General features: G+C 39.6%; 1 protein-coding gene and 3 long non-coding RNA genes across 8 annotated transcripts in view; 2 read left to right on the top strand and 2 right to left on the bottom strand.

The window, feature by feature from the left end:
• Positions 1–2,446, top strand: part of LOC111931358 (uncharacterized) — a 44,098-nt gene extending 41,652 nt beyond the window's left edge. The window contains exon 4 of the long non-coding RNA XR_015289660.1: positions 2,284–2,446. This is a non-coding gene — a long non-coding RNA (uncharacterized LOC111931358). The remainder of the gene's footprint in view (positions 1–2,283) is intronic.
• Positions 2,447–37,659: 35,213 nt separating this feature from the next.
• On the bottom strand, positions 37,660–40,904 carry LOC111931356 (uncharacterized). The gene is made up of 3 exons (XR_015289661.1): positions 40,729–40,904; positions 40,267–40,390; positions 37,660–40,060 (listed from the first exon to the last, which is right to left on the bottom strand). It is a non-coding gene; the product is annotated as an uncharacterized LOC111931356 (long non-coding RNA).
• Positions 40,905–40,965: 61 nt separating this feature from the next.
• On the top strand, positions 40,966–57,534 carry FAM204A (family with sequence similarity 204 member A). Of its 4 annotated transcripts, none has more exons than XM_086899064.1 (8): positions 40,966–41,013; positions 41,557–41,867; positions 42,791–42,881; positions 43,401–43,434; positions 44,001–44,103; positions 45,801–45,890; positions 56,712–56,818; positions 57,166–57,534. In XM_086899064.1, exons 2-8 carry the CDS (start codon positions 41,634–41,636, stop codon positions 57,215–57,217), a joined length of 711 nt encoding a protein of 236 aa, XP_086755190.1. In that variant the 5' UTR covers positions 40,966–41,013; positions 41,557–41,633; the 3' UTR covers positions 57,218–57,534. The 4 variants fall into 4 exon arrangements, with proteins under 4 accessions (XP_086755190.1, XP_086755191.1, XP_023785708.1 ...); XM_086899065.1 differs by having other exon boundaries at positions 44,004–44,103; XM_023929940.2 differs by having other exon boundaries at positions 40,994–41,442.
• Positions 57,535–73,132: 15,598 nt separating this feature from the next.
• Positions 73,133–80,703, bottom strand: LOC111930994 (uncharacterized). 2 transcript variants are annotated; one of them, XR_002865383.2, is made up of 3 exons: positions 75,335–75,498; positions 74,620–74,720; positions 73,133–73,842 (listed from the first exon to the last, which is right to left on the bottom strand). It is a non-coding gene; the product is annotated as an uncharacterized LOC111930994 (long non-coding RNA). The 2 variants fall into 2 exon arrangements; XR_015290043.1 differs by having other exon boundaries at positions 74,620–80,703.
• Between the last annotated feature and the right edge of the window lie 63,476 nt (positions 80,704–144,179).

The following is a 144,179-nucleotide window of genomic DNA, read 5'->3' on the forward strand; positions in this document are numbered from 1 at the left end:
AAACTGGTGTCATTAAAGCTAACTAACCATATTAAACGAATATTAAAATATAGGTTTCTTTGCATAACATAATGAGTAAAACTGCTTTTAAGTTTTTCCCTATGCTTTGAGGTGTAGGTGGCATTTTCATTCCAAAACTTTGAAGTCAGAACAAAATGTACAGGTAGAGGGTACTAGATCAAATAATAATCAACTTCAAAAAGCATTTTGGCTGTTAGATGTCCCAAGGCTAATTTCCTCTAGACATTTTAAATGTAAATGTCTAAACTCATTTAAAAATTGTAAATTGGTCTAGGTTCAATCAAAAACCATCCTGACACAGAACAGGGAGACTGGGCTAATTGTCATTTGTTTGTCAAATGAATTCCATTTGGAAAGCAATGAAACCTCCAAGCTAATTCTTTTAAGGTGAGCTGGTAGTTGTATTATCAGTTAAATGCAGTAAAATGGATAATCACATGATGATAATGAAAACTGAACCTATGTTAGCACTCAGGCTTAGTCTGCCACAGGGCATATAGTGATGGAACTTAAGTACTGTAATGTTCCACTGGGCACAATGGCACCAAGTCTGCTCTTTAGCCTTACAGACACTTTCTTTGCATTTTAAAAAACTTTATCAAAGCACCGTGGCAATGTAGAAAATGTCAAAGTGAAATGCACTGTAGGCAAATTGAGATTTCATTAAGTTTAAATTTATTGCTTTTGACTGATGTATTACCATGCTTGTTAAGAACCAGTAATTTGGAATATCTGCCTGCCTGGTAAAATAGCTTTGTCTCCTTGCGTAATACTTTATATGGACTTTGAAAGACCACAGTAATTCAAAAAGAGTGTGGGTTATTTTATTTTTCTAAAGAACAATTTCAAATATTTTCATGTCCCTGACCTAGTGGATCAATAGACTTCTGTGTGTGTCCCAAGTGTGTTGTTGGTGCACTTGGTAGAAAATTACAGCAATAATGTCTGGGTTTTTTTTCCTTGGTATAACACTGACAAGAAGCACTTAACAATTCTACTTGTTCTGTCACTCTCTGATATATTGGAATTAAATTAAAATATCTGTGAGAGATAAGGAATTGAAAAATTGGTGGAAGACTATGTGCAGATGCATTATTTTTTATATAAATATACATACCCTCACATAAATTGTACGTCTAAATGAGGTTGTGCATAGATTAATTAACAGACAAAGCAGAGATACAGCTGTTTCTGTATCAGGGCAGGCACAGGTAATCTTGGTGTTGCATAGCATAGTTATTTAGTTTGCTTCAGCTGTGGCAAAAGCTACATTTGAGATGTTGACATAAAATCTCTTAATGTACTCTGGTGCTTTTCTCACCTTTGGAAAAGGATTGAATCAACAGAGTAGAACTAGCAGAATTTCTGACTGATGAGGAAGGTTAGGCCTTCAGGAGCAGATTACTGCCCTTGGAGAGAGACCTGGATTGAATTTAGTATATTCTAGATATATTTATTTACACTGGGTGCCAGGGTTTTATGGCAGAAGTGACAAAGTTTGTGAAACCCAGGAATGCATTATCATGTTATCTGGTATCTCAGATGGACAGTCAATATGAACAGACTGCAGACACACCTGTCCCAGTATCCAGTTCACCAAGTAATGAAATGGAAACAATAAAAGTCTTTGAACAAACAACAGACATTTGAGTCTTTGGGTTTAAACAAGAGGATTGTAGAATTCAAATGGGTTTCCTCTAGTGCTGCCAAGGCAGCCATATCTGTATTGGTGCCAATGCTGAGAGCCACACAACAAAGCTCGACTTGTGTCTGCCCATGTGCTTTTATCCCACACACTATGGATATATGTACTTCTTGGGGTGGGGGCTGAGGGAAAGAAAAGAATTCTAAATGATACTTATTTCACCTACACTTTTGATGGAACTTCCAGTTGAAACCTGAGGAGAAAGCAATGTGTGGGTTTCTGTGAATTTAAACTGCATTTTGTTTGTTTACCATTTAAACATTACGTTTTGAGGAGTAGGGTAGGTTGTGTGAATTAATTGAATTAAGACACAATCATTTGTCCCTGGAAAAACCTATTTCCTTCTTCACATGGAAACAACCTGCATCCCTCCACACCAGTGTTCATTTTCTCTCAAGCACTCCCTGCCTGCGACTGCAGGGTCAGATTTACCAAGGCAGGACACGGCTGCATCTGCAGAACCTTAGCACAAATCCACCTAAGAGAGATTTTCAGCAGGGGTACTGACCCCTCTTTCCAGTGGAACCCCCAAAAACTTCCTTTTTCTTTTCCTCTAGGGGATAGTTTGCCAAGGGAATCCTCTGTCACCAGTCCAGGCTGAGCAAGGGATTTCCAGAGCCACAAGAGATCCGTGTGCACCACGAAGTCCTGAGAGCAAAGGAATCCCACCAAAGGTGGATCCAAATCTCCAAGCCTACTAAAAAAATAAAGCTTTAGTTCTGTTTGTGCACGTTGTACAAAAGCTACACCAACTCTTAACAGGAAGGGTGCAAAGTAGGAGCTGAGGTAAAGCTTTTTATTTGATAAAACATCTGGGTTTTTGCTTTAAGACACACACTGGCTGGTCTCTTTGAAGTCCAGAAGAGCTATGCAAGTCTACACTTGAGGGCAGAATTTGGCCCAGTGTGATAACACAGGAGCCTGCAATTGAAAAAAGGAGTGTGTTTATTACATTTTAAAGATTTTGTGGGTTAACTCAAATTAGCCAGGAAGAACTAATGCTTCTGAGTAACTCTCCCTCTCAACACACATTTCAGAATAGTATAAGAATTACAACTAAACTCCACCTTTCTAAGGCACTGGACAAAATTTGCATTTTTTTTGGAGTAAGCCACTAGCTGGAGCTAAAGACCTGTAGAGCAAATTCAGAGGGAGAATGAAGAAAAAAAAAGGGGGAAATCCACAAACCTGAGGAGAAATCCAGACTTTTTAAGGCAGGCCAGGAAGAGGTTTTTGAGGGAGTTGTGAATACTGACTGTCATCTGTTAGAAGGACTGAATGATCAGCCTAAAAAAATGAAAACATCCATATTCCTGAGTTGATGGCTAGCTGAACTAAACTGTGCAAAGTCTGGTATTTAACAGAAGAATGAATCAAAACAAACACTGAGCTTTTGAAAGCACCCAAAGGAGCACTGAAGCAATGAAATCTAAGAAAATTTGACTAAAGAAGTAATTAAAGGCAGAAATTATTAGTTAACTTGTTTGGAATTGAGAAGGTACTACCTAGAAATACAGAAAGCACCTAACTCTCTGACCTATTTACTTTTAATTATTGATATTGCAAAGGTTCTTTAATATGCAATTGTTTAAACATCATCTCGAAAGATGCTTTCATGGGAGCAGAGAGAAGAAAAGGTCTCGTTTTGTAGATAAAGATCAATTTATCTTTGGCAATCAGATACAATATATCAGGTGGGAACTGAGCACTCCCTGGTTCTGAAGGGTCAGAGTGAGACAGAGAAACACAAAGAATATTCTGCCCATTCTCCCAGCTCAGTGGCACATACACAGGGTTTGATCTTCCCGTGTAGATTGTGGCACTGAGATGACTCCAGCGAAAACACGAATCGCTCTGAGCCATGCAGCTGCAAGAAAATGCAATTCAATCTCTGAAAACTTTTCAAAACATCGCCAAATAAATGCCTAATGTGCCAAATGGGATTAAAAGGGCCAGGTTTCCCTGCAGGCTTCCACAGAGGGAAACAAGGAGCGAAATGCTGCTGGGGAGACGGTAAAAAGTTTGTATTTGTGGCTCCCATCCCTCGGCTGCAGCAGGTCACAGCCGGGGTAAGGATGTGTATGCATCAGCTCAGTGTTCCCACAAGGGTTACACGTGTCACACTAATATCACACTGCCCTTGCCACGATTCAACAAAACACAGGGATGTGAATGCAGATGGGAACACTTGGGGAAGAGCTCTCCTGGAGCTGCCTGATAACTGCTTGTTAGTCTCGAGCCAGGTGTTGAATGTGCGGCTCCGTTTCTATACGGAGGCATTTGTTTTCCACAGCAAATTTAGCAAATTTCCACAGCTTCCAGAGGGTCACATACTCATCCTGGAAATGGCTGTGGTAATTTCACCCTTGGGATGATTTTTCCAGTTAAAGTGAGTCCTGTTCCTTGGGCACCTGGTGTTTGCTGGGTCCCTGGAGCCAGTTTGCATGGGCAGCACCCACAGCAGCAGCGAGGCAGCTCCCGTTTTCAGCAGAGCTGGGGAGGCACTCTGCTCTCTGGGCACTGGTGGGGTGCTGCTCTGAAGCAGCCATGTATGGCAGGCTACACCACCCATCTGCTTATTACACTGAATGTGACAGATTCCTTAATCATTTTAATATGCAACTTAATATTTTTTAATATGTATTCCCTTTTTATTCATAGGATTAAGTGCATTACACATGGCTAGCTACTATACCTTGAACTGGGCCTTTTGTTTCACTCTTTAAATTTAAACAGTGCTGCTTTCACATGTGAACATGAGACTTTCTTTCCTGACTCAGGATAGGATTTTTTTTTTTAAAAGCAATTTCCACTCAACTACTTTCCCAAACCAACAGCCTGCAGACATAGTAAACAGCTACATTTTCTCAACAATACCACAATTCTGACCATTTCTCCTTTTCTTTGAATTGTACAAAAAACCTTTGAGTTAACACCACCTTCAGAACTCCTTTACAACACTATGCCAAGTGTATTTATATGCTGCTCCATAGGATTCACAGAGAAATCACATTGTTTCAGTGCTCCAGGCAGCATTGCAAATAAAGCTTTTTATATTGACACATGTAATGATTTAGAAAAGTTTCCTCCTGGGTCAATTTGTGGTGTCTTTAAGTTCTGAAAATCAAGGCAGAGAAAGACATAAAAAACACAAGGAATTGTGTGTGAACTTCTGTAAGTTCTACTTCAGTGTTTGAAAAATTCAGCCAGGAAAAGAACTCCTGAAGGAGTGACTGCTTTTATTCTATTGCACACACACTTTGAAAAGTCCTGCATCAGCCTGAACATAGGAATGTTTTTTATATATTTTTATACATCTAGGTGGTGATAGGACAAGTGTGAGTGGTTTTAAACATAAAGAGGAGAGATTTAGATTAGATGTCAATAAGAAATTCTCTGCTCAGAGGGTGGTGAGGCACTGGCACAGGCTGTCCAGGGATGCTGTAGATGTCTGGAACACATCCCTGGAAGTGTTCAAGGCCACACTGGATGGGGCCCTGAGCAGCCTGGTCCAGTGGTGCCATCCCTGCCCATGGCAAGGGGTTGGAACCAGAGCGTGTTCAAGGGCCCTTCCAAGCCAAACCATTCTATGGTTCTGTGAATTTAGGATGGAGCAGGGCAGACTCAGGTTTACTCAAGACCCAGATCTTCTCTAGTGAAGAGATTTAACGAGCTGAGAAATGTCCAGAGGAGGTGAACTGAGAGAAAGGAGCCTTGGCTGCAAATCCAAGGAAAACACAGAGTGACTCCATTTCCCTATGACACCCTGTGCAACCCTGCATGAATTCAGAGCCCTTGGGCAGTTGTGGTACAGCTGATCCTATCTCTTGTGTATATGATCAGATGTCATTCCCTAGAAAGGAGAGGAACAGCCCTTTTAGGCTGAATCCCATCAAACTGATACCACGGTCCCGCCACTTTTTGGAGTATGGATGGGAGACGACAGCAGAAAAGCAGAGTTGTGCTGCACAGAAAAGCAGCACATGGTGCAAGAGAAGCAGGTCAGGAGCAAAGGCGCAGGCACAGTGTTTGTTTTGGGGAGGAGAAGCAGCAGAGAGGATCCAGAGGCACAGCAGGTAAAGGAGCACCGAGGGCTGGCTGTGCCCGTAAGAAATGGCACCTATGGCACAAAGACATTGGAGTCATTGACACAGCAGTGCGAAATGGCTCCTCACAGAGTCAGACATTTGGGAGCAGATAAAGCCCCTAAAGAATGCTTCTTTTCTCCCTGAGAGATTAATGTAGATGTGAACGCATTAGCGCTGTTTAAGGGAGAGTATTCTCTTTGACAGATAACTGGGATTGGGAATATTAGATTACCAAATAATGGACCTTTTAAATTCTGTCATCATTACTTATCAGGTACATTAGTTTAAAACCTGCAATTTTGAACTTAGCATTATTGAGCTTTTGAAAGATTAAATTACGGAGCTTTTGTTTGTGAATGGCTCTGTGAAATTTCCTGAAAAGGATAGTCCTCGTCCTTCATTGTGTCAATGTGAATGCCAAATAACATACTTTATTGATATTTACAGACATACAAATGATAGTACTAATGCACCTTAATGTCTGTCTCCCCGAGTGAAAAGCCAGAGCTCTGTTAGATAATATGGTGAACTGTATCTCTTTTGTAAACCTGTTTGGAAGAGTTAGTGTTTACCCCCCCCTCCCCTTCCTGAAAACCTCATTTGCACAAGTAGCCTCACATAGGCAGGTTTGCAGTACAGGCTTCTCTCTAAGAGTCACTTTCTTTTACTCAATCAGACCAAAAAAATCACAAAAGTTACAGACATAGCTTGCATGTATGGGTTGGCAGGAGAGCCACGTCCAATACATTAAAAATTAGACATTCATAATCACACCCACAATTTCGTTAGATAGGGAGGATAAAGGCCCATATTCATTAGGTGATGAGTCTCAGCCAAGGGTTTAGGAGCAAAATTCCCTGCTGAACTGTTAAATCTCCCAGCTGCCTGCCAAGGGGGGTGAGGAACAGGGTGATTCAGCAGGATCTGCTCCAAGAGCCATCACCTGGTGACCCAGGTACCATCGGTGTCCTGGGCATGGCAAGCTGTGACCTTCCCCTTCTCCACACTCAGTTGTGAGGCTGAGTCTTCATGGCAGGATTTTCAAAGCTGAACAAGGAATTGAATCTCACAAATCCCTTAGACACAGAATGCAAATTGGGTGTTTTCTTTATATCAACACTTTTGAAAACTCACACTGAGTTTCTCGAAGTTGTTTGGTGAGAGCAAGACTTTTTATTTTTCAAACTTTTCCAACTTTTGAAGAAGTCAATAGAGTAGCGAGCCAAAAAAATATGAAGAATGATAAGCTACAACCATGAAATGCAAAAGGAATGTTTGTGAGAAAATGTGTTTGTTTAATGAGGTAGGTTCAAATTATGTTCATAAAACAAAATCAGAGAAAAAGAAAAGATATCCAGGAAATATCCCTGACATTCCATTAGACCCCAAATGTAGGTACCGCCTCTGCCTAAACAACTCAAAACACTTGGAAACAGTTTAAAATATATTTTGTTTTGCTTGTTCAGTCTCTATGTGGGTTTTTTTTGTTCGTTTTTTTTTTTTAATTTACCACATTTTTTCATGCCTTGGAGATAAAACCTGTTATATTTGGGAGGCAGACTTCAAATAGATGAATGTTCTGTAAATGTTAAAAGAAAGAAAATTATTTCAAAAACAAAGTCTCTTCTTCTGAATGATGCTTTTTTTCCTTTTTTTCCCCCACAAATGAAATATACTCTCAATTCAGATGAAAAAACCTGGACATCTATTCAATTCATCAATTCAGCCAACAGTGAGGAACAAACTCTAGCTACAACATTAATGAGTTGTTTATCAGGTCAGCCTTAAAGCTTGTATGTTTTTATATGCTCTTCCAAACTCTTGTATGTTCTTAGGTGTCTTTGCCACAGAGAGAAGCTTCATTGTTATACTTGGATACTTTTAAGACTTGCAAAATATCACATATTCATCCAAAAAAAGCAATCAAGTTACTCGTCAAAAAACAGTTTCGTTCTCTCCTCAAAATGGTATTTCTCTTGTCTGCACTCCCTAAGAAAGATCAAGATAATAAACTTGTGCTTATTTTTCATTTAGAGCAAATTTGCTGAATCTTACCTGAATTTCTCCAGGTATAATTTGTGGCATACAACAATGCCATTATTTTCTACAGATTTAAACTGCCTTAGCTATTTATTTGACTCCTAAATCATTGACTGTACATCACTCTGTACTGGTACATTTTGCATTGTACCTTCCAGCTTCCAGTGGAAAATATCCCTGCTTGTGACAGGGGGTAGGAACTGAATGATCTTTAAGGTCTCTTCCAACCAAAACCAGTCAATTATTCAATGGAAAGATAATAAGGATGTGCAAACATAAGAAAAAAATAATCAATCCAAAATGAGTATAATGATTTCCCAGCCCCAAATTAACAAAGCTATGGATAAGAGCACTAGAATATGAGGCTGGAGACATGAGAACATCCTTTTCTGTATGACATGAGGGGATTTTGTGCAAAATGAAGCAAGTCAATATGCCTCACTTCAGCCAAGGCTAACATCTGCTTTTGTATTTGGGGAGTAATGTGACTCAGAGACCCACAAATGCTTTTTTTCTTGCCTGTACAAGCTCTTTTCATTATGCTAAAGGCTCATTACCATTTTAATTTTTAGATCATGATTCTCATTAATTGCTACTTAAAAAGAAAAAAAAAAGGCTTAAAGTTTGAGCTGTGTGTAGTGCTGGAGAGTTCACATGAGCATCAAAACTTTTTCCCCACAGTGCATAGGAAATGCCTCAATGCCTCAGATACTGGATTATCCAGAACTCCAAGGAAAGGGTGGTGAAACTGTTTCTGAAACTGTTTCCTCCTTGAGCTATTGCTCATGAAGGTGTTTTCCACCTTCTTCAAAAGGCGTGGTTAGAAATGGATGCTAAAATCCAAATCAAGATTTTAGGATTTTGGGGGATATGGTTTAGGGGTGATTATTATGGTTCTGGGTTTACAGCTGGATTTGATAATCTTGGAAGTCTCTTCCAGGCCCTGATGATCCTGTGATTCTGTTATCAGGTAGTTGAAAACAGTTTTCTCTGGTGTTCTTCTTAGAGGGACAAGGTCTCTGTCCCAAGGGCAGTGAATGTCTTCAACTCACACGAAAGCAGAACTGCTTGAAATTAATTTTTCTACTGTTCAAGATGAGAAGGGATATATTCAAACTGCTTGACATGATCTTACTCAAATTTACAGGAGCCTGTTTAAAGAGCACAACCTACTTCTACCATCCCAGAGCAATTGTTAAGCATCTCAAGCCATATTCTGTTGACATGTACAACACCACAAACACCCACTGCCATTCATACAGGCTAAATGACATGAACATCTCCTACCCTGTGGAATTTCACAGTACTCCAGTGAAAATGATGGGAAAGTAAGGAGATCCAGCTTTTCACTGCTGTCCTTCCTCCAGCCTCCTCTCTTCTGCTCCTACAAATCTTTACGTACTGAATAGATGAAATGAAGTTTTTAACCTTTTTAACCAGTGTGCATTCAGCTGCACACTGGCCTTGCAATGCTCAGCAGGAAAAGCCTTTGAGCACCTCATAGGAACAGTACTGACACTAGAGCTTTGTGCATTAGGCACTGGCACTGGCATTTATGCCTATTTATAAAGAGACTTTCAGATAATGACCGACAAATGCGCTTTAGTTTAGGGCACGGAACAGAAAGATTACATGCTAATGGCAACAGCCAGGAAAGAAACACGATAGGCAGGGACAGAGAAGAGTAAACAAGAGAGACAGAATTTGAAAATGGCAAAGATGCAAGCAAATATTTGTGCAGGCTAGCTAATGTCAACCTACCTCCACAGTGCCTGGGGGATGGCCCTAAAGAAGGACCCTCCCGTCTGTCTCTCAAGGGGAACAGGCTCATCCAGCCAGAAAATGCCCCAGCACTTTGGGGAAGAGGAGAAACTTCTCAGACATATGCTTCAGAGTGGAATTCTCAAAGAAATACTTGAGAGACTTTGCTAAGCACAAAAACTTGGAAGCATGGCTGCTAGGGTACAGACAAAGCCCCTGTGGTGAGTTCTGAGCGAGCAGAAATGCTGACACGTGTTCCTTGAGGTGTTTGTATCTTGTTAGACACAGGACTAAAATCCAGCTAAACAGAAATATTCCACTTGAAAAAATAAAGTTTAAATAAGCTCAGGCCCCAAATACCTGTGTTTAAAGCTCAGGTACATCTGAAGTCAAAAACAGAGCAAACATTATTGGAAGACAAGATGCAAATTAGAGAGTCTAATCTGTGTGCAGTGATCAGCACACTCACTTTATCAGGTTTCCATCTGTCATCTGAGCTGCAAGTTTACAGGCAGTGTACTGTCTGTCCTGAAATCTACATCTCTGATAAGGCATTTGGGTTTCTGTATTGGAGAGTCTTCTCCACAGAGATAACCAGTCTTTTATTTGGGGAAAAAGGGAAAGGAATTTATTCACAAACATACTGGGAAACTGACAGCTTTTCTATCTGTTTTTACTTTTAAAAGAACGTTGCAATTTCAAAGTTTTCTCCTAGAATAGGAATAAAATTTCCAAGCTCAGAAAAAGCTCAGGGTTTTTTTCAGGTGATGGTGAAGAGTACTGTGGAACTAAATGGAATTTAAAAGACTGTAAGATTAATAAACTTTTCTGAATAGTTTTCCTAGAAGTTATTTTTCTAGTAGATCATAAAACTCGATGTTAAAGAGTCAAAGATATTACTAAACAAAAAAAATAGGCACAAGTGCCAGGGTGCCATGCTGGACAGAAGTCTCTGTGGTGAATGTTGAGGAACCAGAAATGTTGACATTTCTGAGTAGTGGGTCATAGCTGACCACAGAAAACTTGAGTACTATTATAACATAGAAAAGCTGAATTTATACATCTGTAGAATTCAAACACCTTTTTATTTATGCATATATGCTTTTGCAAAAGGAAATAAATATTTCAGAAACACAGACCCTCGGTGAGCAGCCCCTGATAGCAAATCTGAACCCCCTCTAAATAAATCTATTTCTGCTCTTTGTCCACATATTAAACAGAATTAAAATAAAAAGTAGAAAACCAGAGTGCCAAAAACTTGCATAAAACTGATTAAAAACTCATAAGCCCTTTGTGCAACAGGTGTCAAACCTAGATGCAATGTGCATTATGTTACCACCTGGGCTCATCTTATTCTGTCCAAAACAATATCCTCTGCAGGTGTGCAGGAGAAGCAGAAATGTAACAGTGTTTTAGAGAAAGGGGAGAAAGTGGCAGCTTTGGCTGAGCCTTTCACATCAAGTGTGCAGTCAAGGAACTTTGAGCTGCACAGCAGAGGATGAGCAGGTCTGTATGCAGAAATCTCAGTGTGCAGAGCCATGTGCAGGTGTGGGCACCAAGAAATACCTTTTTGCCAGAAACATTTCTCTGAGTACTTCTGCTGACCCAGCTGGAAATGGCAGCACATGCCAGTAGCAAAATTCCCTGGGATTAATAAAAGAAGGCTCAATTAGACAAACATAGTCTTTCATATTTATCATAATCACCATATTTATGAGCTGATTCTGACATTTCTTTTTCTTTCCACTTTTCTCCTTTTCGCTGCAGAAGTAGCTGAAGAATGCTGATGAGATATGAATGACAGTAACTCAACCCTCAGCTGCACCCAGTGCACAAAGTTCAAACCCAAATGAGAGGGTTTTGGGTAGAGGAATAATAAATTTCACTGGTGATCCTGGTTTCTCAGCTTCTGTGAAGCACCAGGTCCACCAGGAAAGTGCTGGTTGCTTGAGGAACACCTGGTGTTTCTTCCTCATCAGTTCAAAATTCATTAAAACTTTAAGTGAGACTCTGGAAGACTTTTCTTACATTTCATACACCTTCTGCATTATTTCCTGTATAGGAAATGTATATTTCACATACCTCTCATTCAGCTGAGAGAGGTTCTCAGCAACATTTCTCCACAGTGACCTACATCTCTTCCCTGTGGCTACTTGGAAGGTAGAGCATCCAAGCCAGGGGAAGAGATACACTTTGAGCATTTGCAAGACTTTGTTATTCAAAACACAGTTTGAAAATGGCTGTAGGAATTTAATTAGAAACTTCCATTAGGAGATTAGATGACTAGAACAAAGAAAACCAGTGAAAAGGCTTCTTATTAAAACCAGTGGCACTGCAGAATATTGATAATATAACAAAGGAATGAGTGGATATGCATAGCAAATTATTAAAGGTTACAGATAAATCTCCAAAACTTGCTTAGTTTCTGGTTGTCCTGGTACATACAGAAGTCACTGAGAGGAGATGACACGTGGTCCCTGCCCCTGCAGAATACAGTGGCTGAGGCAGCCAGAGGAATCAGAGCACAAAGCTCAGCAGTGCTGTGCAATTACTTGTTTGCATCTTTCCAGCTCTAGTGCCTAAGTGAAGCATGAACAAACACACACAAGTCCACAGGCTGCAGCACGAACTCTAGCCACAGAGATTAGCAAATGTAAACTCCTCTGATAAGGAATCATGCCTGGAAGAAGGTGAGTCTATGCCTGGACTGGAGCAAGACGAGATTCACAGTTCTGGACAATGCAGAATTCCTAAATACCATCATTGAGCAGTGTCAGCTCAGGTGAGTTTAAGCCCTAGCAGCTCCTGCCCAGAATAGTGTCTGACAGATTCCCTGGGCAGAGAATCAGAAAAGAATCAATGAAAGATTTAAGATCAAACTTGAACAGAATTTGATTAGGTTCACCTTTCTGGAATGCAGATGAGTTGTTGCCATTTGTGGTCAGTATTTAGAATGTTCTTACTCAAAACAGTCCTGTTTCCATCCAAGAGTGGTTTGTTTTCTCAGTAACTACCCAACCCCAAGTTCTTATGGTTCTGTCCTCTACAACCATCTCACCTGTGCCTAGTTTTATAATTTCTATAACTAGGAGCTCAGTCTCATTCAAATCAATCTTGCTGATGTAGTCTGCACTGCAAATTTTCCAGACTCAGCTAAGAGCAGTCAGTGAGTTTGCAGTATGTGGGAACAAACAGGCTCAAAGCACCTTCCTTTTCAGATCAGAAGAGCCAGATTTCCCCAGCCACCAAGGGTGAAACTGTTGGGTATCTCTGCACAGCCTTGCAATCCTGATCTTGCCCAGCCAGCTGAGCACTCTGTTGATGTAGGTGCTCTGCTGTCAGTATCTGAGTTAGGTCATGCAGCATCTGATCAGATATCTTTGCATGATACTTCAGAAAACAATGAATGGCGAATTATATTTTTAAAAAAATGCCTTTCTTACCAACAATACAGAGTCAATTAATATGAATACAGATAAATATGCTATTATTGCTTGAGAAAGAATCCTTAAATAATCAAGACAAAATCTGTACAGGAGTAGCACTCAGCCTCGCCTCAACCAAAGATGTTTTCCACATTCCAGTGGGCTCCAGTGAGCCAGCACCAACTGCCTTGTGCCTCGTTCCACTGCTGTGAAAGATCCTCCTCAATGAGAATAACTTTCCTTCTACCACCCTGCCCAGGTGGAAGTCAAGGCAGTGCAGGTAGCAGCTGCCACTGGCAATATTTAGACAATTTTTGCCAATAAAAAAGGGGAGTAAACCAATAAATTAGCACACAGTAAACCAATAAATTAGCACACAAAGATTTGCACACACAAGTTTCCTGTTCGTTAATTCAATACAGCGTTTTGGTGGTTGCCAGTTACTAAAAGGTTAATAAATTTGAATATTTCCAAGAAAAAGTAAGGGTATTACAAGATGAACAGATAGCTAGATGGATGACTGTAAAATACTAGAAAATTGCTGATTGCTTTGCTAAAGGGCAGAGGCAAATTACAATCATTGTCTTTTGTTCTTGTGAACCCAAGGCATTCCTTTTTTTTAAATTTTTTTTTTTTTTTTTTTTTGTAGTCAAGTTATTTTAAAATGAACCATACAAGAAACTGTGATGTCCTAGGAAAAAGTGAATATAGCCCAGGATATTTAAATGGGTCACAAAGCCAACCTGGAGCAATACTGAAACACCCCAATATATTTGCATATTTCAGAGGCTTCATGCAGTTTGGAAAAGACAAGAAAACATTCAAATGTTCTTGTAACAGTCCTACAGTATCTTAAGGTCAATGTTGTGGAAAAACAAGCTTCCTCCCCTTTGAACACAGAGAGGAAATTGTACAGCTACTGCAATACAAAATCTCATCTAGTTCAGTAGTCCAAAAATTAAATTATTTTTTTTATAATACTTGCTTATGAAACTAGATGGGCTTTCCAGCTTAGAAAAGCAAGAACTAAGGAAGAAAAGCATGTGATGGTGGCAGAAGAGCTCTGAAACAGACCTTGCTTGGCACTTACAATTTTTCCATAATACTTATTATCACCCTACTGAAACAAACCAACCGCCTCAAATCCAAACATCACAAGTCCTCCACTTTTTCAAAAGCCTTTGATGGTTCCTGAAAAAAATCTTGGTTATACTGTGACTATTTCTTTCAGAAACTCAGAAGAAGAAACAAACTCTCTGTCTGAAATAAAATTAACCCATCTCCAGTCCTTGAGGCTGTTACACAGCAAGAGTACAGCTGTCTTAGCTGGATGCCCACAGGAGCTGGTAGCTTCTCACCCAGCAGCAATCTGGACTAGAATGACTTTTTATTCGAGTACACCCTTGTTTTGTCATGAAGAATGACTGAAACACTGATGAAAATGATTTCATGCAAGAGGATAGTAATAGTTGGGACCACCACCCCACCCTGGCCATGGCTGAGAGCTCCCTTGGCTTGAAGCTCAGCAGAGGAAGGTTCACTTTGGTCTCCTTGGTCTCTGGCAGCAGCTTGGTGACAGCACTGGGGAGAGCAGGGCAGCAGCCCAGGCAGGCTCCCCTGGCACCATTCCCAGTGATGCTGGGGAGCCTGGCAGCCTTTTCCAGAGGCAAGGGGGAACCCTGGAGGCAGCTGGGACCTTTGGAAGTCAGCAGGGAGTCTCTCGGGCCCACTTCTTTTAGGCAACAATTCCTTCAAATTTCACTCAAAATAACTCTACTATTCCCCCAGCCACACAATATCTACTTTAAACTTATGTTTATATGGCAGTATTTAAATTATAAAGCACTGGCCTTTCACCTTTAGGTTCCTGACTGGATTCAAACCCTCTTCCTATGGGAAATGAGTTTGGTGGCCTAAGCGGAGTCTCAAGTAGACAAAAGTCCTTATCTCTAAACTCCAAACATAATTCAGCACAACATGTCATGATTGGAATTCCTTGCTCAGGAAAAGACAAGGAATGAGCTTGTGTCAGAAGTAAATTACCTAAGTAATCAAATCAATACTGAATTCAAAGTGGAAATATCAAAATTATCAGGTGGTGCTGTGGAGACTACAAAATTGCTGTTTAGCACAATGTTTTCCAGCTATATTCAAAATGAGAAATGTCATTTAGAGCAGATAAACTACAAAAAATGAGGTCAAAGCTGCAAAGAAGCATTAGCTGAGAACCTTAATAAATTAAAAAATTTCCTTGAATAGCACCTTATCTCCCCTGGAAGAATGCATACAGTCTGGAACTGGGTATCTCCCCTCCTCACAAGTATGAGCCAAAGAACCATGATCTCAGATACATTTGAAGATGGCTGAGCATGGGGTAGAAATCCCATTTAGAGGTGAGTCCTTACACAGATTTGATGAGTTTAAAGTTGGACATTGCATGTTGTGGTAAAATACCTACAGATGAACTATAGTAACTTTAAGTTACAAGAAATTCAAGAAAATACAGGTAAGTACAATCCCTTTCTCAGGTTGGAGGGGATAAAAGGAGGTAACAGGCTACAAACCTTTTCACCTGATGGTGGAAAAAGCAAAACGAAGTAGCTCTTAGCCATGTTGTGATCCTTGAAGCACCTCGTGGTCAAGTTCACGTGGCATCAGATATCCACTTCATCCCTGGACGTTTGCTTTTTAGTCTCTGTCCTTAACTCACCGCAAAATGGATGACAGTTTCACTGCAGAACAGCATCTTGTCAAACTTTGAATTACTGATCATAAAAATATCGGTTATTGTTTGAATCATTGTTTGAGCACTCTTTATTTATTTATTTATATTTTTTTTATCAGCATTACTGTTTAGTGCAACGTACACGAGGGGTTGAGTGGGGGAGCGATGGTGGAAAGAAATCAAACCTGGCTGAAGAGCTAAGAGTTTGCAATACCCTACCCATACAAACAAGCTTCTATCGCAGTTATAGACAGCAGAAATAAAAGGGAGCTTTTTGGCTCACAGCTATAAAAAAAAAAAAAAAATTATCATAGTGATGAAGTTCCTCAGCCATCAACAGAGCTGTGATAACGCTGTTTGATGATGATTTTCCCATGAATGTTAAACAGCCGCCACTGCGGAGGAAAAGGAGCTTATCTGCACCTAATACTGATCTCTAATTCCTGCCCTTCTTGAACCATCCATTTTCTAACAGCATTAACTGGCAAATTTACATCCCATCTTAATGCTGCTAAAGAGGACAGGAGATGAAGAGTAAATGACAGCAGTGTAATGAGGATGGCTTTTTTCTCCTTTCTCTTTAATGGCTGAAGATTTACACAATTGTCTGTAAGCTTATATAGAGAGCTTACCTGAACCTTTTGCCAGCATGGATTCAACTTACAGGAGCTTTTGTTAACTAAATACACATAAATATTTTTAAGGAGGTTTAATATTGTGACTTCAAAGAAAGCTAAAAGACAGGATGAGAAAAAAAAATATTTTTTTAGCATTTTGATTCTGGATAAAAATTGCTAATATTTCTTTCTTAAGCAGATGCAGTTGTATTTACAAAATACAAATATCAGATCCTAACAAAAATTCTTTTTCTGCTAAAAAAAATACTTGTCCTTTTTTCTGTCACTCAGAAGAAGAAATTTTTTTTCCAGTTGCAGAATTTTAGTGAAGAATTATCTCCAGAACTCAGAAATCAATGGTTATCCAAGTACATTGTGTAGAGCTGTGTTTCACATGTCACCCACAATATGGATTGCTTTCTGATCATGTCGCTGCCATTGGAATAGAAGGCGCTGCCCTGCTTGGCAGAGAGGAGAGCAAGGAGGGAATGTTCCAACAGAGGAAACCACAGCAACAACACTTGGCCAGATTCAGTCCAAGTGTTTCTGCAGATCTAGATGATAACTTCAGTGGAAATTAAAACCAGTTCAAGATGTTTTATTGATATTCAAAAGGCTCTTGGTCTGACTCTGATACAAAAGGCTAAATTTAATTAGCAAGAAATTTTCTTAAAGATAGCTTTTTTTCCCCCCTATTTTTAATTTGTTTCATATATGCTATTTCTCCAGGGTATGTAGAGACTGGAGTTGAAAGCTAAAGCAGAAAATATTGTTTAGAAATACAAGGGTGGAGGCTTCAAATCTCACTCTGAGTATAACTCAGGACAGTAAAGGTGCATGAAAGAAGTGCAAGATGTGGACATTGCTATTTTTCAAAGATTTTTGTTATAATCTATTCAATTTAACCTTCAGAAATTTCAGTGTTTGTTAATACACATTGCCACAATTTCCATGTCAGGCATGTCTCAAGTATTTAATACAAGGTAAATATGCATCTATGCACATATGCATATATATACACACACACACATGCAAGTTTAATATTGCACCAAGTGAATATGACCAAAAAAACCACAAACCATAATAAAATATTCAAAATTAATTTTTATTCTTTTGTCAGTAATATTGGAAGCTTGTAAATGTACCTTGAGAAGAGCAGTTCAGCAGTGCCCTGTGTGTTGCCATGTCATGGCTCAGCTGATGGAAGTTCAGGAGCCCTGAACCATTTCTGGGCAGGACATGGGAGCAGAAGCAGCCCCAGACCAGGGGCTCTTGCTGCAGTGCCTGTGGTGACACTGATTCCTGGGAGCACAAGCATCTCAGAATGCAAACTTCCTTCACTCTCAGGATAATATTTGACAGCTGCATTTATAAAGCGTTCTCATCTAAGGCTCCAGGGCCTAGATTTTCTGAGATGTTTAGGTTTTTAAATTGCTTTAATACCTTTGATTACTTTGGCATTTATTTTCAGGCCATTGGAACATGCTGGAGGTAGAACCCAAGACATCCAACACAAAATGCACAGGACTGATTAGTGAAAGACATACTTTTTCATTAACTATGAACAAAAATTTGGGTGCCTGTTCCTCTACATCAATACCTTGATTCTAAAAGGCTGGTTAAATAAAGTAAGCTAATTTGTAACCTGTCTTTACCCTCCACAAAAATCTAAACAATGTGAGCTTCAAGCCAATCTAGTCAGCCCTCAACCCCAGCAAATTGTGCACAGCTTTCTTCTTTTTTAAGGACACTTTAATTACCTGTTATAAGTAGATCTCAGAGAGTGAAACAGAAGTCCTACATACCCAGAATAAATAAGAGGTTCATCTAAGGGCTTCTGTTTATTGATCATTTCAGATTTTTTTCCAAACAATTGAGTTTTAAGTAGTTCATTGCCATGGCCCAACACTACTTATGTTCCAGAATCACTAAGGAACTTGTCACAATGAGATCTTCACAGATGAAACAGAGAAACTTGAATTTTGTGATGCATAGATCAAACCCATTTCAGAGGCTGGGGAGGTCTGTTTAATCCTCTTTTGGTTTTGATTTTCCTCTGAGCATCATCCAAGCCTCCACTAGAGCTGGGTTTTTGGCAGACAGACGTGTCTTGTCACAGACTTGTTTGCCTCTTCCAAACTGGTCCCAAACTGAACATTTTTCCTCACCTTTCAGGTATGAAATAACCACATGCTCATTAATGGAGCTGTCTCCATAACATATTAGTACTGTACAGTCTGACTTTCCTGGCAGCCCAACCTTCTCATTGAATAAATCTTCCTCAAAGAACAAGGCCAAAAAGGAAGAGCCCTAAACTCAGAAGAAAATGAGAATCTAAATACACAGCAGGATATAGATGTAGAGGACACTGGAAAAGATTCTAGGAAAAACAATTGCCATTCATGTTTCACTCTCTCTGCGAGGCTGTAATCATGAAAATATCTCACTACAGCTGGGTGAGAATTTTTTACAAAATGCTGTTTCCAGGAAAAATTGTGCTTTTGTCATAAGAATCAAAACATTGTGATTTTCTTATAAAATCTGAATATATCTGTCAGGCAGGAACTCCCTTTGAAATAATGGGAGGAGGTTTGGGGATTGCTTTTGTTTTAAAATGAAACTGAAACCTATTAATTGAACACTTCTGAATTATACTTCCCATGAGTCACTGCAGTGTATTGTGAAGAAAAACAGTCCAAACTACACCATAGAAAACATCTGTTCGGTGTAACAAACTAAAATGAAACATTTTAACATTTTTAGATTATTTCTTTTATTTCTATTAAACTGAAAAAACAGTGTGATACAACGAACCAAGATACATCGAAACTTAAGCACAGTAGATGTTTCTGTTTTCAGCCAGTTCCTCCACCCACACACACAAACTTGGATCCAGAAATCAAATTGGTTTACAGGTGGCTGGATGGTAAGAAGGTGCAAAGCCATGGCAGCATTCCAACAGCCCTGCAATCACCATCCAATTTTCATTTTGCTGCTCACCATAAATAAATAGAACAGTATGAAAGAAACTAGAAGCAGCAGCACATATCCACCTGCATTACACATTTGAAATGAGATTAAAAGATGAAATTTTGTCACAGAATTTCACTGTTTCAGCATGTGTTTCAGCACGTGTAGCATCAGAATCACTGCTGGAAATGCAGAATGCCAAGTGTACCAAAACTCTACCTTACTGTAAACTGCAGATCTTTTTCTGAGCATGTAACAAACATTTTAGCATTACAGGACACAGCAAAAATGAACCTTCAGCTGTTCTTTCCAAAATACTTTCTCCTAGGCTTCGTATTTGGGAAAATTAGGAACAGGGAAATAATAGAGGAAAAAAATACAGGCAAAAATTAGGGGTTTTAGAGAAAAAGAAGACACACCCTCACAACACATAAACAAAGAAACAAAAAGTGGTAAGTGCCATCCAAATTGAAGCCCCCTATTCTGTTAACACAAATCCTTACAGTGAGAGATGGGAAATGTGATGTAACATAACTGCATTTAATCAAGGTGAATCCCTCTGATGATTATCAAGCAAGGATAGATTTCTTGCTCCACTCTCTCTATTGTTGCACATGAAGAAAGTTACAGAGATAACATCTAAAACCATAGTAAGGAAAAGAGATTATATTAACTGTTGCTGAAGAAATTTCTTTGTATCAGAGTAACAAACAAATTGAAAGCTTTGGAAATCAAAGGGCAATTTAATGGAGCAGTTCTACACAAACACAAAAGGACTAATAAAGAGCTGCCTCCCCTTGTTGCAGGTAGATCACAGAACTCTCAGTTTCCAGCATGTCAGCAGTGGCTTCCTACTACCACCACCTCATACCAGCCCTGGGCTGACTGGCTTTATCTTCAAAACTGGATTATAGGCTGTCCAGTTTAGCTTTATTATAGTAACTGATAGAAGAAAAATGCACCAGGAAGAAAAAATTCAGCGTGTCTGCATAAGTAAGGTGTGTTTTTCATTTGTGATGTGGCTGTTTGAGACCTACCACCTATCTAGAACATCAAGCCAGAGATGCCTCCTGAACAGCAATGGCACTAGATTGTATAACAGAAATGGATTTTACTTGGCAGAAAAAAAATAAGCTAAACACAGAAGGAACAAAACTAAACACAGAAGGAACAAAGCTAAACACAGAATGAACAGGCTGCATCAGAGACCCCTATTTCAGGACCCAGGACAACAAAAATCCCAATATGCTTCACCAAACTGAAAATCCCTTCTCATATAAAGGCTGTCCTGGAGACAGTCTGAAGGTATAATATCTTCAGAACAATGAACAGCTGGATTCTGCTGTGGTAAGAAATGTTTCTGACTACATTGAAGCCAGGGAGGGATTGCAGTAACTGCTCTGTAGTGCCACAAGTCACTGCAGGACATTGCAAGATTTCACCTCAGGTGATCACCCTGATCTTTGTCCCTCTCTCCCTCCCACACCCTGGCTCAGAGATGAGGATGTGGACATTCAGAAAGTTCAGTGCCATCAGCTTTGAACTTTCCATCAGCCATTCTAAGGCTGTCCTAGGAATCCTCCACATCCTCATGAGGCCACTCGTATTTCTAGGATGATTTTTTGCCTTATTTTGTAAACCAATATATTAATTCCAGTTAATGTGAATAGGAAGTAGAAGAAAAAGGAAGAAAGAGGGAGTCATGCCAAAGTAACTTTATCTCCAGCCACTCAATATTGGGCATCCAGACTTGGTCAAATAGATGGAAGCTGTCAGTTAATTTTTCATACACAAAATCCACCGTGTTTTGCTTGTAGCTGCAGAACTACATTAATTTTTGTGAATGTGTCAAATTATGATGCTTATAATGCAGTATTGTGGATTCAGCCTCTGCAAAATATCACCAATGGCATTTTTAGTGGTCCAGTTTGAAAATGTGACCCTTAGAGACTTGATGAATAAAATTAGTCAACTCTGTAACTTTAAAATAGCTCTTTTCTAATTAAAGTGTGATGAAGCTTTCAGCCTATCTAGCTAGGGATGCAGAGTGCACGAGCAAACCAATTAGAGATAGTGGCAAAAACAAAATGGTGTCACAAAAAGATTTACCACATCAGTCCCTCCAGTAGCTGTACCATTTCTGCTGATAAAGGTGAAACAACAGCTCCTGCTGCAGCTAAGGCTGAAGCTAATGTTAAGCTGACAAATCAACTTTTAGAGTCTTGGGAGATTCAGCAGAGCTATCAAGAGGCACAAAGGCTACTAATGCTTATGTCATACTTCTCAACTCTCACATTTTACCCAGGAGACGCCAGATTTTTTTGGCTTAAAATTTTTTTGATTTTTCTATTCTCTTGGGCAAAAAAATCAAAGAAGCCCATTAATTCAACGAGAATTTCACATATCTCGCCGCTTGGTTGTTTTTTTTTTTCCACAAGACTCACACTGTTTGAGGTTGAGAAGTATGCTCTACTTTGACAATGACACCCTGAAGGATAGAAGGATGAACACAGAACAAAATCCCAGCTGCTGCCATTCAAGGACATTTGATGTTTGAATTCAGGTGGAGAGACCACCACATATCAGTGCCATTGTGGGGAGCCTGTACAATCAGCCCCACATTCAGCCAGTGTTTAAAGCACACAGCACAGGCAAGAGCAGAGCTTGGCCTGACTCCTGTGAGCAAGCACACAGCTAGTAATAATCTGTCAAACATTTGCACGCCTTGTGGTAATCTGGTTCACCACTTCTTAGAGGATGTGATTACATGCTTACTTGAACAAATCTCCCTGGCTGTCTAGTGGTGAGCATTAGTAGCAATGTGGGGAAACAAACAGATATGATGCTACAAAAAAAAAAAAAAAAAGCAAAAAAAAAAGCAATGATTTTCATGGCAGACTTTCCTTATGTCATTCCAATCTTTCCTGTATCAAAATACTGAGGAGTGAAAACAATTTTTTGCAAAGATTGAAGATCTAGACAAAAGCTAAAAGCAAAGTGAGTGTTAGAGGCTGAAACAACATCTTGCAAGTAAAGTACTTGTCACGTTAGGTTCAAATTAGGTTCCAAAAAGCCCAAGAATACAGGTCCTTTGTGGTCAAAAATACACAGGTTTGGGCACCTGAGGGCAGAATTACTGGACCTTCTGCAAATTCTGTGTTACCAAAATCACCCAGTGTACTCTGTATTACATTTGATGTTATTCCACGTGGCAGAATCTTAGTAGCACAAGATTAGGAAGCAGTACATGGTTTACATTTTCAAGATCTTCAAACAAAACCAGCTTCAAACAACAACATTCTCCTTTGCTTCAGTTCCAGATAATTCTGTAAAGAAACAGCAAGTGCCCAATATATACATTATTCAGAAATTAAGGTGAACTATAAATTGAAACACAGATGCAAATTTTCAGGACACAGTAACCCAGTGTAGCTCACCTGTAAAGTTCAGATCTGAAACCTAATTCAAATTGTACACGTGTAGCTCTTCAAAGCCATAGATTTATTTCAAGCTTAGCTGAAACATTATTATTATGAAGAAATAGTAATTAAAAGACTAAGTTAGCCAGAGGAATTGCGAGAAAATGTAAGACAAAGCGTAATGTTAAGATGTAGGTAAATATGGAAGAATGATGTCTAGTTAATTACATGCAGGAGAATAGAAATAATATGAATTAGGAGCATGACAGTATTGAAGGTAATAACATCCACTAATACATCACAGATTATATGAGATAAGTGGAAGAAGACTCTTCTCAATGCATTCAGAAAAGGCTACAAGAAAGTAACCACTATGTAGATTCCCACCTATGGATGTGATATGGAAACTGCTTTAGAATATAGCACAGGGATGATGGCTGAAATTCTGTGTAATTCCCACTCAGTTTTTCAGAGAAGGCAGAACAAAAACTATTTGAAGATTTTATGACTCATTGGGTTAGTAATACTTACCAAACATGGTGAAAACATCTGCATTTTACATATGATGATGTAATCATAGTGGAGGAGACATTTGGACACAGGGAACTGTGTTATTGATCTGGTGTTGGAAGCAGGAACTAGAGGGGAGAGTTACTAAATGCATAAAAACTCATAAAAAGAAAAGATAAATTCTCCAGCTCAGTATTTTATTTTCAGTCTGCAAAAAAGGGAGGAAAAACTTCAGAATAAATATTATTACATGTCCAACAAAAATACATTTTTAAATGACCTAGGCCATTCTGCCTTTATTACGCTGATACCTGTGTTTCTGATATTGTCTTACTAAAGACATTTTCTAAAACTGTCATTTTAAGCAGCACGTGCAAAATACAATCTGGTTTTTTTCCTGGGGCCAGCTTTTTTTTCTGGGCTCTGAAAGCACAGCTTTTGATACAAATCTACATCTCTGTGTGCCTGCTGCATTAGTGATCATACGCAATGGCCTGTCTGCTGTGTGAGATTATGGGGATACTGCAGGCAGGGGGCAAGGGATCAGCCAGGATGTGTACAAACTTCAAATTGCTGGCTACACCCCTGACTGAAGTCTACATAAATTATGTCCACCACGTTCCCATCATTTATTTCTTTTGTCATTCCTTCAAAGAACTCGGTCATATTCTGTCTGACAGGATTTATTCTTGGTAAAACCATTGCTGATCTTCTTTTAATAACCCTTTCTCCGATAAATACCCAGCGCTTTCATCCCTAATGATTGATTCTCGTATCTTAACTTTCAGCAATATATCTGAGGAGAGCCATTGAAAAGCAAGTTTCATCTGCCGAGGCAAGTTTAAAGATGAACTCAGGTGGCTCTATACTTAAATGTCTGTGTATCTATTTATCATCTGTTAAGGTACAAACAGCTCATCATTACAACAACAACCACTGAAGATGAAAACGATATCCTTCACTCAGTCAATTCTAAAGCAGGAATCAAGTGTCTGGAAATAACAGTTTAACTTTTCTGAACATGAAAAGGAAAAACCCTTTATCACTGACATTTTTTCTGTCTGTAAACCATTTCCCACCCCCTCTCTCAATACATGTCTGCTACAGCTAACATATATGTACTCAAAATGTGACTAGTTTGTTCTAATAGAGACTCCCAACTTTTATAGATTCAAGGTTCAAAAGGCACTGGTTTAACATATTTGATTGGTGAGACTAAATGACATAATAGCAGACAATAATTGAGGCTGTTGCATATTCTAGCATTCATATTGAGGTAGTTACTGACAGGTTTATTTCCTTCTGTTTTAAAACACAGAGAAACCCCCATGGGTAAAACCTGCCCTTGCTGATACAGGTTTGCATGGCTGTGCCCACTCTAGAACTCGATAATGCAATTCCATGTCAGCATTCTGTCAGCCTCACTATTGCACTGGTGAAGAAACTTCAGTTAGTCTGGAACTCAGCTGCTGAAATTTTGACTGACACCATGCATGAAAATCACATTACTCTGGTTGTAAAAAACCTTCTCTGGCTACCTGTAAAGTACAGGATTATGTGTAAAGTCCTAGTTATTAACTTACAAGTCCTTAAATTGACTTGGGTTTGAATACCTCAGAGACATTCTGGAACCATACATCCCCAGTCGTTTTCTTTGGTCTCAGTCAATTGGATTAGTTCTTTTTGGCTGAAGACATTGAGCTACAGGGCATTTTTAGTGTTTGCTCGCTCCTCATGGAATTCATTAACCATGGAGGTCAGACTGGCTGACTCTCTAACATGCTCTAAATCTGAACTTAAGGTACACATTTTCAGATTGCTTATATTAGGATGTATAAAAGGTATATGTTTATCTCTACTAAGTTGCAATAGTTTTTCATATCTGTACATATCCCTGAGTGTCAGTATTTCAGAGCAAGGGTTAGTCTTGTCTCAGGGTTATTTTTCCTCTGTGCATCCCAAGAAAAAAACCACTTTGTATTATTGCAACTTTTCCTGATAACTTTGTAAGGATCTGCAGAGAAAAGACTTGGCAGATGGAAATCCAATGCTTAGACAAGACATTCCCACTTTTAAAGCCCATTTGACAATATGATCTAGATCAATATTTCCAGGAAGCACAGCAGATGAAATAGAGAACAACTGTCTTTTTAAGTTTTTGAAGTATTTAGTGCAAATTTGCTTTTGAGGTATTTATAACTTTGCCTTTTTCTCATGACTACACACCCAAAGAAGTTTCCTCAGTTTAGGTGGTCTGCACCACAGTAAATGAGCACTGAATTCAGAGAGATCAAATTAAACTGTGATATAAATTATTATTAAGACTTGATCAGATCATAATTTTACTGTACTAAGAGGTCTTCCCATGAACTCCTGTGTGGTGTGACGAGACTTACATTCCACAGTGATACTGCAGGTGGACATATTCTAAATTATGAAAGCATAACAAACTTAAAAGGTTGACTAACAAGAGTCTAAGAGGATTTGATTTGACCCTTCCCCTGTGTCCCAGGGATAAGTCAACTGGCTGCAGAGAGGATGATGCAATCAAAAGAGAAGGCATGGATGCAGTTAATCCATCAATGTGCTCTCTATATTGGTATATCATAGAAAGAACAATTCCCTATCAGCAGTGTATGAATAACTGTGTCTTGAGCTTGCATGCCAACAGTTATGGGTAGATGTCATCACTTCAAAAAATAAAAGCTGTTTCTACAGACATGCAAGACAGATTGGTGAATTTGCCTGGTTTAAATTAGGCTGAGTGGTTCATGATGGTGTAAGGAGAGGAAAGATATTTTAATAAAACCAGCCAAATCAAACCTTCCCTGCCCAATAGACTTTTCACAGAACAGGTTGACAGGGTATTAAAAGCTGTTCCATTGCATTCTGCATGTGAAAAGGGTGCCTAGCATCTAGATTTAATAGAGCCCTAAATAGCTATAGATAATTTATTCTAGTTATAACTTTAAGTTCTGTTTTTCAGAGAATATGAGTCTTACAAAAATGGTTTCCATGCAAATCAAAACCAGCTGAAAGCTTGCCAAGGCCAAGATGTAATTTGAGATGGCATTTAAGCTGCTCTGTCTTTTCTGTCTCTAGAGATATCATCATAAAATAAAAGAATTCATCAGGTAATGTTTTCTTCATTATTCAACTGCACAATTCTGAAGTGAAAAAGTTAATTAGACATACAGTGCTGTCGACACATAGTTTATTAGGAGATTCTGATTAATTAGCTTGGTAAAAGGTTTTTATATAGTCATAATTAATTTATATTTCAAGAAAAAAGGCAGACAGTACACAGATTTTAATATTTCTTCCCTCTGACAAATTTATCAAAGTAATTCTGAAGTTCTGTTGAACCTACTGCCCTTCATTGTTACTTTATAAAGTGGGAAACAGACATCTAAGAGCACAACTAACACTGACTTCCCTGGGAGTCAGCTTAACACTCACACCATTTTGAAAAATGCATTTTTTCCCTGCTGAACCAGCAAAGGAAACCATTGTGAACTGCTCACCAAGACACATCTTGGTTTGGAATAGACTGAATCAGCAACATAAGATTTGGATGTAACACACAAGTTGCCTTCTGAATTTTCATATTTCCTTCTATGCAAGTGACTTGATTCATAGTAGGACTCAGGTAAAAAGTTGATTATTGCATATTGCTTTAATTTTTCATATTGAGTATTATATACCAGAGTTAAACATATTCTCTTAATCTATTGTCATGTTAGCTCCAGACTGGTGCTCACACTCAAGCCCAAACTCCCCTGACAGACCACACAAGTGATACACATTGATTTATGGTTTGGCCAACACTGGAATGAGTCACCAGGTGCAGCAGGCAAAGAGAAGGATGAGACCAACTCCAGCAAATTCAAGTACATAAAAGAAATGCAACTTCTTCAAACTGTATGGTAGAGAAAAAGTGAACCTTGACTCAAGCACAGACAACAAAGATTAAGCCACAGAGTTCAACTGGTTTATCTTCACTAAATTACTGGCAGGGATTAATTTAATCCAAATAAAAGAAAAACTCTCAGAGAAAATCTCACTGATCTTTGAAATGATCTTTAACCTGCATCACTGTGTATTTAGCTTTATTAGCCACAGCACCTACATACTATGGCATAAAGACTCACTTCTTGTGAAACAAACACATTATGAATCCATGTTTGAACATGAGGCTAAAGGTAGAAGCAGACATGCAATCACCAGATACCGATCAGGGTTTGCATGTCACTTATTCTGAGAGACTTAAAGTGTCTTCTCAGGATGTTAATCAACAACTACTGGACACAGCAGTCTATAATTTCACTCAATCCTTTGGAAATGCTCAGGTGGCACTTCAGCCAGGGGTAGAATTAGAAGGACTGCCAAAACCACTGGTTCTACTTTTGTTTCCACAAAAACCTTAGTGATAAAATGTAGTTCAGAATAGCTGAATGCAAGATTCTAAGTAATGTCCATTCAGTTTCTGGTTAAGCTTATTTGATGCAGTCCATTACTCAGAATCATTTAGAGCTATAAAAAATGTTACAATAGTGAAGATTCCTGAATAAATAATTCTCAATTAAGTGTTAGCACCTAATTATATTAACTTATAGTAATTACTGATTCAATTATGAAATTGAAGATTAACCTGAAAATGCAGACTGGCTCATTTATTTTTATGATAGCTATACACTAATAGCACATGTAATTGGGCTTCTTTGGACATAAGCAAGGTAGGGTTAATTTTAACATTCTTTTAGGAAGCTAGATTGTCTTGCCACACTTGAACAATATCTGACTAGAATACATACTGGATTGTGTCTGACACAATGTTCCATTTATTATTCTACAGTCTCGTAGCACAGAAATAGGGGAAGTAATAGACCTTGCTTTTTATTATCTCTGTTTATGGTTTTATTTTTTTCAGCCAAAATTTGCACAGGGCATTTCATGACATATGAAGTACAAGAAGCAAACCTATTTCTTTATATATTTGTGTTTGGAGTTTGAACAGGAAAGTTAGAGAATGGTTATGAGTCAGGCTTGGTTAGAAGGGAGAATAGGTTGAACTGTCAGTCCAAATGACATCAGTTAAGTATTTAGGGAAAGCTTCTGACTATTAACAACAGTGAGGTAGAGTAAGACAAAGATTATATAATCAATCTTTTTTTTGGGTTGTGCAAGATAGAATAGATGAATTTTAAAAGTTCCTCCCAGATCTCAGATTTTATGAAAGTGTGCAAAATAGGACTTCTGGTGTTTTGATCTCTCATGTAATCTCATGATTACATATTTTCTTTCCATATGGGTATAACTAAGAACAAAGTTTTGTCACAGATTTGTACTTTAAAGTTACATGACTGAAAAAATAACAGTGTGCCTTGGAATCCCAATCAGCTAATTTCCCCCAACCCAAACTTTCAGTGATGATTTACTTATTGTGTAACTTACAATAAATATCGTTGATTCTCAACTACGAAGGTAACAAGCTGCATTTGTGACTGGTGCATGTCGCATTTTTAAGAAGTAACAAAGCAGTAAAGATTACCTCACGTGTACAGATTATGCACTATTTGTTAGTGTGTCACTTCCAGAACTCTTTCTTTTCCAAGAGAAAGTGTAAAAAACATGTGATTAGCTATGACGCTTTATATGTTAGCTTTTACCCAGATAAATGTCAGATTTAGGTAATCCTATAGGATCTATGCTTCAAATGCTTAGAAACATGACTCTGGAAGTTTAAGAAAATACATACATACATACATACATATTATTGAGATTAGTACACCAAATAACACAGTCCTGCAGTAATAATGTATGGGGCAGGTTGAATTTAACAACCATCTCTCAACTTTTTCTATGTGAATCAGTGGAAAACAAGTATATGGGAAAAGGGAGTGGATTATTCACTAAAGACAACTAATAAATGTATCATTGCTCCCTAAACCATCTCTATTTTAGCATGTTTCTTAAAAATTTCAATCTTGAGTATATTCCTTACTTTCAGGACGATAAAATATAGTACAGATGGCTTCCCAAAGTGACTGCTGTGGATAATTTCTTTCATTTCAATGCATGGACTTTTGCACAAGTAATTGTTTTTTCCTCTGTCATCCCTTTTTGTTTATATTTTTCGTAAGTTTGAAGAGAATACTTGAGAGGACTGCTGCATAGTACTTCTTTGGCACTTACCTCACTGCTATATAAGAAATGGGAAAACTTCAGGCAATTTGTGCTTTTGAGGTGTTTCCCTAATCAGAGTGTCAAACCAGAAAAAGATAAAGAATGTAAAGGTAATTTTTTTAAAAAGTAAATGCTTTTGGTAAAAAACTGTTTATGTTTTCAAGAAATTCAGCTTGTTCCATGATTATACATAAACCTGCCACTACCCAACACAATGTAAACAAGTTTTGTAGAAGTTCACTGTCCCTTTCCACTTCATGACTCATGTACTGCATATTTCAATTACTTCCAAAACACACTGTATTACTCTGGATTCTCATAAACATGAAATATTTTAACAACTCTTTACTGTTATGAAAATGACAGTATGAATGCACGAAAGCACCATAGGGGAGGCAATTGAGCTTTCCAATACAAAACAAAATTTGACACTGGCCGTGTAGAAGTGTGAACAGCAAGGTTAACCTTGCACTCAATCCCTCCCTTTCCCATTGCTGCTAAAATCTATTCCTTGCTGATGGTTAACTCACAAATGCAAAAATTACACACCTGGCTGCCAACCACACACAGCTGCACAGATCTCACTGCTGATCCAACCATCTGCAAAATGCAGCAGCCACTTAATGAAGAAATTCAAAGCACTCTTAAAAAACAATATTTTATATTGCCAAGGGGTGCCTGCACCTCAAAAGAGGCATCCATTCTTTGAGACTCTTGGTTAAAATCATTGAATTCAATTTGGGAACCTAAACACTGATTTAGAATTTCTGAGTTTCATCAAGGGCCTGACACAAACCAGGCTGGATTTGATTCCTACACCAAAATACCAGCTAGAGGAATCAATCTTACTGGTGTCTACCCATAATAAAACCATGGCAGTAAAGAAGGTGCAAACCTTAAAAAGAAACCCAAACCACTCAGAAATCCACTTCAGATAGACTTCTGCTGTTTATATATAGTTCAATATGTAGAAAATATGTGCAGGGGCTTTCTGACACTTTGAAATAGGTGAAACTAAATATATGAAGAATTTAGAGTAGGAACACTAAATTTAGAACTTAAAATACTCAGCACTAATTTAAGTAAGCCCTTACCAAAGCATGTATTTTTCAGGGATAAAAAAAAGGAAAAGGAAGAAGCAGAGCAATACCATGCAGTTTTGAAGAGAAAAAAAAAAAATAAAAAGGATGAGGAAAATATCCTGGGTTCTTACAACATAAATGATGGGCTGTTAAAAGATAAGAGATGGTATAGATGATGTCTCCATCGCTTAAACTACATCTTTCTCTTGGAATCCAGCTCTGAGTAAACTGCAAGTAGGCAAGACAAAGCTTAATGAGAAAAGAATAGGATTCTATTTATTATAAGCATCACATTCAATTTTTAAACAATGTTCCAACCTAAAGCTTTTAGAAAATTACTCTTGAAAAATGATGAGACACAGTAAATCTATGGTTAAATGTGCTAAATTCTGATGGTCTGTCTCAAGTTTCTTAAGAAGAAACATTTTCCAAAATACGTGTTGATTTACAACCATTAATTCCTTTCTTTATTTAAGTAAATAATTCTTCCTGACATGTTTATTTCTAATCAAAGACCATTTAAGATATTAAAAGAAATTAAACAGCACTCACTTAACAATGTGTGTTCAGGACCCTATCATCCCCCCCAAATATACACACCAATTACCTTACCTTTTGCAGTGACTCTTCTATCCCAAAGAATCCCAATGTGCTTTGCAAATATAATTAACAATATGGCATGTCAACGTCCACTGTTGATATGCAACTGCTATTTCTGAAGCTGTCAGCACTTGGAAATACTGTGTAAATGTTTAAAACTGAAGTGAAGAATTGGTTATCAGTCTAGGGGGAAAATATAATCATTGAACTTGGAATTTGATCGGGATTAAGCCCTGGGGTTTACAACCCTGCTCTTCCTATTGCATTCCCAAGGTATCTTGATGGTTAACATCCTTTAGCTGCACAAAGAATAATGATGTTTGATTGGGTGACTGCATCAGAAGGAAGGATAATTCACAATGAAAAAGCCTGGGTTATATTTTCCTTTGTTGCTTTACTTTAATATAAGAGTTCAAATTTTTTTCCCAAAATATCTTTTGGTATAATTAAAAGGAAAGCAGTTTTGGGGTAGGGATAGGTAGGCTAGTTGCAGCTGTAGCATCTGGAAGCTGCTCACTCCACCTCCTTTCTGGACATGGCCCCTTTGAAGGGATTAGCAGCAGCCAGCTCCAGGCAGTCCCCTGGGTATCAGCTAGCATGTTCCTGACACACTGCTGACAGCAAAATGAGTTGATTATTGCAGCTATAGAGACCTGACACTTTGGAAGAATCTCAAACTGGTCACTCAGGCTGTCCATACAGCCTGACATGCTGGTAACCAGCAAGGACTATCACAGCATACACTAAAAACCCAGCACGAAGCATTGCAGCTGGGATGCCCAATGATTGTGTGATTCACAAATTGTGTTTTATGAAACAATAAATGGTGTTTACTTTCCCTGGTTATAAAAGAGGATACGAGAATTCGTAGGAATGTAAAACAGGATCAGCAGTAAAAGATGTTGAAGCAGCAGCATTTCCCTGAGAAGCAGCCAACTTAGAAGTGGAATATGGATTAGTGTCATCAGGAGCAGCAGCAAGAGCTGCACAGGCAGTCTGATGGGGCACTTTCTTCGCACATCATTCTGAGGCTCTACAGCTGATCCACTCAGAAAATCACAGCTGAAAAAATTTTGTCCAGAACTATCAAGCAGATTTGCACCTTCTCTACACTCTGAATTTTACAGGTTACTGAATAAAGATGAATGAATATCTTATGTAGCAGGTGGAATTTCGATCTCCCAACAAGCAAAAAATAGCTCCGCTACCATAAACAGCAATGGCATGAACTAGAGTTTGATGTGCCATACTGGGTCTTTGCAGAAGTCTCTAATCTCTTGTCAGATAAAAAAAAATAAAAGCTCTTTTTAAACAATTCAGTCAATCCCTTCTTTTTTTATATTTTTTTTATTTGTAAAAAATATAAGTGGGAAGTCTCTAACATTGCAAAGTAACAAGGAAACACTCACTGAATTTTCTTCTTTAACATGTCATTTTGGGATTATTTAAATATTCTCATTAAATATAAACACAAAATATGCTAGAAATCAACCTTTCACACTGATTCAGTGGTAGCATTAATTTCAGTCTCTAACTGACTGCCTTCAGCAAGCCTTCAGAGAGCTTGTGAATCTCCTCTTAGTTGAAACTGGCCATCAAGATCAGAAACTATAAAAGCATTGGTTACTGAATGATTGATGTCTGACTGGAAGACAAACAATGGAAGTTTTTGAAGTGGCAAAATATATATAAGCTCCAAAAGCTCAATAATGTGGGTTTTTTTGGGGTTTTTTTTTTCAATCTTAAACCATTTGGAGTTACCATAGGACAAATTTAGATCACCTGACAAGGTTCCGTTTAAAAAAAGTATTCTGCAAGTCTGGGTTTACTTTCTAAGATGTCTCAAGGCAAGCACCTGAAATTGCAAGTACCAGAATAGTTTAGAAAACATAAGCTTCTATTTCCAAAGCACAGAAAGTTATTATTCTTACTGACTTCCAGACATGAAAAAGCCTTATTTATTCACCACACATACTCAGAAACACGACTACTTTATTTGCCCTTGTCTGCATTGAGTTGTATTTTCATGGTGCCCTTATTTGGGTAACTTGAGTTTGCTCCTATATAACTTTTTGTGTTCTTATTCACACTCTAAAGAAGTTGAAGAATTCAAAGTATTAAGTTTTCCAATATGAAGATCTATAATATTTACCACTACAAAGTTAGCTTTAAAAGACCTTCATGCTACCTAAAGCATTGGTAATCCTTTGTTTTACAGACTCCTTGTCTTGACATTGAAAACTTTCCTGTGTTCTTCTGTTGAAGGTGAAATAGCTCTGGCCATGAAGAACCTAGCCCTGTAAGATGGGAAGGTAATGACAGAATATGAAATTCCTCCTTGGTCATAGACTGTCCATTCCATGGTGTAACAATCCCGTGCCTTTTACTACCTGGCTCATCCTGGGAGCAGGTGAAAAATATTGCAATTCCCAATTTTAATACTAAAGAAAAACTCTACCTAGAAAGTTCTTTTACCCCTACATGTTATTCCTTTGTGCCACCAGGAAACAAGGCAAACTTGTGATCCTCTTCTTAAAGATGGGAACAAGCATTGAGGGAGAAGGACCAAATGACCAATCAAATCTGTGGGTGATATCAGCATCACAAGCTGATAGAAGCTCGTAACTTCCAAATCAGGCCAGAAACCTCCAACTGTGATCATAGGCCCCTTGAAAATAGTCAAATTGACCATACAGTCATAATAACTATGCATTTAAATTAGCCAGTTTGTTATAATTACAAGTCTAATCTGAATTCCATGTGTGTAATGAAATTCAGAAGTACCTCAAATATGTCTCTTACAGCAGATTGCAATGTTTAGTTTCTTGACACTGCATAGATGTCAGGAAAGGGTTACTATGATCCCTATGTCCTTTAATATGCCCTAAAGATAAGTGAATCAAGATGAAAAAATCCAAGAACCATAGGCAACCTCATAATCCATACTCCTGTGCTGTTCATTTCCTAAGTAGAGTTCTATATGAGGGAAATTATCTATATTATATATATACACTATAGCAGAACAGATCTATTTTCCATCTGCTACATTTTCCCCCCCTTCAAACTCTACTCCCTCTGTTGGTATAATCAAAAGATGGCCACTTGACCTCAAAGAGAAAAATACAGTAAACATTTAAATTTATATTGTTTATTCCATATTTTTCAGCAAAATTCACAAAAAATCAACATAATTATTACAGATTCTTAGAAATGAGTTAGGCCTTAACAGTTAGCTACCTCATTTTTTTCTAAAATTCAACAAACTCTGAGAAAATCTCTTTTTTTATACAATCTTTCGGATATGTCATTTGCCATTTATATTTGATGGCCTTAAGGAAAAAAAAAAGTTACAAAAAGGTATTAATGCAAGTAGATAATAAAGCTGCATTCTATAAATCTATAGCAGCTTACAGTAATCATTAAAGCATGCAAAACTCTTTCATCTATTCAAAAATATGCAGTGCACAGAATGCCTGCTAAGGTGCATGACAAGTCAGAGTTAAATATATATTAATAAATGAATTAGCTTCATAAATAATAGCCATAATGACATTTTAGGAGACAATAAGTCTGAGGATTGTCAGAAAATGGTTGATGTATGAGCTTCACGTCTCAGTGATTCTTCAAAATGAATAGGCTTTGCGAGATAGTTCAGACCCACGACCAGCCTATTTCCTTGAATAATTTACTTGTTGTCAATTTGTACAGCCACATTACACATGCAAATTGTGCTGCCTGTGCAAACACCACTTGGAGATGATAAAAACAAATTTACGAAGGCTATAGAGGAAGGATTTATTTCACTTTCTCGCCCAGGTCAAGCAATACATGTATCTGACGATTGTGTGTACCCAATTTTGTTGTAATTATATCAGCAAATTATTCTTTATAATCTTATTATTTTTAGCAGTCTCCTTGTGCTTGGGATAATTAGCTTTCTTCACTCAGTGTAAAAACAATTCAACTTGCCAGCTAGGCAGGGCACAGCTCCATTATCTGTTTTGGGTTTAAATTTATTCCCTATATTCTTGGACACTTTGTGTAAATTAAAAATTTCATAGTCCCTAATACTGTACACGCTGTTCATTCAGTGATGAATTAAGGTCCCTAAACCTCTACGTTTGCTATTAGATATCTCACCCACTTTATATGTTAATCTGTGCTAATGAATTCCACAACCCCTAGCCACAGCGAGATGACTAAAATTATTACCACTTACAGAGATATGCCTTTTTCATTTAAAGTTCAATTCAAATTGCTCCCATAAACAGTCTGCCACACAAAGATACCTCCTTTAAAGAAGAGTTACTTACCTGTAAGTAGAGTTCTCTGAAGGTAGCACTATCTGTGGATACACATTCCTCAGCCACGTGACCCCTGGTTTGTGGCAGGGGGGAGTGGATCCATCCCTTGATAGTTAAGACTTTTTCCTCAAGGCACTTCATTATCTCTGCAGCTCCTGTGCCTCAAGGGCTGTTTATATCACAGCCTGTCAACACAACCAGCCCGCACTTTTGGCAGGCCCTGGACCAGGCTGAAGAGCAGGGAGGCTCCTTGGAGGTGACCATTGTGTTGAGGGAACATCTACACAGCAGCTCCATACTGAGCAAGTCTCAGGTGTGTGTCTTCTTCCCTCTCAGGACTGCTACCTGTGAGCCTTTATAGCAAATCCACTGAAACAAAAACACAGGAGGCAACGAAAAAACTGGCACGGAATCACACGTGTAGCACAAGAGTCACCCAGGTGTCAGCTTGCCTATGGTGCAGCTTCTTGCACTTCACAGAAAGCCTGGCTACACAACCAAAATTCTACTGCTCTCAAAAGGAAAATAATTTAAATATTACAGTTTTCTCAATAAAGGAGAACAGCAATACCCTCTGTTGAGCGATTGTGCTTCAAACCAGTAGAGGGCATTGGCATACACAGAGACTAAATAGGTTCGTTACAGGAGCTTGAAAAATCAGCTGTTATTTATAAAAATGAAACAATAGCACACTTCAAATACAGTACAAAGTAACAAAACCAGCCCTTCAAAGTTAAATCAACCCAAAAATGAAACGATTGAGATTCTTATAAAACTTTCCAATTATATAGACCTTCATTGCAGTACAAATACCAAACTAATTAATTTTATCTAATATCCTTGAAAAGTAGTTAAAATAGTGTTGTTTGTTTCACAAACTAAACCAAGGAGAGGTTAAGTACCTTGCCCTAGCTCCGTATCTGAGTGCCACATGAGCTGTAAAACTCCCTATTGTACTTCCAAACAACATCCATTAATTCATGAAGCAAAACTCTCTGAGAGGTTAAGAAAACTGCTTTCTGACTCTTTTTGTGTAAAAAAAGTCAGGTGCTACTCACCTTGGTGAATGGCAGAAGGGTGTTTCTCTTTTGTTCCAGAGAAATGCATCCATGATCCCAATCCAGCATAAAGATATTTGGGATTGATATATTTGGATCAATGAAATTTGTCCAGTACTAGGTGAAAAACCTCACATCGTAGTGAATTACATGACTTCAGGTTCCATAAACCATATCCTGCACTCAAAACAACACATACAGCAGCAGAGGGGTCAGGTCAGAAACCACAACAGTCCCTACGCCCCAAAGGAACCCCAAAGGGATGAGTAAATGCTGTGGCCAGTGAGAAGTGAACTTCACAGCCTCACTCACTTTCACACAGCCTGCCCTTGCTGGGATCCAGTTGAGTCAGGTTAAGGTTGCTTTGGGTACATCTACAACAGCTCGCTTGTGCTTCTGCCTTCCACAAAAAACTTACTCTAGAGAACCCACATCATCAGCACCTTGAAGTGCTTAGACATTTTTGTCAGACCTACACTGCCACATTAATTTGTGCAATTGTTATTTGTTCCTTAGCTTGACCCTCTGAAAATCAGTGCAGCCCTGGCCAGTGTCTGTTGATGCCCTGGAGTCCAAATGGGCTCAAAACCTTCCGAGTTTATGCTCACAACAAACAAGGGTGATGAAAACTCTTCCACCCGTGAGATTAAAGTTGAAAATACCTCCTTCATTCTTCACAGGAAGTCTGTGGCAAGAATGGGAATGGAGTACAGATCTTCCAAGATTCAATCTGATATTTTGAACAGGTCTTACTTCCTCCCTGAGTACTCACTGTGTGTTAGTGCTTTAGAAATGCCTTTTTTACAGAGTAGACAAAGCAACTTGTTCATTGGTTGCTTATGCTTAAAACCACAGACATTTCTTTCTGATTCTATGGTCAGAATTTTCATCAAAATGCAAACCTCAGAGAAGCAAGGACATTGTAAATGGTGCCACGAAAATATTCACATTAAAGCTCAGGGCTTGATTAAAGAGTTATGTACTTCTCTAAAATAAGAAAATTTAAAAACATCTGGGCAGACTTGCTGAGATCTTATACAGCAGAGTATGTGGAAAAAACCATCTGTAAACCTTTTAATGTTAATTTGACTATAATTATTTCAAAGGATTGATAAAAAGTGTATTTTAGGTTAGCAACAAATTAAAAGTTTAGGAAAGAAAACTCAGAGGCTACTTTATTGTCTTTACATCTCTCTTTAAAATCACACTAATTTTCCTTTCCAACACTATTTTATTGCATTAAATTATAACCATGCTAGAAAAATTTCTCATTATGTTAGCAAAAATGAATACAAGGTAGATAGTATACTAACACAATGACTGTAATCTGCTAATACAATAAGGCCTTCCTATTATGTTTAAGGAAGAATCCAGTTCTTGATCATTTTGACACAGTTTGAAAACACCATTTCAAAAGGATAGAATGTGGCATATTTTCTGCTTAAGAAAGTTTCTTATGTCCTCATTTACTGCTAAAAAAACAGATAATAATGCAAAATTTATGTTGGAGTAGATTTCATTTCTGCACTAGGAAATTGTGTATATTTTGTGGAAACAAGCATGTACAGGAGTGTTTGTGATTAGCGAAACATGTTTTCAAACCTATATCCAAGGAACTAGTACAGGCCGTCAGTATGTTCTATAACTGGCCTGAAAATGTGAATTACACAGCGAGAACCTGCCGTGGGGACCTGGCACATACACAGCCATCAGCTTTTCTGGGATCTGACAACTCTGACCGTCTCTGTGACTGGTACCCATTAAGAGAATTTCAAAAAGAAATCTGAAAAAAAGTACACCATCAGAACTGGGACTCCTGGTAGTATCTGTAAATATCCAACAGCAGGTAGATGAAGAGATAAAGAGAAAATTGCCTAGAACTTGACAAATCGTAGAGTTTAATTGCAGTAGTCCTTCTTTCTAAAGTTCAAGTCATTTTTAATAACAGTATCAGAAATAGCTAAGCTGTAATTACTGTGTTGTGCCAGTTTGATGTTCCACAGGAATCTCAAAGGCATGACTCGTTTCATTCATGAGAGTTGTTGTTTGGCAGGTCTCCAGGACAGGAATTCAAGTGAGAAAGGAAATTAGATCAGTTGACCAAAAGGAAATAAATCAGATTATTTGAATATTTGCTCAATGGGGAACTGTAAATTGCCATCAGAAAAATTCGACACTGAATCCAGTGTTGGCCACAATAGCAACGCTCACAAATTTGATGTAAGGACATCAGGATTGGTCACAAGGTTGTGCTGCCTTGTATTTTCTTCTGCAGATAAAAAGACTTTATATATTATTTCAACATAAAAACCCAGCAGTATGTTGCAAATTCTGATAAGTAGCCAATAATCTCTTTTGTTGTTTCATCAAGCATTGACTTTGTGAATATAAATACTTCTGGACTGATGAAAGTCCAGCAACACCATTTTTGACCTCTTGTCACCATTTTTCCTATGGAAGAACCTGTGAGAAGTCAGAATTTTTTAGTGGGAGGACTGGAGATTACCATGAAAATGTGGCTTTTAAAATGACAAGTACATTTAATTTGTAATTATAAAATGCAATTAATGTGGATATTTGAGTACTTCATTTGTGTGCACTACCAGTGCCATGCTTGCTACAAATTGGTTGTGGATACTAAATAAGGAGCACGATGTTTGGATACAGATTAAGTAATGAAATTAAATATGCCTTCTGAAAATGCATCCCTACCAAATATATAAATTTACAGGTCATAAAGGTATCACACACCTTTTAATTTTTTTCAGTGTGTTCAAATTTGGTCACATCAAGAAAATATCATGGAGCTTAATGGTCTAACAACTCATTAGAACAAATGGCAGTGAATATCCAGTATCAATACAGTTATTAATTACCAGCTATCTGTGTACCAAATACAACCAATTATTCAATGTAAATAAAATAACTCTCCTAAAAATTGATTTCCCAGATGAGAGGAAAATCTAGTTAGCAAGCTGAGTGTGAAATTTACATGTAGTTCATGAAAAAATGATTACTTATGGAATTAATTGATTTTAGAAATGAATCTGAGGATGTAAAACTACGGCATAAAAAGGAAAGCAATCTGAAGATCTGGTTCATGTCCATGAGAAAGGCATTTAATTTTTCCTTCCATGCACAGCCAATCCCAGAAGCTGGGATCAACCAAGAAATCCCTACTCAAAGCCATAATCCCAATTATCCATCTTCATAACACTTGCCCTTTTCTCATTCCCCTCTTGCTTGTCCACAACTGGGTCGTGTTGTGGTTTGGGGTCAGCAACTCCCTTCTCAAAAGTCTCATTATCATATTGAGATACACTTTTCAACCTGTCAAATTGTCACTCAAAAGTACATCTTCTCACAAAATATTTGGAAGATGGGAACCTCCTGTCCTTCAAACACATTTCAGTGCTAGTGATGTCAGTCTTGTCCCTTCATCTTTTCCCTGTGCCTCCCTTCCTGTTGCTCCTTCTGTGCAAGATGTTCTTGCTGAATCAAATTCAGGCTGCTCCTAAATACTTGTGTTGTCTGCCTCACCTGTGAAAGCTGAAAGGAGAAGGTGCAAGAGAATCTTCCAGATAAACAAGTCCTTTGCTCTGCACAGACTTTGCATTTTTGTGGTGTTCTCTTTACCACATTAATCCAAGGCACTATTGGGAACTTTGGAAGGATTTTTCAATTCTTGAAGATTATGACCCTCATCATTCTGTCCCAGTTTAAACATTTTGCTGTGGCTTAACTACAAGGCTTACTGTTGGAAGAGATTTCATATTCCTTTATGGCAGCAAGGATTGCTGTACAACTTGATGCATGTCCTTCTTCTGAAAGAAGCTCAAGTCTGATGAGGAGCAGCTGAGGGAGCTGGGGGTGTTTATTCTGGAGAAAAAGAGATTCAAAGGGGAACCTTATTGCTCTCTACAACTCCCTGGCAGGACTTTGGAGCCAATCTGGTGTCAGGCTCTGCTCCCAGGGAATAAGAGATATGATGGGAAGATATGATGGCCTTCTACTGCATCAATTGACATTTAAGCCGGACATTATGAGTAATTGTTACACTGAAAGGATGGCTAAACATTGGAATGGGCTGTCCAGGAAGGCGGCGGAGTCACCGGCCCTGGCCATGCTCAAGGAAAAGCTGCACACAGCACCCGGCGTCATGGCCTGGCTGACACAGCAGCGCTGGGTCGTAAATTGGACTGGGTGATCTCGAATACCTTTTCCAACCTAAATGACTCTGAGACTCCGAAAGCTGCTAGCCGGCACACACCGCACCCTCAGGCCCCCATATCCCCGCCTCAGGCCCCCATATCCCCCCTCAGGCCCCCATATCCCCGCTCGGCCCCCTCAGCTCCCCCGGGCGCCGCCAGCCGCGCCCACCTCGCCCCGGGACAGCCCGGCCCCGCCCCGCTGCCATGGCGACCGGCGCGCCCGCTGATTGGCTGCGCCGCCCCGCCCAATCCGCGCGCGGGGTGTTCCGGCGGTGCCAAGATGGCGGCCAGGTAAACACGGCCGCGGGCGGCGGGCGCGGGGCCGGGAGGGCTCTGAGGGGGCTCCGGCGGGGCTCCGGCAGCGCCGCCGGCCGTGCGGGGACTGGCGGGAAGGCGAGAGCCGGCTGTCTTCCCCTAGGCTGGCGTGGAGCTGGGTTTCTCTTCGCGTCGCTGCCTCCGGAGCGGGCCCCCCTCGCTTCCCCGGCCTGCCGCCTCCCCGGAGCGGCTCTTCCCTGTCCCGGCGGCCAAGGGAGCTGCGTGTGCTCCTCAGGGAAATTGCCCCTGCGGAGGCACGGGACGCGTTTGCTACAGTGTCACCCCTAAACTGAAAGGAGCTGCCAGCAAACGCGTAGGGACACAGCTTAAAAGGACAAGGAGTGGGGGGAAAAAAGCCAGTATTCTCAGCCTCTGTAATCAAGTTGTCTTCTTCTTTCTGAAATAGTAAGTATTAGGACCTTTATAATGTGCTTGTCAAAAAAATGTAATGATAGTTATGTAAGAAGCAAAAATATTTCTGATGACGTGTTTTGCCTTATCTGTTTTTCTCTTCTGCAGGGTGTTTTTGTGTTGGGATGGGTAACCTGGTGTCTTTGCAGTGACTTGAAATAGTTTGGACTTACTTAAACTGGAAGATGTGGAGTGGGCTGTTGCCTCCAGGACTGAATGAAAGTGATGTTGATCTGAGTTCTGATGATGGAGATGAATCGCCTGATTCCTGTTCAAAGCAAGAAGCAAAAGAAGATACTGAAGGAGTTCAGGGGACTGGGCAGGAAAGTAATGCCAGCAGTGAACCTATTGTACCAGTGACAGATGAAGAAAGTGAATCTCAAACGTGCCCTCCTGGAGTTTCTGTAAATATCTGGAATGTATGTATCATTACAGGTCTCCAGATGAATATAATTCACTGTACTCAAATGGCTGATTTTTAGCTTAAAATAATTCAGTGTTGGATAGTCAATATACTGATCTGAAATTAGTTATATGATCTGAGTATGCAAACCTTAGATAGTTTAAAGCAAGGTGAACAGGAAGGAAGTGATTAGGTGGTAGTTTGGTGGTGATTGAAAGCACAGCAAGAAGTTGTCATAACTATACAGTTGCATAGAACTTGTGTTTTCAATGGTTTATGGGCTCTGAGCCGCTTGGTAGGGGCTTTCTGCATTGTTAAGGATTTACAGCTCAATGTTTCAGCCTCTCTGGGGGATACCTGGGAAGGGGAGGTGTGCCCTGCTGCTTGCTGCAGGGCTTAATTGCAAACAATCAGACTCAAGAGTTCCTTATAGCCTCCTGATTTTGCAGTTGCATGTAAAGACTGGGGAAAACCCAGAAAACCCTTATCAAAACAATGTGTTCCAGGCTTTGGATTCAAAGTAAGAATTGGCAAAAAATAGTTGTCCTCTTTCATCCCTCAATCCTCGTAGCAGCCTGCTGTGCAAGGACCAGGCTGTCACTAATTTGTGGATTACAGACTGCCAGCTGGGCAATAGAAATACATGGTGTAGCTCAGGAGTGCACAACAAGCAAAAGTGTGTTCTATGTCACATCCCATGAGAGAGCTGTCAGATCTGAACAGTCATGGGATGTAGGGAGGGCAGGAAGTCAGAGAGAGGTGATCAAAGATTAGCACCAATACCAGTTTAACACCATCAGAGTCGCGTGGTCTCAATTTATAAATTGGGATATAATAAGTGACACAAGGCATTGTGGATAATTAAACATTTCTCTATGTAATTTCTTAAAAATGGGGGGAAAATTAAAAATGCTGACTTGCTTTTTCATAATCTTGTAGAAATTTGTGGAGCTTCAGAAGAAACACCGTGAAATGAAAATGCAAGTAAAAGAGGAAAACAGATGCCGGAAAAGAAAGCGCCACCGAAAAGGTGGGGTTTTTTAGATTAACAGAATTCATATTTTTCAAATTGAATTAGTATCAATGCATGCTGTTTTGTAGGGTTGGTGTTTTTGGTTTTTGAGGGTTGTTTTTTTTTAAGTTAATAATTGTATTCTAGCTGTTATCTAGGATTTTATTTTTCCACTTGCATACATCACTTGCAGGGTTGTAGTGAGGTTGTTGATTGCTACATAGAATGCAAGTAATATATTTGTCCTCTTCTTAAAAAGGAGGCAGAGCTTACTCAATTAATACTGATTTATAATGGTGAAGTGTATTACAGTAGTTCTATGAAACTTAATTTTGTACATTTGGTTAAAACTTCACAGAAATCGCAGGGATTTCTTGCAGCTAGGTGGTTTAAATCCACGTGAACGTTGGTTAAAAATCTCAGTATGTTGATCTTTCAAAGGAAATGTGACCAATTACAGCTCTTTTAACTTCATTGGACGCTGTGGGGTATCACTGTGTAATGTTGGATTTTTTTTTTCTTTTTTCTTCCCCTTAGCAAAACAGAGAAAGACCGATGAAGTGGCTAAGAGGTATAACCAGGTCAATGGGATTACCTGAGGTCTGTTAGTAGCAGGGAAAACTTGTAATAAGCTCAACCACATTCATAGCCAAAGCCTAGCTTTCAGCACTGTGTAAAACATCTTTTAAATTTGTTCAGTGTCTCTGTTGGGCAGGCTGAATTTTTACTAGTGATTGCTTGTTGGAGTGTTATTGCTTGATTTTAAAAATCACCACAAATATGTTATTTAATGTAACTTTTAACAGACTTGCTATGTTCTTGCTAGTTCCTTCATACAAGTTGTTGTTCACCCTGCTCCTTCCCTTCTTCTTCCTCCTTGGCAGTGTTAGGTTTATGGTTAGACTCGATCTTAAAAGAACTTGTTCAGCCTAAATATGATGTTATGATTCTATCAGCTTGCTTTTAAGATTGTGAAATTACACTTACAAAGGGGCAGGAATAATTAATTTATCTTAATTTAAAAACTGAATGGGTGAAAAGGCCATGTCTGCCAAATGGAAGTGCTTATTTTAGCTTTGAAAGGTTGTGGAAGGGGAAGTGGTTATCGTAATGACTTGTTTGTGTGTTTATTTTTAGTAGTCAGCAGTTGGAAAATGAAGACAAATGGAAAGAACTTACACAATACTTTGGAATCAATGATAGATTTGAATCACCTTTGAACAGCAGGGCTCCACAAAAGGTGACTATTATTACAAAGGCAGTGTCATCTTGTATGTGGCAGTAAAAGAGCTTGTCCTTAACTGAGATAGGAATGAAACAGATGCTATTTGAGAGTAGAGCATACAGTCACTCTGAGGAAGGATGATTTTGTGAACTTTTTAAGTAAATGTCCTTAAATGGTTGCTGTGCTTTCTCTTAAGACCATATCCAGGCTTGTTTCCTGTCTGGTTTTGTTTTCTGCTGTTGTGAGAGAGAGAACACATCATATGCATTGTTTGACTTTTCCTTTTGTTTTGCTTCATTGTTTTTTAACTTTAAAATGTGTCACATAAACCTTCAGTTGTCACCAGTGGCTACAAGAATTAAAGGGGCAAACCTAGCATACATTTTTACTGGATTCATAACACGTTATATTCATAAATATTACAGTGTAACTAGTCATATCTGAAATAATTGGCAAACATGATGGATAAGTTAAGAATCTCACTATACTGTGAGTTTCTGGTAAGGCTGTTGGTTCTGTAGTATCTCTTACAAAGCTCTTTGTAAGTTCTGTTACATGAAATTTTAAGTTAGCTCCCTTTAGGATAATTTCTGTATTTTTTCGTTTTCTTAGAGTTTCTATGTGCAGGTCATGAAGATTTGTTTGCTTCTTACTTTTGGTGGCTATTTAGTTGTCATTAAAGTGCTCAGGATAGATCTGGAATGAGGCCCGAAGTGTTAAAATGCAGATGGTTTCATTGTAATTTCGGGGATATTATCACTAGTGGAAGATATGTCTTGTTATTTTCAGAAAAGGCATCTTAACAGAATTTGCTATCAGTGCAGCTACCAACTGTGCCTTTTTTTTCATCTACCCCCTGAAGTAATTCAAATGTAGTGTTTGCAGATCACTGTTTCTCAAGAATTCCATTAGCTTTTTCACTTTTTATCTCATAAAAAAGTGTATGTTATGGAACTGTCAAATGTATTTTCTTCAGCTTCACTAATATTTAAAACCAGTGAGGCTGTAAATTCTTTTGTTATGAGACTGAGTTTTTTTTGTGAAATTCTGAAGTCAGTGCTACCCTTCTGTATTCCATCAGAAGTTTACAACTAGGATTTCCAGGAAATAGTTACTTTTTATTGTTATGTTATTTGTAAGTGTTGCCATTAAACAACTTATGTTTACCTCTGAAAATAAGAAAACAACCTTAAAATCCTGAAGCTTTTTTGTTGTTTTCCACAGAGCTGCTAGAATTCTTAATTTATTAACACAGTGGAGTGGCTTTGTGCCAGAACTCTGTTTTTTGGGTAAAGATAAGATCTTAGAGCTGTAACGATACAGTGGTAATTGCCATTCTTCATGTTACCTGACACATACATTTCACATTTTGTTTAGAAAGCTCCAGGGATGGAAGAGATAAGCCAGATCTTCAGATGAAATTTTATTGTGACAGGCATAAACTAGCCCGTGTAATTTTTTTAACCTATAGTATTATCCTGCACATAAGGTGGAACTAATGCAATGATTTGTGCTCAGGTGGCCTCTCAGTGAATTCTTAATTATACTGTCCATTACAATACACAGACAGAGTGATTTGTGGTGCACAGAAATTACAGGTTTATGCAGTGTCTTAAAGAATTTTATGAAAGAATTAATTTTAGAAAGGAGGTATTCTCTTTAAATATGTTATTTCTGTTCTAAAGGCATTTACCTTTTTTTATTTTCCATAGTCTGGCCTTGAACTGAGCATAGAGAAGTGTGTGGCTGAAGGTGACATTACCAGGGCTGAGGAGCTGAGTGACAGATTAGCCATTCGTGAGGTAAGTGAGCTGTTAACAAAAACTCTGAGAGGTCATTTAGTTTTGCACATCTGGACTAAAACTGTCATGAGTAAAACAGCATTAAAGATTGTTTGCAGCATCTTTCCTGTTTCCTGAGCATATTCCTGTCAGTGACTGAAGGACTTTGCTGCTGATTTAGCAATGCTTGGACAGCTGTAGATGTGTTTAAGAATTGAAAATACAGCCATGAACTGTCCCAAGTAACCTTGCTTTAGAGCCTTGCTGCTCACTCCACAACTCAGAGGAGTTGGTATCTGGTCATCTGCACTGAGCTTTTGATTTTTCTCCACGTTGCAAGCCAAGAGGGCAGGAGTAGGATATTCCCTTCCTCTCAGTTCCCTGAGGATACTTTTGAGGATACATTTTTTTTGCATTACCTCAGCCATGAACTTGGGAAGCCTGAAGACAGGTAGAGATTTAGCAAGCCTAGAGCAAATACGGACATATGAACCCCAAGCTGTATGCCAATACTTTCCTGTGTATTCATGTGCTCAGGAGTTAATGGCTGGAAGAATTCTGAAGAAGAATGGGAATAGATGGATGTCTCTCTGTACTACTGTTGTAGCCTTAGAATTGTGTTGGATATTTTTTAATCCTTGTCATAATTGTTCAGTGTATAAATACATACCTAAAACCAAGTCCAGAGTAACACAATTTTTTCAAGATGTCTTGTTAGTTGGTGTAGCTGAGTAATTTCATGAAAGCTGTGCTCTCTTTGCCACAAAAGACTTTAAATTTGTATGTACTGCTTAGTGAATACTTAAAACTGGTGAGGAATCTGTCAGATAGCTCTGGTAACTTCATTTAAGAAATTGTTCAATTTGTGCACATAGGGTAGGTGGTAACAGCTGAAGTAAAAAAAGCTGAAGTCCAGAAAGGCTGTTTTCCCCACTGCTAGTTGTACATAGGGGAGAAAATGCAGAGGGAAAAATTAGGATAAAAGGATAGTTGAATAATTTTGAAACCAGGTAAGAAGAATAAAGTACTATTTCAGTGAGTGGAGAAGCAATCTTTTTTAAGTCACCTGAGTAGTATGATTTAAGCTATAAATTTTCTTGATTTGTACTAAAAAATAATTATATAATTTCTGCTTTCATTCCTTTATCTTGCATATTCTTCCATCTTCATAGAGGTAATGGGAATTTTCTGTCCACTGTATATGCTTGCAAAATTCAAAGGTATTAGAAAAGGATTAGGAAAGCAAAGACAAATTTTGACTACTTCTCATTCTCATACAAATATTGTAAATGTGTCTTAAATACAGTGTTTTAAACTAAGCTTTAATGTAAAATTGCAGATTTAAATCTGTGTAATGCAATGTATTACAATATTGTGATGGCTTTAAAAACAGATGGCTTTTGAAGTGGGAAATACAATTCTTAAGGTTCTCTGAGGTTAGGTAAAAGTAACCATTCCTCAGTGAGTGTTCTTACAAAATCATTAAACTCTTCCATTTAGTCACTCAGGGCAGTTTCTAATGACTAGACTCTTATCTGCCTTGTCACCAGTGATCATAAAACTTCAGTCTGCAAAGATAACAGCTATTGACAGTGGTAGGAATGTGTCCTGATGTTCCCTTTAAGTGTGACCAGCTTCTGACTGTTTTATTACCTTTCATGTGTACAACATGAAAAACACTTGCTGTTCTCCTTCACAAATGTCATTATCCCATCTCCTCTAAAGTGGTTGGAGTATTATAATCAATAAAACATACTGAGGTTCTAGTGCAAATTGTTTGACTATAAAAACAAATTAATGTAAGAAGTTTTAAGGTTTTGTAATATTTATGATAAACTGTTATCTGATTTTGGTAGCCATGGGATTATACAACATCTAGCATATCCCAGGTGCTACAGCAGTGTATTATTATTTGTGGAACATTAGCTCCAAATTGTTGACTTTCAAATATTAGCATGTTGTAATTCTGAAAACAAAATGCTTGAAACATTATTAGTATTCACAGCCTTGACTTGGTTTTGGTTAAGTGGGTTTATCTGAACAAATAGTATGTTGAAAGAAGGAAAACTCAAATGACTGGCTTGATCTCTCATGAGGAGTTCTGTGGAGGCAGAATCCATGTGAATTCGCTGGGGTTCTCTGCTCTTGTAAAGATGTGCTCCATTGCTCACTGCAGGGTTCATTTTCCTTTGTGATTTTTAGAACCTCTTTTCTTTTTAAATGGACTTTTAATGGATCTTTTAAAATACCTTTTTTTTTCCCAAGGAAATTGTTGTAAAAGTGACTGTTTCAGTGAAGAGCTATGAAAAGAGGATTTGATTATGGAAGAGATTGATTGCACAGTCATTGTTTCATATACAAGTACAGTTAATAAAATATTGCTTTCATGTTGTATAGTACTCATTGAATTGCTGCTTTTCTTCTCTTAGCAGTTTACAGAAATGTCCATTTTAATATACAGTGCCTCTAAGAAGTGAGTTAATTTTTAAATTAGGTGGCTATTTGTATCCCTCTAACTTCCAAATGCAGCACAGCTCTGTGAGCAAGTCAGACATGGAACTGTACTGTGGCTGTATTGAAGTACACCACTTCTGAAGTGGAGTAATAAGTGGATGAATTATTGTTCTTTTATCTCAACTCCATCTCTTTATGTATAGTTTTCATTTTTCCTGAGCAGTGTTACAGGGCTGGGGACAGAGAGTGTGTGAGAAACAGCTGTCTGGTGTTTGGGGTGCAGCCCCCCTTGCAGCCATGTGAGAAATGTTCAGTGGGTAGGTGTTCTTTTTGAAATCAGGTGTATGGGGTTTTAATCGGCACCATTTTCTTTTGCAAGAAGCAGTGACTGGAACCTGCTGATAAAGCTTTTGCTTTGAGGCACAGATCCCAGAGTTCTTAAAGCCGTTTCCTGCCTTAATAAGTGAAACTAATTTTTGATGTATAACATTTATAAGCCTGTGAAACTGATAGGGCAGCTTCAGTATTTAGAAAAATGAAGCCAAAAATAAACAGATGATGAGTACAGACGGTAAAAACATGTCCTAAAAAGCAAAGGAATGTCAAAATGATGCTGTCAATATCGTATCATTGTGACACAGTGAGAAAAGGTTTTTTAAAATCAGATTCATTTAAAATCAGTGATGACTTAGGCAATATACATAATCTAGCAGCTGTCAGTGCATCATGGAATTTTACATTCTAAAAACCTAAATGATACCACTTTCAGGTTTTGGGTCTTCAGGTTTCCAAGTGGTACTTGTTGCAGGTTCTTTAAGGAACATGTTACTGTGCTGCATTAAATGAGGCTTTGGGCAATTTAATATTTGTTGTTTTCTTTGCTTTGACAAATACACGCAAATGCTGATTTTAAAACAAAGCTTATCAATCCAAGAGTATTGAAGGTTTTGAAGTGAGAATTAGAACTTGGATACCTCTTGCATGAGGCTGTATTTACTGGTGACTGCATGGGTGGGTTCATATGTAGCTTTTGAGACTGGCTGGTGTGTTCCCCCTTTTTTGTTGGCAGTTGCATTTCTATTGTAAAAATGAATTGCATGTATAACTCTGCTGAGTATTTTGTCTAATCTCTGGACAAACCTCACCACCAGGTATTACCCCTTTTTCTCCTGTTGTCAGTTATCAGAGTAGCAGATCTCTACCTGTGGCATCCTTGGCCATCCCCACAGCACATTCTCATGTGGGGTGTTCTGCTTCCCTGAGAGGTCTGGTGATCCTGAGGTTCTTGATTTCATTATTTTATATTTGAGCGAAGCTTTTACTGAAAAAAGTATGGGCATCTCTGCATTATGTTGCAGAGAATAATTTTGGCCTTCAGTAGCTCTGCTCCTTCAGCTTCTGGCTGGAGCACCTCAGTGCTGTGATGCAATTACAGTGTCCAATATCAACAGTGCTTTGATAAATGTGCTGAGCAACAACATGATGCAGGTGGGTCTTACTCCTTAATTCACTGTAGATCTTCAGGCACAGTTAGACTACTGAATTATTTCTTTCATACCTGCAGTACAGTACTGTTAGTATTAAATAACTGAGCAATTCATTGCAGTGTGCATAGTACAATATGCACAAGTTAGTGTTTATTATTGTAATCCAGCTGCTGCCCTTTTTCATATTCCAGGGCTTCCAGCATTGGCAGAGTCCTTCACGTTTTATAGTTGTGCTTTTCAGATGTAGACTGGCATACCTAAGGCTATTGTTTGAACATTGCATTTAAGGATGACTTACTTCACTTAAGAGATGCCAATTGAAATGTTAATGTTAATGTAGGAGTTACCCCCAAAAAATCTGAGCCTTTTAGAATGAAAGTTATTAAAAGAATAAAGTTTATGTGAACACTTATCTGGGCTGAAATGACATGGTTTTTTGGTGATGCCTTAGGGTAGGATAGCTGAGATCTAATAGTAGCAGGGACTTGGGATATGGAGCTGGGAACAGACACTTGGAATTATGTCAACTTTTTAATGCTTTGTAAAAATCTTTCTGGAATTCTATCTTGAGATGTAATTAACTTGTTCCTACTGTGTTAGTGGGAATCCACCTAGATTTTTTGAAAGAATTAATGTTGATAAATTAGAGCACTGTGACTATGCATAGCTGGATATGTTTATCCCTTTGAGTAAGGATGGTATGTGCAGATAACTGGTAATTTCACTCTTCTATAAATCAGTTTCAATTTGGGGTGGTACCTGTAAAAATTATTTTCATAGGTAAACCAGAAAATCTTTAAAGATTCCCCACCACCACACCTTAAATAGATTTCCAATCTTTTTTCACCCTAGAGAAACAGGTTTTTTCCATAGTGCTTTTGTGCTCAAGTCATGGTTTGGTATCTCAAAATGCAGAATAGTGATTTCTTCTGGCTCTAATATTGTGAGAACTAATCTGACTAAAGCTCAAACTTTGCATTTGTTGGTGGTTTTTGTGTGAGCTGCCTGGTAGGTAGGTGCCACATTGTCTAAGAACACATTAGCCTGAGGACTGTAACTTGAACACGATTAAATAATCTTGACCATATTAGACTTTCCTGTCAAATGTAACTTTAAAATATTTCACAATTTAGTGTGCTAAATTGCTGTAGCACTTGTCAGTTTCTAAATAGCACAGGTTTGTTCACAACACTTCCTAAGCACTTGGCTTGGTGGCTTCTGGCATTTTGGGGAAAGACTTAAAAAGCTGCAATTTATAGGGACCCTGGTATTTAATCAAATGTAAATGAAAGATCTGCATTGTAATTGATGAAATTAATTGGCTATTCAGTGGAATACCATCCTCATGTTACAGCAAGATCAGTCCTGCTGTCATCTTTAAAATTTGGTGCATTTGTTTTGGCCATTTTCTCATGATCAAATTGGTATCTCCTGTCTGCGAGTAACCTCGAGTCATATAAATTAGAAAAGGAAGTTCCCAAGGCAGCTTGTTGGTTATAACTGCTGAAAACCATTCTGGAAACTGGTTTCCATGTGAGGATCTGGGTAGGAAATGATTGATTGTGGTGACATTACTGTTAGAGATGGACAGGAGTTAGTACTTGATGCTGTTCTGTTGGTAAAATAAAATTTCTAAGTCCTGTGTAGTGTTCACAATTTCTCACAGTGTTTTTGCATACCTGCAGTGATGCAATTTTATATGGGGTGTAACCAAGCACAAATTCAGTAGAAACTCTTGTTGTGGAAGAGCTGCCCACCCGCTCCCCCCTAAAAAAAAAAAAAAATTAAAAAAAAAAAAAAAAGAGTTTTTTTAATCTGAGAAGGATTTCCTTTCTTACCTTAGTGAAGGTGCTTCCATAGACTCTTCACTGAGGTGGTTTTCTTTTAACCTTTGGAACATGGCAGGGTTATCACCTAGAATTACATTCTTATGCTCCCTTAATTATGTATATCTTTTCCTTAACAAACCTTAAAAAAAGATTTCAGATGTTACAAGTCTAATTAAAGAGACAGACAAAGCACAGTTTATACTGTAGATTTTTTCTGCAGTTCAATTAATCAGCATGTTTTCTCTTTTAATTAAAACCATTTTAGTAAATTAAAGCCCACAGCAAAACACATATATAATTTGTTTGTAATTAGCTCTTAATTGGTGGTAGTTGAAGCTTAGCACCCTTGGTTTCTTTCTTCATGATTGCCATTTTATTAGCAGCCAGTCATTAATTAATCTTTTTTTCTAATTAGCTTATAAAACTGTTGATGGCACATTATTGTAAATGTGATTTTAAGTTCAAAGCTTGTTAATAAGCTTTCTTACTTAGAAGAACAGAGATAAAGAAATTGCTGAAAACAGTACTACAGTTCTTTTTTTAAAACTGCCTTTGTTATAAGGGGGCTCTGTAAAGCATCTAACAGCTTATGGTTAATTTTTTAATGCTGTGTTTTCTCATGAATGGAGGAAGTTACTTGCATTTAAATGTTTAAGTCTAGCAAAGAGCTTAATATTAGAACAGTTTTCTGTCCTTGCTCCATTACTGTGTCATCCAAATATAATTTGATGTTGTAATACACAGCATAAAAATACAACAAAGGTATTACAAAGTATTTTACAGGGGAAGTTGAGCACATCATTGAAAGGGGACAATTTTCACTGCAAAATCCACTCGGTATTCTTGTTTGCTTTATATATTTTATATACGTCAGCAATGGATAACATTCCATAACATAAAAGGAGAAAATCATTGCTAGAGGCAAGCCTGAAATAACTAGATTCATATTTGATGAGAAACTGTAACACTATATTAAAAGGCTGTTTGGCTTCTCTGCTATGATCATAGGATATTTCCGGACCTGTTTGAATATAGATGTTTTGTTGGAGCTTTTGTGGGTTTAATATTTTGTATTTCGTGCCTCAATATTTCTGGAGCAGTTCTTGATTCCGTTGTCTCAGTAATTGCATTATTCAGTGGTTACATTTTACAGTCCTATCTTAAAGACAAGTCTTTTTTTTGTGATATTTAATGTTAAGTGTCCTGATTTGCAAGGAAGTTTTCTGGAAGTTACAGTAGATTTCTGTTGCAACTTAATAAAAATGTTTACTCTTCTTCCTGAACTTTACATTCTATTTCAACTCCAGCCATTTCTTTGCTTGTTTTAAAAGTGTTTTATGATGCTGTGCAAGAAACACTAGAAAGGGATAGCTGACAAGGAAAAAATTAAAAATTGGATAAAAAGTAAATGAATAATGTCATATTACTAAAAAGATGAGAGGCTAATTTGTGCCGACTTTTTGCTAATTTTGTTCAAGCCTCAAAATGAGGAGCTGTCACCCGTTCTGTGTAGCACTGATGACAGTGCCAATGATCCATGAAATAAGCTGCCGCTGGCTTTGTTCTGATAAGAATGAACAAATCTGCACAATGTACGGCTCCCAGAATCTCATTTTCATACTTGCATGCAGGCTAAAAGAAATAAGCTGTTTGCAGGCTTGATTAATCAGACATTTGAGGGTTTTTTGTCTCTTTGATCTCTTTCGTCTCCTAGGTAACTTGCTTGACATTAATGTTGAGCTTGAGTAAAGACAATCAGGAATTGTAGACCAAACTGATATAAAAATTAAAGACCTTAACACTTTAAGTACTCCAGTAATGGTTCCGCTTTACTTCAGAAAACATCTGTTTTCATTTAATTAAAGAACAAAAGAGAATGGCATAAATATTTTTCATAGAGACCTGTTATTCCATAAAAAGTTAAAGTATGATAATTGGTATTTTTTAAAAAAATGCCTTGAAAGTGTTCAAAAAGAAGCAAAGCTTCAGATATTTGTTACAAGGTAACAGTTTCAGATGAGTAGGACATTTTCATTTATGCTACATTAAACATCTAGAGTAAGATATTTGGCATGATTATTGGTCAACTTCAAAATGGAAAGGGCTTTGCCCTGTCAAAACTAAGTTGTTTTTTAAGTTTGTCTCAAAATACACATATAAGTGTTACAGGGATGAACCATTATATCAGCTTTACTACCCAGTATGATTTACACACTTTAAACCTGTAAAATTGAAAGGAATTTAAAAAAAAAAAAATGTCGCAGTGCGTTTGCTTGAGGTTATGCAGACGCTTTTACAAATCTTCCAAGTGGCTGTAAAGATGAATGCCTCAAGGGTCTAGCCAGGGCCCTGCTTTTCCAACCAGCTAAAGCCCTTATCTTAAATCCAAGCAAAGTACCATTAATCTTTTTGAAAGACCTTTTATGGCTTTTAATATATCCCAAATTAGAACATTTTACACCCTTGGTTCCTGAAATATGGTGATAAAAAGCCTTTAGAGCTTAATTTTCCTTACTGCGTGCTCTGACCAATTTGCAGTTCTTTGTGATAATGTTTAGACACCTTAATTAAAATGCAGCAAAATATTGGATGTTCTATATGGAAAATGCTGATACTTTGACTACACAAGAAATTGTTGTATATATTTTTATTCATGCTTTCTTACTTCTTTTAAGATTGTATTTTACTGAGTTATCTGATGACCTGAAATGTTAGTGTGGGTTGTTTTTTTTTTTTTTTTAATGTAAAATCCATTGACCAAGCTTTTATGGATTTCTTCTGTGGGGGGAGCAGGCAGTGAAGAAATATGTCTGGGTTTGGGTGGGAGCAGAAGACATTTAATCTGACTAAAATGTTTCTGTGCTTTTATATGCAACATTTGTTTTCATGTTGTGAAAATTTGACTCTGTGTAGCCTAAAAATTATAACAATGCTACAGAATGTTTCTGCTTTTGCTTCCACATACACTGCAGAGGATCTTATTATCCCATTTTTTTCCGTACTTTTCAAAGATGGAAGAACTCATTCTTGTCTTCCAAAAATGCAGATAAAAAGAATTTTCTGCAACACTCTGTTAGAGCTCGCTTGTGTATATTTGTACGTGTACAAGTGCTCAATAGGCAACTAGAATACATTTTAAGGAGATTCTGTTATTAATCAAACAGTAAAAGTTAATTATCAAGTGTGTTAGTTGGTAAAATACCTCTAATAAAGGTATGGTTCTGCTGACTGACTTCAGCCATCAGATTACTCTATTGTTTAAACTAATAATTACTCCTGTTTCAATTTAAAAATAAACATTTTTTGAATATTTTAGGTGAGTTTTCTTAAGCCTTTTTATACTGTGATTATATTAAGGTTAATAGCTGCCCTTAACTATTAAGTGACAATGCAATTAAAAGAATGTTATGTTTTAGTCTTTGACCTGAAATGTGGCCGTTCAGATGTCAGCATTGAGTTACTGTTAATAAAAAATGTTAATGCTCAGGGGAAAATTGTGTAGATAATAAAAAAGTTTTGAAATAACTGGTCACAGTATTTTATGCATCAAGGTGATTGCAAAGGTACATATTTATGACCTTATAACACATGCAAAAGTGGATGAGAAACTTATTCAGCTTTTTTTTTTTTCCTTTTTAAATATTATGTTTATGGAAATGTCTGTTTTCCTTTTAAACTGTTAGGCTCAGCTCCTAACTGCTCGTGTTGCCAGTGTTTAGAGCTTCAAACAAAGCACAAGCTGATGTGCTTGCTGCCTTTCCTTAAAGGCTGCTGCAGAAAGGCTGCTTTCTTCATTCTTGAGCTCTGAGAGGACCATAAGGTAGAAGAGCTTGTAGTGATGCTGGTTAGGGTTGTTTTGTTTTTAGCTTTGTTAACAAAATGATCACCTACCTATTGTGTGTTTGATGGGATAGTTGTGGAAAATGTGTCAGTGCAGATGTGTTCTTGAGTTCTCTCTCATCTTACCTGAATAAAGTATTTCCCAGAGTAAATATTTGTCTGCATAGACGCTGCAGATTATTCAAGTATATTACCATTAATAGTGGAACTTCAGCCAAGGTGTTAAAGAGGATTCTTCCCCTTGGGTCTCCCGTTCCTTGGTGCTCCCATGACGTTTTGGGGGAAATTTAGTATATCCAGTCAGAAACTGTTTCCTGCTTTCAGTTGATTTAGGTGTAGATTGAAAGAAAACCTGTTTGTCCACATCAGTTTGTAGCAATTTGGGGTAAATGAATTGCATGCTTGTCTTGGAGAATGGCAGTAACTTCTGAGAATGAATTCCTTCATAACTCATAATGTCAAGTCAAGGCAGCAACCACAAAATGTAACTACAAGTTATGAATGCTGATTAAGGGAAATAAACTGCTCATAGTTCACTGTATCTTCCATCTTTTTTATTTTACTTTTCCCTGCCTTTCCCTCCTGTGCTTGACATTCACTAAAGTGAACTTAATTCTTACAGTTTGCGTCTTACAGTTTATGGAAATGCTATTCACCTACATGGAAAGCTGGCGTATCATGCCCTTACCTCTAAAAGCTTGTAATGTGGAGATAGACACTAAGGACATTGCATAATTTATTTTTGGACAGACTGATTAAAACATGTCTAGTGGTTCTGCTAAAAAACGTGTGGTGGTAGCAGCTCTTCCTGTATAAAAATATATTTTTGGGTTGTTTTGACACTGGTAAGACCTGATTCTATTGTTTTAGCATAGCTGAAGTCACAGACTGGTCCTAATAATGGAGACTGTGTATTTGGATATGTCTGTCTATGTAAAACAAACAAACAGAAGGATCCAGTGAGCTGTTGCCCTTTGCTTTTGTTTTTGAAAATGAAGGATTTGGTGAAAAGGACTGCTTTGCCCCAGGATCCTACATGCCTTTGTATTTCCCTCAAGAGACATTCTTGTTTGTCCAGTCTAATAGTGCATCATCAGCCTAATATTTAAAAGATATTTTAGTATCTATTGACTTTTGAAAAACAATATCAGACTAAGTAATTTGTGAGGCTTAAATTTCATATGAACCATTTGCATCTAATCAGTTTTCCTTTGTTCCTTTTCATGTCTTAGCTTGGTGTGAAAATTGCCAAAGCTGCCGCTTGCCGCAACTTTGTAAAAGCCAAGCAAGAAGCAGAGGCTGCCCAAGAAGCTCAAAAGAAAAAGAAGCTTGCTTGGGGGTAAGTCATTTGAGTATGGAATTAAACATCTGTGGTTTCATTGGCACTAAGTGTGTACAATACACTCTCAGTTAAATGTTTTCTTAGTTGAAATAGGCTTGTGCTAATCTTATTTGTTTAGTTTAACATTCTTGGGTTTTGGTGAGCTTTTTTGGGAGTGTATCAGACTTAAGTACAGAGGCTTTATCAGAAATAAAGTGATGGTTGTATCACTATATTTGTCTTCATGTCTTTATTACAGTATTAAAAATAAGTTTTTATTTTTGTTGTTGTTAAGAATAACGTTGTTAAATAACTGAAACACATTCACTCATCATTGCTAATGTGGATTTTGTGCTCTGTTTCAGATTTGAAGCTAAGAAAAGATGGGAAACAAAAAGCAACATGGGATACATGTAATCCATCCTGTTTTGCTCAGGAGTCAAATACCTGTTGTTACTTGAAGAATTTTTGTGTGCAGCTTATTAAAGCTAAACATAAAACCCCCAAAAACAAACCACAACGCATCAAATGCCTTGTATTTATCTTAATGTTTTTAAACTGCACTATCTTGTTTTGGCACTCTCCTATAAATAATACAGCAAAAATATTATCTAAACATCAATAATGTGTTAAGTTTTCCTTCTAGATGTGAAACCTAAAGGTAATGCATTTCAGGATGAATTTGGAGTATGGTAGAGAACTCTCTGAAGTTGAAATAAAATCCTTGGTCCAAATGTGTTTTGTGCTGTACTGCAATTACGTGTGGGTCTAAGGAGAGGGGTATGTTTCTTCTGGGGCTGCACAGACTAATGCAGTAAGTACTTCTTTTCTGCTTGAAAGTTGGGGGAAGACACTAAATAAAGAAGAGCAAACCCAACCTATTTTTTTTAAACCAAGAGCATTTATAGTCTTAGTAAATATAAACTGTTGTTAAAAAAAGATAAAAAAAACCTCCATCCTCCCTCTCCTGGAAGGATCTGGTACTATTGGTCATATCCTGGTGCCACATTCTTCAGAATATTTCAGATTCCCAGTTTTCTTTTCTTCCTAAGAACACAGGTTTCAAAAGTCCCAGATAAAAATATATAAATACATATCTTGGAAAAATATCTGAACTGTTACATTGTAATGTTAACTGCACCCAAGATACAAATGCAGATTTTACTCCCAAGTCAAATGTTTTACAGATCAATTAGGATTTGAATGTTTATGTTATAAGATTATAACAAGAATTGATGATAATGTTTCTTCAAAGTTGTTCTCAGTAAAAAGTAAGTACACATTCAAAACTAATAACTTTTCTCCCTGAAGCTCTTGCATATATGTTTAGTCACCACAATGGCTGAATTGAATTGGTAATGTAAATGTCAGTTATTGTTAACCAAGATTAATATGTTTCAGGCCAAAGGTATGGTATTAGTGTAATGGTGATTTACTGTGTAAGTACTTGGGGCTAAAACAACTTGCCAACAAATAGCAATTTGAAGTTTTACGGCAGCAATTCGAAGAGTTCAGGTTTGTTGTCCAAGATGGAATAGTGCATTTTTGTTCAGTAGCCCTCAGGATATTTAGTTCTTTTTTTTAACATCATATTTCTTTCACACAGATGAGAGTTTGCAATATGGTAATCTGCAGTTAGCTGTAATTAGTTATGATGACAGAGTTAAATACAATTGCCAGGATTGTAAATTGGGGGCTAAACAGGTTTCTGCAGCATAACATCATAAATCTCACACTATGGTTTGCAAACTACATTGCTTTGCAAACTTCTGTGTGGAAGGAAGCAAGTGCTATCTCTAATGAAGTGTAAATGTGTAATGAAAGTAAATTGCATGTTTGCATGTGTGAACACACAGGTTACACCATGACCCTACATCAGGATCTTTCTCAGTTCCAAATGTTCCTGTCCAGAAGTTACAGGCCCTCTGTCCATAATTTCTGGGGTTTTTTAAGCATCTGGAAGATGGGTGTTAGATACAGTTAATCTCTGTTATATACTGAAAAGTAGAATGATGTTGATAATTAATGCCAAACACACCAGCAGCATTCCATTCAGCTTTTAAAAGTATCATTTATTAAATAACCTATTTTCTTTTTTGCAGTAATTTCTCTTAAGAGTAACAATATTTGTCAAATCAAGATCTTCATCTAATTGCAAGAATCGGTGTTCTTTGTTTGAAAAAGTGCTTTAACAGAAAGCTAAGCCCTCAAAAAGGAGCAATTGCCCAGCTACCTGTAATATTTTACACTAAATCAATTAGTTTTATGTTAGGCCATTAATGATGGAACTGTTTAGGAAGTATGCAGAATATTTGCATCAGGTCACTTGTGTGATTAATTTAAAAATGACCACATTTCTTTTTATCCAGCTAAAGTGTTTGCTTAAAATATTAATTGATTTCCAGAATTATACCATGTTCAAAAATCTCTAATGGGGAAAATTCAAAAGCCTATTACAGCTTTATAGTGTTTATATAAATACATAAGAAATAAATTAATGGAGAACTGTACCTTTAATAGTCATCTCCCTGAACTGCTGATCTGTTTTTAAATTTCTTTCATTGTGCTGACACCTTTTTTTTTTTTTTGGTAGTTTTGGTGTGTGATGTAAATTTTGGCCAAACAAGTAAAAGTGCGTTCTGAGACTTAATGTTTCCTGTTTAACAGTGGTAAACCTATCCAAATGCTTGTTTTACTTTAATAAAAGCTTTTTAATCAGCTTAAATATATAACCTCTTACACTGAACTAAATTTGAGATATAATTCTTTTAGCAGATGAAAAGTTTGCAATATCTCCTTGTTTGACTGAAATTACTGATCTAGAGGAATGTACTTAAATTATAAATACCAGTACAAATCTGTTGTGAAGCCACATCTTTATTTAGAAGTTCATTTGATGCTGTCTTGAGTTGGGCAGCTGTTTAAAGACTTGCTGAAGTGCTTCTGTCCTCTCAGAAGTCCTGAAAAACTTAAATGCATGGACTGATTTTGCTCCAGTTTTTTTCTGCACTACAATTTAATATTTCATCCAGCATTAATCATGGTACTCTCCTGGATATCCTGAGTAGCCTTAAGTCTTTTGAAGAAAAGTTGTGTAGCTTCCCAAGTGTGTCTCTGGAGTAAACCAAGAAGCTGCCTGGGATGTAGAACGTGCTCTCACAATTTCTGTTGTTGTTTGAGCAAGGTTGTCTCTGGAGCATCCTGGCTGTTCCAGCCTTGCTCTGTTCTGGGCCAAGCTTTTTCAGTCTGGCCTCTGAGCTGGGTTTATCACTCAGGCACTGTGCCAGGGTGAGGGGTTTGCTTTGGGGTTTTCAGCAGCCCTAACAATGTCAGGGTGGATGGCTCTGCACAGTTTCACTGAGCAGTGCTGATGCTCCTTGAACACTTCTCACTCGGGTGCCATGTCTTCATTTCTGCTCCCATCTCGTGTTCTTGCAATTCAATTGAGTTTTAAGGCCTACACAAGAAATTCTTTTATCAGCTCCTGTGATAAAATACAGCCAGTTTGAAGTTTGACAACAGCATGCTAATACAATTACTTGTATTTCTTAATACCACATTCCTGAGCTCCTTAACCAAAGAGTGGCTGCAGGGACAGTTTGACAGATAAAAACATATATATAGTTGTTAGAGTTTTAATAGTTTTTTGCCTGCAACCATAATCTGTATCATTATTTTTTTAGTTTAATTCTGTTGGACAAGTTTCAAAGATAAATGTGGTGTGTAATAAGTCTTTGCAGCCTCTAATTTGTGAAGGAGTGTCTGTCCAGTTAATACTTGCTCATTGAAGCAAGGGGTTTTGAAATAGCTGAAGTACAAACTATAATTACTGATGTCTGTTTCCTATTCACCTATGGCTTCTGGCATTTGATCAAAAACTGAAATGTATTGCTTAATCTCAAAGCATTCCCCACTTTCAAAAATATTTACCTCATGAGAGTTGCACAGCACTAAATGACCTTAGCAAAACCAAAGTAGATTTTTATTTGGCATTGATCATATGTAGCTAATCCACCAACAAGTATTTTTCTTGTTATTTTTGAATGTTGGTAATTTAGGTACAGATGTGCTCATAGTGTACCTTTAATGCAAGCTCAAAGCATCTTTAAAAGTATTAAATATTTTAATAATAGGGTGGGATTTTTACTTCACAAATGGGGTTACTAAAAAGAGGAGTACAAAGGTTGAGCAGTTTATGTGAGGGCAAACTCCTGGCTGGCAGTAAAGTGGCGAGTGGAAGGAATGTCCTGGTTTGCTGTTTTGTCAAAGCTGAGAATAACAGAGAAACCAGTCTTGAACAATTTTGTGGCAGGTGCCTGAACCTCTTTGAAAGTCATTGGGAATTGGGCACCTCATTACCATCTGTCCCACCAAGAGAGTAAAAGAACTGCGATACTGAATGCAGATGTTCTGAGCATCACAAGAGTAAGTAAAAGCCCAAATTTCATTTGAGAAAAGTTGTAATTTTTCTTGTTGAAAAATGTCTGCATTGCTTTGATCTGTCTCCAGCTGTCTTTATTTTATCATCAAATCTTGTCTTCCCAGTTTCTGTGGGATTGTAACAGAGTTGAGTTTCAATTTCTTTACTTGTAATAAATAGGACCTGGAATAAAACATTTTGCCCTGAAAAAGCATAGGAGTTAAACAGACATGAGAAATGCAAACAGCCAGCTTTATAAAAGGAGTCCTACCTATTTTACATGTGATTGTGCTTGTCATGTTCATTCTCTGATATTGAATCATCATCCTGACTTAAATAGTATGTTCATTTATCTTGGAGTTTCCCAGGTGTGCTGGCTGCCTGACTCACAGATGGAAGTGACTTCAGGCTGGCATGAAGTGACCACAGGTTGAAATGAGCTTTTGTATTTCCATGTTATGTGTCTTGGTGGGTCAGCCTTTGGCAGCTTTTGCTGAGGAAAACAGATGAGATATAAGAGAAAAGATAGATACAGAAATAAGAGTTTTTACCCAAATGAGAATGGACTGCTTTCTGGTGGCAAAAGAAGGAATTTTGTTTATCCTTTTTTCACAGCCTTTCTAAGTGAATCATACATTCATGTAGCCCAAACGGCAAGTTCAGATATCAAGCAAAGTGTAAAGGTGTCTGTGGAGTCTCTTCTCTAAATAGTGTTTATGGTATTTTAAGGATTTCTCTGTGAAGAAGTGGTTGCTGACTTGGTCAGATCTTTAATGCTGAAATGCCAGTTGGCCTCTGCTGGTAACAGACCAGTATTAATTCCAAACTAGTAGTGCCCTGAATTTATCACTACTGCTCAAAGATAGAAAAATAATCTGCATCTTCTCTGATTACTCTGATTCTGTCCAATCATCTTCACCTGTGATGAAAAAGAATCATTGCATTCTTTTGTGAATTGAAAAGATTCCCAGCATTACCAAGGATCACTGAGATTGTTTTAACATTGATTCCTCTTCTGTGGGACATACAAAAATACGTTTTCCACAATTTTTTTTGAAGTATGTCACCACCTCCTCAAAATTCACTCTGTAATAGCACAGGATTGTAAGAAAGCCCTGGGTAAAACTAGGTGTAATGTGCTGGTATAAAGTGTAAACACGCAAAGAACATCAGAAAGTTGACGTATCTCATGATTCAGCTTCTAATTACCATCAAACAATGTAGGATGGAGCTTTTATTTTTTGCAAGTTAAGAGAATGTTGAGAGCAGCCTGCTAGAAAGAGCTGTCCTCTCTGTTATCTGCTGGAGAGTACACAAGCTGCGAAGGGGGAGAGTCAGCCAAACAGGCATTTTCAATTTGAATACTTCCTCTTTTTAGAAATACATTTATAAAATGTCCTCTGCTCTCAGCACAGCAATGCCAAGGGCTGTTCTCACAGCAATACAGACATCACAGAATGCTCTTTGTTAAGAATTACTGCCTTTGCTTCTCTTGCTATGTTGTTTGTTTGTTTAACAAACAACACTTTAAAATATGCTTAGCTTTAGGTCACTTTAATTTTTAAAGATCAGCTCAGGGAAGGGATTTGGGTGCACTTTAAGCAACAGCACATTTTTCCCAGCTCCGTGGGGCTGCTGTTTCATGCCATACTTTTAGCAGGCGTTTTAGAGATCAGAGACATCTCACAGGCTGGTGTGCTCTGCCTGCCACTGGCATCAGGCCTCAAGGTTAGCTGTCTCGGGTGTGTTTGAGCAGTTGCTGCTTCCTTTCCAATCTCTTCTTCCTAAAGGAAAAGGGTCTTTTTTTTAAGCACTCCTTCAGTGATCTGGTTTAGAATGTGCATCCACAAATAATTGCTCAGAGCTTTTTTGGGCAGTGGTAGAGAATGGGTTGAGGAGTGAGAGCAAAAAGATGAGATTCCTGTAGAAGAGGAAAGAGGGAGGGGAAAAATGTCTTAAACTGGCATTATCTCAGGTCATACTGTACTCAAGGGCCCTGTGCTCAGTTTTAGACTCACAGCATCCCCACTGGAGCCACCTTCATTGTTTTGGATAGCTGATGATAATGCTGGACGCTGTTGTTGTTAAATATAATTATGGATATGAAGCATAGAATTATCTGATATAATTAATTTTCTGATTTAATCAAAAAGCCTTAGCTCTAGGAATATATTCCCAGATTTTTTCATGATGGAAGTGTCACAATTCAGCCACAGACTAATCTCTGGGGATCATATTCTGCTGCCCTCAATCAAGGAGAGCCTTTACTCCAAAGCTTGTCAAACTAGGAACAAATAAGAGTGGCAAAATTTGTATGAAAACAAAGGACTGGAGACATGGACCTGCATTTGCTATGGGGTGTGGATATTAGCTCCTATTTCAATGCTGACTGCAGAAGGGTGTATAAATCTTTAAAATCTGAAGGCAACTGTTAGGTGGAGAAAATTAAGCAGACAGTGCTGTACTTGTGAAGTGCTGCTAAGCAATCTAGCACTTCAATGCTGACACAGCCTGTATAGAAAGAGCTCTCCCACATTTTAACTGCCTGCCGGTGTCTGAGCTGCTCTTCTGCATTAATTTTCATTGGTCCCAGCACTGCATGTTGTCAGAGTTCTAGCAGGTGTTTACAGATCCTCAAAATGAGATTCCCAGTGGATTTAAGGGGCTCCATCAAAAATCTGTGCCTCAGCTCTGAAGTTTTTGGAATATTTGCTTTCTCACAGTCTTGAGGAAGCTGAAGTGGAATGAGTTCTGGAGAAGGGACTGTTGTGAGATGTCTTCAGATCCTATTTCTTTGATGCAAGGAAAAGGGTATATTGAGGAGTGGAGAGTGACAGAGATCAGAAAAGGCTGGAGGACCAGAGATAAAGGCAAATGTCTTGTGGAAACTCTTCCAGCTCCACTGATGTCAATGGTGAGAGTTTGTTAAAAAAAAAAATGAATCCTTTCTGCAAGTTGGGGGTGCATAACTTGTATTATTTAGGTACAGGACAGTACTAAACACCTTCTTCAGGGCTGTCTGGATGTTGTTTATACTGCAGCATGTGATCTCTGTGAAATTCAGCACAACTACTGCTGTCATAAAAAAAAACCAAAAAACCTTCCCAGAAATATTTTTTGTTGTTGTTCAACGAGAGCTTATCACAGCTGACACATCACTTTTGTTACTGTCACATAAGATAACCAGATGACTGCTAGCAGAGCCTTACCAGTCAGCATTGCCACTGCTGTAGAGAGACTGGGAAGACTGGAAAAGCTCCCAGAAGGATCATGCAGGACACATTTTTGGTGCTGATGTGGAGTGCAGGCACCTTCATCAGCAAAGCCCCTTAATTTAGGAGGAAGTTCATGGATTATACAAACTGTTCAGGTTGTCAGTGCAATCTAGTGAGAACATTTCTGTAAATGTCTCCCTGTGGTCATGCAATATGGAAAGTAAAGCTGTAGCATAACCTCGTCCCTGAGCTCCCTCTGGTGTAGACAGAACTTGTGCTGCTTGCACAGATGTGAGTTAAATACTCCTGGAGCTGGATTCCCCTTAGTGCTGTGCATTGCTGCCACACTGGCCATGCCCACAGCTCAGTCAGGACCATTCACTCACAAGGGCCCAAGTATTGCCGTGAAAACTCCCTTTTTTCTTCCCAAATAATAGCACAGACAGATTAGGAAAGTTGGCCAAGGCTGTGGAGAATATGACTCACAGGGTAGAGAGAGTTGATCTCACATAATTGTAACCAAGCATAGGCACCCTGACATTTGACTTTTACACGGTGAAAACCTGGCTGCAGCTCTTGTGATTCACACCTACCCTGCAGTGAGCACCTATTTTCCACCACTCCTAACCCTCTTACACGTTCTGGCTACATCTTGTATTGAGTGTTTCAATTGACTTAACTATTGTCCTAAGTAAATGTTAACTGGAACTTTATGAGCCATCATGACAGCGAGGATGCAAATTTTTATTGAAATCGGTTTTGGGGAATAATTGTTAGACATTCACAATTCTTTTGTTATTTGTTTTGAAATTCATCCATTCTGATGACATTTCAAGAGCTGTTTAATCCTTGTTGCACTAATTTGCTGGTGGAATATGCCACAGACAAAAGATTTGCTTTACCAAGACTGAGCAGATGCTTTGTTTGAAATCTCTTACAGAGCCCAGTATTTCAGGTGGAGCATAATGGCACTGCAAATGTTAATGCACCTCAATTGATCCTTCCAGCACTGCTCAGCAGTGCAATTCATCCTCTAAGCACAGAATCGTACTTCTAGAAGAAAATAAGTAGAAGTGCTTAGATCACATAGACTCCATTAGAAATAGGATGTCCATCTAATAATAGAAAAAAATGTGTGAATTCATCCCGAGGATAAATGGGCACAGATCTATTGAAGCAAGCAGTCTTTTTATGTAAGTGGAGTTGCACATGTTTTCTCCAGGGATCAGTTCAGTCCACTTTGCCTTTGTAGTTTATGCTGAAATTCTTCAAGATAGGAAAAAACTTGTGGAGTATTTGCATGTACTAAGTGCCTGGCATAGATCAGAGTCTTTACTTCTCACTTTTGCTAGCAGTACAGTCATTTAAAATTAAAGAAAAAAAATAAAACAAGTAATTAATCCTGTATGAATGTTCAAACATTTGGTTACTAAGAGTTATTTTCTCCCTCTAGACCTTGGACTTCCTCTGTGTATGATCCAAGAAAGCAAGTAAAAGTCTTTTCCAGGAAAATACAATTTTCAAGCGCCCTGATTGTGCTATGATACTTGCTCTACCTGAATCTTTTTAGATAACAGGCATCATGCTGCCTCTCATTTATTTATCTCTGATTGAAGAGCAGGGGAACATAGAAGTGGCAGTCAAGGAACATGTTAGAGGTGTGTATACAGTTTGTGATAGTGAGATCAAGCAGAACTTGTAGCAGGGAGAATTTACCTCATCTAGAAATTCAGCTGTGCTCATAATAAGATCTTCCCTCACAAAGAAAAAAAAAGAACAAGCTGGAAAATAAAAAATCTTCCTCACTGCCCTGAAATGACAGTCTGATATTGTTTTTAAGGTATGGTTTGGAACTCTGGATATTTTTCCATGGTCTTTGGTGGGCCATGGACAGATCATCCTGTCCAAGCTGGCAACCAGCCAGCTCCACTCCCAAGTCTGTGCAGCTCTATTGATGTGGTGCTGTGTCCACTCCATTAAACCTTCTGAGAAAAGATCTGGATTGACATTCCTCGAGCACAGTTCAGTATCCAGCACTGGCACCACTTCACTGTGAGAGCCTGGAAAAAGTGCTCTGAGCCAGGTTTTGAGGCACACAGAACCATCCCAGACACCACTGGTGAAATGCTGCTGATCTTTTAAACGCTCCTGCTCAGCTGCAGCCTGGTTTTGCCAGAGGGGTGTGCAAAACCACTCAAACTCTGACACTGCCTCACGGGGAGGCTGCAAATGAGCTCCTGCATTAACCCTGAGCACTGGTGTTCTCATTCAGATCTGCTGGGAATTTAATCATTGCCACAAACCAACTCGACACTTTTAGGGAGGCTCAGTCAACCCTGGGTACCTGGTGCCTCAGTGGCTGGATATTTCCTTAGCTGTGGAAATAGTGTCCTCCAGACTCCAGTCCAGGTGGGAAGCTGAAAATTCAACTACTACCTATAGGGAGAACCCTGGTGAGAAAGGACCTCCTGTCTGGTCTGAGCAAAATGCCTGTTTTCAGGCTTATTTGTACAATCTCAAACTGCTTTCTCCACAGTTGAGCTCTTCAGGTTCTCTGTAAGGGGGACACATGGTGAATTCTGCCGTGATTTAGACAAAAATCTGTGCAAGAAGGTAGGATTGAGTCTGCTTTACACAGGGAGGCAAGTAAAGGTTCACGGAAATCTCAACTTTCAAATCCTTTCAAGATGACATCTAAGAAGACTGCTTAAAAAAAATATGACCTTTTATTTTTTTTTTAACCAAACTTTTTAATTAGCATGAATTAAATTTTGGATTTGCTTGTGTGGGAAGAGGAATGTAAAGGCAATTTTTGGATATCATCATGCAATAAGTAAGTACCTCTGAAGAGGGCTGCACTCAGTTCAAAAGAGGCTTGCACTTGAGAGCTCATAGGCCATACTTCCAAATTGTATTGCAACCAGGGTTTTAATTTTCTTCTAATTCTAAGACAGGAAGATCAACAAGACGGTTATTTGCAGGAGATATTGGACATAGAATCTCATTTAGGAATATTTATCTGATCTCCTTATTCTTCTTTAACAATGGGGCTTATGGGGTTGAAGAAGTCTATGAAATGAGCTATTTTTGTGGGAGAAGGGTAATACTACCTTGGCTTTTCTTCCCCAGGGAGGCTGTTGTCCTCCCTGAAGAGCCCAGCAGCACACAGGGAACAGCAGGGAGGTTCATGTATTAGAGGGAGGGAGGGTGGGGTGCAGAAACAGCCAAATTTTTGCTCCAGCATAGCCTGGAAGCAGCTACGAAATGAGAAACAAAGGCTGTGGCTGGCCACACCTTGAGAGGATGGCAGCACCCACACAAACCACGGCAAGCTCCAGCAGTGCCTGCTCCCTGGCCTGTGCCAGTGCAGGGATGTGCTTTCCTGGCTTCCCCCGGTGGCTGCGGCTCTGCCATTGAAATTCTGCTGCAGTCGCGCATGCCATCGGAATTCATTTGTCATATTCCAGGAACTGGAATCCATCAAAGCGTATTCACTGGCCTTTTAATTAGTGTTAGATTAGCATTTTAAGATATGGGTAAATTCCCAAGTCTAACTTTGTTTAAAGGTGCATATTCAATACAGTAGCCAGGAAATCGTGTATTCTCATGTACTTATTACCTTAGTAATGGAATGCTGTGAGGGAAAAAGGCAGATAATACTTCCGACAAATATTAAATGTTATTTGTATAGCTACTGTCTGTGAATTTAAACAGAAAATCATTCCTCACGCCTCGCCATGAAACACACTCAAATTTCTTTTGTGGCTTTCATGTTTCATTAAAGCTTTGTATGTGGAGGAGAAGAAAATCTAAATTGCTACTTAATTAAAGGGATACTGTCAGATTAAATATATTTTGAAGAAATGAACTTTGCTTTTTTACCTGGGTTGTCAGTAACACCTAGGATTATTAAAAATGAAATATTTTTTAACATCTAATATACTTCTCACCATTTATCAAGCTGGGTCTTTTCTTCTCCTTGGCTGGTGAAACTAAAACAGTCTCTTGCTTTTCCCTGTAGTCAGCTTCATTGTCTGGATCCTATTAGCTAACCCAATATTGGAGAGCTTTAGGTTGTAAATACCACGAGGTGAACCTTACATCTAAACCAGAAAAAGAAAATGTATGGCTCTTTCTTTATTCCATTAAAATATTTCTCTTAAGCTGGACATAATGTAATATACTCTCCTTTAATCACGTTTTCATCACCACACAGCATGTGCAGGGTGGGTTAAATCCTGGAAAGTGCTGAGCAGTGAGGTGTGTGTGCCTTCCCCCCTCACTGAAGGCCAAAGGTTCTAAAGGTGCTCAATTGCATGGAAAGGGGTCAGACATCTCTGTCACAGTGTTTGGAAACCGGAGCTCAGCCCTGCTCAGTGAGCTACTGACTCTCGTGGTAAAGGATTTAAATTAGGAGCAGGGCAGGGCAGGAAAATATGTGGGTACATCTGAAAAGTGAAAATGAGATGTGGAGCCCCTTCAGCACCTTGGCTTTTCTACAACATCTGCATGGTCCTGAGTAGAAGGGCAGACAAAATCTTACCCAGGCAGACGCCAGGCGCAGTTGTAGAGGAGACTGAATTCTGCATGAGTGGCTTTGTTGATTTAACAGGAGCTTCAGAAAGAGGATAGAGAAGGTGTGTAGTATGGGTTAATATTATTGTATTTGGAAATAATAATGCATTCAGCAATCCCAGAACTCTGCAATATCTGAAAGGGCATTATTTACAAAATGGCCCTATCTACGTATACCAGTGAAAGCTGGTTTTGGAGTTTCATATTAATGCACATTAGCATCCTCATGAACCTATCTGATAATACTTATACATGGAGACTTAAGCTCCTTAAGCAATGTTCACACCTCCATGAAAAATAATACAGTTAAGTTCTTCCTTTAAATAAACTTTCTGAGCAAGTCTATTAACAGTTATCTGCTATCTGCCACAAGGGGAAACGTGTAGACAATTCTGTAGTGTCTTATAAATCTTGGGCTGCTGAGTATTAGGTAGTAAATTAAATGAGCAAGAGCTCCTTTCACTGGATCCTCCTACTTCATTTTACCACGTGGGAATGTTTGAGTCCTGAGGAAACAATCTGCATCCCCAAGGGATATGTTCCTGCATTCTAAAAAATAACTCTCCTATGTAAAAGGCATTTTAGAATGCTTTTGTAGTGAAGATTTTCCATAGCCTGGGCATATAAAAGCCTGCCTCGGTGTTGTACAGTGTTGTATCATTTTCAGATGAGTGTGTGCATAACGAGATCGCTCACAAAATCTGACTTCAAATATCTGGAGATGTCCAGAGGATTCTGTAGCAAACAATAGCCTGTGGTTTGGCTCCTGCTCAAGGGCTGAGCAATTGGAGCTCAATTCCCAGGTCAGCTATTTCCTCTGACTTTGAGCAATCCACTTCATCCTTCCCTGCTCCATTGTCCCCTCTCATTAAGGATGGTGAGGGGGCTGAAGGAATATATTCCTGGCCTTGCAGTGGCTGTGATGGGATCTCCAAGGTGGAAACCATAAGAGTCGCTTTGGGGACAGAGGTTCAGGACAGGGCCATAGAAGCTGATGGGAAATTCTGTCTGCTGTGAAATGCTCTCACATCATTAAAAATCAAACTCTAAAGAAGGGCTGTCATTACAAATTAAATCCCACAGACTTCTTGGTTTGTGTTTGATGCATTTGTATGAAATCTGACTGTTTTCATCCCGTTTATTGCCGCATAAACTTTCCACAGTGGCAGTGGAATTTAATTTGAATAAAAAAACCACCCTCAACAACCAGAAGATTTGGATTCTAACCATAAAAGTTAAGTTAGCTGGATTTATAATATGCCATAATCAAGTAAAAACACATAATCAGGGAATCAGACATGTACAGACAGCACAGAACACGGATAATTCCTTTTAGGATTTAGCATATGGCCAGCAGCTGGCAGATCCCTGTGAAACTGAATGATAACGTAGACATCCTTTGCTGTGTGTTCCTGGGTGACAATAACTAGTAGGAAGGAAAAGACAGGCCATTCATAATCTTTATTTTATTTAGTGAGACTTTTATTTCTGTTTTGAAAGGGAGAAGGAAGACATGGAAAAGCAGAAGCTTCCTGGAAAGTAGAAGCCTGTATAAATGGCACCAATGGGAAAAATAGGCTTTTATTTTCTTTCAAAGACACAAAATTAAACAGAACTTTCTAGCATATGTTAGTATTCATAACTCTTGCAGACCATGCATCAGAACAGAAGACTTGTGATGATTATTAGTCCTTTGTATTGCGGTAGGTCCTAGAGATCAGGGTACTATTGTGCCAGTTGCTCATAATTAGAGATTGTGTACTCCCTGGAGTAGTGACTATCTCAACAAACAAGACAAAGGGATGAGAAAAAGGAATTGGTATTGTTCTCACTGCACAAACAGTGCACTGAGAAACTGGCAAATTAAATCATTTGCCCAAGTTCATGTGAGATTTGGCAGAATTTGGCAGGAAATTCTTTTTTTTTTTTTTTTTTCCATGTAGGTAGGTAGTGCAAAAGAAAGTAAGCATGGTTTTAAGTGGCAAAATAATTTCAGATTTAAGAAATAAATTTAATTTTTTTTTTGTCCTCTAAATCTGTTATGGTCACATGAATGTCAGGATTTTATATCTGAAAATTTTGGTTTTATTTTCAATTTCCCCTGTTTATTTCCACCCACCTTTCTCTTTAAAAAGAGTTGAGTAGGAAAACTAGGAGAGGCATGGTGAGGAAAAACAATAAATCAAAGTTCTAATTAAAGCAACACAACATCCCCATAGTGTCCAGCTTAATTTAAAAACTCAGAAAATTGGTCAATGTAAAAAGAAGCACTCATTTCACGAGGGACAGAATAAATTTGCTCTTATTTCCCCTTCTTTTACCACATACAGGAAAGCTCCCAGACCCAGTTGGAGAGGAAGCCAGCAGAACCTTTTGGCCATAGGCCCCTGAGGCTGCCCAGGCAGATCAGCCCAGGCCACCCTGCACATTGCCATGGCTGTTCCTTCTCACCTGGGAGAACTCCAGCTCTCCCCTGCCCAAACTGGCAGGGTGGGACAAGTGCTGGACTCAGGATGGTGCCAGAGCTCACAGCACACTCAGATTTGTGAGATTTGTGTTGCACATCTGGGGTAGGGTGAGGGTTTGGGGTCTGAGCAGCACTGGGAACATTCCAAGAGGAATGACTGTGACAGAAAACCTATGATCCTGAGCTCTTGTTCATTTTAAGCCCATAATTCTCTCTTCTCTACCTGTGGCACAGGACTTAGAACAGGCTTCTGACAGCAGTTTCCTGCCATGTCTGCACCAGTCAAAACCTGTCCTTCGGCTGCAGAGCTCTCTGGAGCTTATTTCACTCTTCCAGGTCTTCATGTGATGTCAAGAGTCCAGAATACCATGAGGAACTTGTTATTTATGCTCTTGAACATGAACACATGAAAGAGAGGTGCTGGATGCACAAGGGAAGGGTACCTCCTTCCATCCCTTTATCCATCCTGTCTCTCCTAAATGGCTCCAATTTAGCCATTGAAGGCAAGTAATGCAGGTTTTTTTCTTCTTATCCTTGTTTCTTAGTGCTAGGATCATTGTGGGATGACTCCTGTGCTCATATTGAGGTCAAAGGTTTCCCCCAAAAGGCAGGGCTGGGGGTCCTTGGACATCATCCTGGAATGTCCTGCAACATAAGCAAGTTTTAAATATGTTCTGAGGGCTCCCATCATTTGAATGATAATGATGTAACATTTTTATAACACTTAGCAACTTCAAAACCTGAAGGAAAGCAACCAAATTAACAAAACAAAACCTTTTGCTCAAACTTAATACTTTTTAGAGCACTAAGTTGCCATAACAACTTGATGCAAAAGTCTTTGGTGGCAACTTTGTATTTGGTCCTTCTGAGGCTAAAATAACCTTGCTCTTGTGTTAATACTTAGCCAGCATAGTAAATACTATTGGTTACAGAAAATTAAAACTTTTAAATAGTGAAACTACTTTTACTGAAGTAAAAGAAACCTCTTAAATCTAAGTGTTTTTCTTCTTTTAAAAAAAGCATAATTTGTCAGACATTAAAATAACAAAAGGTCTTTGAAAAAGGATTATGGTTTCTGATGTTTCACTACGAGAATGGATTTACTTTATATCCTACTGATGTTGTAATCTTGAATTCTGAGGTAATGTTTTAGCCCTTTCTTTTCACATAAATAAAGATTTCAATGATAGCACTTCATTTCTTCTGTAGAACTTTCCTTTATTTTTCAAACTACTCATTTTCTCTCGCTTAAACCATTTCATCAGAATAACATACAAATTGGATGCAGTGCTTATTAGGAGGAAGGGAACAGTTAGAAGGGCAAAGCATTTCAAATCAACACACTGCTGACTGCTGAGGCAGATTTTAAATGAAGTATTTCCATATTCCTTATTGCTTATATGTTTTCCTCCAAAATGTACTTTTAAAAGAAGTCTTATTTTTAAGATTTCCTTGTAAAACATACATTTTTTTAGCATATTGTGGAGTATTTTTATGTCACTTGAACTTTCATTGCTATGGAGCACAAACAATTGTTTTCCATCAGCAGCAGGCACTGAATTTTAAGAATCAAAAAGCATATTTTAGCATGGTAACAAAACACTTGCTAATCATACTGACTTCATCCCTCCTTGAAAAACGGTGCTATATTTCTCTTTGGGTTGCATAGGTTTTAATTAACACTAAGTGTCTTTAAAGAGTTGCAAATTCCCACCCTTTCTGAAAGGAAATCCACTCTTTGCACACAATTGGGCTGCTTTTTGGGGTTGTTTAATATCTCATAGCAGGGTGAGTGGTGGAGACAGCAGAACATCTTTAAAAGATAATTGTTTACTACTAAGGGAACAAAGAGTGCTCAGGGAGGCTCGACAAGAGATTTCCCTGCAGCAACTTCATCATTATTATTAGCCTGCTTTCCAAATAGGGACCATTCTCCTGACTCTCACCCTACAACCTGCCTTTGAAAGTATAGAAAAAGTGGTGTTTATAAACCAGATTTTTTTTTTCTTTATTTTGTATAGTGAAGTGAAGGCCAAAGCCTTTTCCGCTCCAGCAGAACCAGCGGGGAGGAAATACAAGTAGTAATTACGTTAAACAAGCAGGAGATAAAGGCAGCCGCCTCTCCAGCCGGGTGCTTGAAGGGTACAAGGAAAGGTTGAGGTGTCAGCACTCACAGCCCACGACAAGAGGCTGGAAATCTGACATTCTGCTTCTCCAGCCCTCTCCTGTGGGCAGGAGTCCTGGCTGGGATACTGCAGGACCTCAGGTCCCCAGAGCCAGTGGATGGCTTTGTTCAGGTGAGCAATCCCACTGGTGGGCAGGGTGTCCTTGAGTGAGAGAAATGACAAAGCATCTTGAAAATCACCTGTGGAGAAGAGTTTGGCTCAATCCTCTCAGAATAATTATCTTAAGAAATTTTCAGTCACCTCACTTTTTGGTGGGTTTTTTTTCTTTCTTGAATAAGGATCAAATTGACTTTAATTTCATATTTCAAAACAAAATATTCTTCTTTCTTTTTTCCCCTGTCTTCCTAGACACAGCTCCTCTGCTATGGGGAATTTGCTGACAGAAGCAAAGCCACCACAAAGGACTTGGGCACGGGATGCGGGCTGGGAGGTTTGATAGGGAGCACGTGCTGCTTTGTGGGTTGAGTGCAGAAAAAAGCATGGTCCTTAAAAATGGTGAGGAGATCTTCTGGGCCCCACTCATGGCCTTGCTGCCTCCTGCAGCCCCCACCACGGCCCTGCTGGACATTCACGTCCAGCTCGTGGCCATGACAGGTGGGATGGGGCAGCACTGGCCGGGCTGGAGGGGATGGGAGCTGGATGGGTTGTCCCTCTAATAGGATTCACTTTGGAGGTTCCCACCCCAAACAGCCAGATCTTTGTTACCCTCTTGAGATGTGTGGCAGATTTATTTCTACTAATGTTTTAAGTACTGAGTGTATCTAGTGTACTTATTGCTCCTAATTAATGTGAGAATAAAGAATCAAAGAGGGCATTCCTCCAATGAGTTGTTTTTGAAGAGTGGCAAATTAATCCCCTTGGATATGGCTGAAGTCAGGGAAGATCTTTTTGTTCCTCTAACAAACTACAGCAATTAGACGTCCAAAACTCTGCTCATGATAAATAGATTTTAATACCTTTTTATTCTCTTTTTGCAGGCCCAAATCCCTTGCACCCTTCAGCCACAGGTCCTTGCAGGTAACCGGAGATATTGGAGTGTGTTTCCATTTGTCAGGACCTGTGTGCACACACATGTGTGTGAGACACTAATGAGGGGTTGCACAGAGCCATTTAAATGCAAATTTTGTTAGACTTTTCCTTAGGCTTTTGTGAGTGTTGGACCAAACCCTCAGCTTGGTCCTCTGTGTTTTCCAGGCCCCGTTTGCTCTCACAGCTACCTGCCTTCAATTTCCCTGAACGTACATTCTCCAGGGCAAAATGTGATGGCTGGCTGTTTTTGTATGGCTGTCTCTGTAAATGCACAGTGACATTTCAGGGGGATACTTGTAATCTGCTTTAATAAGGATCAGGTGGCGTTTACCAGAACTCGCTCAGACTTCACGGGCCCAAGTTTAAACCTCTCCGAGTCCGGGCACTGGGGCGGCCCTCGGGTGTGATAAGGCAGAGATGAGGCTGACAGCCCCTTTTTGCTGATGGGGAGATTTCCAGTCGGAATTGTCTCTCCCCATGCTCGATGAGGCTGCTGGGGAAGGCATGGGAGCACCTTTGTGCTGATTCAATGCTATCAGCCCTGAACAGACCCGCGGGGCTCCTGCACCTGCCGGCCCCGCTCCTTTGTGGCGGTGCCACGTCCTGCCCCACACCCCCGTACCCCGGGGTGACAGAACCCACCGTGCCACAGGCTGCTCCCAGCACCGGGTAATAATCCTCAATCCCCCTGTTTGTTCAGGCGGCTGCCAAGGGCCAGCAGCTGCCGCTGGTGGCCACGGATGTGCAGCTGGAGGCGGCCATGGCTCGCCCAAGGTCAGGGTGGAAGGTGGGATTTCCCCCTGTGCCTTGTTTCTGCTGTGGGCTTTTGGTGTTTGAAAGTCTTTTCTGTGGTGCTGGAGATGAGCCCTGTGTTGCCCTTAAATTTGCAGCTGGCTAAATGTAATATCCTTACAAAAGTTTATGACCCAAGAGAAAGTAAGGCCCACGCTCAAGAGGAGGAAGACAACCCTTGTGTTTCAATGCAGCCATTCATGGCAAAGTAACATAAAGCAAAATCTTTCTGCAGTGCTCAGCTTCAGAAAAAGTGATACTTTCACTGACATTTTCTTCTTGGATATCAGACCTTTTTTCAAATGGGAGCAGGCTGTAAACAGCTGTGAAAAATCATTGAAAAGGGGAATTTCTACAAAGCACAATTTATGACAGGATGTCACATGAATGCAGACAGATATATAAGTTTGTTGATTTTTATCTCATATAATACAATTATATAGTTGGGGGTTTTTTTGTAGCCTCAGTTAATGAGGAGTTCTTAAACCTAATTCTATAGTGAAATTCTAGAGCTAGAATATCATGATAGCTCAAAATGAGGCTATATTCTACTCAGTGCTGTTTGAAGCTTTTGGGCCAAATCTGTGCTATTCAGACCAGGAAACCAAGGTAAGTGTTGAGGCCAGGCTGGTGTGATTGTGGTTCTTTGATGTTGTGTAGTGCACAAAAAGGAATTTGCAAGGTCAGAAGGGAGGGAAAATGGTTTTTGAGCCCAAAGAACCAGTGAGGCACAGATGGAAGGTCTAGTGCTGTTACTGGGGGAGGAGTGTCAGAGACAGTGGGGACAGCCAGATGGTGAAACACACTGCAGAGTCACACAGAAACCCTTGCTCTTGTTCCATACTTAAAGGAAATTGCAGAACTTCCAGACTGCAAGACTACTTTTTAAGTAAAACACCAAAATATCCATCAAAACATGCCATATAGCCTCGGAAGCAGAGAATGCTACAGTCCCTGGACCCAAGGCTGAACAGAACCAACTCTCACCTCCTCTCTGATTTCTCACTCTCACTATCCCAAGCCCACATCGATTTTCACCCAGATATTGTATAGAGAGAGTTGCACAAATCAAGATATTTCTTTGCTTCTTTCTACTTCTTCCCACCTGTGGCTGCTGTGGTTCACACTGGCCCTGCCTTTCGATCGGCACAAATCCTCGCTGCTGAAGAGCAGGGCTTGACTGCAGCGCAGGCACTTATCACTTTATTTTCTCCTATGAGCACGGAGTGGGAATGTCTCATCTGGCATGTTGAACTCAGATCTAAGTGCTAAAATGTTTACTGCTTCCAATCTGCCCAGCAGGATGCTCTGAGAGAAAGAGAGGGTTGTGAGCCTGCTGCTGATGGAACCATCCACCTCACAGGGCTGACGAGGAAACCGCACGGGATCTCTAACATTAGGCTTTTAATTATTTTAGGGGACTTGTTCCACGTGTACTTCAGGTGCTTTTCTATTAACATTTGACAACATCTCAGCAATTGAAGTGTAGTCAGTGAAATTGCAGGATTTAGATTGCTGTCTGAGAACTTCTGACCGAATCCTGCTTTCCCTAATTAATGCATTCCGGCACCTCCTTAATGACATTCATTTCAACAAATAATTTCTCTTCTTCTCTAATGATATGCACCATACTTGGGACTAGAGTACAGATAAATACATATATATGTTTTTGCTATTCTAGAGGAAAAATCCATATGCTCTGGATAATGAAGGTTAAGTGACAATTTTCTTTACAACCACTCATGTCTTACAATCTGTGAACTGAAAACTGGATTAACCTTTAATTACCCCCCATGATCTCTCAACCCTGAAACAACATTAGCACTCCTCCTAGTGTTATTTGCATACAGCATTTAATGAGAGAAACATCTGTTTGCATATTTCATATCATTAATATTATGCAGATGAGGTGAGTTTTCATGATGCAATGGGCAATTGTGCAGAAATCTCCTTTTCTTTCATTTTTGGTTTATTTCCCTCCTCCAAACAATTTGCTTTGACATGTATTAATTGGAAAAAGAGCTGCCTGGTGCCACTAGCCTTGCATATATAATACATAGGTGCTATGTGATCTGAATGGCATCATGGCAATATCCTGATGAATTTACAAAATAATATCTGGCTTGATGCTGTTGGCAAACCTGTTGATATAGTCTGAGGCAAATGTACCCTTTTAATGAAATGTGCTGCTATGGCTGAAAATTAAATGAATACAAGTAAGAGTGCTAACAGGCGACTGCATTTATAAAAAAACCTGTTCTGTTTATAAAGACAAAACATATTCCTTAGGTACCTGATCTGACAGCCATTTGACTGACTGGAATCTAGGTTAGATTGCTGTCTGTGTCTCTTCTCTTCTGAAATGCTTCATATGGCCCTGCAATGAGATCTTTACTCTGTATGAAGCCAAGGCCATTGAAAACTGGTGGGTCACTGCTTGCACTGAGTACATAAACCTGGGAGAAACTCCTTGTTTTTCTTGAGAACTAAGGAGAATTCTCCATTTTCTTTAGCTTGAATCCTGTTTTCTTGAAGGTGTTTCTAAGAAGATTTTAAGCCATTGCTGATATTTACAAAAAAACACAGCTGGGGGAAGGGAAGTGGGGATTGAGCCGTGGACAGTGATTATAGGGGAAAACAAGGTATTGATTTCCAGTTTGCTACTTAAAATTCCCTAAGTCCCAGATGTTACAATTTGCTGAATGTTTAGCCAGCCCAAGGTGTGTGTCATGTCCTGGATGTATTCCCAGTAAACAAGGTACATTATCTTTAAAATTAAACTTTTAGATGCAAAGCTGAGGATTTGGTTTTGTGCTGATTTTCTGAGGGAATTTCCACTAACTCAAAAGCAGGAATTATTTCCTACACAGAGATGTGCAGAATGGTTTTCATAGGTCCTAAATTTGTCTAACTCATCACAAATTGCTTAAATTGCCCTTTTGTGCTGCTGAACCAATGCCAGTGACAACTGAAAATTCACAAAACTCCTTTTCCTAGACTTTTATCTGGATAAAGATGAGTCTAGACCAGCATGGAATTCACTTCATTGCCTAAAAGGACACCTGAGCTATATTTATCTCCCAAACAATTCTTCTGTTGAAGAGAATTGATTTGGTTTCTGTGGGACATGAGGTTCCTACAAATTGCTTGGACTAGAGTGCAGAAGCAAAACACTTTTCATATTTGGCAGTAACTTTTATATGGAGACAACTCATGGTCCTAATTGTCAAGGGCTGGCAATCTTTCAGTGAGGAATGAAATAGAAATTTGAATAACCTACAGGCTTATCTGCATAGCAAAAAGTCGGTGTGTTATGGAAAAATGGGATTACTCTGTAAAATGGGTGTTTATATCAGGATGACTTCTCTCCAAAACATTTGTGGTGATCCATGGCTCAGTGGCCCGGGATTAGCTGTGCCCACCTATTCCCAAAATAAAAGAGATACCATAGGTAATACATACTCTGTGACTAAATGAAGATTAAACACAACTGAAAAGTATAGGTTTTTTTCCCTGCTTGTGCTGCAAAATAATAATATGCCTCACTTCTAATTCATGACATAAATTTTATAGGAGAAATTTGTGGGATGTTGCCTTTTCTGATGGGAATCATTTTCATGACCAGTTACATGCTTTGTGAGAACATGTGTTCATTTAAAGCAGATTTTCATAGTTTAAGAGCTGCTTTAAATAAGTAAAGCTTGTTTATCTAAAGGTCTGACTTGCAGGTAGGATTACTGTGGTTTTGTACACAAGTCATTGCTTTGGCATCTACCAGGCCTTTTATGCAAAAAAGGAAAAATCCTTAATGTATGCAAACTGTTGTGCATGCAAATTATAGCCCTGCATGTGGAATTTAGGCATGCAAAGGAGCACAGTGCTTCCCACATGGAATTGCTCCTGCTTTGCAAATCATCTCACTCCTGAGCACCCACAGTGCATGGACCAGCTTATGGAGCCAAGTCATTGCTCTGGAATTCAGATTTATTTGGGTAAACTGGTTGTGGCAACCAAGATTTAGTCTGGCATAAAACTTTGTTTCATAGTTCCTTTCATTTCAGGAACTGCTGTGCACAAGGAAGGAGTACTTTGCATCGCTAGACAGAGACCTGGAGAAGTACATGAAATTTGGGGCAAGGTTGTATGAAATCTTGACAGAGTTTAGGAGCAAGAGAATTTCTGTTCCAAAGCTGTGCTTTGGATTCCAGCTACACAAGCAAATCTCAGGCTGCCAAAAATTTTTGGATAAAAAAAGATTTTAGCCTATCATGTTTAGCTTTGTTTATGTGATATTATTTAGATTTTTTCAGATATAAAGCAGATGGTCCTAATTCCCAGCAGTATGAATTTAATGGGTGAGGACTATCTTTGAGACCCTGGAGAGGACTTAGGAAGGCAAAGGGAGCTTTTTTTTGGGAGCTTTTTTTTTTATTTGCAACAAACTCTTTGTGCATCCCAAGGCGCTGACACTTCCAAGGCAGGGATTCCTCCAACCACTGACTGCAATCCAGTGGCTTCTCAAGTGAAGTAAAAGTTGTTGATTGAGCTAGTTAAGAAATAATCCCCTTGATTGTTCAAGAGCTTTTGTCAACACAAGGTCAAATAAATTTTTGTTGGCGTGGCTCTATTTTCACGTATTGCAACCAAGAAAAACAAAACCTGCAAGCAGTGGCTCAGCACTGGCAAAACAATTCTTGCTAAAATCAGCAGCTTCTGTGCCAGGATTTAACTGAACACCGGGTACTTTTAGCAGGTTTTTGTTGGCATTTGATACACGGGTGCACTCCCATGCCGGTTCATGAATGCATTTCCCTCACAGCACTGATATCACTGATATCTGTACTTTAACATGAATGAGATTATTTTGGAATTGGTGAAATATTTCTCCAGTTAATCACTTCTTTCATTTTGCTGTGCAGCTGTTTGCCTGAAAAGCTTGTCTCCATGAAAGCTCTGTTTGCATGTGTGTAGAGAAAATCACTAAACAAGAAAAACAAGAATAATGTGTCATAACTGAGTTTAAATGCAGCACAATTTGTGTTAGTAGTGGCTTTTACAAGCCCTATTATATAGTAAATTAAATTATATCTTTATTCTTATATCTAAGATAAACAGTAAGTATGTAATATATCAGTAATAGAAAAACTTTTGGCATTTAAGGAAGAATTGAGCTTTAATGTAAGGACGTTTTTATACCTCAGTAATAAATTAACATTTCAAAAGTACTTTAGCCTGCTGAGATGGATCATTCTATGAGTATGGGTAACACCATGGACTCCAATAATTAGTGTAAATTGCCTTTGAATAATACAGAGCTGGGAACAACTTTCAGTGCTTAATGCCCCTTGCAGTACATGATGAAGAGTCCTTAATGGAGCTTGGAAAAACAAGTAATACCTATAAATCAAAGAAGAAAAGCCGTTTTTGATGCATTTGTCTGAGAGTGTGAGTTTTAAACCAAATTGTTAACACTCCTCCCTGCTGAGGGTCATGGATTAGCTAGGGTGGGAGTTTCTTATAGGATCTTTCACACTAACCAGCAGAGGTAGGGGGTTTCAAATACAAGTGTTTTCTTAACCCTAATCCCTGCCTCCCTGACCAGTAGAGCTCTGAATTTCTCTCTAATTAGGTGGAGAATTAGTAGGTGGATAAATGTGTTAGTGGATGAGGATGAAGTGATTAACTTGCCCCAGACTATGATAGTGAGTTCAAGGAGCTACAGAATTCATTTTGTTTCTAATAACTTTCTCCCTAAATTCTAGCAGCACCACGGCAGAGGACTTGCATTTATATCTACAATCTTACAGCAGTATATTCTCTTGCTTCATTCCCATGGCTTTATCTGCTGTATTTAAACAGCAGTGCAGTATATTTCCCAATGTGCCAGCTCACATTTATGTGCACTATTTAATTATCTCAACAGTTTTGTAACCTAATTTAGATATATTTATGTTACAATAAGACTGCGTGTGTGAGGAAATATGAATTTTATTGCAAGATAATGAGACTGGAATACTTCCTCCAAGTATTTGCTAACTGTACTTTACAAATATCTGCTGCCTGGCTGTTGCTGCCTGCTTGCTGCTCTTTGTTCAGCGTGTGGGGCTATGCTGTGGCAGAGGAAATACAATTTCACAGCGCTGTAGCCAGATGTGACTCTGCTAAGCTGGTGACATTTTCTGTCTCTGAAGATGTGTCCCTGTTGACTAAGCAGGGAAGGATTTGTCCTGGTGGAGGGCAGGATCTGCTCCTTGCCACCTCTCCCTCAGTGGGGGACAGGCTCTGGCTTCACCTTGGAAAGTTGGTGTGAACTTCTTCCCTTTGACCGCCGTGCTGCATCATCCACTTCCACCTTACTTTTACTCATGGCCACAAGAGTGTCTCAGCTAGCCCAGCATGCTCCTGTCCTGAGGTCTGCTCACACCTGTGGATTCACTTAGCCTCAAAGAATGAAGTGTGCTACTTGCAAAACAAGAAAACCCAGCAGGAAAGGGACAAGATTCCCAAGATGGCTCAATGTTGTGACTCAGACAAGCTGGGATCTGAGAAAAGCTTTCCTGGAATAAAAGCCAGTGAGATTTTCTGGTGTATTCAGAGCAAAGGAGGGTGGTAGAAGATGCCACAAATATGAGTAGATCATAAATGTACATTTTCCGAGAAAACAGTCTGACATCTGCAACTCATGGCACTGGATGCAGACCTTAACCAGTAACTAAAATGAATTAGTGTCTTTCAGAAAAGATCAGGTGCTTCTCAGCATACACACTGAAGGGAAGTAAAAGTGCCTTGGGGAAACACTTGCCTCAGCTGAAATAACATGTACAGACACACCACACTTCAAAAAAAGGTGTGGAGGGAGGAAGGGAACTTGGATGATCAGAAGTCTAGGAAAAAAAATCGGGTAAAGGAGTAATATTGAAAAGGGAAAGGTTCTGTGTTAGAAGACAGATGGGAGTGTGTGTGTGAACTGAAGAGCTGTGTGTAAGGAGATGGGTAGAAAGTTATCCTCCTGCACCACAGTAACATGACAAAGATGGTGCAGCTGAAACATGGAAGGTTTATTTTAGAGAGTAGCCAAAACATACTATTAATAAAAGGATAATGAACTCTTGCCTAGCTGGGATTGAAAGACAAAAAATAAGATCATTTCAAACTCGCAGTGGCTTAGAATTAGTGGTGTTAGAAGATAGCTATTCTCTGCACACACGGAGGGAGCTCCACCACTGCAAACCCCACCCTGGGAGAGGGCAGGTGGGGCTGGGCCAGAGGCTCTGTGGGTCAGCCAGGGTAGCTCTGCTTGCATGATTGAGTCATTAGCAGGGTATTGTGTGTGTGTCCAGGAACTGAGGCAGGCAGGAAATTTAAAGGGAAGTATATTTTCTATGCAGTGCAATCAAAGTCGATTTCACCCTTATCTCAGTTGTTTGCTCCAGTGAGCATCGAATGCCTGGGGAGAGCGCGGCTGCTGAGGAATCTGAGGTCCAAAAGGTGCACGGGGGTGGTGCCAAGGTTAGCAGGAATCAGCCCTGTGACTGCCAGGCACTGCCTGTCCCTGGGGCTTGCTCCTCACTACCCAGGCAGAGGATCTGGGTACTGCAGAAACACCTTAGGGTTCACCTTCAGAGTGAGAGCCCAGTCACCTCAATCCCAGGTGTCTGCAAAACCCCTGGACTGCACAAGAGCCACAAAATGTCAAAACAAATCTTGGATGGATGCTCTTCTTTCATGTTTCTGTCTCTTCCTGTCCTTTTTGCTGGTAGAAGCCTCTGCCTAAGTGTCTCACTGATAAAACTCCAGGGTACACGTTTGGGAAGGAAAATGTTGGGGTTTTGATGTGTTTATGACAGTGGTTTGCAGACCATGCTGTGGGAGTTCTGAGCTGCAGATAACAATGGGAGCTGTGAGGTGCCAATGCACAGCTCCTAGGACAGGTAAAATACTTCTTTAGGCAATGGCTGGAAGGCTCAGCATGCTCAGTAGGTGAAACCTGTCTATGAAACTATCAGTTTAGGTTCAGGGTTAGCCCTCAAGAGGGTATTTTCCCTGTGCCAGTTTCCCCAGGTGGAAGGATTGTCTTTCTAATGTTCAACTGCATCCATACAGCTCATAAAAAGTCACTCTTCATTAGCCAGGATTATGTTGTCTCTTGATCTTATCAAGTTTTGCTCTGCAAACTGCAAAAGAATGTAGCCTGATGCATGCAGCAAGCCAGGAATCTCCACTGAAAGCAGGAATTCCACTGGCTAAAATTTCTCTACAGAGCCTCTTCATTTTTTAACAGGGGTACATTTTCTTAAAGCATTGGGAGCCAGAATTTTGCTGGAAAGATACAATTCTCTTCATTAAAAATGGAAGTGGAAGTCAGTGAGTGATCCTGTTTTCTAACAGGCTACCCTACCCCTTGAAATAGTTTTATATATTTAAATGGATGAGGATGTAAATTGTACTTCCAAACTATTAAAGCCAATGGCACACATTATAATATGCTGTGAAAAGAAGATAGCTCCGGCCAGTAACTCTTAAGCCTAAATGAGTTTCTCCTAAGAGGAGAACAGCTGCTTAAAGTACATATATTTAAAATTAAATTTCTTTATTACAAGTTACTTAGCGTATTTTGGACTTATATGTTCTTTTTTTTTTTTTTTTAATTGCACAAAGCTGTGGAAAATAATCGGAAACTCAGTTAGCATTACAAATTGAAAATCAGAAATTACAGAGATGTTTTTTTCAGGTTCTCAAGCTACATAGGTGTATTAACCCTCATTAGTCATTTTGTGGCAGTGAGAGATTTGAAAACAGAATTCCATTATGGTATTTATGGTCAAAATCTGATATGATCAAATAATAGGTTTCCCAATAGAAATGTCTATGTGCTATGTAGTAAACTTGATAATTGTAAGAATATATTTAATGCAGTAGAACTGAATACCGAACCAGGAGATTAACATTTCTGTTATATAATTACAAGTTCAAGGAGTTCAGCTTCTTATCATACTACAGTAAGTATAGAAAGTAGAAGTGATCCTCTTTAATTTGTAATTATTTAACTGAAATAGAATGTCTCCCAGTCTTATTCTTACTCTTCTACACTGAAGACATTGGTATGCAGAAACCATGCACCAAGGAATAGTACACTATCAGAGTAGGACATGTTTGAGTATTCTTTAAAACCAACTAAGAGAAGTTAATCTCATTGAACTTCTTTTTATTTAACAAAAGAGTTAGATGTTTCCAAGTCTAATGTGACTATAATGTTCATTAAATGGACTTCTTCACACCTTTAAATGGATTAACTGTACATCTTCACAGTCTAATTATTATACATGTCGCTCACAAATCACAGATCTAATTCAAAGCACTATAAAAGCTCTGTTTATGAGCATTAGGAAAGCAGATACAGTGAGAATTGAGTGTGATTTTTATCTGGGTCATATAAAAGAATAAGTGTCGTCCACATTAAAGTGTGTACCTTCACTTGTTGAATTTTCCTTCAACTCTGGACTGGTGAGAGCCTTCTTTGAAAAGTTAAGCCACTTTGTCATCTCCACTCCCTCATTTGTCCAGAATCCAAGATGATCCTTGACTAAGATCCCTGCAGCTGTGTTGTTCATAATTTTCAGACAATAGCTGTCAGTCGGATAAAGGGTGATGTACAATTTTGCCAGTGTGGGAATAACTGTGATTTAGTGTCTTATCTGAAGCTGGATTTTCTAATAAGAAGAAATCAAGAGTGTTTGCAGTGATCAGATTTTAATAGGTAGCTAGGTGCTTAACTCCCTGGTGCAATCAAGCCTGAACTTCAAAAAGAGCCTTAATCTATGTTTTTGCCATATGCAAATTGTTGTCAGTTCACTGAAGTCAGTGGAGCTGTGCCAGGATATGTGGGCTTGGTTATCAGAGTGGCTAACAGAGCTGTAAAACAAACTTCACTGTCTGGGCAAGAGCTTATCAAAAGTTTTGGGAACATGGTATGACAATATGGTCCTCAGTGAAGATATGACATCTGTAGGGAGAGCAAAAGTCAGATGTTTGCCCAAATTTTCTCATACTTTCATCTGTAAAAGAAAAAACGGATCTCAAAATAATTAGGAAGATGTTTGCAGGATTATTTTAGGGCTTTACAATGAGAGGCAACAACAAAAGTTACATATATTACAGAAATCTGTTTTGTATGAGATATATTTCCACTGAATCCTGACATGGCAAAAATATCCTCATTTCTTACAGACGTGTGCTGGCAGCAGTTACAAGTCTGTTTGTGTTTATAATGTGATGCCAGAAATATTTCCCTTTTTCTCTTAATTACAAAACCTTAGGTATTTCTCTTACAAGAGTGTGCAGATTCTTGGAGTAGATGAGAGTTCAGATAATTACAATTCCCAACTTGAAGACCATCAGTTCCCTGGCAAGGCTGACAGACCCTTTCAGCCAGCAGGGCTCTCTGAGCAGCAGTGGTGTGTCTGATGCAGTGCAAGAAGCACAGGTAGGGTTTTTTTGCAAGGACGGATATTACAGTGCAAAAAACACAGACACTTTATTACCGTGCAGAAAGCACAGACACGCTCCGGTATGGCAAGATGGAAAGTGATGAGCCTCTGTGTGCCTGTGGGTCTGACTTTTCTCCTGTGTTTGGACAATACAGATCTGATTTCACTGGATCATCTAGCAGCTGCTGTGAATGAAGCCAATCTCAAAAATGCAAGATGCAGCCTCAGCAGCCTGGCAGTGCATCCCCTTTGTACAGTCACAACCAGACCATGGTGTTTGGGTATCCAGACTTAAATGAGCAAAGACTTTGAAACAGGGAATTTCTCACATCAGGGGAGTTGTTTATGCCTTACACAACCACATCCAGGTGATTGAAATGTATCATTATATTTCAGTCTGAAATTAATGTCTGGAAATAGGCTTTTGCATTCCTGCCTTGCCAGGCTGCCTGCTTCTGTTCTGTTCTATCCTGTGCAAAAGCACTTCAGTTGATAAAATAAATAACTACCTGCAGCTCTCTCTGCACACGGGCTCCCCTGGCCCCAGATATTGTCATGTTTTCTGCAGTGACTTAAAATAAATGTTTGCTCTGCTTCCCACATGTGCCTGTGTGTCCTGAGCGCTGGTGGCAGGTATGTTAGCTCGGATGAGAACCAGGTGTTCCCCCACAATTATTCACTTGTTTGCAGACATGAGGGCTGCAACATCCGCTGGAGCAATTTGACAGTGATTTACCTGCTGCTGCCAGCTGCTCTCTGCTTGTGGGGGCTGAGCTGCTCATGCTCCTGGGGCCAGCACTTGAGCACCTCGGGTTGGTATCAGAGCATTTGGAGGCCCTGCTCATCATTTTGGTGAGAACCAGACTGCTCTGAGCTTCTTCCAGTGTATAAATAAATTGCAGTGACTTAGGTGATGAGCTTTCCAAGAGTTTTTATTGCCTGTGGTCTGAAGATGCAGCTTCCAAGCTGTTCACATTTCCACAGACTCCCACTGTAGGGGTGCATCTCAGCTTGAGACCATTGTCTCACCGACAGCAGTATTCTTGTGTGGACCTTTTTACTTCAGTAAAAAGATGTTCCCACAGGTAAATTTTGTGAATTTCTGCAGCAATGTATTATTTCTTTGAAAGAACTAGTGTTATAATGGCATCAGGATAAAGTATCACAAAGCTTTGTAAGCTGGATCTTGATGAAGGGCAGAAAGTATTTTTAGTTTCACTGCTGTATATATGAGCAAATGTCTGGATACAATTCCAACCTGCTGGCTGTTCCCTTGACACCTTAACTGAGGGAAATCCAATTCTTGCTCACTGTGCTCCTACAGATGCATGGTGTGTGGCTGGGGACTGGTGTAATTGCAGTGGATTGGATTTTAAATTCATGGGGTTTTGGCAGGGAAGCAGCAGCACAAGGAATTAATTTTTTAGTGCTCTTGCTCTGTTTCACTCTGCCACATTTTTTGACTTTGGAGCAAGTGGGCTTTAATTCAGTTTTTCTTGTATTTTTAAAAGTATTTATTTAAAAGAAAACAACCCAAAAGCCAAAAACAAACTGTTGTTTACAGCAAAGTTTCCTATTAGGCTGAACCAGTTTAGATAAAATGACCAGTCTTTTAAAGTCTGCAGTCTAATTTTCTGTATTTTTTTTCACCTGTTACATTTTTACATACACAGCTAAGTAAGCAAAGAGATTCTGAATAAGTTTTAGGTTTTTTTTCTGTGAGTAAGGATGGGGGTCCAGGAGGGTGGAACTGACAATGGAAGTCTCTTCCAGAGATGAAGATTGAGGGGAAAAGAGCAGAGAGCCTGGAGAAACCCAGGACAGATTTAGTTAAAAATACAATGTAAGGGAAAATATAGGGTGGTTTTTTATTGTTTTTCTTTTGAGCTGAAATTTCCATGAGAAATCTGTAGGGTTGTCGTTTTTATGTTTTACTAAGAGCATGGAAAGTTTTTTCACCCTTCAGACAAGAATTTTCAATTCTGGTTTTGTGCATGTGGCAAAATCTGTAAATATTTGAAGTAACTTTGGAGAGAAACAAGATCCTTTATCCTGTGAATTCTCAGTGATTCAGGCTCTGGAGATTTGTGCTATAAGGTAACTTAGAAAAAGATGCCATACACATCTTTTCCCCCTTCCAAAGACCTTTGACCTGTCCAGGTTCATCTGGTGCCCGGATTTATTTCTTCAGGAAGGATAAATTAGGTCAGCTTGTAGAAGATGCTCACAAATGTTTCTTTTCTCTCCACACTCCCAGATTTTTTAAGGAGTTTAATGAGTGTCAGCTTAAGATTAAATGATGACTATGTAACCTGCTTATCACTAGAATATCCATTCTGGAACAATGTACAGGAATAATCTGTTTGTTTTTATTCCTATGTGAATCCTACCTTAAAAACATCAGTCCCTGGTCACTTCTGCTCTCCAGGATTCTGCCCCTGTTAACCCAGCATGTGTCTTTATGTTCAAAATTCAAATACAGTTGCACCAGCTACAGTTGCTACCAATCCTATATTTGTAACTGATCTTGATGTCAATTCAATTAATATTACATTAGGCTACCCACAAGACTATGCTAGTACAGAGCTGATGCTCCAGTTCAAGCCTGGGCTTGTTGTCTGCTACCTGACAAAGCTGAAAAAAAGAGGAATACTAAATGTAAGGTAACTCCATTAACTCTTTCTTTCCCTGGAGGGATAGAAAGTACCTTGAGTGCCCGGAGGCCTGCTTGCAATCTCAGTGAATATTTCATTCTGACTCACCACTGGATGTGTTAAAGCTGTTTGTGGAGCACAGCCATCTGAAATCACTATTCACTTTGGGAAATTCTGATTTTAACTTGTTTTTATATATTTCACCCAAAGTTTCCTACAGTACTGAAAGTGAGGGGAAAAAAGGGAAAACACTTGTCTTCTGGGAACTTTGATACCCACTAATAAAAACAAAGTTTCTTAGAGCAGTGCAGGTGGAGAACAGGCTGCCTGTCAAGGACAACAGGGGGGAGAAGAAGGCTTCTTCCTCTGTGGTAGTTATAGAATGTCTCAAAATATTTGGCATTCCTGGGCCACCTGCTCCTGCTGGGGCTGGGAAGTTGCTTCATCCACTGTACTGATTGTACAGGACCTAAGGGTAGCCACGAAAACCAGAACACTTGCTTCTGTCATCTGACAAGCAAAAGAACAACCAGTTCTCCCTTTGTAAATAACAGACTGTGGAGCTCAAATGCACTTTTCTTTCTTGCTGACAAGACCTGGGGTTTGTGGGTCTGATTTAGAGCTGCTAAGCTCAGAGGTATCTGACTGTGTGACATCAGCTCTCCCACCAGCCTGCAAGGCAAAAGGAAAGCTGGAAACGGTGTGTGAACATTTCTGGCTTAGAAGACAGACAACAAACAAGGATATCTTGATTATTGTCTCCTTGATTATTACATAGAAATGGAGAACTATTGTTATGGTTGTTTTCCAAGATAATTGGTTCCTGTCACACTGTAGTCTTGTTTTGCAGCTGTGACTGAGGAATGCCCAAAACCCTGTGAATCTTGGCCTCTGTGGACTCTCTCCAGCACAGTGACTGGCTGGGTACAAGTTGCTGGGTTTTGGTTTTTCTTCCATTTTCTGTATCATGATGAGCTGCCTTCTAGCTGTTTTGTCAACTGTGCATTTTTCCATAGGGGTTTGCATGTTGCTATTCTAATTGCCTTGACAGAATGTTTTATCATTTGGGTTCCACTCCAAAATGGCAGGAAAGGCTTCTCTTCTGCCAGAGGAACTTCCCATACAAGACAGAAAATTCCTTTCAGGTGAGAAGATTTGATAAAGACCCAGGATGACTTTTTAATTTCTTTTGGATCCTGAATTTTTGGAACGAAGCAATACAAATTCTTACTCTCTGCTGGACCAGTGTCATAATGAGCTGAATGGCAGATGAGCAAGGGAACTGGGAATCAGTTAATTTTGATGTGTTTCTTTGAAAGGGCTAATACAACTGACTGCCACAATTACAAGGGACTCCAGTTTTAAAGTTATTTAAAATGTTTGGGTGAAGACTTTGATTTAGTTGTTAATTACTTTCTCATTTTTTATTGAGCATGAAACAGTCACTGCAAGTCTAGTGACTCATGGATGCCTTCAAAAAGCTGCAGGCTCAGAGTTGTGTAGCAGCTTTCCCTGGATCTGTGCTTCTTGACTTGCTTTTGACTTTTTGGAGGAGACTCAGAAGATTTCAAGTTCCCTCATCAGGCTGCAGTATATTTTTTAGAGAACCTATTGATACCTGAAGATGTCCAAAGACCTTTTTCAAGCAGTGCCAGGACATGAAGAAGCTGCATCAGGTTTGTCCAGCTGCTCTCTGACTATAATGGGGAGCTCTGGCTAGAAGTTGTATCCTAAGGAATAAAATCAAAGTTTTGTCAGTGTAGCCCATGATGTTACAGCTGCTGGCAGTATTTTGAGTTTCAAAAGTGAGAAACTTTTGCCACTTCATTTTCTGATTGTGGGAAACATGTAATTTTTTGAAAATATGGTATTATTGGTGGGATATGGGAGCATTTAAGGGCTGAAGAGATGATGGCCCATTTAGCAGGTGCAGATTATACAATCTGTACCATGGAGATGTAAATCTAACTGAAAAAAAAAAAAAGAAGAAGAAAAAAGAAAGTTTTATCTCCAGTCTAGATCCTGAGGCACAAGGAAATGAAGCAATATGGGCAAGATCTGCAGCAGAACTGATGATCAAGTCTGTAACTTTAACCAAAAGTGCATCTTTCACTGCTTTGAGAATCCTGTATGATCTGGGTCCCTCACCTGGGTGTCCATGTCAGAGTAACTCATGGTGATGTGGTGTACAGGGATACACCACACCACTCTTTCATGAGAAAGAAAAACCTGCAGCCTTTGCTAAATGGCAGGTCTGGATGGCACACAGAAAATCATTCACTTGCAGCCAGGAAACTGGTTTTGCTGGGGGGCTCAGGGTTTGATTTATGGTGCCCCTGAGTCAGGGCACTAATTGTTGTTGGAACAGGCTTCTGGGATGGACAAGAGCCAGAGCAGAATGGTGGTGGGCACTCCCCACCCTGCCCTTGGCTGTGCAGACAATCCCAGAACATCTCCTCTCTCCTCCAGACCCTCCAGCACAGACAGCGAGCGCAGTGCGCTCTGCTGACACCCAGGAATGAACGGCACAAGAAGGGACAGGAACTAAAACTAGAGTTGATGTGCCTCAAGTTTGGGTCCATTAAGGTAATCCTACACCCTGGAACTGAAGCTATGGGTCAATGAAAACAAATTGCACTTCTTTCCCCAAACAGAAAGATTAAGACACAGGAAGCTGCTGAATGCTGAAGGCTCTGGCCTTGACTTCACAACCTGGCCAATTTGTGCTGCCTGTGGGGCTTTACAGCTGTCAGGGAGAAAACAAATCTTCTCATTCAGAAGCTCCTCTTTTATATCATATTCCTTTTTTTTTGCCCCAGACTCCAGCCTTTGTTTCTAGAGAAAAGCCGAAAACAATTTTGCATATGCGAAAAAAGCAAAGGCAATGCTTGTGCTTGAAACTGTTTAAGTTAGGAACAACTACAAATAAAGAAATTTGTGAATGCTGAAACAAATCCAGGGCAAAACCATCTGAAATGGGGAGGTTAGAAAAATACTGGATACTCCTGAGGTAAAACCAAGGAGGCTCCCTACAGACCAGACCACCAAAGCTTGCTTTTCTTCTTCGGCTGAGAAGGACCCTCACTTCATTGATGAGTGACATTAGCAGGCTGATAGGTGCAGGGTTTTCAAAGACAACCTAATTTGTAAACAATCAACATCTTAGCAAGCTGTAAACAGCTGTCTGGACTTCTGGAAGATTTGCTGATGCTTGAAAGGCTAGGAAAATCACAGTGTTTTCCTAAAGCCTCCTTCATTAATTTGTGGCCTGGTATTCATTAGGACAACAAGCCTCGGGGGGCTACTTACAGCTTAGCTCCCCCCTTCCCATCACTTTTCAAGCCCACATTCTGCTGGAAATTCAGTCTTAGATATGTTCCCATCGAATGGGAGGTGAGGACCTAAAAGGAAAACAAACAGAAATCAGAGCACCAAAAAAAGAAGTGGTTGGTTCCTCCTACCCTAAACAACAGGTCACTTATCACCAGTGTTCCTAGGGCTCTCATCATTAAGTGGATTCCACAGTGATGCTTCTGCCCCATCCATGTGGGAAATTAAGGAAGACAAGACAAGGCTTGTCCCAAACTAGAGGGAATTTATAGAATTGTAGAGCTGGTATCAGTAAGTGGGAGCAACAGCTCCGCCCAGTACAGGAAATACATCCTGGTGCTCAGAGAGGAGGAAGATAATAAAGTAATTGGGCAGGTAACAGCACCTGACTAATTAGCACAGGCTCATTCCAGGCAGGATTTGAAAAGTTGTTGGACAGATTTTGAAGCTGTGGTAGTACAAGGCTGGTTCTAAAGCACTATGGGAGAGGTTTGACATGCTGGAAATCTCCCTCAAAACGTTGATTTAATAAATGACAGAGCAAGGGGAGGCAGCTCTCTGTGTGCATGCTGAGAGAAAGAGAAAAAAAAAAAACAGACTGCAGAGAAATATGGGATGGTTTGTTTTTCCAGCGTGTCTTAGGTAAACAGAAGTTTTTGCAATTAGATTTCTTCTTTCCAATCCATTAGGGTTAATGCAGTTTTAATTAGCACTTGATTTGCAGGCTATGAGGTATGGTTTAATGTGCCTTTTAGAGATTCCAAACCAAAGTACTGCAAGGAATTGAATGCAAATGAGCAAATTAAATTTTTTTCATACCCATTTTTGTTTGTGGATGATTTTCCCACCAATTTCACTTTGTAGAAAAGTGATCCTAAAATAGAGATCTCAGTTTTTTTTTGTGGAAGGAATATTCAGTGCGAAATACAGCACAAAATCCTTGGTCTCTGTCTTCAGCAGGTGCATTGTTTGGTCTTATTGCTAAGGCCACTTATCCTGCCCTGTTGGCATTGAATATAGACACATCTGCAGTGGTGACCTTGTGCTTGTGTTGATTAATTCCTCTCCCTAACTATGCCATAATTATCAACTTTGCAATTGAATACTGGATCACAGCCCAAGAGTTCCTTCTGAGTGCAAAATATGAGGAATTCAGCGCTTGCAATGAGAAAGTCTGAGGTAATCTCCACAGGTGGATCTAATATTGCACCTGTCATTGTGGCATCCAGCTCCTGCACAGGAGTTTCAAGCACATATAAACACAGACTGCCTCCTGCATTCCTTCTGTGCTTTGGAAACGCGTGGAAACAACAATATCCAGGGGGAACATTGAAAACAAAGCCAAGCCAAAAGCAGTTAAAGAGCGAGGAGACTGTCCTGGCTGGTTTTATCTAATTTATGTTAAACAGAAAATATTTGTTAGGCTAAAATTGTCATAGTATAAATAATATAAAAACTAAAATGGGGAAATGTGTCCCAAACACGCAAAACCACTGCCCTCAGGGTGAAAGGCAGTTTGAATTTTGAAGTGTCAAGATTAACTCTGCAGCCCCACAGTCTCTGCCACTACCTGGGATTTGTAGGTAGCTCAGAACCTCGAATCCTCAGCAGGTGAGGCTCACATTGTTCCTCCTTTCCCAATATAAAAAGACTCACAGGGAAAACAGAAAAAGAGTGTCAGCTTAATGAATCTTCAGCGTTTCTGCATTAAAGGTCAGCACTGAGCATCCTGCAGGCAGCCCTGGGAGTGCGAGCCCTGCTGTGCTGGTCAGAGCACGCTGCTGGTAACACCATGGTGGGGCCATTCCCTGCAGAGTGGGGCTCAGTGATCCTCCTGGGCCCCTTCCAGCTCGGAATATTCTGTGATTTTAGCACAAATCCCAGCGATTTCCCGGCTGTGGCAGGACACGCTCTGTGCCCTCTGCTCTGGTTGTTTGTCCGGGTGTTTGTGGAGGGGGCCCGGGGAGCTGTGGGGGTGTCCCGGGATGGGGGGACAGCCCAGGCTCGGCATCCCTGGGCAGGAGGAGAGGGAAAGGAGAGGGGAGAGAAGGAGAGGGGAAGGAAAAGAGGAAGCAGAGGAGAAGGAGAGGGGAAGGAAAAGAGGAAGGAGAACGGGAAGAGAGGGGAAGGAAAAGAGGAAGCAGAGGAGAAGGAGGGGGAAGAAGAGGGGAAGGAAAAGGGAGAGGAGAATGGGAAGGAAAGGAGAAGGAGAAGGGGAAGGAGAAGGAAAACGGGAAGGGGAAGGAGAGGAGAAGGAGAAAAGGAGAAGGAGAAGAAAAAGGAGCAGGAGGGAAGGTCCCGGAGCGCCCGCAGTACCCGCGGCCACCACTGGATGGCGTTTGTCAACCACGTCTGCCCCGAACGCCTTTGGTGCCTCGGAGCGAGCCCGAGCCGCTCCCGCTGCCGGCAAAACTCTTGCAACACACATCTCTTCAAATTATCTTCTCTCCTTTGGCAGGGATGGTGCACAGGTGAGCGCAGGTGCTGTTGTAGTGACCGCTCGGAACAAAGCGAGCATTTGGGATGCTGCGCTTCCTGACCTGGCGCACCCCCCCGGCATCGCTGGTACCTCGCCAGGTTTTTACACCAAGAGAATTTGGGAGTGTCCTGTCGAGGATGGCCATCCCAGCCGCATCATCTTTTGCTGGTGTAAGGCTTCTGCCACTTGGGAAAACTCGGTTTATAAAAAAGCTGCGCAGCTCAGTGCTGAGGAGCACCAGGAGAACGCTCAGAACCCAGCCAGAGCAGGTCAGCAACACAAATGGGACAGACCTGATGCTGGAAGCAAAAATGATAAAGAATTCCAGCCAAGGCACCCCTGGGAATACACCCAGGGGGTTGCAAAATGCAGTTTTTATGGTCTAGCTGTCCATACTGAACGCTGCAGCTTCAAATAAGCATTTTGCTTTTTATTTTTGTTGTTGTTGCTGTGAAAGATGGACAGGACTCTGCCTGCAGCGGTCAGACTCTGATCTCACCCACTTTAATTGGGTAGTTAGTTCTATCTTTTCTTTCCCAAATTATTTGCAAGAAATTGTGATTTAATCCACTCCGCACTTAAGAAATTTAATAAATCATTAGAAATAACTGCCGATGATAGGAAAATATGCTAATCATGTTATTTTTGCAGACAAAGCACTGATATAAACAAAACATAATTAAACATGCCCTCTTTATACACTTCATAAAAAGCCACAGTCCTTGGGTATTATAAATCTAAACTTATTTCTCTGATCTCAGGGCATGAAATGTGTTCTGTGAATTGTTTTACTTCTTGTAGGAAAACACTGATAATATTTGCCTCGCAGGCAGCATAAAACACAAAATTTAAAATAAAAATAAGTTATTAATCAGACTAACGGGCAACTTAAACGGAAAGCTGTCTTCTATGTCACATTAAAAATGATAATGAACAACATTCCACAAGGCAATAATATTAAAAAAGAAAAAAAAAATCCGTGTTACACACAGACTTCTCAACCCATATCTGTGCTGTTGTCTCCAGGAAGCAAAGGAGAAGGACAAGTTTTGCAGTTGGTTACCATGGGTATGTTGCCTGAGGAGTACCTGCATTTCCACACAGCCATACCTAAAACAGGTGTTGCTTTTTTATCTTCAGCTAACCAAGCCCCAGGCAGCGGTGATCTTGTTTTTTTTTCAAATTTGCATCTTAGTGGAAACAAAGTTTTAGCTCAATTAAATACCTGTCAGGAGGGAGGGAAGAGTAGGGATATGTTGTGACGCATAAGAATATGTTGTGGTTTTGAAAATGGCCTGGTAAGAGCTACTTTTTTAATGATCTGTGGCAAAAACAATGCAAAAAAAAAAAAATAAAACAAATAAAACCCCTACCTTGAGGCCAAATATGTTGCTCTTTGTTTCTCACTTGGGAACTAAGAAACAGAATTTTGAATGAAGTTCATTGTATAAAAATATAGGCTGTTCCCTGGCTCTTCTTGTAGGCACCTGAAGGTTGCTTTTGCTATTTTGTAACAGACATGGGCCAAATTCTGCCTCCCTTTTCCAGTATAATTTGGATTGATGATTGGCTTGTGAGAAAAATTATTATTCTAAAAATGTTATTAAGGCTCTTGCTTTTCTTACCCGGTAAATATAGATGTATTCTCCCATCTAACTAAACATCTTGAGTGACCAGCTAAGGGCTGCCCTCTGGACAGGATAGCAAGTAAATAAAATAAAATAAAAATATCTGTCAATTTATTTTGTGAAGTATTTTTAGCCCCTTAAGGCTTTTGCCACCAATCTAATGGGCAGTCACTCAGCTGGGACCACACACAGGGGTCTGACATGGCAATCCCTTCTGTACTTCTACTGACTGCATCATTGTGCCCATCATATTCTGGTTTTGGGGCTGGGATTGGAAGGCTACAAGGGCCTCTCTCTATAGAAAAATCTTAGCAAATATGCTTTTTTTATATTTTTATAAGGTATATTTAGAGGCTCTCCCACCACTGAAGGTGTGCTTCTATTTCCTGTACATGAAAAGATAGATTACTTTTTCTGTCTTGTGTATTTTTGCAAGGGGTTTTGCGTGGCAGGTTTTGCTTATTGGGGTGTAGTTCCTTGCAAGAGAGGATCCTTTACAGAAGTAATAATTACCTGATTGCCAAAACAACACTTAGACATAGTACTTTTGTCTAGCCAGAAAAAGAATCCTCTCTTTCCAGCTCACCCCAGAGATCTCAGTAAAATCCTAAAGCTGATACTTTCTGGAGTGTTCTCCAAATCTCTCTGTGTGACAGTCCAGCTATTCAGGTGCTCTTTCTGTTGTAATTGTACTTGAGTTCAAAGCCAGTGCAGATCAGCAGGGCTTATTGCTTCAGCCTGAAGGCTAATACTCAGTGCTAGATCTTCCCTGCAGCAGGGACTGGAGCTCAGTTCTCTGACATGACTCACACCCCTTTTAGCTCTGTGTTTAGTTTTGATTTATTTACCTTCTCATTCCATTTCTGTCCAAGCTCAGCTCATTACAAGTAACAGTTTATGTGCCCATCCCCACCAGAGGGAATGGCTAGCACCTCCAGTAGTGGAATTCCAGGGGCATGTCTGTCTGCTGTACACTGGCACACAGCTGAGATGCGGTGCCAAAAATCCAAGCTGAGTGCCAGGAACCATGCTATTATCAATATACCAGGCTGGGGAAAAGGATGCAAGTCCAGAACCTGAATACCAGGAGCATTTCTGTGCTAAGGACAAATGACAAGAAAATGTTCAGGAGAAAGCTTTTGCAAGGCTGAGCATGGATTCTGAAATTTTGAAATTCTCTCACCACTGCTGTGTTAGCTCTGGAGTCTCTGCTGTCTTTGCATTGCCATATTTGAGGTTTCTTGGACAGCACTGAATGCAAACAGCCCAAAGGCTGAGCCATGCCTTTGGGATGACCAGATCCATCTCTGACTCCGGTCAAAATAAACAATTTATGGCCTCCACCAGCACACTGTAGTGGATATGGAAGAGTTAGCTCTTTGTTAGAATAAAGTATGTGAGGGTGGGAGTAGCTCTTTGGGTGCTGGGTCTGTAAGTGGATGTTATGGCAGCTATAAATTCTGGGTCTCAGGGTGATTTTTGGTTTACACAGTCCTTGGAGGGAATTGTGCTGGGCCCAGTTGTAAGAGATAAAAACCTACATGCTGTTTCCAAGAGCAGGAGAAATTATTGGTTTTGTCTCTGGTTGAAAAGACAGGTGGGAGTAGAATTGACAAAAATTTGTCCACTGAAACATTCTTTTAAACTAGAATATAGTTTAATAATACTATTTTAAAATTTGATTAAAAAGATGCATATTTTAATGCAAAAATGTAATTTCCTAATTCCTCTCCCCCTTTTAAAATCTGGTTTTAATTGGGAGATTTGAAACATGGACTTTCCCCCTCTCTCACTCTCTCCATATATATAAATGTGTTTGTGTACAAATTGTTAACTAAAAATATTTTGAGGGATGAAGTTCTGAAATTGTTCAATTTGCTTTTTTGATAGCCCCTCCCCACACATCTTGCAGGGAAGGTTTTCCTGAGTTTTCTCTAAGAACAACTTGTATTTTCTAGGCAAATGCAGTGGAAGCTGGTTCTGATGCTGGCTTCTATCTAAAGCATTCCTGAAATCAGCTGAGCCCTTTGGTAGAAGAGAAGAAATTGGCCCACAAAAGGAGTTTCCAAGGGTGACAACATTTAAATACTTCTTTCCATTTTAGTGGGTAGTCCCTTCATATGCAAATATATATATATATATATATATAGTTGTCAGGTGTGATAAAGAGGGGAAAGTGTAGTCCCATCAAGACAAAGTCAGCAGGAGCTAGACAGACAGAATATTCATGTTTTGCTTAAAATAGGTAAAATTGGCAGCATGGTCTGCATCACAGCACAACACTATATATAGGACTGTAAATTCAAAGCATGTTCAATCATGTGTTGCTTCATCTTTCTCCTCACTTAGCAAATATTCCTTATTACAGGTTCTAAATGCTCCTTGAATTGTGTCAGGTTTTGCTTTTATTTGTTGTGGAGTTGTTGGTTTTTTACCTCAATGACGATGTTGCAGCAATGTCTAGGGGTTTTATTTTTTTTTAATGCCTTGTTCCAGGTTAGGAAAAACAAATTAAAAATACTTACAGAGAAATGAGGAAGGATAGACTGACTTTAAAAGACAAAGGAAAAAGGAGCTGTAAATGAAATGTAGGCTCCACAACTGATGTATGTAATAAAATGCTCAGGCCTGACTGATCCACAGCTACAGAAATGTGCTTCTTGAGGATGAAAGAGCTGACAAAATGGGAAGGACTTAAGTCCTCAATTAGTCTAGTGATTAAGATGTTCAAGTAACTCAACAGAACTCTGCAGCAATGCAGCATCAATAATTTCAGAGCAGTATTCAGAATTAATGTAGTTCATGTTTTACTGCATCTCCTTCCAGGCCCTGATTATATGGGGGCCCTCTACTTTATTACTTACGTGTGAAAATAGCTTGTACTTCTAAGAATAATCATTTGTGTTCAATAAAAAGCAAAAGCAGATCATCCAAACCCAGGAAAAGCAGGAAATTTGAACAATGTGCTTCCTATTCTTGGGGCTGTTTATGGAAAGCTGCATTTGTATGACAAAAAGGATAATTTTTTATTATATCAAACTTTTCACATCAAATACTACTAATGCATTTCAGTTCCTCCTGCTTTTCTGTCTAACCAGGACCAGCTCAGTTACCACTCTCTGGAGTGGAGGACAGGCCAAAGCTTTTATCTATGGTTTCCTTTTTTCATTCCTTTGCCATGCAGTGGGAGTGATCGCAGTGAGAGCCTCACCCTGTGCAGAGCCTGGTGCCCAACTCTGGCTGCTCAGGTGGTTCTATTATCACTTTATCACTTTATCAGCCAGGTAAATTAGTTTTATTCCTTCTGGAGCATTAATAAACCTTTCACTGACAGACCAGGTGTCTGTTTTTCAGCTAAGGACTAACAAATGCATTCTGACTCTCCAATTAAAGCCTTTTTCCTTTAATTAACTTAATAAACTTTAAAAAAAGTTTCCTACAGAAATGTGCCAGTTGTCTTGGGTGCTGCTGAGTCTCAGGTGTGATTTATAGATCATCTGTACCATAAAGAGGCTTCTGCTGGAGGTGCAATATAAAATGCTGTATCATGGATTAAAAGGCTAATACTAGATTTTGAGAACCATCGAAGGAAGAAAAAGAAGAAAATGGTAGAAATTATTTCCAAAAGGACAACTATAGATTTGGGGATATATCCAGTTCTTAGCCAACAGAAGTTTGTAGAGATTAGAAAAAAATATTATTACCATCTCTATTGCAGTTTCATGACCTTTTTTTCAATAGAGTATTTTGTAAGACCTGCACATCTACAAAAAAAACAAAGAACAAGATGTTTCAAACCTTGATGTAATGGTTGGTGAAATTCAACCATAATGATAAAAAGAGCTGAAATTTGAAAAAAAAAATTGTATTTTCTACCTTTGGAATCCCATTCAGTTAAGAATAAAGTAGTTTTATGACAGCAAAATGTTAACAGTTCTGACTTTAAAGTGTGAGTTTTCTTGCAAGCTGTTCTGAACAGAGTGGAGAAAGTTGCAGCAATCCTTCACAAGCAGTTTGGAGGATAAACCCCAAATTTATAAAGGTTTCTGTCTTACAGAAGTCAGCTCATGAGGCTCCAAAAGGCTTTGTGAGTAAAGTAATTGTCCAAGCTGCTGCAATTAAAGAAACCAGCAGTGTTGTTTCTGCACTAAAGAAATGCTCCTGCAATGGGCATGCTTGCTCAGGGTTTACTGGTGTAATCCCCATATTCCCTCTGGGAAACCAGAAGGATTTTTGAAAACACAGAAGAAATCTTTCAAGCAAAGCTACTTCCCATCATATTGGAATAAAAAGAGCTGTTATCCCACAGCAGTTAATATTGTTGCATTGTCCTTTGGAGTGTCAAATAGCTTAAGGACATGGGGCTTCTTTTTTCTTCCCTGGCTGGTGCAATTCTACTGATGTGTGATTTCTCCTGCTGTCCAGCAGGTTTGTTTGCCCTGCTGAGGTCCCCACTGGCACTCCCATGTGTGCACGGGGCCCTGTGTTCCCAGGACATGCTGGGTTTGAAAGGACCAGCATCCCCATGGTAATTCCAGCCCTTTCCACAGCCACCACCTCCCTTTTCCTCCCAGAGACAGGAGTGGTGTCACAGCCAGCAGTTCCCACAGCCACATGCCATTGAACAATAAAGGGCTGCACACTCTAATGATGATTAATTACATTTTCTCCTATCTTTCCATCAATTAACTGGGAATGTTTCTTTGTTTTAATAATTGTCTTTTGGTAAATAAATGTGTAAACACTACTTAAAGCATTTTGGGGTCTAATTATACTTATCTGAAAGTTAACAGATTCAAGATGTGATTTGTGTTTTAATTGTTTTAAATTATGGTAAAACATGGTGTTGGGTACTGATTTTTCTGTACAGCTGATCTCTGATGTGAGACAGTCAAGAACTACAAACAATTGTCTCTGGAGCTTTGTGGTATTTGGAAGAGAGTTCTGTCCAAGCCCATGTTTGTACTGAGGTTTGTTGGCTTTTCATCTGGTCAAACCAGCCACCCATTGACCAGAGCTGCTCAGACACTTCAAAGAAACAGCCTCAAGGCTCCAGGTGGTGTTTGGTGGGGAGCAGCATCCCAACCCTGGTACCCCACCCTGTGCTGGGGTGCGGAGCCAGCCGGGCAGCGCTGGACACGGCTCCCAGGACAGAGCAGGGACAGCTCACGTGCCATGCCTGACCCTGGGGCAGGCCAGATCACAGCTAAATCCCCGTGCTCTAAATGTATCAGCCTTTGGGGCTCTCTCACCTTCCACCCTTTCATGTCCCTGCCCTCTCCAGCAGCAGAGGAGCCCCGTGTCACTGCGGTTTGTTATTCTCATTAGCTCCATTAGTGGAGCCTGCGCTGGGCTCAGCCCCAGTGAGGATCTGGTACATCCTGAGGCTGTGCTGAGGCCAAGGCAGCACAAGGGGGGCAGAACCTGCCAGCAGCAGAGCCTGCAGCATCCCAGCAGCTTGCTGGGAGCTGGGGAGCGCTGGGCAGAGGGGAACGGAGCGGAGGATGCGATGGAGGAGCTGGAGGTGCTCTCTGTGCTGCCACTGAGCCCTCCTGAATCCTTGGGTGGGGAATGCTGGGTCCTGTTTGCTCCTGTGGCTGCTCTGAGCTCTCTCTTCTGGGGCTCAGCAGAGTGGGGATCATTTCTCATCCAGGCACACAGTGGGTCCCTGGCCGTGGACCTCTTGGGTTACGAGCCCTCTGTCTCACTTTCCCCCTCTCTAAAACAAGGGCAATGTTTCCACAGTTCAGGACAATGTTAGAAGGTTAAAATCACAAATCTCAAGAGGGGATCAGGCAAGACAGCATAAGGACAGCGTTATAAATAAAGAAAACAGTTCTCTGCTATTTTTTCCTTACTCAAAACTTATTTGGGGGACTTGTTTTTTTTTAAGATAAGGGGAAAAGAAGGAGAGGAAGAAAAATCATCCCAGATATGCAAACAGAATTTGCATTTGACTGCATTAAAATTTTTCTTAAATTGCAATTAAGCAATAAATCTTGACCAGTTGCAAAAATAAAGAGAGTGGGGTGGGGGAAATTTATTAGATAATGTAATCTTTCAGGCATTTTTTAATTTCCTTCTAAGATCTAGAATATCAGTCCGAGTCCCAGGTAAAATAGGATTCAAGTTTTCAGCCACAAGTTGTGACTCAAAGTGCTTAGCTAAATTAAACAGAACAGATGTGGAAAATAAGATGAGAGCTATGCACAGAGCTCTCAAACAGCTGTCCCACCTTCCCCCCATTGAAGAGCCCGGCCTAATTCCCCTTTGTTGACTAAAGTCTGCAATTCGATCCTAAAAGCTTGTCAGAATTAAGTACAATGCTTAATATAAGTTTACATTTTAACTGTTTTTTCTTTGATATTTGACAAGGACATGGGAAGTAGCTCCAGAACTTTCTCCTGGGCCAATTTGCCCAAGGTTGCTGTGAACCGTGCTTCCCCTTGGGCTTCTTGCTCCAGGGGCTGCACTTGAGACCTGGCACCTGTTGGACACCACAGCAATTAATAATTAATTAAACAAATAGCCCCCTTACATGCCACTGTGAAATCAAAGCTTCAGCATAAAAAAGAAATTTACTTTTTAGGTTTCCAGAAGTAACCTCTGCCCCAACACTTGTGCAGGATGGGGGGGAGCAGATACTTGCTTTTTCCTCAGAGAAGTGGCTTTTACAACAGACTTTTTTAAAAAAGGAAAGTAAAGGATGGGAAGGAAAGGTCAGCCTTGTTAAATCCTTTCTAGTAAACACTACTCAAGTGCAGCAATGACAAGCAGTATCTGAACATTTAACATCTAAAGAGAAAAAGAAATTGAAGATATTCTTCTGGAAAGGAGGATCAGTGGAGCCTTTCAGCTCCAGCTTACATTTCTGCGTGCACCTTCCAGGATGGAAGTACACTTTGTCTTACTGTTAGTATTTTGCTTTCAGATATGACAAGCATATCATGGCCTTTTTTAACCTTTTCCTTCCTTTTTCTTTTTTTATTTCCCCCCCCCCCCAAAAAAAGTAGCTGCACATTAAGGAGATAAGTGAACTTCAAAGGGCTAAATACCAATCACAAGATGGAAGATGGCCACACATAAAGCTACACTGCTTCTGCAAACCCCTTTAGTAGCCAGACAAGGTCACTGATCAGGGTAATTTGCAGGAAAAGTCAATTTCTCAAGTACCCAAGGCAGGTGTTGTGCCATTCTGTGACAATTTACTGAAACTAAATTGAGGAAGTTGAAAAAAGCAAAGGTCATGAACCACGGGAGAAAGGAGGGAAGCAAAGTCTCTTTGACTGTATTTTTAACTCCTTTTCAACCAAAGCATATTTACAAATTACCGAGCCTGTTTCCACTTAAAAAAAAATCCCCCTTGTGTAACTCAGACGTGTTTATGAAAACCTGCACTAAAACCTGGTTGCACAATGAGGAACCTCGAAGGGTGGCTAAGGAAAACACAGAGTGACTCATGGGGGACTCTTAGCAGAGTAAAGGGGAAAAGCAGAAGCTGTTTCTTATTCTGAGAGCATTTCTGAGTTTTGATGACAACACAAAGATGAGTGAAAGTAGACAGGGTGGAAGTGAAAAGGTAAAAACCTGTCTGAGAAATTTGAAGCAAGCCACCGAAACGATTGTAAAGGACAGAAGGGCAGGTGATGTCTCAAGAGGTATCTGGCAATGTCTCTGCTTCAACTGCACCCCAAAATGAACTTCTAAGAGTTGGTCCTTCAGGAAAGGGCCTGGCATGGTCTCAGTGCCAAGGCTGTGAAATAAGGAGGCAGAAATAAAAGTGAAGGAAGTGTAGGACCCTGCCTCAGCCAACTTCCAGGCCAAAACAGATCTCCACAAGTGTTGTTGACCTGGGATGAGGAAGAGACAAATCCAAGACCTGGTAGTCTGAGTGATGTTCAGAAGACAAATAGAAGGATTCCAATCATATTTCCTTCTCCTGTGACTGTGGGTTCTGAGCTGGTGACCTCTTAAAGAGCAGGAGATTATTTGAGTGGAAAGAGTCCACTGTTCATGCTATTTCTGGCACTGGTGTGGAGCACTCAGCCACTCCAAAACATCTACATCCACCAAGAAAGAGCAAAACTAACCCAAACCAATCCACAGCAACACTTTCTCTCTTCTGCTCCCTTATAAAACTCCTCCCTATAAAACTGAACAAATAATTTTAGTAATTGTGTTGGTGACACAAATACACTTGCAGCTCTCCTTCCTCTTCCCTGTTACAAGATTCATTTTATGATAATTTTTCACAGGTCATTGGTGGTGCCTCTGGCCCGGCTGGGAAGTTTATGGGGCAGCAAAAGACCATTCTCTCTACTCGCTTTTTGTAGGCTGGAATCCAAATCTAATCAGGACAAACTTCCCCAAATTCTTCCTTGAAGGGAATATTTCAAAACATTGTTATTATCAGGACCTGTTTTGTATAGGTAGACAAGGAGGAAATAGTTGTGGATATATTTCTGTTAGAGTTACACAGACTGAAAAGAGAGAATTTGGCTGATAGTCTGTATGTGTACATTCCATGGAAGAGATGGGCTTCTATGTGAATGAGAATAATCAGAAAATGTTTTTGTCTGGGACTCCTGAAAGGGAACTTGTTTGTTTCAAATTCTGTAGGTTTTTGAGTATTTTTTGCCCCTTTTCCACCAAGCTCCAGCTCCACTTCTCAGTCCATGCAATGAGGTAAAAGCCATCTTCTCTTTGCAGGACTCCTCAGAAACAATCTGCGGTTTGGGATGTACGGAGCTGGGAGTGACTGGACTTTGTTTCTCTGCTACAGCACAGAAGGCTCAGTAGAAAGATTCATTTAAATACAAAGAGGATATAATTAGCTTCCCAAATTACTCCAGCCCTGCTGCTACCTCACTTCAGCTGACTAAAGATCTCTTTATGACACCAGTAGATAACTGTTTAATGTGTTTGGGCTATTCCCAAGTGCTGCTGGTCAAACCAGCCCCTCGGTCAGATCCTCTAGAAATACAATCTGTGAGTTCCTTGTAAGTACAGGACTATTTTTATTTAGCTGTTTCAGGGCCCCATTGCCTGAAAATCAATCCAGTTGTTTAACTTTGAGGGAAAGAACCCTAATCTCTCTTGCTTCTATCCCATGTCTTTTACATCCTGAGACTGGAAACAATCTATATCCTAAACACTCAGAGTTTCAGGAATGTTAAATAAGAAGGCTCTATCTGCACTGGGCAGGAGGACATGAGTTAGTTAGTCAGGCAAATAAACAAACACAGTAAAACACACAAATAAAGCCACCACACCTGCAGGAATGTTAGATATGTTAAAAGGGGTTGCATCCCTAGGCGAGCTGTGCTGGTTCACTTTTCATCACCAATGACCATGTTACACATGCAGCTGGTGACATTACTTAGCCTCCAGCAAGGTCAGAGCACGCCGTGGAGTGAACAGAGAAAGAACTGTTCCCCTGTTTGTAGCAAAAACATGGTCAGAAGTGATTTGAACTCCAGCTGCAGATCAGCCTGCCTGGTGAGAGCAGAGCAATGCTGCTACCAGGGGCTGGCTCCCTTTTCTCGTGGAAGCATCTCATTGCCACAAGGCCACCTTCAGAACAAAGACAGGTTTAAAATATCTTTTTATCTCGTGAAGCTTGTTTTCATAGGTCTCCCTAAAGTGAATTCTAGGGAAATGAATATTCAGGAATGCGTTACAATAGAGGTTTTTGTTGCACTTTGTAGGCATTGAAATGACACTTTCTGTCTGGTTGTATTTCGAACTGGATTTAGAGGGCCAGGGTTTGAAAATCCTTGGCAGCACATGGGTCACTCAAGTGCCTGCTGGGGCTCTCAGAAGTGCCCATCCAGCCACATCCAGCTTATATGAAGGATACAAGCCTGTCAAAGATGTGAGCACATTTAAAATCTGGACAAAGATGTTTAAGAATGCTGTGATAATCATCAAAGCAATTCCCCAAGAATGAGAGAACTAAAAGATGAATTAAAACACAGACTGATGGTGTCACAACTGTTTATATGGAATGAAATACACTGTACATAGCATATCTTTAGTGCAGAACTTATTGTGTATTTGATTTTCATTAATAGTGATGCAATAGGAAATGCTTAATCACATTGCCTGGTCAGTAGATTTAATCAAAGGCACTACCTGAAAACCGTGGTTCATTCTGAAAAACATCAAGTTTTACCAATTGCTAAAGGGGTTAATAGAGGCTGTGCATGAGGAAGATAACCTAGGTTTAAAAAAACTATAGTCATCATTGTTCATTTATTCTCTTTATTGAGGTAATTTAATTATCATATAGACACAAACATTTGCTCCCATGCTGGGCTCTTCACATCTGTTAGTAGAGATTTGATTAGGTCTACACAAATGTGCTAGATTATACCATCTAGTTGGTGAAATTCAAGCCACCTGGATATTTTAGCAACATCAATAAGAATAATTCTCTTTTTCCAAATCAGTAAATCCAAGATATATTAAAAAGAATTAATTAATGAGTACCAGATAGGCAAAACAAACATTTGACAATGAATCATATTATCAAAGGTTTTGTGGGAGATCCCTCTCAGCTTATGTTTAGATGTCAAATTATATTACCAAAACTAAACAATCTGTTAAACCGATCTCCTAATGCAATAAGTCTCAGCACCATACTCTCTTTTTTCCCAAAGTCCTTCATGAATGCAGTGCAGCATCTAAGGACAACAGTACTTAAAGCACCAGCAATAATGTTACATTAACAAGTCATTAGTATGAAATAGCTGACTCCCAATATTTTTATTGTCATTAAGGTTTTATTTTTTTTTATTATTTTTTTTTTTTTTTTATTTTTTTAAATCATGTAGGACCTGATGATGAAAACTGCTAATTACCCAAGGAGCCATTATGAGTGTGAGTCAAGCCAGGGTGAGCATTAACGCCCTGAGTGTGCATTTCTGGGTTATGCTTTTAGAAAGTGAATGACCCAAAAGCTCCACAGGGAATTTGTAGTAAATACAGCTGTTAAGATGACATAAAATGATATTAAATGTAAAGAGAGGGGAAGAGAAAGCAGCTGTTGTCCACTGGAGGACTTATCTCCAAGTTAGTTTAGTAACTTACACAGATGTGACATTATTTTTTTTCCCTTACTCCAGAAGGAGGCTGCTGAAATTAATTTCAGTAGAGATGGAGTATTTTTTTAAGAAACGTTGAAGTCTGAGAGAACAAACCTTCAGTATGGAAATATTTATGAAAATATTTTATTTTAGTCAATTAAATATTTGTGCAAACAGAGAACAATTTGAATTAACTTTTATCCAGTCCTTCAGGCTGTGAGAGGAGAAGCACAGAGTGGTCAAACTGGCAAGTTCTTAGAGCCCAGGAAATGTGATTAGTGTGAGTGCCCAAGCAAGCCCACGTCAGTTCAGCTTCCTGTGACATCTAGAATGGGGAATAGCACACTGATGTGGTTTTTTTTGTGCTTTGTGAAGCAAAACTGAGCAGAGGTCAGCTCTCTGAATGAAGAGCTGTCCCTCTGGGTGGAAGGCTGGTGGCCAAGACAAGCCTGGGGGGAAGAACCCATGCCAGGCTCCTTTGTGCCTTCCAGAGGGCTCTGCCTTTGCTTGAGGTTGTTCTTTCAGAGGAAGGGCTGGAAAGGCAGGGAAGAGGTGAAGTTTCTGGCACATCCCTGCTCTCTGCATGTTTCCCACCAGATTCCACGGCAGCTCAGGTACGGACCCAAAGGATTATGGTAACCTAAGAAAAGTGCTTTTTTGGGTACAGTCTTCTCAGAAGTGGTGTTAAGGCTTATGTTATAACTTGTCACTGCAAGAGCATGTTGGACTAAAAGCTTTCTAAATCCATATAATTGAACTTAATTGTTTACATAATAAAATTATTTTTAACGGAGAACAATTGAACAACGATGATTCAGTCACAAGAATTTGCTTCTAAATCTCCAAACAGGGCTTCTCTGGGAAGACTCATCATCAGAAAGAAGGATGTGTCCTCACTCTGATGTCTCTGAAATACGCCCAGCATATAAATACACCTAATGCAGAAAGCAACTGGATTGCAAATCCATCCCATCAAAGCCTCAGGAATCCTGCACAAAATTACCAGGCTTGTTTTGGCCTATTTGTTCCATTGAATAGAAAAGAAATGGGAGTTATTGTTGTGAATCCACAGGTTATGGAGAGATGCTGGAGAGGAGCTGGAGATGCCCATGGGGTTGAAACTGAGGCTGAAGCTTTATTTTTGTTGTTGAGGAGGTTCAGCTCAGGAAAGGGGGCAGATTTATGGGCATTGATTTATGTTCTTGATATTCTGCTGGTGACAGGTTTGGGGCAGAAACCAATCAACTTTCTGCTGATTTTCTGTGCACTTCTGAGAGAGGGATTGCTGGTTTGAAAAGCAGCAGGAATGTTTTTAATGTTTGGGGGAACAGAAAGAGATATCTTTCACATATTTCAAATCAGTACTAAAATTTTAATTATTTAATTTCCCTTGACTGTGCCCAATTCTTGTATCAAAACTGACCTGAAGAATTATCTTTTTAATTCACTCAGTGCACTCTGGGTTGTGTTCCACAACACAGGGCCTAAGGTCCACAAAACCACTGGATCTGTTTGACACCACTTCAAGTTTTTTCCCACTTTCATTATAGCCTGGATATGACTTGAAATCATATGTTATTAGCCTGAGTGAGAATTACATGAGGAACAGTGTTATAACAGGGCTCAGCAATGAAAAGGCAGTTCCTCCAGGGCACTTACAGCATCTTGTTTTACAATATATGATAGAATAGTCTTTTTGTGTTGTGAGCAGGTGATTTTTCCATCCTGTTTGACACAGCAGTCTGCAGGTGTTGTGTGATCATATGTGCTTCCTTCCTGAGGCATGTCCAGAACTGTAATTCCAGTAGTAGTAGTAATAGTAATAATAATAATGTGGAAGTCCACACTTTAAGTTAGTGTTTTTGTTGGTTTTTTAAGAAAGACTTTAAAAAAATTTTCTGCAGGAATTTTTATGTGTAGTATTTTCTCTGTATTATGATGATAAATATATCCCTCTTCCTCATCTCCCCACCTGAACACATCCCAGGACAGTCAAGATGCATCTTCCAAAGCCAAATGTTGATACAGATGCAGCTGCTTTTTTGAGATTCTAGTTTTTGATCATAGAGCAAGTTCCATTCTAATAAATTATGCCAATGTTTTACAGTGGCTGGAGATTAATTAATTTAATGAAGTAAAATAAGAGGCAATTGAAACTAGGACACGGTAAGTAAAAAAAACCTGAGGTGTTGGGGAAGGTCCATTCCACAGGAAGAAATGGATTTGGAAACACACTGCTCTAAAAGATTGGGCTCATTGCTAAACTGACCCACAAAAAACACTACCAAAAACATTAACTGGAATTCCTCCAGTGCTTGAAGCCAGAGGTGGGGGGATGTGTTCTGCAGATGGGTCTGTGGGCCACGAGTGACAGTGGAGACTTTGCACTGGGAGGGCTCAGCACCTGTGCTTTTACAGAGTATTGCTAATCAGAGCTGCTGGAGCAGTATTAAAATGCAAATGGCCCAATTAGGGTGCTTGCTTTTCTAGATTTGTCTCAGAGAAACACTGCCATGAGTTTGCCTTCTGTGCTGATAAAGCATCCCATTAATAAAAAGTTTGCTGACTGTCTAAAGCAAATAGGTGGTTCATGGGAGCCTCAGAAAGTCTAGAATATCCTTAAAAGGGCTACATATTGAATTTTCTAAATGTTTGGCTTCCTTGTTACTGAAGATCAAAGACAAAAAGAACTGATTGATACAGAGCCTTTAAAAATCAATTCTTTAGGAAAATGTCTGCCCTTATTTAGTGTTTTGGAATAATAAATGATGAAGTGATTTCAGCTGTAGGAGACACATTGTGGGCAGCTGCTGGACATGAGTTCAGCCTTGTGTTATTGCTAAGAGGTAACAACAGCACAGAGAGTAATTGAGGAATAACTGGAGAAAAAAACCCTAATTTAAATATTTTTGTGAAAATGTGTAGGCAGGGTTTGGCTGTTTACCAAACAGACCACACCTAACCAGCATCTTGGATTCATTCTCCATTCCAAATAGCTTGGATGGTTCACACAACATGTTTATCCAGAGAATGGATTCATCCTAAATATCGTTTATATTCCTAACTACTTTTAAAAGTAAGCTCAAGAAGGGCTTAGGTAACACGATAGTAATCTACAAAGGCAGAAAATAGGCCTTATTGCCAGTTTGTGGTCAATTATGGTAAACTCCTATCTGTAATTTACTCCTGCCCATAATGGTAAAGAGAGTTTTGCTTGAATGTGCATTCCATTTCGTGGGGTTCCATCCCATGCAGTGACATGGCATTGTGTAATTTCATACACCCAGATCAAATGGGACATGTTTTTTCAATGTATCTGAAAAGAACCCAGGGATATGTTCTGGTAGAAAAGAGGTTTGCAGAGGACCCAGTCCAACAAGTGTGGCTTGTGCCAAAGCCAGTGTCTAATGGAAATGTTAATGGCCATGTTTTTCTGCAACTCTTGCAGAAGCAAATCCAGAGTATCTTTTAATTGGGAGCCTTTCTTTATGGTCTTCAGATGTTTATAAATATGCACAACCTAATCTGATTAGGGCCAGACTCTACATGCTGCCTGCTCTGACAAAAGGGGAGAAAGTTCTTGCCTGCAGCCTGTGAATTCTGCTCCATTCCACATCTCCTGTGGTATTAGAGGAGCTGAGCATTTTTAATAAAGTATTAAACAACAGCCAGCTCTTTCTTCCTCCATTTTCTGTTGGAGAAAGTAGTGTATGCTGTAGTAAGTGGGAAAAGCGAATAGGAAACTCTTTGAGGGAACTTTTTTTTCAACTTCAATTGAAATAAAAACATTTGATGCAATGATATCAATTTTAAGGAGAATATGGAGCAGCAGGAAAAAGTAAGAAGGGATTCTTACAAAGCTTGCAATGCTTTGTAAAGCTTATGCTTTCATTTTTGAAGTGGAGATCTTTTAAATTTATGCTGCTTCCAGTTTTGCAATAACCAAACTAAAATTTTTCAATGTAGGTGAATATAATATTTCAGTTGGTTAAAGGAAAGTCATGAGGAACTTCTAATTTTTCTGTCTTTCATCCCACATCTGAATTTAATCATATTTTAAAGTAGCATATTCCTTCATGAAGCAGAATGTCTTTCCTCCACACAGGTTCTGCCTGGGGAATTTCACTTACTGCTAAGCAGCTCTGGGCAATATTAAAATTGCCTAACTAACTTCCACAAAGGTCTCAGATCTGCTGCTTGGCTCCTTGCCTTCTGAACTGGCCAGCCAGTAGGAAACAGTAGACTTTGAATATGAGTTTAAATTTGGGCTGTCTGGACACATCCTTGCATCCCTTTTACAAGATTCATTCTGTGGCTCACTTACACTGACTGTTATTAATCCCATAACAGCTTCCAAGTGAAACTTTGGCTCTCCTGGTTTAATGTCATCCTGTGAAACAAAAGGGACACATCTCTAGGTGTCTACATGCGGTCTGGGGTCTCTTTCCACCTCCTCACTTCTTCTCCCCAAGAGGTACATAATATGACCAATGGCTGGTGGTGAAATCATAAAAATTCATCACTTGTTCAAAGAGTGGAAGTCAAGAAAGAATGAATGGTCAGGAAGACAATTTTTTTGTGTAAGGTAATGTTGACCTTTGCAGGAATAATTTGTGCCCTTCAGCATCTGCAGCTGTGTAATAGTCACCAGGGAGCTGTCTGACTCTGAATATATATGTATATTTTAAAAAGTGTCAGCCAAGTCAGAACTCCAAATGCAAAATGTATTGCTCAGGAACACCGGGAGGATTTGTCTCTCCCTCTGCAAAGCAGAGAGAGCAGCGAGAGTCACAGATGTGACTGGGACATTTTCGTACTCTGATGAGCACAGGCTGTTTGCAATGTTGCTCAAGTTAGGGGAGAGAAAATTGCTCCGTTTCTCTCAGACCTGCAGCTGCAATTTCACAAGGAGGAAAGTGTCTCTGAAGGGAAATGTGCTGAGAAGCTTCCATAGGAAACAATTGAGTTTTCACCCAAGACAAATGAATTCTGCAGAAACAAATGATGTTATTGTATTATAGAAATAGATAATGGTATTGCCTTGTAAACCTTTATTAGGTAGCTAAAACAGCCTTTACAGTGTTGTAAATGAACAGAAACACCTGTCTATAAAATTCAGGAGTGTTTCTACAGATTGAGCCATTTCCAGTGGTGGTTTTTGTCTCCTCTGTGGCTTTCAGTGTCCTCTCCTGTCAGTGCAAACTGGGTTTTGACATGGCAGCATTGACAATGCTGCTCATTGCTGAGCTTGGCACCTGGATGCAAAGGAGCCACAGAAACTCCAGAATGTTCTGTAATTAACAGAAGTGATGTGTAATGGGATGCATGTTTTTTCAGAGTGTTGTTTTCTCTCTTGAAACTCACCCGTCTCTGGAAAGCCAACAGAAGTCAAGGTGTGACTGAAATGTCCCTTGAGCCCTGCAATAGTGCTCGTGAGACCTAAGAAGAGCACAGAAATCACACACACCTGTCTGCACAAAGCTGCCTCTTTGTCTCAGGAATCACAGCAGAGTTTGAGAGACACAAATGGGTGGAGAATCACAGCAGAATTGTGGATGCTCATCAATTGCAAAGCTGTGACTCTTCTGCTCTACCCAGAAAACACCATGAGACATTGGAGTGTCATTGCTTCCCCATCTGTTTGAGATCCAGGTTTGTCAGAGTTTCTGTTGACTCAACACCAACAACTTCAGGAGGATTCCAGTCTGTGACTGTGACTTTCTGTTTGTTCAAACACCTGGTGTGTAATAATGTCCTTTCTGAAATCTGGTGACTTTCTCATGGTCTGCATTGCTGCTTACTCATATTTCTGATCCTCTTTTCAATATTTTCAGCCTACCCAAGGAAAATTTGTGTGATGTATTAGTACAGTCACGAGTAGTTTAAAAGTTGTAATGTTTCCTGTTTTTAAACACATGTGTTAGAAAAGTTATCCAGGCAGATAATCCTGGATATGCCAATAAAGGCACCACGATTATTCAAAATCACATATCAGGGCCCAGTTGTGGCTTTTGAATGAGTATCACCTCTACATTTAGGGTAGATCCACAGCTGCTGTACTGCTTCACTGAAATGAGGGAAGAATTTTCTCCTGCTTCATTTTGTAGGCATAAAAATATTCATTTTCTTGTGCAAGGCATAGAGGATTAAAGGGCATAATTCACAGGAAGAGCTGTACGCCCATGTTAAGGGCAGAATTTGGCCACCCCTATAAACACAATTCAATATAAATACTAAAGAACTGCTTTTTCTTCCCTTGATTGTTCTAGTGAGACAAAAAAAATCATCAGAAGGTGAATCAGTCTTGCAGCTGATACTTGCCAAGACATGAAAATATGGGGATGGCCTGTGAAATAAGAGGCAATGGGAATAAGAGTGAAAACAAAGGAATTGTTCAAAAATACTAGATGCTATTTCATGATAATGGAAAATAGCAAAACCTAGGAATGTTGCATCTGGATAGCTGTCTGCCTTTCCTTGGGAACATTTTTATATGTTTAAAGTGGAAATTAATGAAGATAAAATTAAAACACTTGTAATGTAAAATATTACATGCTTTCTCATAGGATTGAGACATAGCACTCAAGAGGATTAGCTTATAAAAAGTCAGATAATCCTCACTGGTGGGATAAATATAACTTATAGAAATTCCTGAAGCATGCTCTCCAGAAGCATTTCACTAAAATTAATTTAGCAATAATATTATAATTCCTTCAGACATATTTTTCAGAAGTTATTAAAGATCCATCCAAGTCATGCAAAGCATTATTTTCTAATGTACCTAAATTTCTTCAAGGATGAGGGCTGTCCTAACTGATGAGAAATTAAATGGAATTGAAAGCTAGGGAAAAGAAACTTGGGTAACAAATCTGGATAAGTGTGTACAGCTTGCTGTGAGCAGTCAGCACACACAGCTGAAGAGCTAGGTTTGGACAGCGAGAAATAACTTTTATATTGGCTTAAAAGAATCAGGAATGGATAAAATGGATGAGCTTCAGAAGCTGGAGCAGTTTGTAGAACCAAATAAAACATAGTTAGGAGAGTAAGACAGCAGTGAAGCAGAAATCATGACTTGAACACAGGAGCTGGAGGGGTAGGGAGGTTCTGGAGGGAACATCAAAGATGAATGTGCTTGAGTTGTGATGTGGGAAAGTGGGGAGAAAACAGAAGAAATATTGTGGGTAGAACTGGATTGGGTTCCAATCACTTTCCTAATCAACAGCAGAAAAGTTATTTGTCAACATACAGGAGGCTGACTCTAAATCCCATCTTTGTATTTGGGCAGGGATGACTTGGGTCCAGGAAAATCTTGGGTTTGTGCAAGTGAAAATCAACAAGTGGCTGGAATGTGCATTTTTAAGTCAAGGGGGGAAATGTCACAGGAAGTGTTTGGTTGGGTGATGCATAGTCTGGAAAATATGGTTTATACCAACCAATTTAAAAATATACTGCTTTATTTATCCAAAGGAGAATTAAATGATGATTTAAGAAATGTCTGCATAGGGGGAAACAACTGCTCTCAAAATCAGTATCTTAGCAAAAAAAGTACAGTGACATCTAATGCTTAGAAGATGATGCTGAAAAAATTCATGTAAGAATGAAGATGAAACCTCTTAAGCAATGAAAGAAATAATTTATATGAATAAGTGTACTAACCCATGAAATTCATGGTATTATCAGCAAAATCATTATTTTTCCATTAGCAAGGGTTACAGGCATTACTAATTTATTATTTGCAAACTTACTGATTTCAAAATATATTTTATAAAATAATTTGAAAGTAGAACATGTAAAAAATTGTTTTGTTTTTGTTTTTTAACAGGCTCACAAATTTTTTGGGTAGAAATTGTTTTCTTTTACGTGTCCTGAGAAACAGACTCTTTATAACAGTGTGATAGGGATGATTTAAACAGAATCTGGACAGAGCAACACGGCAGGTGTGAGGTTGTGAGTGCACCAAACCCATTATTATTTATTATGGCACCGATTTTTTGCAGCATATATATCACTGAAATTCAGATTTATTTACTTCTATCCATGGCTCAGATTCCTCAGCTGTCAGTTTAATACAGGCATTTCAAACAATGGCAAATTATTTTTTTTTATGATGACTCCCAACAATATTATTCAATTATTTTATTATTTTTCTGTTCTCTTACAACATGACAACATTGCCTTTGTGTGGAGTCAATGGGTTGGAAAAATCTTTTATGCAGTGCAGAATAATTTCACGTAGGCAACAGATTCATGCTTATTTTTCCAAGTGTAATGGCACTCCTCTAGGTCAGTAAAAAGCCCTCAGTCTCTTTTGAGGCAAACCTCTTGCTGAAGCTGAGGAGTGAATCCCACAACTGGGTAAATATTGTATTTTCATATATCACCACTAGCACTGTAATACAAACTTTTCAAGGTAAATAGCTTCAGAAATTGCAATTGTGATACCCAAATGTATTGGAGTCAGTCTCTGCAGTGCAGAATCAAAAGTAAATAGTGAATCCTGAAGTGCTTTGGATTTCTGCTCGCTGTAATTTTGGTTTGACAGCTCTGGGTAAGCAGAAACCAGAGGTGCCAAGAGGCACAAAGCTGCTGTACTGCAGCCTCCACAGAGATGCTGAGCCCTGTAAGTGGTACTAGCAATCTTTTGCCCCAAAATAGTGAGATTTTGTGTCTGGAGGAGCAGGATGGAGATTCAACCAGCAACCACCTGGGCTGAAGGACTTTCTGATTAAACCCAGGACAAAAACTGAACCTGGGTTTAGCTTAAAACAACAACAGTTTCTTCCTTTTGGCATCTGAAGGAATGATAAGGTGTTTAAGTGCCCAGCTCTAGTGCAGAATATTATGGTATTAGTCACAAATCCTGCTTTGGCACTTGGATAAATGACTTAATTTTCAGAGAGGTTGGAACATGTAATAGTTTTTTGCCTGAAAGTCCAGCCCAGGTCCCAGGGTGAAATGGGTTTTGCAGTAGGTGGGATTTAAAAGAGAAGGAAGATGCACTGAGCAGTGTCCTGCCTGCCCACAGGAAGCTCTGTGGAATTGCAACACTGTAAGAGCAGCATCACCCCATTCTCAGAGACTCACTCCAGTTAATGAAACAGAAAAACAACCCAGTATGCAATGACTAAACTTTTAATTACCTCTCTGAATGATGGAGAGAGGCTAAAATCAGATAAACATGTTTAATTGCTGGCAATTACAAAAAAAAAAAAAAAAAGAAAAAGAAATATTTTTGAAACACAACCAAGTATTTTGCAATATTATTTCAACACTGTAATGACAACTGCACTCCTCTTAGGAAGGGGTTGACAGGAAATTTCTTCCATTAATTTTAGTGGAGCAGGATTAGACCCAGTGTTGCAAGGAATGGACACCTTCAGCAAAAACTCAGTGTGGGATTGGTGCAACCTGGAAGTATTTCTTTCATCCATTCTTTGGTTAAGTAGATCCCTCTTTGTAAGACGTGGCTTTTCTTTGGAAATAACTGTGAGTTCTGCCAGGGAATCATAGCTTGTATTTGCAGATAAAAGCAGTCCCCTGAGCTTCAGAAGGATTTCTTGCAGGTGACTAAATAGCTGTGGCTATTGCATTGCTCCCCAAACTCTACAGTCCTCTCCTTATCTTTACTCAATTTCTTTACTTAATTTCTCATGAGAAAATTCATGAATGCTTGTTAAAAAATAGTCTTAATAAATTATTAGCAAAACTTGAAAGAAGGGTAAGATTTTCACTGATTTCTGTGTTCAGTGAGAGTAATAACAATAAAAAGGTGGTGTTGCCTATAAAATTGGCAAAACTAGAAAAAATAATCCCCCAGCTGATTTAATTCGTGTGGCCATTGATTCAACATCTCTAAAGTTTGATTGATAATGTAACCTATCAAAATCTCATAATGTGCCATCTAAAAGTGCATCTAATCTTGCTGAAACCAGACAGAATGGATTTAGAACATGGCTGAAAAGTTCAGGGGTTGCTCAGGAGAGGGAATGAGGCCTCAGCTGGTGCCATGACTTTGGGCTGTGTTAGAAAGGAAGGGTTTAAGGCTTCAAATCGTTCCTTGCCTGATTACATGAAAAATAAATTTTGTAATAGGCATATAACCAGCTTGTTTTAAGTGTTTCCTCTATCACCATACTCAAGCATCGTCTGAGAACCCCATTACATAATATGTATACTCAGTTTTTCAATGAAGTGGGAAAGAACTGATATCTCCAGATGAGGCTGGAGGAAAAGGTTCTCAAGTGATGAATTTACAGATGGGGAGGAAAGGTATTGAGAGACTGAGTAACATCCTGAAATCTGGGAAGAGGAAAGAAGTGAATCCAGGTGTTCCTGCCCTCTCACCTGTTCTTCTCTTGCAGGTGCCATTCTGCTGGGAGGTGAAATTCATCCTGCTGCAGTGACAGAACCAGGATCTTTGGGAATTCAGAGTCTGCTGGCTCTGCCTCTGCTTCCTTCCTCTAGGTCAAGCCCACCTCCTGTAAAAATGTGATGTGCAACCACAGCAAAGGAAGGTTTTTGCAGATACCTCATCAGACAAAGGCTGGCATTTACAAAGGCATGAGACCCCACTCTGAAATGCAGTAAGCTGAAACATCTAGCTGGAGCTAGATGGTTCATCTGGCCTCTAAAGCCCTTCACCTGGTCATCAAGTCTTTAAAAAATAGCAGGTGGCTATTAAAAAATACCCTGGTGGTGGGTACAATTACAGAGAGAGCAGTACTGAAAGCCTGAGCAGGAGAGAATGCAGTTTGTCAGGTGTTGCACTGGAGGGTCTGCAAAGCCCTTGGCAGACAGAAGAAAGGCGATGTGGCTGATGAGGTGAATTTGTTTTATGTATTTTATTCTAGGAGGAAATAAAGCTGGGAGCCTGAAGAGGAAGGGGCTGAAGAAAGCTGGAGCTGAGTGTGTGCCTGCTCTGTCTGCAGGGCTGCAGCTGCTTGGAGGGGGCTCCCAGGGATCCCCAGGCCAGGGGAAAAGGAGCCTGTGGCTGTGGGAAGAATTGGCTGGGGCTGCAGTGGGACACTTAACATTAGGCTGTTACATTTCCCTGTGGAATATAAGATATTTAGTGTGTTCTACACTCAGATGTGATGCTGATTAAATGTCTGTGTTTGCTTGGGCTTTTATAAGAAAGAGCATTTTTTAAATGTTACACAATGAACTATTACCCCAAGCTCAGTGTCTCTAACTTTCACTGATGAGATGACAACCTGCATGTGCCACCTCACTTTTAATTAAAAAAACACTCATTAGGAGGCCAGAATCTTGTCTAGTGAGAGGAGTCTAATGCAGTATCTTGACCTCTATTTGCATCTGTTCCCTGGCACGCCACGTACAGAAGGCTTTGAAGTGGTGTGAACAGTGAGTGCTGTGTGAAACAGTGGGCTCCAGGTTTGATGTGATATCCTGGGCCTTGGCAAAAACCCATAATTGTTCATCCATATTTAAATACACCAAGCTGTGCAATGGGAGGATGAAGGCCAAGTCCTCACCTGGAAACTGTCTTCAAACTGCCCCCTAATGTGTTAAAATTGCTCAAAGTATTGAAAATTTTCTGCTTCATTTCTTGGTCTGGGTGGCTACTCCATGAGTGCCTCTTATCTCCAGCTAGTGAAGGCAAATCAATTTGTCCCTGCACATCTGGATTTGTCTGCTGATGTAGCAGGAACAGCTGTGTGCTCAGACTGGGGGACTTTCAATCCCACTTGTATTTCCATCTGGGAGGACTGTGTGCCCCACAAAGCAAACCTGTGCTTCTTCCCACCAGTGATGAGAAACACAGAAATTACCTCTGGCACTCATACCTCCTTGTTTAAGAGGCTTGGTATTTTTTTGGTTGGTTGTTTTTTCACAGAAACTGATTTTGTGGGGTAGCTGTGTGCCTGTGCCACTCCAAGATCTTATGAAGCATCAGCTCACAGCCCAGCTGCTGGTGTCCTTCCTTTGACAAAACAGGGATGCTGTTCCATTTATTCTGGAGTTATTTTTTCATGCCTGTTTAGTCAGTGGGGTGTTTGCCATTGATTTTGGTAAGAGGGGCACCACTTTCACTCTTTCCCATCACATACATGCACATGTAGCATCACACAACTGTCCCTGCTACAAGCTCACGAGAGGAGCGATGAAATGTCACTTCAAAGTGAAGCATGACTTAAAAACAAACAAAAGCAGCCAAAGAAAATCTGTTTGATTTTCTTTAACTTTCTATTAGTTGCTACTGATTATTTCTAGAGTCTCTCTTGCTTTGCACAAGGAATATTTACCTGACACCACTGCCACACACTTCACAATAACCTGTTCAGTACAAATACCAAGTGTCTGGGGTTTAGCAAACTGCACAGCCATGAGACATTTTTATTTCCCTACATGTTGTGGAAGGTCTTGTATTTCCTTTGGAACCATAATGGAAAGAACAGATTCACAGCTTTGGAATTCATTCTTTCTTGCACTGAAGCTGCCTGAATTTCATGACATTCAGACATGTAGAAAGTTCACCTTTTCTCCCTCAGGCATTGGAGAATGATGAATAACTTTGGTGGTGGTGGGGAAATCACTTTTTACTGTTATTATTATTACCTGTCTTACCAGTAAAGGTTTATATTAAATTCTGCTGCTTTTCTTAAGTTATTACTTGAGATTAGGGCTGTGAGAGGAGAAAAATGTCTGAAATATGGTTTAGATAGAACCAAAAGCATTTAAATGAAAACCAAGTATTACCAAGGCTGGTCAAAGAAAACTTTTTCCTAAGTTAGTAATAAATTAGTTTTCTGCCATGATGGGCATATGCAATGAAAGTAAAACCCTGCAAACAGAAGGGCCAGACTTCAGTGCCTTTCCCAGAGTGATGTGGCAATAATGTCTCTCTTCTTTGAAGCTATCCAGCTCACCAAGAACACATCCAGACATGGGTGATTTCAACCTGAATCTTCAGGTCACAAGGAAAAATAACTTATATGGACAGTAAGTGGCTGGATGTCTTTATGATCTTCTGTTCATGTTAATTTTTTTCCTCTAAAAACGTCTTGAAGAGATTGTGTCTAATTTTACACTGATTGGCAGCACATTCTCTAGTAAATGCCCTATTTATAGGGAAAAATAAATTTTTTAAGATGGTTCATTTTTCAGTAGTGAGAGGACTGAGTCCATATGGTTGGATGTTGCCACAGGGTTTTATATAACACAAATAAAAATGTTCAGCTCTGCTGAGAAATTATCATTAATAAAGCTGTAATGGTTAAGAATTCCCAGTTATAGACAGAAACCTCTCATCATGAGTACTCTGTAAATATGAACCAAGGACTAAATTCCTGTCCTAAGTCACTTCTAGTCTAAGACAAAAAACACAAGCAGGAGATGTAGCACCAAAATAGTGAAGTTGTACCAGACAGGGAAGCACAAGGAAATAATAAGGTAAGAATAAGAGTTTTCTTATGGCTATCTGAGGAAAGAAAACATTTCTAGCAGCATTTGAGAGAGAACAATGAGGCTTGATGATATCTATGAGAGATTCTTCCACACATGAAGGCTGGCATGGGAGAAAAGGCAGAAGTGCAACAGAGGGGATGATGGCAGGAACCACTGGCTGATCCAAGGAGAGAGCTGACATGATGATAACACACAAAAAAATAATAAGGTGGAGCATGGATAGGTCATGAAGGGCCTTTTGAGTGAAGATGAATGGTGTATGCTTGATACAGTGCCAAGTTCACAGATGATTCACTGTTTTCTTTCTTGAAAGTTTAAATTTCCACATTATTTTTATTTGATTAATGCTATTGAGTGCTTTTGACTTATTTTCTCATAATAACAAACATTCCATTCATTTTACAAGGCACCTATTCAGAATAATGGATGGGTTCCTGGAGCTGGATGCAGTTGATGTCGTGACATGCTGGTACATTTCTATATTATCACTTACAATGGCTCAGTGCACAGAAAAGGTCATTTCTGTTACTTTATATAAATTGTTTGATTGTTCCTGGGTAAAGAGCATCAAGCAGGTTGTGGTAGGCTTGAGATAGGTTATATTAATTTCCTGGAGAAAGCCTTTTAAAAACTATAGTTAAAGATTGAATCCTATCCAAAGGTAGCATCTGGTAGTTGGGTTTGTTCGGATGTGTCTGCCTTTTAACCTGGGGTATTACATGAAGATTTCTTTTTATGCCTTTCCAGGAATAGAATTTTGGTGTGCAGAAGCTGATCCCAGGGTATATTTTGAGTGATGAATGTCCTGGAGGAAACACTGGGTGTGCTTTTTCATTCTCATGGTATCTGTTCACCTCCCTTCTCCGAGGGGAACGGGCAGACGACCACATGGTGATGGAATGCTCTTTATTTACACCATTTTCTGCTACTGCCCAAGTGTTCAAACTGTCTGATCATAATATGTGTTCACAACTCTACATGAAAACTACTTTTCCATCTTATTTGGAAGGCGAGGTTTCTGTGGGTTGGCTGTACTTGAAGTATCTCAAGTAACAAATCTTTGGTAAAAGCATCTCCTTGGTACCTGAGAACAAAATCTAGAGCACCCAGGAATCTCAGCTTGACCAGAGATATCTCCACTCGTATGAGCAGCAGGCAATGCTCATAAATTAACATCTTTACAAAATGGCTAACTCCCCTTAAAACAGAAATTGAAAAAAGAAGTGGAGTCTTGGCTTCCTGAGGCAGCCCATTAACCATCTTACTGGTGCTCCAATTGCTGATAAAGTCAAAGAAAATGTTAAATGTCTTCATCTGGGTAGGACAAAGCCTGTAATCCTGAATGAAAACTTATGCAAATCTTGGTGAGAATGTGCTTGCCAGCATTTCCATAGCTCTTGCTTTGTTCAGAGCGTAGCAATCAGCTGGAATTTATCCATGAACCCTGTTTATTAGGAGAATGGGAAAAAGATGTCTATGTGGCAGAGTTAGATAGCAGGGCACAGAAGTGCTATATTATTACGTGGATTTTGCATGAAAAATCTTCAAGCCATTCACGCTTTTCAAAACTGCCTGAGGAGCTTTCACTGTCCTGACTTTGGACAGGTAAATTCTGCTTCCCTTCACATCCTGCAGCACATGCCTGGTAGCAATGGAAATCAGGAACACTTTGTACTCTGAAAGTCCATGAGAAAATAATTACAAGATCCTGACATTTGGAAACTTAGATGACAAAAACCAGGGGGGAAGAATCCTCTCTGTTTTAGGAATATGGGTGAATGTGAAGAATCAAACCAAGTGTTCCCACAATTCCTAAAAGCAGTGAGTTTTTCTTCTGCTGCTTTAAGTTGATGAAATGACACTGATTTACACAGATATATGGCACAGCCCTTTCAAAAGGTGAATTTGTGACCTTTCCTTGATTGCCAGGCATAGATTTAAGATCCAGAATTAAACATCCAATTTACCGATTTTGGCATGCACCTTCTTCATTCTGGACTTCCACACCACCCCAAAAGCAGAGAAACTCCCTCAATAAAACTTTTTGAAATATAACAAGACCAAGAATCTTTTCTTTTTGATATTTGCTTTTAGGTGGGCTTATATATAATCCCTTTTAAATTACTGTGCCTATGGAAGTTTGCATGATAAGGCACCTTATAAGTTAGACTGTATTATGTTGTATTGGATGTTGAAATATGAAGATATATTGGCGAGACAATATCTTATAATTAGAGTTTGGTTTCACCATCTAAGTGTGAGTGTTGGCTGCCCCTCAGACTGAGAGTACTGCTCTCTGCTTAATGTACATCCCTGTATCTTAAAACTCCCCAGATTTGTAGAGATGGTTTCTAATATGTAGTACTTGATTTACTTGATGTAGTATTATATTTGTATTATATTTCATTCAGCAAACAAAGGCTGAGTGTTAAACTAAATGCAAGACTTTCAGAAGCAGAAGCTTAAAATTAGGGGTTTTTTCTCAAATATTTGTGCAGGGCCCTCTACAGAAGGGCTGGACGCCATATGATGATGCCTTTAGATCCTATAGAGAGCTATTGACCTATCAGCACTGGAAACCAGGTGACTTTATTGCCAAAAAATATAGCAAGCTGACCAATACTGGTGACCAAATGGAGTTTCTGGTTCAAGTTCTGTCCATGTGCAGACATTTTGACACTTTTTTCTATAAAATTTCAGTATAATTATATGTTTTACATATAACAGACCACGACCATTTGGGGTATCTGACCAGTTTCAACTGAGTTTTTTTTATAAGACACAGCTAGAGATCAGCAGCAGTATAAAGGAAAGAAGAATACCTCATAAAGAACAAAAAATGGTAGAAGATTTTGAAGGCCACAGATGTCCATTCTCATGCAAAGTGGAACCAGTTTTGAAATTGGGTTAACTTAATAGGCTGTGAATTATACAAGCTCTTTAAGTTAATCTGATTTCATAGCCACCTTAGCGTATCCACACTTAACTGTCTGAGGACCAGAGCACAAGGCCTTTGAAGTGTCAGATGAGGTGGATGTTGCTGCAAATTTCCATGCCAACAGAGGATGTTGCTGGTGGTATCTGCTCCTGAAAGGTATTTGAACCTCAAACTCTGACATGAATAGGTTGGTCCAGGAGACGTCACTGCCGGCACTCGTTCTCTTGGAGCGATGACAAATGATTATGCTGTTTCTTTCCATTGTGTGCACAGCTCTCTCTGATGTTATTCCATCCTCTTTGCTATATCACAAAGATCATTCCATTTCTGATTGAAGTCCCTGGCATCTCACTTCCAATGCCCTGCGGCATTAACACATTGCATGATTCTGTTTCAACATCCTTTGCTTCTTGGCAGAAATTTCCTTCTATATTCCAAGCCTAGACAGTGCATGAAAGGATTTCTGAGCTTTTATACAACAGTCTTGGCTGCTTTATTTTCCCCCTTTTTTTTAAATATTTTTTTTTAGGCAGTGACTAACCGGTCTATCTCCCCTTAGCTGTAATGACATGAATTACACAGAGGTTACCTGAAGGTAAATGTCCCTGTGGGATTCAACACAAATGTTGCCAGAAATGAAACATTTTAGTAACAGATTTTTTATTTTTTTTTTGACAAATGAAAAATGTAAAATCTCTGATTTCTTTTATCCCAATTCAACTGAAACACAATACATACGTGTGTGTGCATATACATATGGGAATCTATATGTATATATACAGGCCCACACACACTTCTGTGATTGAACTTTTCAGCAAAGTGACTTCTTAAAACAAGTACTTTTTGTGAGATTCAGTTTTCTTTCAGAAAACTGATTCTTCAAACCTTTTTGTACCTTTTCCAAGCAGAACAACAGCCTGGCTTGAAACTTGGAAAGCATTTTATACCAGTCCATCCAAAAAGACTGTGTTTATAGAGAAGTAGTGTGCTCAATTCCTGTCTCAGGAAAGAGTAATAAATTTACAAGTACTCAAAAACCTCTGAAATAACCACTTCTGCCTTTCCTAGCCTAATACAGAGCACATTAAATAATGAAAGTAAACAGAAAATGCACACAGCAATATTTCCTGTAGCACATAACTGCATCCTCACCTAAATGCTAATCACAAGCTGATACTTGCCTACATAAATCTAATCAGCTTCTCTCAGAATTGCATGAGGAGTGACTCCTTTCATCTGCATGGGAAAACATCCAAATCAAGTATCACATTTGTGTCCTTTAATAGTGCTGGTTTCTCTGAAATACACAGCTACAGGCTCTCCACTTCTCACGAGTGTCCTGACAGCAATACCATCGTGTTTGTTTTCATTTCCTCAGCATCTAGTTGTGGTGGCAGGAGGATGTTTAAGTGCCCAGACAAATATCCTGCCAGGTACTGAGGAAATTCACCTCAAAGAAGGTGTTTTGACACCACACACAGCTGGGTGGTGGGTTGATATTGGGTGTGATAGAGAAGCAGGACTTTCAGCTGATGTAAACCAGAGTAGCTCCTATCAAAAGGAATAATTCTTGTCTGCTGAATGCAAACAATGTATTACAGTTGTGTTGATTGCTCAGGGGGTGCTTTTAAAGCATGAGAGGTAGATAAAACCGGGGGGTTTGGGTCTGATCTTTTGTTTTGTTAAACTTGTGCCCTATCCATCTCGTGGGTGAAGGGGCAAGAAATATCCTGCCTGCTAAACATGGCTCTGCTCACCTCCACACTCTTCTGCAGTTCTGGGTGCCTGTTTCCCACAGCATCATGTGTGGTAATGGTGAAATAATTCCATCAGGTTTCTCCCCAGCAGGCTCTGACTTCAGCTGGGTGAGGGCAAGCCCCAGATGGAAAAGGCCACCTGCCACCCTGGGTTTGTACAGGTGCTGCAGGTCCCAGCCTGTGCGCACCCAGCCGTGGGCACGCGGGAACTTGGGGCTGAACAGGAAAACAGCCGTGGATGTTGGGAAGAGCAGCTTGGTTTGTGAATTCTTTTGGTGTCAACTGAGTTCATTTTCAGAAAACTGGACTTCAGAGCCTGTGCTCTGTCCGAGCCCGCAGTGGTCTGTGTCCCCTTCCTGCATCTGGCTTTCAGTCTCTGTGCATCTTTCCAAAATGGGAGAGCAGCTTCAGAGAGGAATCACTATGGAAAAATGTTGTTTTCTCCATATCATGCCAATGGAAGCCATAACGGAGCTACAAAGAGCAATAAGAGATATTTTGTTGGAGGTTTTATTTTTTATCAAACATTTTTTAACATTGTCTCATCTCCTTCAGGCAGGAAAAAATAAAAGTGGAGTTTTTACATTGAGCCCAGGACAAAATTTAGCAGAGAATTAAACCTAAAATAGAACGTTCTGTGCATCTTTTGTTTCACATGTTTAAAAGTTATGTGGATTGGTTGCTGCATATTTTTTTTTCTTGTCAAACTCCCAAAAAAGCAATTATGTAAGTCCTCATGAATCATCAGCACTGTTTTGTTTTATAAAATGAAAATGCTCTACCGATGAATTGCCTCTGAGAGTGCAAAAGATCATATATAAAACTTGGTCTGCTTCTGCTTCACCCCTTCACAGTGCAATAGTGATTAATTAAATTATAGCTACTGAACACCAATTTTGTTATTGAGGAAAAGTAAAGGCTTATTCAACTAAAACTGTGTTGTTGAGCAAGGTTTAATAAACCACTGAAGGCAAGATAAACCTTAACAGAAAACCTGCTTTACTTAATATTTACCAGATATTGTTATTCCCAATATCTTTAAAGCTAAAGTGCCTTAAATCTAAACTCCGACTTTCTGCTCTAAGAGAACTTGGAAGAGGTCATGTTTTGAGCATATGTGTAAAACAGCATTCCATAATTGATTTATTAACATATGAGGTCATATTTATGATTTTCTTTTTGAAATATATGAAAGCAAGCTATAACTGTATAATCCTGTATGATCTATTCAACAAAAATCTGCTTCAAAAGTCCAAGAAAAGAGTAAAAGAGGGGGTGGGGGAAGCAAAAAAGCCAGTAGAGTGTATTTTGTGATGGCTAAAGGTTATTCTCCGAAGGACAAATTAATGTAATTTGTACTTGGTAAGGATCACAATGGATGTTTTTTTTTTGCCTTCTTCCACATCTCAGGAGAGGTGCTGCTAAATAACTCCAAATGGGAAAGAAATGAAATAATTTCCATTTAAGTGCAAACACTGCAGTTTTCAGACAGCGATGTATGTGGCTCAGGAACGCTACCTTAAGAGCAGTCTCCATGCCCAGGACTTTTTAATGCTGTGCTGCCTCTCTCCCCCCTTCCTTTTTTCTTTCCTTTCTTTTTTTTTTTTTTCATTCCACCCAGCCTTTTTCTGCATACAATTTCTGAAATGCGAAGCACATGCCGGGCTGCTCTGTAGCACAGGTCCCTCCTGAGCAGCCCCTGCTCACTCTCTATCAAAGTCAGAGCTGCCTTTGAAGCGCTGCGTGTGCCCGAGCGCTGCGCGCTGCTGAGCGCGGCCTCCGCCAGCCACTCATCCCTGGCTGCTCCCATCCTCGGGGTGCTCCATCACCCCCTGAGCCACAGGCTGAGCCCACAGCTGGTCCTGATGGCTGCTCTGTGCCTGGCTACAATTTGGTTGCCATTTGGAGGTTTGGGTCTGAGGAGCTGTGACCTCTCGGCTGGCCCAATCTCCCACCAGTCGTTTGCGTGTGCTTTCCCAAGGCTCCGCAGGGGCTGTGCATCATCTGGGCTTCTGCTTTGTTCTGGGATGATGTTACAGGAAAACAGTGAATTTAGCATGTGATTTATTTATTGATTTTTATTTTTTATTTATTTATTTTTTTAAACAATGAGCTTAGCACATGACGCTTAACGACGAGATTCCTTGAAGTTGCTCAGCATAGTATTGATCAAACTGGAGATCATCAGAAGTGGGCGCTGGCACCCAATCAGAGCACACACTGTGCTGATCTGAGTATCCAAAATTAGTCTGAATATAGCCCATCCCCGCTCCTGGAAGGGCCTGTAACTCCCTTCATCATAACCCATGCTCTCTCCTTGTCACAAGCTTCAACACCAACCTGTGCTCTCCTTCCCGCTCAGCATTTTGGGTACCTCATACTTAGGGACTGTTTTCCTTCAGAGGCAGCTCGGGCTGGCCCAGGGCTCCAGACTTGATGGTGTCCCAGGGCACTCCTCCAGGGACGTGACAAGGGTCTCCCTTGGGCAGAGCTGCTGTCTGGAATGCTGTTTAATAGGCATTTCTTGGGCAAGCTGGGACATGAGTCCCACACATAATACAAACTGGAGTTCATAATTTCCTACAAACATCCCTGTCTCTGTTATCTCAAAGGCTGATGATAGGCTGAGCTCCATAAAACAAAACAGAGAGGGAAAGAAAACATTAAATGAAGAGGGGAAAAGTGATTTTGTCCAAAAATATAGCCAAACCCCCTGAAATCTGATGCACGTTGCTTCACCAGCTGTTCAGTTGGTTAAGAATAAAAAGTGGAAATTTTGTGAGGTTTTTAATTGTTTTAATAATAAAGAGAATTATTATCATTTATTTACCAGCAAAACTAAAGATTGTCTTTCAGAAAACTCATTTTAAGTATAGAAAAGTTCCTGTGCAGCAGCCAAATTATTCAGAAGCTTTCTTGATTGTGTAATCTTCCACTGTGGAAACAATTAATAAAAATCCTAACTGTGCATTTCTATTGAGATATTCAGTGACTTAATTCTAAGACTTAGCTGTTTCTAAGAGATGCTCTTTACACTTAATTATCTTACCACTTCTGGAAAATACTCTGCTGATGGTCTAAGTCCAGCTTGTGTGTCGGCTCCTAGGGAGAATATTGTGATATTTTAAGATGTTTGTGTTCACTTTAGTTCCTACCTTCCACCCCCTTATGTGCTTTCCTATCTTTTTTTTGTCTTTTAAGGTTCCACTCACTGGTTCAAATTAACCACAGCTTTAGACAGAGGAAAGTAAAACTTATATAGATATAGGTGCTACATTTTTTGGGAATAAAATAGCCCTAAAATGTGAGCAACTGGGACCTGACATCCCAGCAGGGGCTGAGCCCCTGGGGGGAACCCAGGGACTCAACTGGGGATGCTGCAGCCCCAAAGCTCACCTTGGAATCAGCTCCCACCCGAAAATCTGCTCCCATCCAAAGAGCCTGGGACAGGCAGCGAGTGCTGGGGATCCAGGCAAGGCTTGGGGTGGCTTTTAAATCCAACCCTGAGTGCTCACAGCAAGTGACAAAGCTAAATCTTATCCAGAGCTTCTGCAGTTGTTCTTGAGATTGTACAGTAATCATGGATATCCTCTTTGAGGAAAAAGTGTTTGTTGTTTAATGCCATTTGTTGGCCTGTGGCAAAAAAGAAAAAAATAATTGATATGGGAAAAAGATCCTGACAGACACATGAAAAATATTTCAGGTTGTGTTATACTGTAATTATTCTCCTGGAGTTAGGCATTCGTATAATTTTGGTATGACAGTGTGCTAGAAAATTTTCTTTCCCTGTGATTTTCATAGGGTTCTTATTTTTAAAAGAACCAGCATATATTTATCCCCTGTCCCCAGCCTGTTATTTTTAATCACTGTTGAAATGAGTCATTGATGCATTAGAATAGAAATAAGTTCCTTTTGTGGGACCTTGTGCTCTTGAGAATCCTTTAAATGTGTAGAAATTCACAAAATCATAGAAGAGTTTGGGCTGGGACTTTAAAGATCATCCAGTTCCAATTCCCCCACTGTGGGCAGGGACATTTCCCACTCATTTTTCCCCACTTCCTATGGGAAGGAACTGTGTCACTGCACTGTGTGACCTCAAGTGTCTTCCAAACACGTGGTCCTTGCTGGTTGAAGGGCTACCCCAGGTAGTGTCTCCCACCTATGCCTCTTTCATGAGGAATATTTTCTGCTTTTGTTTATCCTTGAATTCCTTCATAAGATTTATTTTCATTCTGAACTGGAAAAAAAAAAAAAAATCTACTTCTGAAAATTCAAATTTCTGCTGAAACTAAATTGCTGCTTTCTTGTCTTTCCTATCAGGTTTCTGCTCGTGTTCCTTTAAGGTGTTTGTGATTAGCCACTGTTGAGCAAAGTGCTAGAAAATATGATTCCACATCTAATTCAGTGTGACAGTTCTTGCATCTCTTATTCTGTTTAAGAAACCTTCACCCAATTATCAAATACAAAATAGGCCTTTTTTTTTTCCTTAGTCAAATAACATACAAGATTATTTTAATTGGGACTAAAATAATCAAGATTTTGTATATCACAAGTAAATGTCAAGGACAGATCAGATCCTTTTCTATTTTGCAAGGCTATGCCATGATACACAGTCAAGAACAGCCCTAACAGCACTGTATTTTCAGACACATCAGCCATAAAAGTGATGGTAAAAAAGCCATTATGGTTTCACAGGAATACAGGGAGGGTTACACATTTTATTATGTGGGGCAGGAACATCCCAAACATGGAAAATATTTTGCCTGCCTGTCTTGTGGCTATGGTTTGTCAAAGATCAGGACTGGGATTCTGTTCCTGTGATACCACCAAGCAATATTCTGCTCTGTGGTACGTGGCCCATTTCACCCCAAGAGGTGCTGTGTGTTTTGAGAGGCTCAGCCACCCCTTCCCATGGGGAGAAATATTTTCCCAGTCACTGGCCCTGCAGGGGATGTCAAACTGGGAGGTAGAAGGCTAGATCCAGAGCTGTCCTCCTGGGCTGCCTGGAATTTCAGGCAAATCTCTGGAAATCGTTCAGATATTTGTTTGTCTGTTTGTGCATTCTCCTTATCTCCTGAAGTTACAGAATGCTAATGAGTTGTGTTTCTATTTATAGAAAATAAAACATATGGGAAAAGGATTATGTCTGTCACATGCTGCCAAGCTGATTTCATAGAGTGGCAGCTCTGCAGGGAAAGGTTCACTTCCAGTGCTCCTGGGAAGTCGAATTTAGACTCCAAGCTGGAAAGCCTGGGTTCCCATCCCTCCATCTACAAGGCACTTAACCCCCAGTTCCTCCCCTTCATCTGCAACTAAATTGGTTTAATTACACTTCCCTGCCCCACTCTGGGCGCTGCAGGGTTAATTCATGTGCAAGGAAGTTCTTAAGATTCTTGGGTGTAACTTTTGTTTCTCATAGCTTTTCTCAGAGTAGCTTTAGGAAGGGACCTTCACACCAAACAAAGCCTTAGGGTTTTAGGGTTAAGTAGGGTCACCCCTGCTGTGATATCTTTTGCTGAGATGGGGATGTGGTGTCTAGCATCTTTAATAAGTTGATTTGGAGCAACCATTCAATTTCTACAGAAGCTCAATGTGATTTTCATCAGCTGTGTGTCATCCAGGCACCCCTCAGTGACATCTCACTGTGATACAGAACTCGTGAAAAGGGGCTGTCAGGCACACAGTGGCCACAGCCTTGTAGAAAATCAAATACTAATCAGTGGCTGCTGACCAGTGGTCTGGGAATGATGCTGTTGCTCCATGGAATATCCAAGCTAAGTGTTTCCATATTTGTGGCTTTTTCTTGCCTTTCCTCTCCTTCTCCTCCTCTCCCTCCATCACTTTCTAGGCGTCTGGAAACTTACAGGAAAGAAGTTGTAGCTGAACTTGCATGGATTTGAGCTTGGTGGATGATGAAATAAGCAGAAAGAAATTCACCCAGAGAAGAGCTTTCCTATCAAATGGAATTGCCACTGCATTTGAACTTTTACTTCTGCTGTGCCGTGTGGCCAAATCCCAGCCCCCCGAGCAAAACTGGAGGAAACATATTTTGCACAGGGGATCTCTGCAGACTCCGGCAGGGTTCCGGCTACAAATTTAAAGGAGTAGCAACAATTGCTTCTCCTGCACTCTCCACAGAGAGAGGATTTTGTCCAATGGATCTGCCATGCACCCACCTGCCTTTTCTGGAGGCTTATTTGTTTCCAAGGCAGGCAGCGGTGCCTGCTGCTGAGTGCTCCTTCCCACTGTCTGGAGAGATTTCCCTGCCATACACACAGCCTGCTCTCGAGTCCCCCTCCTTCCTCTGCCCAATCATTAACATAAATCATAACCTAGCAGATGAAAAGAAATTTCCAGTCTTTGTGATCTCCTGCCAGAGTTCTCCCAGTTTTTCTCAGTTTGGGAAAACAAATGTGCATTGCAGCGTGTCCCGAGGGTTGACAAAACAGGGCTGTTACAGACCCAGAAGAAGAATTCCCAATGTGAGGTCCAGCTGTGGCTCTCAGGTGGAGCTCTGGGGCCTCCCTGCAGTGCTGTGGGGCAGGACAACATCTCCACCTGCCACAGTGCTGGGCTGGCACACACTTGGGAGGGGATGAAGGACTGGAGTCTTCTTCACTCTCCCCGAGGGCCCCCAGGGCTGGTCACAGCATCCCAGCCCAGGCCCGTGCCTGCAGGGAGGACAGAGCTTGTCCCCATCCTCTGGCACATCCCTGGGATGAGTGAGGGTGAGAAAAGGTGCCCTGAGAGTGGGGCAGGGGCTCTCGTCCCTGCTGTCACCCTGCAGCAGAGCTGCCTCCAGGTTGAGGGACTCCTGCTCTCAGTCAGTCACTTTGCACAAGCTGAATGGGGATTTTAGGCTATTTTTTTTCTCAAAGAATTGTTTTCCAGACTGTTGGTGATCCTGCTGTGCAGTCTAGAGGGACACAGTCCAGGCTGTAGCTGTTTTTGAGCTGTCACCTAAACAAGATGTGATTCTTAGTGCACCAACTCGGAGAGGAGGTGACTTTTTTCCAAGAGAGCTTCAAACAAAGAACACATTTCCAATAATCCCCCGAGAAGTGAAATCACTTCTAAAATGCTGTCAGAAGTCAATAAAAAGTTCAGGTACCCTGATAAAAATGAGCAGCTTAAACCAGACTTGCAATATGAAGCAGAAAAGTTTCACCTTTCCCCATCACACCCCCTGCTTTGCTTGTGCAAAGATTCAGTGCAAGAATTTGTTTGCCATGGTCTCTGTCGCTGCAGGACAGGATATAAACTCACTGCTTATGAGTTTATACTCTGGAAAATTGGACTTTGGTGCAACCAAATGATCACATCTCGAGGTCACTAAAGGCAGATAATAAATGAATAACTGTCTTCAGTCCTTCAGCACAGCACACTTTCATACATTGATCCGAGCCCATATGGTCTTATTTTATTGTTCCTAGCTGCCTACTATATTGAATTTTGAGGTGGGTTTTTGAAATGGATATGTCTTCCAAATTTAGTATCCTCAGGACTTCAACTTTGCTGTTTGAAATTTTATCTTTATTTGAATTTTTTTATGAGGAAAATACAAGTCATATGACACAATGTGTTTTGGCTTGCCAGGGGTCCCCCTTCCCAGGACAGGAGGTACAGAGAGGAGAGCCCCTCCCCAGTTTTGGGCCAGAGTTTCCCCCATTTTTTTCCCCCCCAGGATACTGTTGAGTAGAACGTGACTTGAACAAAATGATGCCAGGTTTTGTTCATCTAGAGCATGCCCTGATTTGTGCAAGTTTTATGAAATTCTTCAGCTCTCCACTCTCTGCTTTTTTGTGCATGGCATAACCTACCTGCAACAGAATTTCTCCTGTCCACTGCTACATGAAAACCTCAGTATTTCAGGTGATGGGGCACTCAGAGGAGATCTGTTGAGACCATTGTAGCTGACATTACTCAATGATTTGAACTTTAAAAGCTAAGTGAAGATTTCTATCATGCATTGTTGTCCCACTTAGAATCTTTGTTGTTCTGTGTCCCTTTCGACCCAGAGTGTTACAGAAGCAGCTGATATCTGCCTCCATGGAGAAGAGCCATGCATGTAATCTAGAATATTAAACACAAAATCAGGTTTCTGGTGAAATTGTCATTATGATTTGATCTGCCATGATAGAGCTCATAGGCTGACTGGCATCTCTGAAGACTTCTATTATACAAATAATAAATATGAAAACACAGACAAAAATATATTTGGTGAAAAAATTTCCTTTCAGGGCTTTTCATTGAATTTGTAGGAATTCCTTGAAAAGGTAAATACCAAAGGCACTGTGAACATAGTAAAAAAAAAAAAAAATCATTTAAGGATTCAGATGAATGTTTGTGGGAAGCACATTACAGTTTCTTTCAGCTTTACAAACAGGATTACATGAGTAATCTTCAAGTAATATAAGGATAAATCATTTTGTGAAAAAGCCCCCGATGGTTTAGGTATCAGCAGGCTTTCCCTTGCTAGGAGGCATGCATTTGTTTCTGGCCCACCTCTCTTGCAGAGTACAAAACACAAGGAAAATCCCACTCTTTCTTTAGGCCCCAATTTGCCATAATCCTGGTGAATATGCATTTTTGCATGTCGTTCCAGGATGTGCCGAGATGCAAGTTTAGATTCCTGCCTTTCTAAGCTGAAACACTGGCACTAAAATGTCATCTCCTGCTTATATTATATGAATATAATATTTGAATTTTCCTTTTCCAAGAAGTCCCCAGGAGCTGAGCTGCTGCTCAGACCTCACTTCCTCGGGTTTGGCAGTGCAGGGATGTAGAATTCCTTCAGATTCTCTTGTGCTCCTGTGGAGTTTGGGCTTTCCAGCATCTCCCATCAGAGCCTGGTACAGTTCCTCTCATGATTCCTGCCAAAGTCAGTGGGAGAAAAGCTCTTCCAGATAATTTTGAGGATTTGGGGGGTATGTGAATAGAAATGGATGTGTAAAAATAGTTCACATTCTGTGAATGCAGATGCAGTGGTAATTAATTATTAGGACTGCCGTGGCAGCTTGGCTGTGATTCCTGTGGTTCTGAAGAGCCATTTTGACTACAGGGCTATTCAATTCATACAAAAATGAAAAACACAGTTCAGATTCAGGTGGGTAAAGCTTCACAGAAGTATTTTAATGAACACAGAAATGATAATAAATTCCTCTGACCCCTTTCTCAGGTGCACAGTTCGTTTAGTCGACAACTGAAAAGACACGGGGTCATGAAAATGCAGGAATAAGGCTGTGTTAAGATGTGACTAAATATATTCATATATCTGTATCTCAGTCCTGAATATTTCAAACCTAATTTGATCAATGATACCATTTTTTAAATGATTTTTAAATTGATTTTTAACCTGTTATTTCAGAAGCTGTCACACTAATTGAAATTATGTTCTTTGAAAATTAGAATGCAATGCTGAGCACTCCAGTTTTATGTATGTACATCCAAGACTTTGGTTCAATAAGACATTCAGTCTTTGAGGCACTTAGGTTTGTAAAATAACATCAGGGGAAAAAAAGTGAGGTAAAGTTAGTCCAGTTCTGGAATAGCTTTCAGCATATACACCTGTTCTCTACATAAAAAAAAAATAAAAAAATAAAAAAGAAATCTAAATTTTAATTAGTGATTTGGCATGGTCTGCTCTTCTTAACTAGCAGTGTCTTTTATTTCTTCATCTGACAGCCCCCTCACCCCCAGGGTGTGGTGGAAAATGACTCATTTTCATATAAGGTAGAGGAGTTTAGTGAATATATGACCTGCAGTTTTTCCTAATTTTTTTCTTATAATATAATGTACTTTGATGCATTTCAAAGATAATCTGTCTGATGCTTTGCATATTCCTACTTAATTACAATATATCTCAAGATGATTTACTACACTCAGATAATTCTGAAATAGTTTTGCTACGGAGGGAATGACAGAACAGACAGCTGAATAATGAGCCAAAATGTTCATGGGGGAAATTACATGTGTATGGGGAAGTGGGCAGGGTTGGCACAGGAAGAAAAATAAAGTAAAGTAAAATAAAATAAAATATAAAATAAAATAAAAAATATAAAATAAAATAAAATATAAAATAAAATAAAATAAAATAAAATAAAATAAAATAAAATAAAATAAAATAAAATAAAATAAAATAAAATAAAATAAAATAAAATCATGTGTATGGCCTCAACTAATGTTCAGTGATGAGGTCTTTCTGACAGTTTCAGTGTATTCTGGCTTAAGCCTAATTATTATTAAAGCATGGTCCCACTTCCAGCCTCTCCTCAAAGGAATGGGTGATGAGCAGCACAACATGGGTAAAATATACTGGAGAAATTTCCACTCTTACTTATTTCCTTTTCCAGTTTTATATCATAATATCCTAGTAAAACACAGATCTATTTTGAGGCCAGAGAAGTCTGGAACAGCATTTTGGCTCTTTATTTGACCATATGTGTTAAAAATTCCAGTGACTCCCTGCACACGAAATTAGCCTGGAATGAAGTGATCGGTGCTCGAGAGCATTTCAAAGCCCAAGCAACAGACCCAGACTTTTAAGGCCAGATGAGGACTGTGGGATCATCCAGGCTGACCCCCTCTAAAACACACATTGGAGACAACTGGAGATAAATGTGCACCTCTTCACCCTTTTCAGAAATGCTGGGGCACACCAGCCCAAAGCAGGTGGAGGTTCCCATGTGCACCATGGGCTGCCTTGGAGCCACCAAACAATCCCAGGGTCTCTGTGCCAAGCCACACAGGTGTTTCCATTCACAAACACTGGAAGAAAACACTGGGAATTAAGTAATTTTGCAGGGAGAAAAGCTTTTTGGGAATTTAGGATTCCTTTGGCTGAGATAATGGTCATATTTACTTCTGATTTATTTTTGTTTTAGTTAGTAGAGTTGTGGGGACTGGATTGCCATGACCTATTTATTTTTGGAATATTTTATTCTCTCTAGGAATTCACTTATTTCCACCTCTCCAATCAAGTGTTAGCTTGGCAAAAGAGTCATCTGTAAAATTTGCTGCACATCTGCAAATATCAAATGTCCACGAACAGGCAAAAGACTCACTCCACTTACTTTTTTTGTCAGATGGTTTCATTTAGAGCCCAAAGGGTCAGGAGTCACAGCATGACCTCATCAAATTAGACTCAACTGAGAGAGGTGTTTAGCACAACAAAAAGGAAGTAATCTGAAGGACATTAAATGCAAATGAGACTGCCATGTGCAAACTTCAAAAACACCTGATCCAAATGAACAGTGTTGACGGGGGTCGAAGGGGTGAGAAAGAAGGTTTCATATTTTGGTTGCTTTTTTCCAAGGGCTATCAGCACTATTACATCCTGTAGAGCTGGCTGAAAATCTCATATGTATGTGAATATTTAAACATAAAAATACCCGGGTGAGAGTATGTCAGTATTTAGTGGCAGCAGTTTGGTGGACTTGTAGATCAAACCTGGCACCAACCCTTTCTCTGGCAGTAATCCTTTCTTTTTTAGTGGATTTGTGCAATCCAAAAAAAAAAAAAAAAAAAATGCAAAGAAGCATTTTTAGAGTGGGTTCATTATTGCTTGAGTCTCATTTTTAATCTCAAACACCTAATTGAAGAATTACGAGGCAGCCCATCTCCTGATAGTCCTTTTATACAGAGAAAAAAAAGAGTTGTTAGAAGGTTTGCACATTTTCCCTTCAGGACATTAATCCATGCCCCCATTGGCTGAGATGTCTTTCAGCCATGAAGGCAGTGGGGCAGTGAAGGTCTTGTTATAATGGAACCAGGCTATTTCCAGATAATGTGAGTCAGATTGACTTCAGGGATAGATCTGCTCTCCAGATGTTGGGTAGAGTCAAGTGGAGCAGGGAGGCAGAGGTGGCAGCTAAGTATAAGGAGAACCTCAGAATAAATTCTGGGTCAGAAGTGCTATGTCTGCAATGAGAAGTGCAGAGATTTTCAACACTGAGCCAGGGAAAAACGTGATAAACAAATATTTGTTGCTGACAGACACTGGGATGTCTAAGTGCATTGAGAAATGAGCCAGAGATTAAAATGGGATCAACACAGGACTGAAAGCAGCACTTTGTCAAAGTTCAGGATCTGAATACATCCATAGGACTGCAAAGATTGGAAAGGCTGGTAAACAGAAAACAAGACCAACTGTACTTGCTCATAGATATCCAGGACAAAATAATAGAGTGAATGCAAGAAGTATCATTCAAAGAACCTTAGGTTTGACAAGAGCTGATCACAATCCCAAATATCTAATCCAAAGACTACAGGAGGCGGTGGAAGCTCTGTCAAGTGTTAAGAGAGAGGGAGTGGTCTTGTTTCTTCGTGTTTGACTCCATTAATCTTGTTTGGTCTGCATCCCTACAGCCATCAGATCAAAATTAGCTGCCTAAGCAAGTAGCCAAGCTCTAGGCAGATCAGTGCCATACATCACAAGACAACTGGAATTCGTGATGGACAATCTTTGAGACAGAAGAATATGGGATGGAATAGGCTGCATTATCCATGTCCATCCTTTCAGGAGTCTCTTCCCATGCTCAGTGCTTTCTTTGTAACCAGGGTGATCACAAATGAAGCCCCTTTGAGGCACCTGCAGAGCAAGCCCCGAAAGAAGAGCAGTAGAGGAACAACGCGTGTTCCTCCAGCGGCCTGTGGAAGGTGCTGCTTTTATTCCCTCCAGCATGGAGCCGTTTTTCCAGAGGCCACCGAGCCTTCAGCGAGGGTGCACTCATGGGAACAAGAGCAGCCCCACGATCAGGTGTCATTTTCTTAACCCGGCCAGTGGGTCTTATCTCCGGATCAGGCCAGCTGGCAGCAGGCTGACGGCCACTGCTGGCGGTGCGGGCAGCCAGGGGAGGTAGCAGGGGATCTGTACAGTCAGGCACACACACTCGGGGTGTGGGGGCTCACATCTGGCTGCAAGATGCTTTGAACAGTTTGTCGGACAAAGGCTCTTGGTCAAAAAAGGTCAGGGCAGGTTCAGTTGTACTGCCAAGGGTGAAAACTGTAGTGAAAGTCAATAAAAGGCTCTCATGGCTTCTAGTTTACCCAAATAAGGGGAGAGAAGAATTGTTAACATAGGGTTTTCACTTACCTTTTCAAGGTCATAGGAAGGTTAGCTCAGCTTCAAATTGCTGCATAAGCTTGAAAGGAAGAATGACAAAATGTGGATTAGGAAAATACATGGTCTTATTTTTAAAAGGTTGTTCCACTAAAATTGCAGAGGATGGTGGTCACCAGGAGGGTGAAGTGCAGGCAGGATGTGATGAAGGCTCAAAATTTTGCAGCTTGAGCATTTTTTTATGTGTTTTGGAAGAGGGAGTAATGACAAGAAAGATTTTGATGTTACAGCTGGGTGAACTTCAGTTACATGAAAGATGTATATTTTTAATGGTGTTGGTGATTATCTACAGACAAAAATGAGCAGGAAAATTGGGGGGTCTGTAGCCTGGTTGTTTCCTGGAAGCTCTGATTTAATTACAGAAGTCATTCAGCATAAGACATGGCAGGTTGATGAAATCCTGCCGTTGAAGATGATCTGGTAGAGCTTCTTGATGCAGGAATCTATTTTTTATGCTCCCCTTTTTATGCAAAGAAAAGCATCCTGGACAGTCACAAGAGCTTTGCAAACCATGCTGGGGAACTTTAGCTCTGCCCTTAGAGACAGAGAGCAGAGCTGATTGTGGCAGACTGTGAATGAATTTTCACTGCCAACAAAACCAATTTTACTGTTTACAAGTCATGTTTCAAATGAACAAAAAAACACCTGTGTGTAAATTACTCCTTCTGTAACACGATTTTTCAATACTTCCAAAGACACCTGTAGGGTTCCACGTCCAATCCCATGATAAATTAATGGTGGCTGGGTGTCCAAATCCAACAAATCATCTTCAGGCAGTTCAGCCATTGAAAAACTAATGAAAACTTACAGTAAAAAATATCCTCTTTCATATAGAAATAGAAATTGGGGGTGTGTGTGTGGGAGGGGGTATCAGTTTATAAATCAAGGACTGTGAGTACCTCAAATGTTCTTCAAATATTACAGCATGGAAAAATGTCAGGGAATCTCTGTCATTTTTGCCTCTTCCACCTCTGGCTGTGCCAGTTGTTGATACTGTGCTCCCACTGATTGCATCATTGTTAAAAATAATAATTCAAACAGAGATTTCAAAGAAACTCATGAACAAATACTTTATGGTATTTACAAGGTGCATTTTTTATGAGTTGATTTTTCTTTTCCCTAAGCAATGCTTCATCTGTATCTAGTAAAATCCTAGATGAGAAACAGTTTACTAGATATAGAATATTAAATACAAATATTGGGCGGTCATAACAGATACGTCTGAAAAGGACTTTAAAAGAAACCAAAGAAGCTTTCATATAAACAGCTAGAATAAATACATGAAAATTTGGGGTTTCTTAATAAAATGTACTACATGTGTGTGTAGTTAAGAAAATGTCTACATTCAAATGCACGTATGTGTGAGAATATATATATATATTTGTGCATTTACATAGTTCAGCTGTACATGTATATACATATTTTATATATTTATAACATCTGTTTATTATACTTATAGATGCTTTTCAACACCGTTGGGCTTTTTCAAACTGTTCAAAACCAAAACTGCTTAACACTAAAATCTAATATTCCAGCTGGAGGTAAATGTCACCCTTCTAAAATAATAAGCTATAAATACAGCTTTGTTTTTACTGTTTACTCTGGATAAATTATATTTTTAACTAGTATGCTATCCTGAAGACATGGAAGCTTTCCATGCATATATACAAGATTTGGCCATTATTTAGTGGAAATAATACCAAATTACACTGGTGTTAGAAAGATGCTAAGCAGCCTGAAGCATGATGCAAAGGTTGAACCCAAAAGTTCAGTTCATTTGCAGAGATGTTACTGGTTCCAGCTGTGTTCTCTGTGTAGGGGATGGGGAGAGAGCCCATGTCCAGCTGGAAATAGAACAAGATGCATGGAGCTCCTTGTTTGGGCTGAATACACACCAGAAACTGAACAAAGAAATGCCTGAGATATACAACACTGGCTCAGAATAACAACAGGAATAGTTGAATCATGTCACAAAGTAACCCAAGATATTTTACGCAGCTCCTCCTACATTCTTCCAGGGAACTTCTTCAGGTGACACTTTTTTTAATAATGGAAAATACTCCTATATGTAACCTTTAGAATCTCCCTTAAAGTCTTGACTGATGTGTTTTCATCATTGAAATTTATAGTAATATCAGCATCGGTAATTTATGTGTTTTAATTTAAAACATCTGTTTTTAATTCTTGTAGTTCAAGGGGTTTTCAGCAGTTGCCCATGAGTAAACATTTGATCTTGATACTATATTTTGAGTTTATATCTGACTACCATCTTTCCAATATTTGGGTTTTCCTTTAAGGTTAAATAATTTTTTCCTCAAAAATCAGTTTTTCACAAGAGAAGTGACATTGTTTCTAAATAATGAAAAAGACTTCTGTGTTTCTGTCAGCTTGGATAATGAAAACAATTCCATTCATTTCGTATTTGATTTTGGTCATTCTGCTGTGCTGAATGATACTGAGACATTAGAAAAGACCACTGTAACAGGGAAGTTCTCCTATTAATTTTCCAAACTCAGCCAGGCTCAGTGAGTGCAGTTCAAAAGCAATGCTCTTTCTTTGTGAGCCATGTGGCCTTGAGCAGCATTCACATCTTCCCCTGTGGTTTTAGGATGATTCATGAATTTCGATGGTTTTCTCGAAGACACAGTTGCTAAAGTCCTATAAATGCATTTGAACTTAATTTTATTTTAAAATGAAGGGTTTTTTAGCTACTTGGCTTCAAAGAAGTGGTCGAGAGTGAGAAGTTCAAAGGCTCCAATGCATTAAGACGTTAATTAAGGGATCTCAACGTTTCTTTGTCTTAAAAGTCCATAATTGAGGAGGGACATTCTGAATACATGGGTCTGAATTCTGAATGCCATGGGTCTGGCAGTAGTGCAGATCTCTTGCAAAAGAAGTCACTTAGATGGTTTTCTAAAAGCATTTTATTGGTTTCAAACCAAAGCAGTTCAGCTTGGACTTCTCCCAGCTGTTTCCATCTGCTGTCCTGGTCCATGGATTCTGTACCAATGGACTTTGCCTTCACATGGAATGTGGTAGTAAAGAGCTGTGTGGAAAATTAGCTCAAACAGCATCTGAAGCCCCAAATGCTCTTTTCCTGTGAGAAAAAAGGAAATATGGTGTGAGCTCTCCCATTGCCCTGAAGGGACATATGATTGTGACTGTGTATGTGCAGGGTATTAACAAACAGCCTCTTGCTTCAGAATACTCTTAAATATATGAAGTTTTTTATCAGGGAGTGTAGCAATTGGATGAGTGGTGCAGGTTTCACACTGGAAGAGGGCAGGATTAGGTTAGATATCAGCCAGAAGTTCTTGCCTGTGAGGGCAGTAAGGCCCTGGCACAGGTAACCCAGAGAAGTTGTAATGACCCATCCCTGGAAATGTTCAAGTCCGTGTTGGATGGGGCTTTGAGCAGCTTGGTCCAGTGGAAAATGTCCCTACCCATGGCAAGGGGCTGGAAGCAGATGGTCTTTAAGGTCCCTTCCAACCCAAACCATTCCATGATAGCATGAATCCATGATTTCATGATTTTGTGTATATTCCTATCACTAAAGAAGGAAGCACAAAAGACAATAATCATGAAAGAGAAGGTGACTAGATCCATTTACCATTTAAAATGCATCATCTTTTTAGCTCTTTAATTAATTCATTAATTACAAATTAGCTTCCAGGATTTCATAGTAGGAAGCTTTATAATTATCTAATCTTTACTCCTGTGTAACAAACCAAAGAATTGAGCTTTAATTCTCTCTCCATAACTGATGGTGGGTATAAAGAAGAGATTCAATCAGGAGTATTACTCTATCAGGACTAATTTCTCTGCCATTCATGGTACCATATGGTACATTTAATCAGGAATAAAGAAGGCTTCCAGAATTGGAATGATTTTATATCAAGACTGGGAGATCTCTAGCTGCTCTACTTTCATTGATATGAAGGACATTAGTCTAATCATAGCCTTGGACTGAATTTTTGGTTAACAGCCCTTTTGAAGTAAACCTCTGTGATTTCTGTTTTTAAGAAGTCTTGGTTTCCTGCCCAGAACCTGACCATGCTGGAAAGCCTTTTTGAAGTCCTTTATTCCTTTAGCATATTTACCAGTACCTGAGTGTAATAATACAGCATTTTTATCCTGTGAACACAGCTCCTAGACTTCCAGAACTCCAAATGGGAATGTCCTGCTTCTCTCAAAGGACAATATATGTCTCTTCAGGAAGTAATCCAAAATAATTTGCCTTTGGCTGTAAGAGCTGTAGAAGTGTTGGAAGGTCTCTTGCAGTAAGCCAGTTTAATCAGAGTCATGGTAGCAATTCAACTTGAAGAAATTTAAATTAATCTCTCTAAAGAAATAAAAAAAAAAAATTAACAAGTCCAAATCTTAATTAAATGCTATATTTTAAATTCTGTGAATAATATTGTCTAAGAAACATTTAATCATTGTATTTTCTTGTTTAGGATTAGCTGTTTAAAGACAAAAGACTCTAGGCTCCAATTAACTGCTGCCAAAAATTAATTTAAGTAGCCTAATTGACAACTTGCTTTAAGCTACATAAAATCTTGGCGTAAAACTTATTGTCAAGGGAAAAATATTCCTAATTTATGACTTTATTATAAATGAAACTATTGACCAAAGTGCACTTGCTCTACTGCAGCTGTTATGTAAAACAACAATATGGAGATGAGGACGATAATGAGTCCTCATCCTTGTGTGTAAATACAAGTTGCTCTAAAATTGCACCGACTCTTAATGGCTTGTTTGGGGCCACCAGGAGAGGAATGGGCTGTGGAACGGGCAGAAATTTTGTTTTCAGGTGGTGCCACTGGATCCCAGCCCGTTCCCCTGCCATGCTTGTGGCACTGGTGAGCGTGGGCTCTGTGGCCTTCAGGCAAAGCCTCCCCGGGAAAGCCGAGCCCGCCCGCCTCCCACCTCTATGCAAAAGAGAAACATAAACTCTTCCACATGTGGGAGCAGAATGTGATCGCTGTGGGGAGAAGGTAGCAAGGCTATTAAATGTAAAACCAGGGCTGAACAATCAAAATGCTTGTCTGCGAGTGTGCGAGATACTCGGATATCTGTGAACAGGGAGAGAAAATTAAAAGCTGTAAGTACACACTGTAAAGCTCTTTAGTTTCTTGTTTATGGTCGCAATGGGCCAACTTTCAAAGCCACTTCTTGAAACGTTGCCCACGGTTTTCCACCTGCAACTAGTTAGACACACAAGTCCTGTGTTTTCTGCACTGGCACAGCTAATTTGCATCCCCCAAAAGCCGGATGAGTTACAGAGGCATCGGTGCCCGTGTGGGGCACGGTTCCCTGGGCAGACCCTTGGTACGTGCCATGCTGGAGAGGCAGCCCTTTCCCTGCACCCACCGTGCTGTGCCTTCTGCTGTTTGGCTTTTCCACACACTGTTTCTTGCCATCCATCCATCTCCACCTGCTTCAACACCTACTTGGTGCATTCTTAGCCATGATGCTGGGCTTTTTTCCTCTTAGTGCTTCACAAAATGATGGCATCTGAAAGGTGGCTTGATGGTGTGCAGCTTTTCCAAGGAGCCCCTTTGAAGGCTAAAAAGGTTGCTTGGAAAATACAGTATCTTGGCTCAATTTTCATTGTCTAGGCACATTTCATTTCAGAAAATCACAAGCTACCAACACAACCATGTCATTGCAATTTTTCAAGCATTTTCTTTTTTGTGCCTGTGTGTTTTATATCTGGGTGAAGTCACTTCCCCCCCAGGCTATTGGAACAAAGCTCAGCTGAGAGCTGAACGTACCAAACAAGAG

This window comes from Cyanistes caeruleus, chromosome 8 (genome assembly GCF_971803275.1).
Source record: "Cyanistes caeruleus chromosome 8, bCyaCae1.hap1.1, whole genome shotgun sequence".
NCBI lineage: Eukaryota > Metazoa > Chordata > Aves > Passeriformes > Paridae > Cyanistes > Cyanistes caeruleus.

Bases quoted from the DNA above. Each gene is read 5' to 3' on its own strand.
- FAM204A (XM_086899064.1), top strand. From the start codon at position 41,634: ATGTGGAGTGGGCTGTTGCCTCCAGGACTGAATGAAAGTGATGTTGAT. The intron at 42,882-43,400 runs GTGGGGTTTTTT...TCTTCCCCTTAG, and splicing joins AAGAAAGCGCCACCGAAAAG to CAAAACAGAGAAAGACCGAT. The intron at 45,891-56,711 runs GTAAGTGAGCTG...TTCATGTCTTAG, and splicing joins ACAGATTAGCCATTCGTGAG to CTTGGTGTGAAAATTGCCAA.